Source organism: Pempheris klunzingeri, chromosome 15, assembly GCF_042242105.1.
Source record: "Pempheris klunzingeri isolate RE-2024b chromosome 15, fPemKlu1.hap1, whole genome shotgun sequence".
NCBI lineage: Eukaryota > Metazoa > Chordata > Actinopteri > Acropomatiformes > Pempheridae > Pempheris > Pempheris klunzingeri.
The window spans coordinates 6268195-6412373 of NC_092026.1; the positions used below are offsets into that span (position 1 = coordinate 6268195).

Sequence of the window (144179 nt, forward strand, 5' to 3'; positions counted from 1 at the left end):
AGAAATACAAACTGATACAAACAGGAGGGAGGCGAACACTTCATTGATCTGGCAGCAGGTGATTTTTTTCCCCATTTACCTTACCTACAGAGGGTGGTGGACATAACACATCTACTTTTTAAAAATACACATACTGACTCAAAAACTGGGTAGAAAACGGAAGAAATCTGAAACTGCCAGGACTTTTCCTGGAGTAATTATTAGATCAAACTGGCCAGTAACCAAAGATAGACTGTAATATTGTAATTCCAGACAGCGAATGTTCACTTTGATCTTTGCTCACTGGGTGACTCTGATTTTACCAAGTATATTAGTTTAAGTTATCATTTCTTCCCAGATCCTCTTAGAAAAATATTAAATATTCCAAAAGTGGGTGAAAATGAAGGACAGAATGTTCTGATTATGTTTTTGGAGACATTGTGTGTTCTTTTTGCTTTTTCCTTCCCTCAGATAAGTCTATTTTGACCATTTCTTTGGGAAAAAATATAATGTCTGCATGAAAAGATGTACAACATGGTTTTATTTGAGTTTCTTAATACATTATCAAGAGACAGCCTGCTTTCTTTTCAGCTATTTTGTCTGAGATGTTTACTTTTACTGCTTATTCATTTATTTAGATTAAGCTGCAATTGCTTCCCAGATGCTCTTGAATATTTCTATGAAACATTACAATCAGGACAAATATGAAGAAACATGTGGTTTATTTTGAGTTTCCTTTAATTCTTTGTCATAATACATCAAATATTCATGTTGTTCTCGCTCACTGAGTTGCGCTTATTCTGACAAGTATATTAGTTAATATTGTTACTTCTTTCCAGATGCAATTACAAACATATTTCAACATTAGAATCACTGAAAACTGGATGAATATGTGGGACAAGTGTTTTCTATTATATGATATCATATCTGTTTTGTGTTCCTCTTTGTGTTATTGTGTGCAGCACAAATACTGTGTTGACCTGGACTGACCCACCAAAGTCACACAATAAGACAAGCAAAGTAACAGCAGTAGACCAGCAACTCTGTGAGGTAAAATTACTGTTTTTGTCAATGGAGTTTAGTGGGTTTGAGAGATATAAGAGAGACATAACTGCTGTTTCTGGTTGAACAAAAAGGATCTTACATGTCTTTCTCTGTAGGGATACGTTCCCTAAGGCTGCCAGGCACTTCGAGCCTGTCAGTGGCCAATAAACCACTTTTATTATACGTACATTGATGGATGTGGTTGCCTCAAAGTATTGCATTGCTTTATAGCCCGGTCATGGCTGCTAGCTGAGGTGATCTACTGATCCAATCCCAAATGTTCTATACCTACCAGTTATTTTAAATCCAAAACATGTAAGAATACAGCCTAGGTTTGAAAATACCAAAGTTATCGTTTCATTTCTTAAAAGACTCGTGAAACTTGCTTGACTGCTATAGTCCATCACAATGAATTTTGCATGAATGTGTTTCAAAATTCCACCATCCTAAAGACAAAAATAACAATTTGCCTGCCTGCTGAGAGTTAGATGAGAAAATCAATGCCTCTCTCATGTCTGTTTGCTAAGGAGGTAGAGCTAGCGACTGATTAACTTTGCTTAGCATAAAGACTGGAAGCAGGGGAAAAAGTTTGTCAGGCTCCTTCCAACATTCAAAAGTCTCATTTTATTTGATCCACACATAAACATTGTTGGTAACCAGCAACCGCACACAGTGAGTCTCTGCTGCTAACACAATGAATTCACAGTGCACTGGCCTAGAAGTAGTTCCAGATTTGTGTACGGATTAAACAAACACGTTGTAACATTTTAATTAGAAAGCTTAATAGGTGTTGGTAGGTATATCATTGAAGTTTTCAAAGAGCCAGGCCAGCTGTTTCCTTCTAAGAACTCAGCAATAATGAAGTTAGATATTTGCATTTTTTGGATTTCAGTTCATTTGCAAATATGTCTGAATAAAGGATTTTTCATCACGTGTTATGTTGTGTATGATTTTTTACAAAAATCTTGAGTGACCTATTATGATTTGACACAAGCAGCTGGAGTACTGCTGGAGGCACTCGATTTGCACCTGAGCGACAGGTGTGGCATTTCTGGAGGCCACAGTAAAACAGATAACATTTCGCGATGTCCAGAGCCACTTTTTAACTAAAGAGAGCCATTTGACAGAATAATAAAATGTCAAATGTATGCCTTCGTGAGACTTTAAAAAAATCACTTTGGCAGTAATTGTTCTGCTATGGAACAAGCCAAGCGAGCTGGGTTTGATTCTCACTATTACCTCCTGCAAAGGTGAAGGCAGGCTGATAATTTTGGATCTCCTCTGATTGGCAGATCAGTCTGGAGGCTCCACTACTCCACATTCACAAAATAATACCAACATGGCTGGAACAAGCAGTCTCACAATAGCATCTCTGCTGCAGCTTGTTATAGAAAACTGACTTCAAGGAACAGAGGCTGCTTCTATTTCCCAAATGTCAATAAACAGACGCATATAAGTACTCAACAAATAGATACAGTCTCAGGCTACTAGTTCAAAAAGAGAAGGAGCACATGAGTCATGCCAGACAAACAAAGGCAAAAGTTCCTCAGCTGGAAATGTACTTGTCAGAATTCCTGTCATTTTAGACCATTAAGACGAGTGATGTGCTGCTGGCTATCACAGCACCTTCAAAAGGGGGCTTGCGGCCCCTCTGCTTGGTTCACTCTGCTGTTGCTTGCTTCCTGTCTCCAGGGCTGCTGGGAGCTTAGTTTCCTTTTGTTTGTTTTTACAGCGCAACATCCATGCAGCATCGTTTCACCCTACACAACTGACTTTACAGATTGCTTCCATCTATTTGTTAGTTTATTTTGACTATTTTTATTGTAAATGAATTACTTTGTTAATCAGGTCACCCGTGTGTGTCCCGTTTTTGTCCCAGTCTAAGAGTCTGTGTCAATCAGCAATACCACAAAGGGGAGAGTAGGAGGACTACGTTATGTTCATCTGCCGCCTCACATCAAGACTGGCCTCTGCATCTGTCTTTAAAAGAAGCCTTTCTCTGTCATGACCGTGTATACGTTTTCGTTTGCTTCTCTCTTCTCTTTCATCTTCTCCTCTGCATCTCTTTTTTTCTTATTCCTCCCCCTCTCCCATTTCCTCACTCTGCAGTCCACACCCTGCTGTGTTTCCCATCTTTACCTCAAGCAAATTAGTTGATTTTTCTCCGTAATGGTTCCTCCTCACCTGCGCTCAAGTCACATGCACAAGTGAAAAAAAGCATGCACAAGGAAATGCTTAATTGGCCTTTGTGAAAGAGATTGCCACTACGCCCCTGTGTGTGTTTCTTCCTCTTATATCACCCTGTGAAATGTAAAGTAACACAGTTGTGTTTCCATCTCTTTCATGTATGGGGAAAAAAACCCTGGATACTATATAGGCAGTGTATGCATTTATCTGTTGCAGTGCTTCCCTTTTCTCGCTTCCACTGAGCCTATAGACATATTTACTTCAGATTGAAAAATAACGATGAATCTTACAGGTACAGAGGATGTCTAACTTTGCTTTTGTTCTTAATATAGTTTGGGTCCTCCACATACACGCTGGGTTAGCAGGGGAAAGTAATCTCAGTAAATTCCACCTCAACTTATCCTCCTTACAGTCTTTTAAGACCTGTGTAGATATTCTAACAAGAATTAGCTTGGTAAATGTCAAAAAGACCCACAAAGCCTTTTCAGCACACAACACTCAGCATGTGACTTCTTTTACTGGTTTAGAGGTCCTCAAGCTTCTTTATATAGAGACGATTTCACAGGTTAGATGTGGCATAATTATAAAGAAAAAATAAAATAAAAAATGGTTTTGCTACGTTAACAAAACTGTACGCTTTTTTTTATGTTTTCATTTCATTCGTTAAGCTAAACTGGGATCTGGGCAGAAGATGATTTTGATGCTGGCTATAATTTGAACTGAATTGGGTTTTTTTTACATGAGCTTCTTTTCTTGACTGTCTTTAGAGATAAAATAACTATAGTACATATACTCACATACAAGTAGAGGTACATGCTGTACAGGGAAAAAAGATCTTGTTCCCTTCCACCTTGGCTGCAGCAGCATCGTCATCACTCTGATGTGTCAAAGATCGAAGGCACCCTATTATTCAAAGGTCACGCAGAATCCCAATTCTACTGTTCTGTGATCACAAGAGCCAATATCTCTGTTCTCTTCGACTTGTTATCAGCCCAGGTTAGACTGATGAGGTCTACTGCGGAAGCTGTTAGACCCAAACCACCAAGAGATGTGATTAATTACACACTCCCGCGGCCGTGAAGAATAACCAAGTAAGGAGGCATATATTTGCCATGCTATAAATAACACTTGATTGAGGGGATAATTATTTGGCAGGAATTTTCATCACAGTCAACAAAGAGAAATGTAAGAGCGTGCATTAAAACAGGCCATCCAGTTTCATAAACGTTCGCAGAGTGTGAATCAAACACATCTAAATTTTACACAGCTCTTCACTTTCTGTAAGTACCTGCAGTTGACAGCTGGAGCTCTTTGACAGGTGGAGATGTCAGGTTTGAACAGACAGTAGATTTGGTGAATGGAAATGAGATCGTCCTCTCTTTTTCCACTCAGGTTCAATTGGCAGTTCAGCTGGCTGTGTATGGGCATAACATTTTCTTGTTGCTTTAGCAACAGAGAAAAAATACCCCAATATATATATATATATATATATATATGGGTGTGTGTGTGTGTGTGTGTGTGTGTGTGTGTGTGTGTGAGAGAGAGAGAGACAGACAGACAGACAGACAGTCAGACATAGATAGATAGATAGATAGATAGATAGATAGATAGATAGATAGATAGATAGATAGATAGATAGATAGATAGATAGATAGATAGATAGATAGATAGATTGATAGATACAGATAGGCCTATACATTAGATTATAGATATGATTTGAGTATCTTTTTTGTTATTTGTAGTGAAGAAGCTCTGTGGGTGGTTGTCACTACTAAAGCCCATTTTTTATTGGCTCATAATACTGATCATTTGCATGACTACAAGAGTGTCACAATAACAGGTCCTTTGTTCTTTGTAATTTTCATTACAACATGTAGGTTTTTCTTGCAATAATTGATTTTGGCCGTGCATCACTCCCTTAAAATCATGGCTTTCTAAAGGCGTCCAAGTTTGCTGGCACCTGTATCCACCTAGCTGGGGGCTGGTAAGTCTCCAACTGTAGTTTGTGGGAGTGTTAAAAATATGAATAAACCCAGGCCTGTTATTGTCTCACCACCTTAGGCCCCCCTCCATTTCAAACACCCTCACCACTAGGCTGCCACTGTGAGCACCTCTGGGTGGGCCAAGAAACACATAATGGGCAAAGACAGCAAGGACAATGAACTTTTATATGAAAGACTGTTAACAAGATAGCAGGGGCCATGCTGGTCACGTTTACCGAGTGTGTAGGCTTGTTTTTTTGGTCACAAATAATGTTTCTTCAGTGGTGATTCATGTGCAATGAAGAACAGAATTATTGTGAATAAGTCAGAGCATATTGCCAGAAATACAATCTAACAATCAAAGCCAGACAGTGAGTTAAGATTTGTGAAGTACGTGTTCGCTTTTCTTGACATTATTGTTCTCCGAAGCTGTTCATCTCTGTTGATTCTTCAAGCGTATAATAAGACAGGTGTCACATTCCTCACAGTCACATCACACACACTGTAACGAGACGACCACTCTGTGTTGTGACGTGACGCGACGTGCCAAGCGAGATGGTTCGGAGGGTTTTAACACGCAGGCTTTTTAAAGTCAGACACAGCTGTAACTTTCAATACATCCTCTCGCAGTTGTAAAAGGATGAAATGATGTTCAAACTTTAACAACTGACCAGGCCACCTCACTTGCTGCTGATATGCCTGCCTGTCAAGCTTTCCCCTGTCACTCCGCACATAGCAGGACATGAGGTTAATGGTGCATAACGTTTAACCACTCCCACTTCATGTTACTGTCTGAAACAATTGGCCTCCGATTTCACACAGGGGCAGACAAAAACAATTTTGCATCAGTATCAACAATCTGTTTATATAGTTAGCCCTTCAATATGCGGAGAAATCCAGAGTTTGACAGGCTTGTGCACACATGCCTTGTTATGGCTGCAAAGCTTCGTGTTGGGGGAGGGGTTAAGAGAACAGGCAATTAGCATTTCTCTACAGCAGACAACAGAGAGCATTCCCAAACATAGTAAATATCACTGTTTGGTTTTGTAATATTCCGCCATAGAGATGGATACCATAATAACATTATAAACTGAATTACTGATGCCAGCTTTAAATATGACCAGTGAAGTTTCGAATTTCATAACACAAAGAGCAGCACAGCACAAACTATCCGCCTTACAACGAAATGTTCTCCTTTTTAAACATGTCATTGTTCTGTGTGCCGTTACATTGGTGCAGTACAATGCTACCAGAACTCATTCACATTGGCATGGTTAAGCAAGCCAATGAGTCATCCACATGTCCTTATAAAAGGCCAGTGAAAGCATTGTTCTGGACGTACTGAGTCAAGAGAGAGACCACATAAAGGAGCCTAAAGGGTCCTCGTTTCATTTAATTCTTCCTATTAGCGGAGCACTTCACTTCCGCTGTTTCCTTTGTCTCCCCTTGGGCTCTGTGTTGACTCTGAGCAACACATTCAGAGACAGCGGGATGTTTTTTCTACTGCAGAGCGAGAAATAAAAATAGATTATACATAACAAAACATTTCCCTGTGAAACACTATGGTTTTTCCAGTGGTTTTTAGGTCCATGTAATCTCCCAACTCAGCAGAAAGAGAAGATGAACTGCTTTTGTCTTTTTGTTGCTTACGGGAGATAATGTGACTCCAGGAAGAGGGAGGATATTGTTAAATAGTTTCAAAAAGTATTGACATTAGTTGATTGTGGAAACAATCAAGCTTCTCTTGTCCCTGAGCCAATCAGTGTCTGTCGTGATTCATTCATCGATTTATTTGTGACCCATTGGCAATGAACCCAGGCTGTTGTGTTCATCTTCTTGTCAAAAATATACAGTGCCATTTGGTCGTCCCTTCTTTTCTCCCTGTCTGCCGGAGAGACACTGTTCATTGGCAGCATATTGTGTAAGGATTCATCATGCTGCCGTTGTTGACAGATTTTACTGTCACACGCTTGTCAAAATGCCAAGCAGTCACAAGAGATGGAGAGAAAACACATGCACGTATGAAAAGTATAAATGCAGGCGGAGGAGATCCAAAGATCCTCTTCGTCTTGGCTGTCAAAGACAACTTCTTGATGGAAAGCAGCACAAATCAAATAGAAATCATTCTGACATTTAAAAAATACATTATAAGATAACTGAGTGACAGCAGAGGAAAATCAGCGTGATCACAGCTTTTAAAAGATACATTGTTTTTGAGTAAAATCAGTGGCATGACGTGCTTTGATACTAAAATAAAATGCTCACAATGATCTACTAATATACATTTATATTAGCCTGCATTATGTATTTCCTTTTCTTGATGCTTACACTTTTACTGTTAATGAATGTACTTTGCATTTATCAAACTAAAAAGTTTAATGTAATGTAATGTAATGTAACTTCGGGCATGCCTTTACCTTTTTCTTCATTTCATGAGCAATTTCATTGAAATTAGAAGAAGCAGCTGTTGCTCTGAGCTGTGCATTCAGAGGATTTTAATGTTTTGACTGCGCTGAGAACATCTGCTTTATGTGTCGACTGCGCTCAGAGTGTTCAGAGCGACACATAAAATGAAATGACTGCCTCCTTTTTGTATTTATTTTTGTTGTTCTTCTTCTCTTCTCCTGTGGGCTATTTCTTCCAACTGTTTTACAGATGGTACAGGTCCACTCTTCACTCCATCTTGGACCGTCTTCACCCCCTCTCCATCTGTCTCTTTTTTTTCTGTTGGTCGTGTTTACTTGTTCTATGCACACTCATGGCTTCTGGTCTCTTGGTCTGTATATGTGATAATCCTCAAACAAATATATCATCGTTAATCTAAAGACTGGCACTGAGCAACTCAGGATTCACTCTCTTGATCGCTGTGTGTGCTCTGTGTTTGTTTACCTTGGTGCATAGTGGCCTCTAACCAGATGGGTGAGTTGTCTCTGAGCCATAAAGAGGATATCAGTACGGCAGCAGAATGAGCCTTGTGCCAACCATCACACTGTTATCCAACAGTGTGTTTCTCTGCTCACTGAGACACTGACAAGGTTTACAAGAAGCTTCCACATGTGCAGCACCAAATGATATCACCGTAACTGAGTCAGGAATAAAGAGAAACACACATTAACATTCATTCCACTCTATTCAATACATGTTACAGGTATGCACCAGGGCCCCCATGGTGGTTCTGTGACACAGCTGCAGTAGAACAAAAGGTTTTATGATTATATTGCTTTTACTGTATGTAGACTTGCAGCGTCTATGGTCATCTATTATATTTTATACATTTCAGTAAGAGCCCGATTGTGTAAACCAGCCCACAGTTTATGGGTAATTTTCCTCTGTGCCGCGCAGTCTGGATATATTTAGTGTAAAGTAATAAGCATCAAAACATTCTTCATTTCAACTAACATCCTGAATATTGCAATAAAGCATCAGGAAGTGCTTGGATTCTGTCCAATCTCAATCCGATCCTCCTGTATCAACATGACTGAACTCACTACCATCCTCTCATCTCAGTCTTTCTTGAGGCCATGACTCACACAAAAAGCTTTTGACTTTATTAAGGGCTATTATTATCTGTCATCTCATTACATATAGCAAAGAAACATTTCTAGTTTCCATTCAAGTGAGAAAAATTCAAGAGGAAAATGTAGTAGCCTTATAGTTTACAATACAGATTCACTGCAAAAAGATTTATTAATGAAAAACAGAGACACAGAGAGAATTGTCATCAACAGCTGAGAAAAATAAAGCATTTAAATGTTAAGAGTGCTCCACTGCTGTAACAATGTCAGACTAGAAAAGGATCAAAATTTAAAAATGCAACAAACTTTTTTATTCCACAAATTTCTTATTTCTTGTTGAAAGCTGGTGCCTACATTACCCACAATGCAACTTGACAGCTGACAGTTTGATTGGAGATTTGGGTCTGTTTTGCTAGTAGCAGCAAATGGAGCCTCGACCTGCCGGCCTTAAGCAGAGACGAGGGGCTGGCTGCCTGGTGAACTCACTGACTCAAATGATGTCACTTAACTTATTTCACATATGCAGTAGCACTTCCCAAGACCTCGAATGGAAATGTAGGAAAAATAGTGTCAATAACCCCTGCAACTCTTCATTTGACATTTACTTTGAGCTCTCAGTATGTACTGTTTCTCTGAGCATAATTCAACCACAAATATTGGCTAATCAAGTAAGGATATCAAAATCAATAGTTTCATTTGCTCCCATTATACTTGTAGCACTTACTGTACCAGGAAAATGGGCTAAAATGAACAGACCAAGCTGCTATTTTCTCTGTGAAGTGGGATAAATTTTTGCCCATAAAGTCCATAATACTGACAACCAAGCAACATCCAGTGGTGAATACTCCCTAATGAAGGCAATGCTGCCAGCATGCGGAGGCAGATTTTTTTTTTTACATTTCTGCCTATTTTCCACCTTTGTTCAAACATGACATAACTAAGACAATAGCTGCAGCTCCTGGATTTGGTTCTCATATTCATGCTCATTCTAGGTGAGCGTCTTGCAATTTAAAAATACAGAGCAGCAATGTCACTTTAAAATAGTACGGCCACTGCACTGTTTATTGAGGCAATGAGTATTTTTAGATGTAGAATGGATCAGAGATCATAGGAACACTGCTCAACCACTCACTGTGTGTCTTTAAGTCAGATGTAGTAGCAGAAAACAACATGGAGAGAAAGATTTTTATTTGAATCTCCCACGTGGAGGAAATGTTATGAGATGTGACAAACACAATAAGAGTACCTAGCTGAATAGTTGATGAGCACACCCCCTAGCAGTTCTTCATATTCTCAGTATCCACATTAAAGACCTGAGCATGGACAGAGCAGCTTGGATTCCTCTAAGCTTGCTGTCATAGACGTGTTGGATTTTAATTGGATACCCAGCCATTCCTCAACAAGGAACACATTCACTTCTTTGAGGAGTGAGGGGGGAGGGAACATTTACTTCAACTAGCTTATATTATGGCTGACATTTTCCCTTCTTCAATTAACTGATTCAGGAACCCTCCTAGGGCCAGGGGTTGCAACGACAGCAGCTGCAGCAGGAAAACCATGAACGTTATGAGGCACAGAAGCCTCTGACAGGAGATTTACACAAGAATATCTACAGCTATTATGTTCACCTTGATTGGCACCTTAATTTAGCATCATAGCTTGTCAACATTTGCTTTATGTGCATGTAGAAAATCGTTGGTAAACGATAAACCGAAGTCTACTGGACAAATTAAAAAATTGACTTGATGATGGCGCGAAATGAACAGATCATCAAAGTGATAACAAATCATCTCAAGGGGGGCATGTGTGTGTGCCAGTTTACCTAGAAATCCATCCGAGTATTTTTTTTTAATTAAACCATTTCTGTATTGACTTTTGCAAGACAGAGGACAAAAAGATAAATAGCATTGGCAAACAGACATAATCCAAGCAAATACAATACAGAGCAATTCAATTAACACACATATAAAAAAGAAAAACAAATGCTGTCAGATCAGTTCATCACACCATCCATCGTTTTGAGTGTCATTGTGCTTCAAAAAATTGTGGAAAGCATTCCAAATTTTCCAAAACGTATAAAGATTGTTTTTTGTGAAATAATTTATCTTTTCAAGAGCAAAGTAAAAAGTCATTTCTGTCAGGCATTGTTCCACAGCTTGTTTCTTCTTCCACAAGCAGGTGATGCACTGTTTAGCCTCCAAACAACAAGCATTGAGCAGGGACCTTACATTGTTTGAAGGTACAAAAGAATCTTAGTGAATATATAGAATACATAATTTAGGATTAAGAGGCAACTCTTTGCTAATAATTTAAATAATACCTTTTTCCATAAACAGATTATCTAGGGGCATTCCCACATATTGTTGAGATATTTTACTCTAAACCACAAATGTGAACCTCCTGGTGGTGCCAGAGGTAGCATAAGGGGATCACTAAAGATGTTAGGATTCATCCTCTGGGCACCATGAATGTCAGTGCCAAATCCCACACCAACCTATCCAATAATTGTTGTACACAATATTCATAAAAACATGAAGGGATAAAACAGCTGGTAGAGCTAAGAAGCAAAACCGGTTAACAAGAACATTTGGCCGATGAAAACAGCAGAGAAGAACGACGAATTAGCTGTTAGAAATGGCATCTTTCCAGATGTCAAGCATGACGTGTGCGGATACACGTAGTTACTATAGGAGCAGTAGAATGCACTCGGCAGAGACTTAATTGGAGCAAGTATTGGCGTCTTCGATCCTATTGGAGAGATTGTGGGAAGAATCAGAGTGTCAAGTGTTGAAGGCCTCATTATAAACCAATGCGCACCAGCCTCAGCCCAATTAAAAGTCACATTATCCTAATTGCTTGTGTGTGTATGTGTGTGTGTGTTTGTGTGTGTGCCCGTGCAGGCACAATGCTAGATGAAATAATCATGCACAATCATTGTGTAATCACTGTGATCAGCTCAATAAACCGGAATCGTCAGGTTTACACGTTTACCATTTTAAAATACGGTCAGATTCATACTGTGTGGCACTTTCTTTGTCTGATAGTTTGATGTAAAAACCAACGAACAAGCAACAGCAAATCACCTGCACTTCCTAACTCAAGAATATGTTGTTGTTGTTTTTTACTGTTTTTATGTCGAGTTTTTAAAATCGAAACAAAAAAATATAGAAATGTATGCTGTTGTTTTTTATTAGGTATCAGCCAGGATTTCATTTTTGCCTCACTAATGGTATGGATTATTACATTACATTAGTGTTTTTGCAGTAAATGTACTTACAAATATTTAGAGTTCTCTGTGAAATCACTAAATTGTCGACTGGTCGAATGTCTAAATGGATGGCTAGTCCAGTAGATGAATCATCCCCTGATGTACTAATCTAATGGGTCATCACTAATCTATAATTGACTGCAATCTATTTTCAGAATGACTCTCATTTGCACACGTATTTTAAACCTTTCTCTGCGTCTTTGTAGACACTGTTGGCAGCAATTACAGTTAAAAGTATTTTTCTTGCAGGTTCACACAGTTGCATTGTAGCTGCGCCATTAAGTTGGCCGTCACACTTCAGTGAATTTGTTTTTTAGAGATATTTTTCACGCTAATTTGTGTAGTAAATAGAGAGAAACCCAAGTGGAGTGCTGTTATTGTTGACAATGAAAGTTTTTTGTCCTCTTTGGATAAATGTTTGTTTTTTCAGAACTAAGAACCAAAAACTAGCTGGTGATCTTTCTTCTTTTTCCAGACTTTAGTTGTAGTGGTTCCAGCTGTTTATGAAAAATGCTTTGATACTGTGGATTGTTAGTTGACTAAAAATGGAAACAAAAAACAGTTTAACCAAAATTCAAAGAAAATGGAAGTAAGTAAAGGGGAACAATAATGTAAGATACATAAATTACATTTTCAAGACCAAGATACTGTATAGTATAAACTCTCTGCTAAGCATGCTGTTACAGGCAGAAGGGTTGCACACTTCATAAGCAGCTTGTGTGCCTCCAGCCAAGCAGATAAGACTCCAACCGCAAGTAGAAATAAGCGTGCAAATACAACAATATCACAGTTTAGAGCCAAACAGAAAGTAGCCAAATGACGGGTCTGGGGATTTGGGTTTTGGGACAATGTGTGAAAATAAACAACAGCGTTTTAATGATTCTGTCATATGCAGCAATGTGTTGGCACACAATTAGCATATTTCTGCTATTTCTTACCTAACCTTTATGCAATATGTGCAGAGTTTAGTGAATATATAGACGTTGGACAAGAAAATGAAAACAAACTCTAAAAAAAAAAGTATTAGTAATGCAGGAAGGCATGGTGGGAGTGCAGTGTATCATCAAGGGACTATATTTCCAGCACGACACAACTGGTCCTTTAAAGTGGCCTCACATTTGTTGGCAGTTTTTAAAAACCCTGCAGAACATTGACTGGTCCAAATGACTCCTACGAGATGGCTGCTCGTATCATGACAGATCCACCTCCATGTTTAACACCTGGCAAAAGACACTGTGGGTTGAACACATTCTTTGGCTTTCTCCAAACAGAGACTGGTCCAGAAAGAAAACAAAGACAATTCATCAATCCATGTTACTTTTACTTCACTCAGGTTTTATGTCCTCACACAGCACTATGCCTCTTTTTGGAGCTTTGGGCGTTACAGAAAAGTGAATGGAAAGAGTGTTTTTAGGAAAGTGTCCCAGACGAGTCCAGATTTTCAGTGTGTTATCATGATTTTTTTTTAACTTTATGTAATTGTGCAATTTTTGTGCTCAAATCTGCCATGCAGGCACGGCGTATTTGGGCAGCCTAATGCTGTTTTGACAACTCAAATAAATAGTGACTGTCAGGTCTTATTTCACACGAGAGATGCAGCTCAAACTGATGAATATCAAAACAAACAGCTTCAAATAATCAGTAACAATTTACTTTAAGTCCCACTATTTAGCACGTAGTATACAAGGAGTAATACATTTCAATAACACAATGCAATCTAGTTGTATGCGGTTACAAGGACATTTAAAACATTTATCAATGTACAGGATTTATCACGAACTGCAACTTCTCCTATAAAGAATATTTTCCATAAAGCTACAACTGTGTTTTGCTATATTGCTAAATAATTAAATGCAGGGAACAGATGAACAGATAAAAAACATATAGCTATCAAAATGGGGGGAAAGCAGGGTTTTAAAATGATGGCAGAAGTCAAATCAATTCATCATGTGATCTTTAAATTATCGGACAATATTCAGCACAATGTTGTGCAGTCTTCATATTGCTTACTTTGTCCGACTGACAGTCCAAAACGCGTCTGTCCAAGGCTACAGCCTGTCCGTCCTTGGGAGCTGGATCTCTCCTTCACTGTGGTGCTCCCGGAGGTTTCTCTTTTCCCACTGGGTTTTTTGAGTTTTTCCTTCCCGAAGAAGGAGGGTCATAAAGGGCAGGTGATGCCTCGGACTGATCCATCGGACTGATCCACTGGCCTCATCGACTGCTGGACTCTTTATTAGATTGCTTGTTTGCTTACACTTGTTTATTTCAGTGAACTTTGTAAAGCACTATGAGACACTCTGTTGTGATATTGGGCTATACAAATAAAATTGAATTGAATTGAATTGAAATTGAAAACCCAGATACTCAGATTACTATGAGACAAAGAAAAGCAAAACAGTTAAGAGGCTGGAAGAAGGAAATATTGGGAGTCCTATTTGAAAAATGTCTTTGGTTAATCCATTATCAAAACAGATGACTGCCAGAGGATACGTGAAAGAAACCCTGTCCCTGTGGGAGACTATCTGTAGGTCCTGGGTCTATTCAGTCCAATGGGAGAATCGATTATGACTGATTTTCACAGGTCACCTAAATGTTGTGAACACTCTGACACTAAAATGGCACTTTTGAGATGAACAGATCAGGAGAAAAACTATCTTTGTTCGAGATCTTTAAAGTTTAACAATAGTCATCAACAATAAATAGTAATAAATAACACTAAAAGACAAACAAATGTTTTCAGACTACTTCACAGCTATTTCTAATAGAAAGCTGTCACTCTACGCCTTGTTTTTATTTTATCAACCAGTTCAAAGTAGTTCAAAGTTAGTTAGCATGCGAGCTAACAACAAAAACAGTTGTTTCTAGACACAACTTACAACTTACAATGAGCAAAAGTCTGACTTATTTTAAAATACTCAACAGATGTTGCTCAGTACAGGTTGTAGTTCGTTGATGTTCAGCGATAGATTATTCACAGCTGCACAGATGCTTCCCTCCATCCCCACAATGTCACAACACACACCATGCCCACTTAAGAGACAGGAGGTGTGCAGTTATGTCATTGGCACAGCTTGTTTTACACCATCTTTATTAGTGTCTTTTCTATTACTCTTCTGCTGATCCACTAGTCAGTCCATAGAGAAGTAGTTTCAGCTCTACAGAGCACATTAAATATAAAAGCGCATCTTACAAAGTGAGTTTTCACTGGGGCTTTAAACGTCTCATTTGATGTCGCTGTCCTCAGATGAACAGAGAAGCTGTTCCAGAGTCTGAGTCCAAAACTGCAGAAGGCAGCTTTGCCGCAGGTCTTTGTCAGAGTTCTGAGGACGGCAAGCAGAGAGAATCTGTGGATCTAAAAGGATCAGCGTAGAACTCGTCCCAGCAATGCATCAAAGTCAGCGGCATGTCCATGAGAAGATTTATGGATAAACACTGGGATTTAAGAAACTATCCAAAAACCAACTAGAGCAGTGTAGAGACTTCAGAGCAGGCACGATGGGCCCTCTTTTTGTGTCGGTCACTGCAAGCTGTCATGATTTGATAGGTTTGTTTGGGAGAGACGCAGCATAGAAAAGTTTTCATACAGAGGCATGATGGTAATTCAACTTAATACAAATCACCAGTCCTGTCTTCGTGACTTCTGCAATTTCATTGGCGTGGTGAGTTTTCTTTATCTGGTCCACCGCTTGTAGAATATCCTCCCTAAAGACTAAAGCTCTCTCCTCCAGCATCATTAGTAAATCAATTCAGATAATGAACGTGAACACAACATATTGTCACTTCACATCATCATCAGTCTGCCACCAGGAAGTCCAATTAAGGTGTCTGTCTGTCTGTCTGTCTGCACCGAGTATTACCAAGGAAAGAGACACCATCTGACAACGATACCTGAGAGAACAGATCTCACGTGAACGCCACATGCGATCCCTGTGACGCTCTCTTTAAAAAAAATAAAAATAAAATCAATGAGGCGTGAGGTGTGAAACCCACATAATCTGCAACACTGTGGGTGATGAAACAAGAGCTTAGAAATTACATTTTTGCTTCCCCACCCCCACCCCCCTCCGCGTGTCTGCTCGGGGAATAGTTTTATGGTAAATATCATGGGAAGGTTTCACAACCTTCTCATTGGCTCAGAAGTCAGAGACCCCCTTCATATAAAGAGAGAGTGCCTGATCCAGCAGCCCGTAACTGTTGCCAAGCGGTTTGGATCACACTTCAACTCACCGGGAAAAGCCTTTTCACGCTCACAGTGCTTGGAGAGGTTGCAGACGAGCGCACGCCGCCGATCACTGTTCAGGAGGAGAAGAGTTACGCAGCCAACAGGTTTGTTTTTATTCGATGCGCGCAACTCAGCATGGCTTTATTTTAGTTGGGAAAAGTTATTTAGACTCGCCTCCCGCTCGTTTAATTCAAGGATTTCATCGAGGATTTAAAATTCCGAAGACTTAAAGTGATTTTAATAAGAAAGAAAACAGCGGCCGTTCAATTTGTGAATCTCAATAGAGCCCGTGGAAGTGGAGACTATTCAGGGTCTATTTCTGTGTCACTGTGATTTCGCATTTAATTTAAGAGCTTTTTCTTTTAATGACTCAATTGTGCGTCTTGGCTGCCAGTGAAACGTTTACTCTTCATTCTTCTCCTTCAGTGAATTGGTGAGCTGCACGGATCAAGAGATTTGATTTCTACTGACACAGATATGGTCTAAAATGTGTGACATGTGGAGGATATGATAGACTCTTAAATGGTGATACAGTAAGCCTCAACAGAAAGATGTAGCTGTGTTGATTGTGTCTGCTTGTGATCATTGGATGTGCAGTCTTCTCCTCATGCATCACTTTTCTGTTAACAGAGAACCTGTGAGCTGAGGCATCTGAGTGGGCATGTGGCTACTGGAGAAGCTCCGTAGCTCTGTGGAGAGCAGTGGGACACAATCCCAGCCCCCACAGACGATAGAGGCCATCCCTGTCTCTGTTTATGCCAATGTCCTCACTCCGGATAAGATCCCCGATTTCTTCATCCCCCCCAAACTTATTTGCTGCCCACCAGAAGACTCCCCTACCCCAGAACCTCAGCACTCCACCCTACGACCCTCCTCCTCTGACCATGTCATCTGCAGCCAGAGCCCCAGAGCTCGCAGCAGTAAAAACCCCTGCAGCCCTCGCCTCTTTTCCCGCCTGGGGGGAGACACCCGCAATCTCCAGAAGTCAGCCAACCGTTACATCATCCAAATAGAGAGTGCTGATGAGCCTGTAGCTGGATCAGTGGACAGGGTCAGTGCTGAAGTTAACACTAACGCAGACCCCCAGTCACAGACTGCAATGTCTCTGCCGTATGTCCCCAAGGCTCAGACCTCCTATGGCTTCTCCACCCTGGTGGAGTCTCCTCACACCCGGCGCAAGGAGAGCCTGTTCCACAGCGACCCCACCAGCCCCCTCACCTCTCCGAACTCCCAGAGGCGCTCCCAAGGGGGGACCCTTCTGCCCCCAGCGGATGCCAACCCCTACCGCTATTTCAGTGGCGGAGAGAGCGACACCTGCTCCTCAGCAGAGTCATCCCCCTTTAACTCCCCTCTCCTGTCCCGCTCTGCCTCTCTTCTACGCTCCATTACCCAGGAGACACAGGCCAAGGTGGGGGCTGTTTCTCTAAGTGTCTGTGCACATCAGCTGGCTGCTATAAAGCTTTTAATGAATGTGCTACAAAAATGTTTTCCATGTCTGATTCACCACAAGGCTCCGTTTTTGTATGTTTACCAGTTGCTTATTCTCTCTCCCTCAAGGTGTCTCGTGCCAAGCGTTCCCTTGCACGCCACAGTTCTCTCTCTACTGATGATTGCAGCTCAGCAGACAACAGCCCCAACATGCAGCGCAGGCGCATGCGCTGCCCCCCCACCCCTGCCTTGCGTGGATGTAAAAGCAGTGGCTCAAGGGGCGCAGCATCGGACCTCCTGCAACGCGAGCACACAGTCAATCTCCACAAGGGGGGGACACTGAGGCTGAGCACTCACTACGACGCAGAGGCAGCTCGGCTGAGGGTGCGCGTGCTCACAGCTGAGGCCCTTTATGACAGGCAGACGGACCTTAAAAGCATCAACTGCTGTGTATCTCTGTACCTGAACCCCGGCAAGCAGCAGAAACAGAGGAGCACCATCATCAAGAATAGCAGGAATCCAGTATTCAACGAAGACTTTTTTTTTGACTCGCTGCCCCAGGCACAAGTCAAGAGCCTGGCCATGAAGATAAAGGTGGTGAACAAAGGGACCAGTCTGAGGAGAGACGTCCTTCTAGGGGAGAGGGAGGTGCTGCTCAGCGAGCTGCTTGCAGGCCTCTAGGGAGCTCCTGTCAAGACTTGAGGCAGCTCCACGTCTTGATGGCCTTTTCTTCTCTGTCTGCCTTTTTTTTTATCCCACTCCACAGATCTGATGAATTCTGGACCGGTGAAAGCAGGCTGATCATGACAGGAGTAATATCTTGCACACTGTGTTACGTACATCACTGGACAAAAAAAAAAAAATAAATGGGGCCTCCGCAGAATTAGGAGTCCCTCTTTATCAAGTCGGCATGACTAGGTCAGTCAAACAAATGGAAACCACCATTATTAACATGCTTCCAGTGTGTCAGCAAAGTGAACAGTGGGGCTGTTTTCCTTGTTTGTGTATTTCTCTTGAAGTATTGAGTTCCCTCCACGATGAGCATTGTGATGTGGCTCAATATCATATCAGCTGTGATGCAATGATAGTCTTGTTTATGCTGGAGCTGTAACAACAACTGAATAATTGTAATAATGCAGTAATATTACATGTGGCGTTTTGCACATTCCTGTGGAAATTAATAATGCCTCTTGTGTACTTGAAATAATTTATATTTGAGAATTAGATCTTAATTGCTAGTGGATGTGATGTTAATATGACTGTTGTTACATATTGTGACATGCTTTTGAACTTATGAATAAAAACACTAAACTCTCACTGATGCTTTTTTTTTACCCCGCAGCTTGATCTCAATGATTTTTACCTTCTAATAACTCCTTGGGATCAAAATCAAACCCTGTGAAATGATTATAAACCCTCCTTTGCTCACCCAGGCTTTCCATTTCGGCAAACAAGTCTTAGGCTGGGTCCTCTGAGACAGACGCAGGCTGGGTGTCATTTTGTGAGGCTTTTAATCCTGGATCTCTGCATGCAATATTGTCTCTGTGTGCATTCAAACTCCCTGTTTAATTTTAAAAACATGCCTCCAACTCAGGCGTTCCTCCAGTGAGTTTCGAATAGTTATTAAGGATGGCAGGAGGTCTAATCACAGCTCAATCACTCTCCTGAATCAAACGTTGGTGCGCTCTCTCTCCTGCTCTAGATATAATTATGTGTACAATTAGATCTTGATTCATGTGTCCGATACTTGGGTTGATAAATGGAGATGCGTCTGTGTTGAGTTGATAACTACTATAAATACAACACATACCCACATAGTCCACTAAATATCAGTCAGGCACATGGGGACGGTCCCACTGAGTAATAAAGAATATTGTCCAAGTGTGGATCTTATGCCTCCTCTGCTGGTGAAACATCAGAACAACACCCCGCCAGGCCCCAGAAATATAATTTAATTTAAAGCATCAAAGCTCTGTGTGTCTCTAGCTTTCTGCCCATATACGCCGGGACAGGCGCTACTATGACCCTGAAAAGGAAAGAAAAATACATTTCATTAAAAAATGCTGTTACTCTGGGAACACTCTCAAGCTCGTGCCGCAGGGTGATCGGCTGCCAGCTCCATTTGCTTCTAAAATACTGAAATAAGGCGCCCATGTGGGACACACTCATCTGTGGCCTCAAAGAACATTATTTCTCCCACAGACTTGAAAGCAAGGAGAGAAAAAATGGTGAAGTAAAATGAAGTAGTTGTTTTTGCCGAAGTAGACTTGGTGAGGCGAATTATTGAGAAGTGATTGTTTAATAATCTCTGAATTAAATAAGCCATTTAGTAAAACGTCAGCCTAAAGTCATAATCAACAGACTCAACTAGTTTTTTATTTGCTTGTACTGATACTAAACTCCCTGAAAACATATTTTCTCAATTAGTGTCTTAGTATTAGTAACGGGGTCGTATGTAAAAACCCTATTTTCTGTCAAAGGCCGAACAGCTTTGGTTATTTGACATGGAAGATTTCTGTCTGTTTTGTGTTTCTCTGTCATTTTAATCTTTCCAGTGGTTTTTAGTGGCTCAAACTCAGATAGAAAAAGTTGATGTCATACTTTTCTGTGCACGAATCAGGATCTATTGAACTTTTTAATCAATATCTGAAGAGAGTTGGTGTATCATAGATCTGAAATATAAACCATGTTTTAGCAGACTCTTAGCAGCCAGCTGACCTCTGTTGGTGGTATTCACAGAGGTGATGGAGAGACTTTGTCGAGGTTAAGTTTGAGATGCCACCCACACACTTTCAACCTCACTTATCATTCATTCTAAGTAGCGATTGCATCTGCTTTTTGACAGATGATTGTGTGCAGTGAAAAGATGAGATGTGTCCTGAATTTTCTTTGTACAAGGTCACTAGTGTATTTTTTCCATTATCAATGTTTTAATTTGTAGCAAATACATTAAACAAATGGTTATTATTTTGTTTCCACTCCATCTTTCTGCTTCAGAAAGAACAGAAAAGGTCTGACATCCTGATATCTGTGATGCTGTTGGCAAGCGGAGGTGTCATGTCAATACATCAGCATTCAAATCCCCAGAAGTGAACTTATTCTATGAATTTCTAAAATATTCCAATCCTACTTCACTGCTCAACTCTCATCAACAGCTGCAACACACTGCATGCCACACTCCATTTATACATATGCAAGTAGGCAGATGATTTTTAATACTGTGGAGAGATACAGATGGAACGAGTTATTCCACTGAATGTTAAGTCCTGGTGTTCATACACAGCATCGTGCAATCAATATTCAAGTCAATATTCTGGCCACTGACTTTGCGTAGGAGGATAGAATAATGTGATCACCTTGAGACTGTTAAGGAGGTTCAGAATAGTTGCGTTGTGTTTCGAGCTCAATTCCACATAGTTACTGTGCTGTTTGGACTTTTATTTCATTTGACCCTTTTAAATAGCAGGGTGCTAAATGTATGTTATATTGGTGTAATTGGTAGCAGAGGGATGGCACAGTACCATCAAGGAAGACCACTTACTTCCTTAATGATAGCTGGAAAAACACTCTGCAACAAACACAGAATGTGGTGTAGAATTAAATTATCTTCCCAGCATTTACAGAACAGTCAGTCTGCCAAAGGAAATGCTGCCAAACATCATTAATAGTACTGTTGGTTTAGCCATCTTGATATTCACTACCCTATTAATGTGACATGACTGCAGGAGCCTGATGATGATGTTGGCAGCAGATGATGTTTGCTCACATTGCAGGAGGCCTCAATGTCAGGTTGTTGCTATTTGACTGTGTTGGTGATTACAGCGTCCCTGTATAATGTGGATTCCAAAGTGAAACTGATGATCGGAAATGATAGTTGATGTAGGGTCATAAACACACACCTTTCTAGTTATTGGTGAATAAGGAGTATACCGTAAAATGAGCACACATGTAAATGTCTTTGAAAGAAACAGTAGGAGATGTCAGTGCTTCATCTCTGTCTGCAACTCTTTCTGTCAATTTCTTTGTGTTGTCCAGAATAGAATAGAATAGAATAATAAATGTGTTCACTATCATTTTTTGCCTTTGTTTTTACCAAGGACAGAACAATGTGAGTTTCAACTGTCTAATTGGGGCAACAAAAATCTTTATAGGGTAAATCAAATAAATATCTTTAAATATATTTTTGTATTAATTTCTAAGTAACCACATTTGTAGGATTGTGGGAGTGTCCCTTGCAGGGGTTTCCATAGGAATTCCTCTCTCTTCATGACTTACCATTCAGGTTAGTCTTCCCGAGGGTGTGTTTGGTTTGTGAACCGGCCCTCAGCTGGCAGTCTCCTTCTGTATGAGGCGGTGCTCCTAGTTGGTCCGAACAACCATAACAAACGAACCTATCAGCTGGTCGGTCAGCCAAGTCACATGCATTATGGGAAAGGTAGTCTTTTTTACAGCGTGAAAAAGCCCGCTGCTATGGGAACTTGAAATTCCATCAAAACTACGTCACCCACAATGCCTCGCTGCAATCGTAAACATAGACCTGTCAAACAACACAAACGCCATCTTGACAGCACCCTCAAAATGGCAGAAAGATGTGAGCTAGAAACCGAGTCCAAACGGAGACTCCTGCTCTCTGCTGTTTGAAAACAGAGTCGCCAGTTTTTCCATAAACGAGTGGTAATGGGGCTTGTGTCCAGCACGGCAGCACAGAGCCTGTAAAATGGACATAACGACGGCGGTTTTCAACGCGGCCAGAGATGGTAAGCTGAAACTTATCCAGAAGTTGCTGAGCAACAAAACTCCTGAGGAGCTGGAGGCTTTGGCCGAGGAGAAAACACAGGGAGGCACGCCTCTGTTGATAGCCTCTCGGTACGGACATCTGGAGGTTGTAGATTACCTCCTTGAACATTGTAAAGCTAATGTCGAGCTCGGGGGGGCGGTTAACTTTGACGGGGAGACCATCGAGGGGGCTCCGCCGCTGTGGGCGGCGTCGGCAGCCGGTCACCTCCCCGTGGTTAAGACGCTACTGAAACACGGTGCCTCAGTCAACAACGCAACACTAACTAACTCAACGCCGCTCCGAGCTGCCTGCTTTGATGGTCACCTGGAGATCGTCCGCTACCTGGTGGAGCACAGAGCTGACATGGAGGTAGCCAACCGCCACGGCCACACCTGCCTCATGATCTCCTGTTACAAGGGCCACAAGGAGATAGCCAAGTTCCTCCTGGACCGTGGTGCTGATGTCAACCGCAAGAGTGTGAAAGGTAACACCGCCCTCCACGACTGCGCCGAGTCAGGGAGTCTGGACATCATGAAGATGCTGCTAAAGTGCAATGCTCGCATGGAGAGAGATGGGTATGGAATGACCCCACTGCTCGCTGCAAGTGTAACAGGTCACACCAACATTGTAGAGTACCTCGCCCACCAGCCTCGCACCTCCAGAGAGGAACGCATTGATGCACTTGAACTCCTTGGGGCTACTTTTGTAGACAAAAAGCGGGATCTCTTGGGGGCAATGAGGTACTGGAGAAGGGCCATGGAGCTGAGGCAGCCGGGGGATAAAGCCGGATCCCTGGCCAAACCTCCACCCGGTCCCCCTATCCCTGCCTATGGATGTGCGCAGGAGGTGAGCACTGCAGAGGAACTGGAAGCTTTGATCACAGACCCTGATGAAATGAGAATGCAGGCCTTGTTGGTTAGAGAGCGCATCCTGGGGCCATCCCACCCGGACACCTCTTATTACATCCGCTACAGGGGAGCCGTGTATGCTGACTCCGGCAACTTTGAACGCTGCATCAGCCTGTGGAAATATGCTTTAGACATGCAGCAGAGCAACCTGGACCCTCTCAGTCCCATGACAGCCTCCAGTTTCCTGTCCTTTGCAGAGCTCTTCTCTTTTGTTCTTCAAGACCGGGCCAAAGGCACCCTGTCAACGCGCATCACCTTCAATGATCTGATGACCGTGCTGGGGAAAAGTGTGATGGAGGTAGAGAGAGCCGTGGCTCAGAAGGAAAACCCTCCAGAAGCTCCTCAGTTTAACAAAGCTCTCTCCATCATCCTGCACCTCATCTTTCTTCTGGAGAAGCTGGAGTGCAGCCCGGAGCAGGAGCATCAGAAGAAGCACACCGTGTACCGCCTGCTGAAGCTGAACCCTCGAGGTCGCAGTGGCTTCACTCCTCTCCACATGGCTGTAGACAAAGAAACCACGTCTGTGGGCCGCTACCCTGTCGGCCGCTTCCCCTCCCAGGCGGTGGCAGCGCTGCTCCTAGAATGTGGCGCTGATGTCGATTCACGTGACTGTGAGAACAACACGCCCCTGCACATCACCGCTAGCAACGGTTGTCCGGAGATAATGGCACTACTTATGAAGGCCGGGGCTCACTTTGACGCTACAAATGCACAGAGGAAGACGGCCTACGAGCTGCTGGATGAGCAGAGCAGCGGGCACCCGGCCATCTACCCGCTGAACTACATCACCCTTCAGTGCCTGGCGGCGCGTGCAATTGAGAAGCACAGACTGCCTTACAGGGGACTCATCTCTGAGGAGATGGAGGCTTTCATTGAGCTGCACTGACTTCTACTGTCCCCCGATGAGGCACCCCTGCACTACTCTTCCTGTTGTCCCTCATACCTGACTATGACCTGACACAAACTCCCTTCTCCACGCCGTTTTTCTTCATCTTTGTCTCCTTTTGACCTCTGCTTCGCTCCTGGCCCTCCCAACCTTCAGTCAGACCAAACCATAGCAATAAACATCCAGCCTCCGGGCTGAAATCTCTGCTGAGATCTGGTCAGTTATCTCTTGATTCTAACATCAAGCCACATAGGTTTTCAAAGCGATTGTCGGTTTCTACTGCTCTTTAAAGCTGAGCGAAACTTCAACTTGATATAGGCTTTAATGCATTTTCCCTCTCTTTGTCCCAGTAAAAAGGAGACTGATGGCATGATGGCGCTTGGTGTGTGTTTGATGGCGGCTGGACTTTATGAAAGATGGGTTTCAGTATTACTGATAGGAAGCATCTGATCAAACTAGCCAGATAACATGCATGAAAATGAAGAGTGAATACTTTAGCTCACTTGTTGTTTTGCAAACCCATTCAGTGAGGATGTGTGCGAACAAACTCAACCGCTCAAACTTGCTCGCTGGCGGTTTTTGCCTGGTTCTGCTTGTTCACATATACCATCTGCTATGTTTTTCTTATATGGGAAAGTGTTGAATTTACTGTGCCAAATGTCAGCCATGGAGCCACCCTCTGTTACAGACTGTAAACCAGTGGCAAATGAAAAGCAACTAACTTATCTTCCTAATTCTAAGCAGATGTAATAACCTTAAGAGGAGACACACAAAGTTTCAGAAGATATTTCTGATTGTTACATGATTTGCAAGCCTGCAGAGTCATTATTTTGAAAGACTTGTGAGACTGAGGATGAGTGGTATCTGTGTTGGGTCTCCACACAGACATGTAACCTATGCAGTTTGTGATATTCCAACCAGAGGCAACACTTTTCAAGCAAAAATTCACTACATAAACAGATGTTACATGGGATTATTCTTCAGTCGTACACGTTATCTTGACAGTAACAAGTCAAAACTGGGGCTGCTTCAATGGCAGTGAATTGGTATCTTCTGGATTTATGAACTAAGAATGTTTTCTCAAAATGTTCTGCCTATGTCTGAATGAACAGTTTGAAACCAGAGCCTAAAGTGTGCCTATGTCCCTCTACGTCTGGGTAATATGAACATCAACAAAGATAATTAATTCACGGTCAGAGAAGCAGTGTCAGAACGAGAACATGTTGTGACGATATCAACAGAGACGAAGCCCTTTTGTTTGTATCCGTGACAAAAGTCACTAGCAAACTCGTCCGAGATCATGTGTCAATTCTGTTTTGGAGTGAATTTTCCCTTTAACTTCAGATGCAGTTCACAGAAGTGGAACAGGTGGCTCTGCGGCCATTTCTGCATCTTAGTCTTATTTTTAACTAGTCTCTCTTTTGTCTATCTTGTGTCATCATGAATGTTTTATTTGTCTGTCTGTGCTAAGCACCACCAAGTTGAATGCACACCGAGAGGCTCTAAATAGACAACTTACATTCAGGCTATGAACTGTCGCTGCCTTTCTCTTTCTCAACTGATTCGTTTAACTGATGATAACTCAAGAACAAAAGGGTGTTGGAGATGCTTGAATAAAATTCAGTGTCGCAACATTATCCGCGTCTACTTGTGTGTGGGTGGTCTCAGCTCTGTTGCGTCTTTTCCACGCGTGGAAAATCTTTCTTGGAACAGCTTGATATGGAAACTAAGCATTAAGTATCCAAAAATTGAAAATGAATCTCTTTTTCTGGGCTCACTAGTTCTTTGGCTTGAGTGTGACTGCTTACAATTGCAGCATTTCGATTAAGAGCATCATTATACATATTTAGATGGATTAAAGTGGTTTCAATAGCAGGACATAAAAGACCCTCCGGGCAGCTTGGTTCATATAATTATCTTATTTATAAGGCAGGAGGTACATTATTTTACAGTGCACACAAAGTGTTGCATTAGCAGAATATTAAAAACTAATCAGTGTCCACTTAATGCAGCTCTTTGTACCAAATATGGGCTTTCCACCGCTCTGCTCACATAAACCTGAGGACACTGAAATAAAGTATAACAGAAACTTGATCTTTCCCAGTCCCGCTCTCTTAAAGTATAAATAGAGCGCAATTAACGTCACTGCTGCAGGGCAGTGGTAGAGACAGGGCACTTACCCTGCTAATTTTAGGGATCTTTTGCCCTAGCGTCAACTCTGAAAATGGGAATACTGTAATGCTATACAGTCAGGCAGGTCACAGGGTGACTGGCAGAGACAGTACACAGACAACAGAGACTGCATTATTCTGACAGGAAACACAAACAGAGCTATTTTATATTTTGTAGATGAGGATTACTGGAACATTATCTTAATTTAAAATATGAATCATGCTATTGTTATTGTGCACTGATGCCGTGGGTGTGACAGGTGTCGTGTTGGGATCAGTCAAAAAAAAAAACCCACCAGCTGGTAAAGAGGGATTTATGTCCCTGTGACAACATGCATCCACCCTGCTGAAGTGTCATTAAACAAGATCATAGATCCCTCTGATAGCCTGCCTGACCTCTGACCTTTCTATATAGGGTGTCAAGTGATTGTGGTAATCATTCCGATCAGACATACATTAAGATACTGACATTGAAAGCAGGAGCTGTGATGGCAAGAGGTCAAAGGCAGCTACAACTGTTGATGTTGGGACAAACAAAGACATGTTTCCTGTGCTGCTCAGACAAAGAAGTACAACCCCCCACCCCCCCATATAGAAATATCTTTATAGTCATTTCAGTGCTCATTTCATGCCATAAAGTTCAAACTATTTTATTCTGACATTATAATAGGCTTGTCAGAGAAACACTTACACACCTGATCCTGGATTCACGAACCTTTTGTGTTAATGCTTCCAATCTTTAGTTAATGCATCATCACATAATGATGACTCCCCACTAGATGTCACTAGCAACAAAGAAAATCATTCAGCGGCCTTTGTCCCTTAAAGCCCATGTGATGGACTCAAAAACTGTAGCTTCCAATTATCGTCAGAAGTGATGGCAGTCGGTTAATTTTCCTGCCTTTTTCTCACACTCTGTCAAGCAGCTTTTGTGTTCGGAGAGCGGGAAAAAGAGAATAAGCTGTTGAGAATGACTTTTAGCGAGCTATTAAGCAGGGCTGAATATGCATTTGTAATGTATCAGGATGAACAGAAATCCAGGCAGGCGGAGTTGCTGAGTCTGTTTGCAGAGTGCTGCCTGGGGGACAGCAAAGAGGTTAGAATAAAGCCTCCTTCACACAGTGCTGCAGCGTCACGCCAGCCTCCAACGCCACACTCCAACACCTCACAATTTGCCCTTGTGGCGGTGGTTTTTGCCATGTTGTGTGACCTAAATAAGACTAACTCTTAAAAAAAACAAAAAACAATGGCCTGTGTTAGTCTATGTGTCTTTTAGAATGAAAAAACACGGGGCTTTGTTGTCATTTTCACATTTTTTTCTCCCATTTTTTCAGCCATTTCCATGTGGTGCTTTCTCAGTAGCAGCCCAGCGTTTATCAGGGATTCTGACCATATAATGTGACAATAGAGCAATCTGTTCCGTGGATTTAATTGTCTTTTTGATCTCTTGTCAACTGCTTAAAATTAAAGAACACAGAAAATATGTCTGATCCACTTTATGCGGGGAAAATCAGCCTAAGACAGAACAGCCAGTTTACACCACTGACATAATAGTTAATTAATATCAGTGATTCTACCCTCGATGATATAGATGTGGAGGACAAAATATTTAAACATCTCTCAGTATAATACAGTTCAACAGCACCACAAGCTCCGTACGGAGAATGACAAAGTTGAATTATCAGTTTAAACAAATACTGAGCATTATAACCTTCAGGACAATATTAGACTGCCTCAGGTTTAGCTTCTCAGTGTATGTCTTCTCCTCCTGTATTATTGTACTGCCTACCTCCCGTGGCGTCATTAATATTTTCCCATAATGCCCCACACTGAGTTGTGAATGCCCTACAATATTTTAGAGTGTCCAGCTATAATTTAGTGAGGGAGTCCTGCTCTGTAGGAGCTGTTAGGGGGCTCTCAATCTGTTCTCCTGCCAACAGTTAAAATTAGACACTTTATTATGGGAATCTACGGGGTTTCAAGGTGCTTATCTTCCTTTTAGTCCCCGAGGAGCACAGTGGAAAAATCAGTCACCAACACACAGGACCGACCTGCCTCAGCAGCACCTCTTTGCACCAGTCAGCGATCCAGCGAGAGCCGGAGGAGGTGGGGTGGGGGTGTGTGCAAGGTGGTGGTAATGGGGGTAATAGGGGTGATGGGGGATACGGTTGCTACTGGAGATCTTGCCTCCTGCATCACGTCATGTGCAGGGGGGGAGGGGGAGAGCTCCGGTGTGTGTTAGAGAGAGAGAGAGAGAAAGAGAGAGAGGAGGGGGAGGAGAGGAGAGGAAAGGGAGGGAAGGAGGAGGGCATTAAGGAGGAAGGCAGGGAGTATCAATGACATCAACCAGCAGTATCTGAGGCCGCCCGACCGGCTATGCTCTCTCGACAAAAGGGCTGAGGAGCAGCCGTGACCCGCTGCGCTCTCGAGAGGTCGGTGGACAGCCTGGACGGTGGGAGCGACGCCGGCGATGTGTGCATGCATCCTCCACAAAGGCAGACCTTTCTCTGAGTGGAGCTCTGCTGCCACTGGATTACATTTATCCCTGCTGTTTCCGAGGAAGCTTCCAGCTGCAAATCCACCCACATGAATCTACCAGACAGTAAAGAAGACGGAGCACTTCCTACCAAGGTAAGCAGCATCCTACATCCTTCCACAGTTCACGTTTGCAGCCGTGCACCCCACCCTGACGGCTTCATTTCACTTGTCGAATAGACCTTTTTTTTAAACTAATGCAATTTCACCCACCGCCGGGGTGTAATTTCACCGTTTAGCCCATCTCAGCGCCCGGGAGCCTTCTCTGTGTTTTTTCCTCTTTCATCTCAACATCACTTGAGACTTTGTTTCCAGCGTTTGGCTGGAAAATCAGACCTCGGGCTTGTGCAGACCAGGCTAGTTGGCAACGGCGCTGCGAGTGCGCGTCCCCCTTCACCCCCCTCCTTATTGTTGGCTGGGCAGCATGAGGGACCGGGGCAGACTGGCAGAGCCTTTGTCTCCCATCCACTCTCATTTAAAGTGGCTTTTTCTGATGGCCCTATAAAGCACCCTCCAGGTATAACAAGTCTCATGTTCAGACAGATCTTTTAACTCTCAAAAAAAATAAAAAATAAAAAATCTGGACAATAAAAATGTAACACAAAATGCCAGCCCTCATTAAAAATATATAGGCTCCAGCTCCTGCAGCTATAGATTTAGGATTTTAAAAAGAGGAGGCAGATGAAGCTCAAAGTCTTGTTACCATTGTACTGATATTTCAATGATGCCACAGCAAAGTAAAAAATCCAGTCATGCAAATGCCATCATCAACACCTTTGAGGGGGCTATTACAGGCAAATTATAAATCCATATGTGCAATTATACTAATATCAGTGCTGTTTTTTTTGTATGGAAGGCACCAGGTGGCAAGGCGGATGGACTTAGCAAGGCTGTTTTCTAGACAATAGAGTGGCTGCTGCATCTGCTGCTCTCAAGCTTTACTTAAAACAAGCCCATCTGCACATACTGTACATGCAGTGTGTTGTAGTCCATAGACCTCTCATATGTCTATAATTATACGCAGTAGGATTTGCTGTTTACGCAGCCACTCACGCGTGCAGGCTGAGTGTAATTTAATGATACATCGATTCATCCTGACACATTTTCCGAGGGCCATTGCTTGTTTGTGATTTAATCATGTACACTCCAAATGCCTGTTTAGGTTTTCTGTATTTCCGCTGTGTGGCCTGTGTAAACTGGAAAATCGCACTGTCGTGGTGAATCCGAGGGAGGTCTTCCTCCTCACACACAGATGGGAAATTTTCCCTGGGGCACCATTCGTTTGCTGGTTATTGTTCCAGACCATTTCCACATCCCTAATTATTTTAATCAGTCATTTTTACACATGGATTCCTCTCCTTGGTGCGTCCCCAGATTTTTTTTCCTGCCCTGGCTTCTGTAATTTTCTACTGCCAACAGAAGTGCACAATACTTTGGTGAAAGGGCCAGGGATCTAGGTATTTACATTATTTTGACAGGGAAAAGCCAGTCTGTGCAAGCAGCATAATTTAACTGCCAAATTTCATCCGTCTCTCTCAGATCACATGTGCTCCTCCACGAGCCAAGAGATGCTGGGCCCCACAGGTATTCATCTAAGCACTGTTAGGAGCAGTAGCTTATGAAATCAGTGATGGCATGTACTCCCTTAAATAGCTTTTCACAGGGTTCAACCATAGGCCTCAATGGTTTCCTGCTCCTTCCTAGCAGATACCACAGTAAGATCCATCCAGACTTAAATATGCCGGATGATGTGCGCTCCCAGCGGAGCAGCTTTGGTTTCACGTCAAAGGCCTCATTGAAGTCTTATTCCCAGATTCTCGCAGCAGCAGTTTTGCCCTAACTGCTCCGTTCTCGACTTCCCTCCCTTGTGTTACATGTTCTGCCCATCCATGGATTTTGTTAGAAACACTGTGCACACTCTCAATTAGCTTTGTTGCACCAGTAAGCTGGAAGGAGGGAGATCATCAAGGCATGCAACTTTGATGCTGGGAGCGTAGCCACCTGTATTACAAGCAGACAGAAACTTTGTTGTTGTCTAGCTATTGATATTACTTGACCTTTTCAAAGCCTTTCAAACAGTAAGCTTTTGTCTGCTGCGCTTCTCTTCTTGTTTATTCAGGGGCAGCTGAAACAAAGTGTACAGCATGCAGAATGAACCCGTTAGGATTGGGCAATATGGTGGAAATTATTCTAACAATATTAAGAACAACACCCTTTCTGATATTAAAATACACATTTTTTTTAAACCATATCCCCAAATATTCGAACTGATGTTAAGTCATGTCTATTTAAAACGTAAAGAGCAACAGTGGCTATTGATTTAACCTTAATTTAACCTAACCAAATTAATAACTCTGAGCAAATTTTATTCATAAATGTTAAAAAGGAGGTATTTAAGTTCTTGTTTTACACATGAGAAGCATTTATTGTAATGTAATGTGGAGCAGAGTTCACTGCACTTTACATCCCTCTGAATATTCAGTGTGTGAACTTACATACATTAGCTATATTATGTATATTGATTTAAAAAAGATACTCCTATAATATTGTAATGTTGTTTTCAACTGTATCAGCCAGCCCTAATCTCTATGATTGATGTGGGAAGACGTGCAATCAATTAACAACAGTCACATAAAGCACATAGACTGTGTGCCTACAATAATTAATGAATGTGAGCATCACTGAATATCAATTTAACACTTACACATGATTGTTCAACAACAGTATAGTCTTTTTTATCCCAAGATAGTAGAATATCTACTAAAAATAATCAGAAGAAATAACTGTAAAAGTCATGTGCGAAATGATTTGGGAAATATCAGACTGCGTCATCATCCAGACCAAACAGCCACGTTTGTTTAGGCCTATTTTTTAGTCTAATTTCGACTGGTTTGATGTCCTCCTTAGCTGTAGATAAACTACACAGACAAGTCATTCATATTTACATTTAAATAAAAAAATAGACCTGAAAGAAGCTCTACTGTAGCCCTGTTGTACAAAGACCCCTCTCAGTCTGTTGTTGAGGGTCTCTGTAGTTAACCAGACCCATTATTATCCTTTTTTCAACCAGGAGGTCGTTTGCAATTACGTGTGCGCCTGTGTTTCCGTGCGTGCATGTGAGTGAAGGCTAAGAGATAGGTTGTGACATGACTGATGCCCTTCACCAGATGAATCAGAGATTCTGATGTGTCAGCAGGGATGAATAATGCACACTCCTCCACTACCTCTCTTCTCTTCCTCTCTTCTCCAACTCTTGTCTTCAGTCGTTTGCCTCTCTTTTCATCACAACTGCCACATCTGAAGACGTCTTCACCTCCCCTTTCACCCCTCCCCCCTCCCCTCTCTCCACCCTTATGCAAAAGAGAGCTTCATTTCCCCACTGCTGCTGCTGCTGCTGCTGCTGCCTCGCTGTCCTCTGGTCAACCCTGCTCTCTACTTCAACATCTAACTCCTTCTTCGCCTCCTGGATGTGATTTCCCAGCCGAAGTTGTACAGAGTCTCCTTTGCAGAACTTTTCCGCACTTTGCATGACAAGAAACATGCTCTCCTTTTATTCTGCTGACATTTGCATCGAGAATGCCTAAATGTGTTGATGTACACAGCTTATTATCCAATCACGGGAGGAGGGAGTGCAGCCATTGACTCGGTATGACAGTTACATCCCTGACTGACAGGAGTCATTAGGAGGGCAGGGCTGACTGACAAGATGGCTGACAAAGCAGGAGACAAACTGCCTCATCAGAGCTTGGAGAAAGAGTGGGCACCATCCACTTTGAAGTGTTCAGTTAGCCCTCACTAAATGTTCAAACGGCATAATGTTCTATGCACCTAGCTTCAAGCGCCTGACAAGTCCTCAAGAGTATTTTCAACTCCTGGAGTGAAAAACTCTGTGGTGCATGAATACAGGGCTCGGATGAATTCATTTGGGCTGGATGTATGCCAAAATATTTTTTTTAGATCTTGCAAAACATGAAATAATAAGATTTTTTTCTTGGTGGTATGAAGTCATATGGCTGCTAATGCAAAGAGCAAAATTGTCTGTCTTGTACTACTTTTCTTACCAAGTCTTATCATCAGTCTTGGGCCATTATATCGCTATGTTATACACTGTGTGGTGAAAAACAGCATTCAGTCAGGTTAGCTTACGTTTCGTAGCCCTGCGTGTGAATATGTCTTACTTTTAGACTTGCTAGTAGCGCCGGTCTGTGGTCAGTCCGTCCACCACTTTGGTTCAGACAGCAATGTCTCAACAGCCGTTGAATGGATTGCCACGAAATTTGTTACAGACATTCATGTTCCCCTCAGGATGAATTATAAAATTTCATCTAGCACCATCATCAGGTCAGATTCTTTGGTTTATGATTAAATACCTTAAAAAGAAATGGCATTTTCATTCACCTCAGCTATCATTTGTGTTTACTGCTAATGCAAATGCTAACATGAACAACATAAACTAAGATGGTGAACATGATAAATATTATACCAGCTAAACATCAGCATGTTAGCAGTGTCATTGTGAACATGTTAGCATGCTGATGTTAACATTTAGCTGAAAGCATCACAGTGTAACTAAGTAGAGTAACAAAGCTGCAAGATGGCTGTGGGCTCCTGGTCTTGTTTGAAAATGTCTTTTTATCTGAGTAATTCTGCATGTCAATAGAGTTAACATTTTCAATAGACCCGGTGTCTGTGCCACCTGTCCAAGCCAAGTGTGCCCTGTTGTATTCAGCTCTACAGATCCAAGAAAAGAAAAGGTCTGGCATGCCTCCATATGCCAGTTAGTGAAAGAACATCATTATTGCATCAGTGACACAGCTCTGCTCTGCTAAAAGACCTTTTACCGTGCAGGATGGAAAAGCAGTCAGGAGACTTACTGCTCCGTTCCCTCATCACAACTCACAGTGCGTGTGTGTGTGTGTGTGTGTTTTGTTCTTGTATTACTTACTTAGTGGGGTCAGAAAACTGGAAAAACTGTGAGAGCACCCACAGTGTGAGGCCATTTTGCTGGAACCCACAAGGGAAACCATTTTTTTCTTTTGTTACTGATGAAACTAAAAGTGTAAAAAAAGTGTTGTTTGGTGATGGTTAAGGTTAGGGTAAGGGTCAGGGAATGGTTAGTCTTCTTTAGTTACAATATACATTGTGTCTATGGGAAGTCCCCACAAAGATAGCGACACATGGTTGTGTGTGTGTGTAGGTGTAACTGGTGATGGTGGCGACTGGTTGACATGGCTCTTGAATGCAGCCCCACATTTGTTCGTGGCATTTCATGATTACTCTGTCTCCACAGTGCTGAAGGATGCCAGGCTGGATGAAGTATTTGTTTGACGGAAGAGAGAGTAATGGCTAGTCATTGGTGGAAGGCACCCATGCGCAAGTCTGTTACCCCTGACAAGCATTTCACCTCGTCACTTTACCGAGACACACTCTCTGTTTGATTTCAGAAGAGACGGAGGACAAATGCAGTTTTTCTACCCCATTACTCCGGTTTTCAATTCTATTCACAACTTTATCGTCCCTCAAGGAGAAATTCATTTGGCGTCACAAATCTCATCTCCATCAGGAAGTCATACAATGGCTGGTTAGTGACAGAACTGCTAAGGCTGGTCGCCTGTGTAGCGCATAAATAGGATTTGATCTCCATACACAGTCTCACAAATTGGCACTACTTCTATTCAGAGGTGAATTTTTTAAGTTATTGGTACTTTAAAGTTGTCAGTAATCAGCTGTTTTGGCTGCATTTTTGTGCTTTTTACCAAAGACAATATACCAAACAATAAGGAGTGTGAAATGTTAATGCTCTATAGATGATCTGAGTGTTGTTGCAGAACAGTGTTGCAGTTTTGAGATAATGAGCTCTCAGTGGACGACATATCATGTGACCAAGCCAGACAGGTGATACCATGGCAGCACAAATACACAGGAGAGAGTTGGATCGCGGGCAAAACACAACAGTGTGTCTCCAGAAAATTATTAAGTACCCCCCAATGGGATTAGAGATGTTTTACATAAGCAAACAGTGAATAAAAGCATGCTTGAAGATTGCAGCATGCAAGTGAAGGCGCAATGCGCATTGGTGTGCATGAAGCAGTGCAGCATTGTGCCAAGTGCGTAATGGTACTTTAAATGTCCTGCTTGCAAACAATGATATTCATTCTATAAATCAATTAAAGGATGAATCTATTTGAAGTCGGTCGACGGAGCTTACATTAGTGATCCCCCCCCATTGGATAATTCTATATGAATGATGAGTCAATATGAGGTTATTAAAACAGAACACTGTGTTTCTCAAGGCTGCTATTATAACTCTCAAGACAAGCTTATCAACAATCTGCTTTACGCAGCCCGACTTCGTCTTCTGACTGATGTGTCCTGGTTTTGCTAAACAGCTGAAACAGGGAGGGAAAAATGTCTGGTATGTATCATTAATGAAGCACAATTGAAATATGATGATGGCCGGGATGATGACAGTGACGTCCAGGGAGATGAAGGTGTTCTCTGTTGTCAGGGAGCCTCAGTCCTGCTTCAGGAGAAGCTCACTAATTGGCTGCGGTGTGTCTTGACTGGAAGGGTCTTTGCTGCGTGTGTGTGTGTGTGTGTGTGTGCGCGCACTGCTCGGTGGTCTTTTAATCATTCATTTTATTGAAAAATGATGGTGAGGCTTTGGGGGTTGAGAGCCACACGTGAAGATATATGGACAGAAAAGCTTTTCATGCCTTTCTCATGCTCTTATCTCCACATACAGTGCCATAAGCAATGCATTCTCAGCATTAAATCATTAATCACTAAACTAAATAATGAATGAAATGGCAAATTACAAACTAAATCATTACTCAGCCCTAAAATAAGAAATCTTTCGTGTAAAGAAGCAATGGTGAGGCTTACATTTGAATCAGGGATCATCCCTGTAATGTGATAATTTACAAAATGCTTCTTCTCTCATATGTCAGAGCTGCTTAACAATTAGGGATGTACATGCAAGTGCATAACTATGTGGACATCAGTATGTATATACAGTTCTCTCTCCCTCTAGGATAAGAGTCTGTGGCAGCCTTAGATATGCTAATTGGACAGTGAGTTGACAAGGACTCAACCATCAGCCTGCGTAATGAGCCGCTGCACAGAAGATCGGCTGCCTGTGAAGAGCAAGCAACAGAAAGAGGGGGAGAGAGAGGTCGCACAGAGAAATTACGAAATCTGTTTGGGTGTTTTTGCAAGCTCTGTGTTGTCGTTTCAGTTGAGTGAGCGTGTCTGCATGCGGACATGCACGCATCCTGTAATTCTGAAAACTTTCACCTGTCAGGTGAAAGTGTACCTGCGAACGTGCTGTGTCCGAACTGGCCATTGTTTTGCATGAAAAAAGCCTGCCATGTTTTAGCTGGATGACATTGCATTCTGGCATTACCCTAAGGGCTTTGAAAGAGGTTTATGAGCCTGAGGGGTTGAAAAATTGACTCAGCTCATGGAGATGCGAGTAATCCTTCAACTTATTTGAAAGCATGAAAATTGTCGAAATTGAAGCTGTGAGGTTTTCACCAAGTGTGACGCCTAGCTCCCCTTTTAAATCAAATTTGAAACATGTTAAAGCATATCAGTTGTTGGCACATTCACACTCTCATTATTCAGACACGTATTGACTCTCACATACCTTGACTTTATTACATTCAGCTGTTATTGCAACTTAAAATTAGGTCCATTTGGGCCTGTATTGTCAAAGCAATATCGCAAAGTATTAACAGTATACCATCCTAATGGTTTTCCTCTCCTTTTTAGAATTGTTGCTACATTTTAATTAATTGTTTATTTGGGACCTGGTCTATCGGTCTGAAAAGAAATGGACTTAATTTTGTTAAAGTGAATATAAGCAGCTGGTGGGTAAAAATGGCCCCTCAGAAAACAGGTGGCAGTACATTAGAGATTGATTAAAGCACCACTAGTTGTTGAAATAGAGATTAGAGAATAATGTACAGTAATTTAATGTAATTTCTACTAATATTGTATTACATTATATTCTAATTATATATATATATATATATATATATATATATATATATATATAAACAGATATGTGATATTGTGTTAGCCTCTTTACCGTTTCTCATTTAGAGGAACAAACTGAACTTTCACATAGCCTACAAATACTTCCCTGTGTTCCCTCTGTTCTGATCCCCTCTGATAATCTGTCCTATATGTACTTTTATACCATTTGGTAATACATTTCCTGCTTAGCGGGAGCCAGTCCATCTGTTGCTGGGCTCATCTGAGGCCGATACATCCATTACTGGATGCCTCTTTCTAGCTGTGTTAGATTGTCTGACCTTGGAGCCCCTTTAAGATGCGTGGGTGTACTTTTGCCGCACTATTGTTGGGCTGCAGCAGCTTTGCTATGTCCTAGACATGCAGAGATTGAGGTCAAAGGGAAACTTGGTTTGGTTATTTTGGCACATTTGTATTGGGAGAGGGAAAAAGTGTCAGTTATGATTCCCTCTCCCCCGCTTCCTTTTGTTCCTCAATCACAAATCAGCGTGTTGTCTTGGAGTTGTGATGAACAAAAACTAAGGAACATCCAGATTTTTTTAAAATAGAGAGCAGTGATCTAACATCTGAGATGGTCAGGAATAATGATCATGCTGGTGTGTAAATCTACTGATGCTCTGATGTTGTGCCGTGTGAAAGACTTCTTCACTTCATGACGGGATCAAACAGAGAGGTCTGACAGCGATGATGTTGCTGCAAATGTGGTTAAAATGAATTAAATCAAAGTGCAGAGTTGAGAACAGAAGTTTGTCATCGTGGCGTCTTTAAATGCTTAGTGCACATGTCCTCTACCCTGTTAGCTGCAGGTGATCAGTTAATTAAATTGTGGCCTCAAGCAAAACTCATGCTGCTCCCCGCCAGAGAAAGCCAGAGAGAGGATGTGGGTGGATACAATATTTTAAATCTGTTTTCTCATGATCCCAAGAAAGCTATTTTTATGATATAATTATTTCATGATAATACGAAAGCCATGCTGGTTTTTTGAAGTAGGAAATGATGGTTCCCCTTGGAGACACATGGACATATAAGAGAGATTTTAAAGCACTTACCTCGCAATTGAAAACCCTCGCAAATTCTCATCAAACATGAAGAGAAGCATTTTTAAAAAATAAATAGAAAAAAGAGATGACAGCTTGAAAAAACAAAAACAAATAATGTTACTGAAATAATCCTGAGAGTAGACTTTAGAATGAAGTTATCTATGGTTTCATGAGAAAATACATCTTAACGTGCCAACTTTATTAGATTGTTTTTATTATTAGCAATCATTCTTAAACCTGCAGTGCGAAACTTTTCACTCCCCCTTCTGGCAGTGAAAGTAGCTACACAAACAGTATTAATGTGCCCACAGGTTACTTAGATAGGGTGACTGTAGCAGCTACAAAGCTTACTCCAAATATTTCACAAATACCAACCTGTCCAAGAGCAGTGATGTGACAATCCGCTTCTGCCCTCAGTCTCTTTTTTTCAGCGCTCTCCATTGAGGAAAAGCTACACCAATGTTTTTTCATGTTTGTTCTCACCGTCAGTCGCTTTCTTTTTTTGACTGTAATCCTTCCTCTCAGTGCTGAGCTCTGTTTGTATCTGGAGCATCAATAACTTTTCATTACAGCCGTAGACTCTGAGGTACTCCTCGTTGCTGTAGCTTACTCTGTAGCGACGGTTGCCCCCCCATTCAGCTCTGGCAAACAAATAATTGCTGGTTGATGTAAAACGCATCACAGATTTCAGATTTACTCAGGTATGTTGTGAAATACAGAAATTTACCAGGTGGTGATAGCTTTAAAGGATAACTCTGCTCTTTTTAAACCTATCCTGGCTTTTATAATCATTTATTTTTCGTGATTATTGCAATTCTTAAATCTGATTGACTAGCTTGATTTTTTTCAAATCATGTCACGTCCCTCTGAACTGTGGTAAGTTGCGATTGTCAATCCTCAAGGTACAAAAACTTTTGGAACTGGTCCAGTAGGCTGCCGATGGGAATGATCTACTGGACCAGTCCCAATTCCAGAAGAACTTGTTTGGCAAAGGCTTGAATGTATCGACCGTTCATTTCTATTAAAAAAGTCTCTCATTTCAGCTTTAATGAATGATTTAGTGTTTAATTAGCAATTTGATTCATAATTTAGTGTAGTAATTAATATTTAATACTGAAAAATGCATATCACAATTTACCCCAGTTCAGTGATGTCTTAAGATGAATGCCCCAAATTATTACATTTAAAGTGACTGGAATGAAAAAAATCAAGCTAGTGAACCAGTCAGATTAAAGAATTGCGGTAATCATGATAAATGCTGAATAAATAAACGAATTAATAACTGATTATAATAGCCAGAATCCATGTCAGTGACTACATGTTTTTACTAATCGATGAATGAGCAGTCGTCACTTGAGCTTGATCATGAGAAAACAACACATGATAAATATTTACATATATGGGCTTTCCTTCCTACAGGTTTGGTGTGGGATTACTGTTTCCATGAGTCACATTCGCTCTCAGCAGTGTGATTAGACACTCAAGCAGCAACCTTGTTTATAGCTTCAGACCAGAGATGAAAGTATTTGCTTCCGGTGGTGATAGTTATCGCTATTTGTCAATATCTCTTAAAACTGTTTGGTGTGTAGTACGGGGCAAACATAGCTCTGACTTCAGCATCTTGCAGCATTAACCAACACTGCGATTTTCATTGAGGCACCCAAGTTGACAGATGAATTTATATTCAGGGTAAAGAATCGCAGCATTTGAGTGACAGGTGTGTTTTCTTGTTAGAGAGGAGCCTCAGATAGTTTATTTCCACTGCTAAAAATGTAACCAGGGCGGTGCAGCTCGTGCCTGCAGTAAGCCGTGCTTCATCCTGTGCTTCTGATCCTCAATATGTGCGCGTGTATGTGTCTGTGTGTGTTCATAAATGTGTCTGTATTTGTGTGTCTGTGGGCTGTGTGTTTAAGAGAGGGAGACGGGAAGTGTGAGAGAGTCAGTGCCAATCCCCCCCCCATGATGCTTTGCCATCTGCCATGTTTGTGTGTGTTTTTTTGCGGGTTTGCGTGGATCTGTGCTTTTGTGTGTGTTTGGCCCTGTGAGTGTCGTGTGCCTACAGGGTCTGAGGTCACAGGAAAAGTGAGGTAATATCAGTCCCAGCCCCTCCTTGTATGTGACTAGCACACGCTTCTGACACCAAACTTTTCCTCTCCAAGCTGGCACACAAAGCCATGCATAATTGAAGGCAAGGATATTTTTATGCTGAAGAAATATAACTGTGCACTATAAGTTCAGAATCATTGTTGAAAAATGTGAAAGGGGACAAATAAAGGGGCTGTAATCTCATTATTCAGTCCTAAAAAGCTTTATGGTGCATTGCACAGCCGTAGATCTTTTTTATCTAAAAGATAAATAAAAAGAAAGTTTTCTGATCTGTTTTCTGCTGAGCCAGGTCCCCCAAGCATCACAACACATATGCAGCATTTGCTCACAGTGCTGGATCTAAATTAAAGCTAAAAGAAATAAGAAGAACACAGGCTTCCTATCAGGTGTACTATCTCCCTGCTAGCATGGTGCCGCAGGAAACAGATCTGATCTTTCTGTGAGCGCTCGTAGCTCGTTGTCATGGAGACAGGCCTTGTGAGACCATCTCAACCCACTTGTGGCGAAAGGCATCACGGGTAAAGGGTGGAGGGGGAGGGGGTGGTTTGGGTGGGGGGTGGCGAGAAAAACAAAACATGTCATCTTCCAAGGGCCCCAGTGGAGCAGGGCCAGGTTGGATGCCACCTAAACAATGTTATTTCATCAGCCTGATGGAGCACAATAACCGGTGTACATTTCACCACCTGAGCTATGGTGTCATTATCTGCCTCCCTGCAATAAATAGCACATGTATCCCCGTCAATCTATCTGTCTGGCTGACCATCTGTGTTGTCACGCTGAAAAGGTAATAAGACCAAACCCCCGCTGTCTTCTCTCTGGATGCTGAGCCAGATGATCAGGGAGAGCAGGTTGTCGTATCAGTGAGGGGGCTGCAGAGACTATAGGAAGACCTGAGTCATGAGAATATTTGAGCTCACAAGGCTCGCACCTTTTAAGTCTGCCTCTGTGACAGGCAAACCACACGGCCCCTCTCAATCTGGGACCAGAGGGGACGTGTGTGTGTTGAAAGCGTTAAATACCATTAGCACAAGTGCAGACATGCCCAGACCGGCCTGGTCCACTGCTGCGCCTGTGTATCTGTTTTGGCTCGCTCCCTCAACATTCGCAGCTGTAGGATGCTCTAAGCCCCTTTGTTTGAACTGTGTCAATGGACCAACAACAGCTGGAGCAGCCGGTGCAGGGCAGCTGGAGAGAGGAAGAGGATTTGGATACAAGCAGGGGTTAGAGTGTGTGTAGAAAGAGAAGGAGATGAATGATAGGGTGCCACAGAGGAGATGGCATCAAGAGAGGAGAGGTTTACAACAAGGGAGGCGAGGCGGAGATGGGAGAAGAGGAGATTTCAGGAATACAGCGACTAATACAGGAGTGAGACGAGGGTAAGATTAAGGATTAGGCAGAGTGTGAGCGAGTGCGGTGGAGGTAGAGCAGAGAGGGCTTTGTCAGCAGGTGAAAGACAACGGGGAGGGGTGGATAAACTGAGAATGATAGATAGGGTGAGGCTGACGTCACAGGGAGAGATATAAAGGGCCCCAGCAAATCCACCACAGAGGACAGAGGAAGCAGACACTGCAACCCACGAGGAGCACCTAATGTTTCAGTGGCCGTGTGGCTCCACGCAGAGCAGTATTCCTAGTTAGATTAACGGTGGCAAATTGAGTTTCTGGAAGAGGAGAATTTACTTAACATGCTGCCAATGGTGCTTGAATGAGCTCTGATCTGATTTCTCTTATCACATTGTTCAATTGAAAAGGGGACGCTGAAAGCTTTTCTATTCAACGTCTATTACGCAGCGTTAGATAAGGCGAGGGCAAAGCGGCGCGAAGAAGAGCCTGTATCAGATAGACAGCCATGTTTTCAGATGAGCTATTTTTAGGGCAGGAACTGGCAGACAGTAATGTGTTTGAGCAGGTCATTAGCTCAATAAGTGGTTGGAGGAGTCTTTGAATATGTAACTCACCAGAAATGCCTCTTTCATTTAGTGAAGGCGGGTAAGGGTCGACCTAATCTCTGCCTCTCTGTTTCTGCCTCGTGTATCGGGGATGTCAGGATGAAAGCGGGCTTATGGGCGTTTGCACATATTTATGTGCCGATCACAATGTGGCCTGTCACCTGTGAATACATGTAATGTCTCCCCTAGAGCATATATGTTATCCTGTGCTGGTACTTGAAGGTTGACATGTATGCGTGTGATATATGACAGGTTAACAAAGGCTGCTTTCTCATTTGGCCTCCCCACCTGCGTTCTGACACATCAGGCAGAAGGGTGGGGGTCGGGAGAGCTCGATAGCACTGTGGAGTTATTGACTCCCAGAAAGGGAGCTTCTGCGCAGCTTGTCTAAATCTCTATAAGCAGACAGAGCTGAATTATGTCCAGACTTCCAGATGCGAGCAGCTGCGTGTGTTTATGTGAGGAAAGGGAGCGAAATACTGACTGAGACCCCCGTCCCCCCCGCCCAAGGCTAGGGATTAACAAGAGGGGGGACATCTATTAGAGCAGTAGTTTCTGATACGTTTGCTGTTATTGAATTTTGCTGCATTCCTACTGACCCCTCAATCCTCTTTGTTTAAGTGTTTTCCATTACTGTGGCACACTCTGGATGTATTATTGTATTAACACTTTTATGTACCACCAGAACAGTAAAATACTGAACGCTAAGAAGGAATTAGGCCAGAGCTAAAGTGAAATGAAATTATTAGGATGTCTGAGGGGGGGGGGGGCTCTTAAAAATGTATCATTGCAGCTCATTTCACGGCTCACTAGACAAGGAGACTTATTAACACAGAGGCAGTGCGACGAAAACTATTTCGGTCTGTTTCTTGTCTTAGTTGTTGAGCAGTGGCTCTATTGTTCTGGTATTAGTTCAGTCAGAGCTGGCCTGCTTGAGCTGTTAATCCCAAGTCAGAAGTGCTCTGGCAAAATCAAAAGACCTAATCCTGCTTTAGCATGAATTTGTCTTTAATTTTCTTCATAAGGATGTTCTCTCCACATCTGTATGAATTATTGTATGTTTTCCCTCTCTCCGCAAGGTGCACTGCCATTTCAGCTGCCGCTCTAAAAGCAGAGTGGTGAATCAGAGGTGAAGCAAATATGCCTTTTAATTGTTTTTCAACTGACCTTCTCGTTTTGTGTGTGTGTGTATGTGTCTGCAGAGTGCCTACCCTTGTTGAGTGAAGCTCTACTCCTATCTCTGTCGTCTCCAACCAACCCACGGTGGTGCCATGCCTCTGCCCAGGAAAGGTGGAGTTCTGGCCCAGTCCAGGAGGCCAATCCTGGGGCTCCGCCTTAGCCGCTCTCCCCTGTGTCTGCTGCTACCCATGATTATCCTGCTGACCAGCCCCCTGAGCAGCGTGTGTGCAGCACTAGGTATAATCATTATCTTTCTATCTATCTGTCTGTCTGTCTGTCTGTGAAAAGCTTACTTCTAACCACATTTTCTAAGTATTGATATATATACTCTATATCAATATATTGATGCCATATATGGTACAGTAGCAATGGCGCTAGGTTGCCAGCTCGCTAGCAAAGTATGAAAAGCTTATATTCTAGCTTGCTATACCTTTCATTTTCTTTCTTACTGCCTCTTTCTCAGTTGAACAGCTGGTATATTGTCAGCAGTAAATGCTATGTGCAAAGGTGTGAATCTATGTGAATGTGTTTGTATGCATGCACATCCTTGCGTGTGTGTGTGTGTGTGTGTCTGTCGGTACAGCTCTGGACTGTAGCGTTGTTAATGTGTTTTGATAAGCCGGGAGGTCCCATCAGCATGTTCCTCATCATCTCCTTGATTACAACATTTCCACAGATTTCCTGCCTCAGTGGTCCACACACATACACCCCCACGCACACACCCAGCTGTCACTGCTCTGAAAATATAACCAAGCTGATTTTTTGAAAGTGGATACGGGCTAAAGCTGGAGAAGGCTCTTTTCACTGCTAGGAATGGGAATTGTCTAATGTTTTTTTCATTTTGCATTTGTGTAACCAATTTGAGGCCATGATCCTTTGAGGAGACTGTCATCATATCTGAAATATTTTTATATTCAGTGAAGAGGTAGAATTACACAACACCCAACTTTCATTTGAAACGTTGTGGGATTGAAGATCTCTGCCTTTGGACCACCTACAGTGTATCTCTGCAGAACAGATAGCTGCTGTTGAAAAGCTCCATCTCCTGTTACTTTTTCTCTCTAGCCTCCTCAACAAAGAAAAACAGACAAAAAGCCAAGAAAGCATAAATCTGAGTTGGTTTTCTTTTCTTCCGCTAACTATATGTATTGCAGAACTTGCAGAAAATTAGAGTGAAGCAATGTAATAGAAGGGTTTCAAATCCCCCCCAAAAATCTTGGCAAAATGTCCACTAATGAGCAACAGGAATTGTATTTTTCACTGTTTCCCCTGAAAAACTGATTTAATTTGAATGACTTTTTTCAGACCCCAAATGGGAACATCCTAGATTGCAGGAGTGTGTAGACTGCACTGTTTGGCTGCTGGGCTGCTGTATAGAAATAAAGTTGGGTGCAAAGTCACACAATGACAGAATTCCTAATTACCCAAAGGTATCACTTCATAACTTATTTATCTGTGTAGATTCAGCAGCCCAAGTCATAGATTAATTTCAGTCATGATAATTTTCCCTATTCCCTCACAAGAATAATGATGATTTTATTTTCAAATACAATGTCAAATGAAGTCTGGAATAATTCCTTTCAATTTTTGTGTCCAAATTTCGCAAATCATCTTTACAATACATTATTCTTTCCTGCAACTACCCAGGATACTCCCAGTTCCCTCATCATCTTTGTATCACAGGATTATTTTTGTTGCACACTTTTGGCGGTGAGATGCAAACAGATTTGACAGCCAAGACACAAAAAACAGGAAGAGATGCATTATTAAAAGTGGCTTAAAGGCTTGTCAGACCACAGCTGGTTGCACTTGCATGTAATACCTTTGCCAAAAGTAATGTTTCTTTAAGCAACTATATAATGCAACATTTCACCAGGAGTTACATCACAATGATAAAATTAACTTGTATTTCTTTAACTCAACCTGATTACAGAGGCAAAGTGATTCACATTGGCTACACTATGCTGTTACACTATACCTGCTGGCCCCGTCATACATGAGCACAGCAGTGGTTATTCATTCAGATGATTACAATGATTACAGGCTGGAAAGGTGTTTCATTAAAAACAGGCCAGTGGTAGATCAGTGGTAGACCTGTCTGGCATAGTGCAACTGAGTGAAACCTACTATTAAAGAGACAGAGCTCCTCATTAGTCTCCTATTTTCCAGACAGCTCTTTAGAACGTTCAGATCATAACAAGTCTCAGTTCAGTGCAAATCCATCCAGAGCCATTTCCTTGCAGGGCTTTTCCCTGGCTTTCAGAGGAGGCTTAAGTGGTAACATTGCCAGTGGGGTCGGTTTTGCACGCGGATTGGTGTTGAAGCGCATTTAAGAGAACACAGTTTTGGACTCAACATAAAGCCACTAAAACCCATGTAGAAGCCCTAAGAAGCACATGAAATTCATTCATAATCCCATAGCCAAGAGAAGACGGTTTTCAGCCGTGACATTTTTTGGACATTTGATAGTTCACGTTCTCATATTGTTGGCAGGGTAAAAGGGCAATTTGCTCAACACTCTGTGTGCCTTTCGTAGAGTCTAGCAGGGAGGAAATATCCTGCTCTTGAGTCCTAAAATGGTGGGCATAAATTTGTTCTGATTGACTATACTGAACCAGCTTTTTGCTTTTCCTGTTCAGGATTATGGCAAGCATAAAATGAAACCACTTTATTTCTGACATTCAGAGTTGGTCTTTTAGAGGCACAACACAGTGCAGCAGGCACAGGAGCAGTCTTTTGACATGGCGTTATTCCAGTTACTGTCAGAGCATTGTAGTGAAACTGGAAAGTGGTCTGCGTGGCTGTTAGCCAGTGAAGTGAGGAGGAGTGGGAAGACATGCAAACAGGCTGTAGAATCTGCTGGCGATAATTTGCTAGGGTTTTTTTTTTTTGTATTTGTTCCTGTTCTGTCTTCAGAGCAGAAGTGAATCAACACAGCAGGACCTCACCCACCCAGACACAGGGGGAGTGGGAGGAGGGATCCAGGTTGCTATGGTAAGGGTCATTCTGACTTCACCCTGATGGATAGCAGTGATTCTGTAGCTGAAGAGGAGTTAAGCTGGGCACCATGGCAACAGGCCACAGACAGATAGGAAGGGATGGTTGCATTAAGTTTTTTGATTGATCTGCCTCAGCCGCTGTGAAAAATATAGGTTCAGTACTGTTGGCACAATATCGGACTTGGAAATTGCTGTTTTCTCACAGAGGGCAACTGCTGCACTTACGCGTCCCACATCAGATGCATCATAACAGCCGAGATTGTTCTCTCCAGATTCTCCCCTGAGGCAAAGCTGGAAATTAACACAACTAGTGTTGGTAAATTCATTGTATTCATTAAGATCATCAGAATCTGCAAGTGCAAATGCCCTATAGGTGTTGGAGCACAAAATGGCACCGCTGGTATTAATACATTTAAACCAATTATATGCTGTGAATTTGCAGCCAACACTTCTTCTACCTGTGAAACACTCATGTGTCATGACAGCCTGTGTAGCATGCGGTACGAGGGTAGCCTGCCCTAAAGGAAGCAGAGAGAAAGAGAGAGAAGGAGAGGGAGAGACAGACAGAGAGAGAGATGTTCCTCTGAAGCCCAACCCCATCTTTTATTTATGACCCACAGGAAGTCCTTCAGCATGTCCTCTAGATGATACCCAGGAAGTAAGCACAACACGCAGCCATCACTACACAAGTCAGCCTGACCAGTCACTGACAGTGAAATGGGGCGTGGTCAGCAGGGGGTTGTTGCCGGTTCAGTTGGATGTCCTCTGGGTGCAAGGGTGTCAATTTTCATGCCTGTGCTTTTATTCTATTTCCTTCTTATACTCCCTCTCCCCCTTTCTGTGTCTCAGCTCCCCCAAAGTTCACCAAGATTCCCACAGACCAGATCGGAGTGTCAGGGGGTGTGGCATCGTTTGTGTGCCAAGCCACCGGCAATCCCAAGCCTGTCGTCTACTGGAACAAGAAGGGCAAGAAGGTCAACTCTCAGCGTATCGAGGTGGTTGTCACAGTGCACAATGGTTAACTCTCACTGTAGCAGTCAGGGTGTAGTAATATATTAAAGTATGCAACATAGTAATCACTATGACCAAGTTATGCTGTATAGTTTTAGGTCAATAGATCTTGCTATGTCTAGTCCGAGATTAGATATTGCTTTTAAATTTTTTATTATTCTGTTTTGCATTCATCATATGATCCAATCTTATTTCTTAAAGGCACAGTTCAGCATTTTGGGAGATGCATGAAAAAAGACAGCAGATAGCCTGGTATTGTCCAAAGGTTACAATGAAATCCAACTAACGTCATCTGTAAAACTCAGTGACACTTTATGTATAATTTGTTTAATCTGTGTACACTTACAGTGTAAACAGTGTAAAAGTGACAAATTGAGGGTTTTTGTTGTTAGAGTGCCGGAACTTTTTCTTGGCTGGACGTAGTGAGTTTTTCTGTCACTGTGAAGTTGTCTGATTCAAACAAACAAGATTTATTAAGTTATTTTAAGAGGTGCTGGTAGGCATTTTTTTCTTTTCTAAACTTTGGACAGGTCCAGGCTAGCTGTTTCACCATGCTTCCAGTCTATATGCTAAGATTAACTAATTGATTCCTGCTTTATCTTCATAGTTTATCCACAAACATGAGATTGCAATTGCATTTTTTCATAATACTTAATTTTCTATCAAAAGCCCATATTGCTGTCCATAAGCTATATGCTGTTAAGTTGGCTATTTGTCACAGATGTTAATTCCTGTAGCTCACACACAACACAGAGAGGCCCGATTGTATATTGATGCCATAATATAACCTAATTGTAAGAGAGCATTTCAAACAGTGGACCCACATTCAACCCCAAATGTTGGTAAGTATGTGCCCTGCTGAAGTGTCCCTACAGCTCCAGGAACGCCTCGTGGAAGGGGGGGGCAAGTAAAAAAAGGAAATTCCTTCAGGAGATCAATAGTCTTAAACTGTAATTATTATCTCATTATTGCTGTAAAACAAAACCATGCTAAGTTGATAATATAAAGCATCATAGTCTACTGTGCTAATAGTAATCCATGTGTTTGCTCTGCTGGAATTGATCCGTCTTTTCCTCTGGTTCTGTGGCTGTCCAGACTGTGGAGTTTGATGAGGGTGCAGGTGCTGTGCTGAGGATTCAACCGCTCAGAGCACCCCGAGATGAGAATATCTATGAGTGTGTGGCACGCAACAGTGAAGGAGAGGTGTCCGTCACTGCAAAGCTGGCCATTATCAGAGGTGAGCCACACAAACTCCCCCCTCCCAGCACGCACACACTCCATCTCCATCCTTTTCCACTTGAGTGGTGCTTTCTTGTCACGTGCACACACCTTATTTCAACCGTCTTCCCCGGTTCCCTGGGCTGTCAGTTGGAGATGTGACAATAGAGTCCTGCCACACCCTGCCTCCACAGCAGGCTGCAGTGAACTGTTCTTTTTATAGTCCCTCTTGAGTGCGACCAAGCATGATCTGGCCACAGACAGAGTTAGCTAGCATGCTAGCTTAAGGGTACTTTAGCCTCGCAGCTTGCTGTAATCACTGCGCTTCCCCGGCTAGAATCAGGGTGTTAATCTAATGTACACTGTCTCCTTAGAGGGAAACTTATCTAATGTGGTGCTCTAACATGCTATGAACTAAGTTCACAGCATGTGGCTGCAAGCCTGAGATCTGAGCATTGGCCGTTCGCCCGGCACAGCAGGAAAGGACGAAGAAATAGAGGGATGGTAGCTCGGGCTGTTACTACATGACGAAAAATCGGGGGATTAGGACCGGGTTTGGCTGACAACCCATTTCTGCCAGGGGAAATAGAGGCAGAGAAGGACAGAGGGAGAAAGAGGTCGAGGTGAGGTGAGAAAGAGTATGATGGAGGGTGAGGAGGTGGGGGTAAGTTGGTTAACACAAAAGGATGGTGTGAAGCAATAGAGATGAAATGGGATGTCAGAGGAATGGCGGAGGGGGTGTAGAAGTGCAGGAGATGGATGAGGATTGTGGAGTTGGCAGGGCTGTGTGGTAAGCAGAAGGCCGGTAGCCCAGGGAATAGACTCCTGTCCATCTGTTACCCAGCCCATCATCTCTGCACACACAGCCCCAATCCAAAGCACATTACCACATAAACTACACCTCGAGGGTGAGCCTCTCGGTGCGTGAGGCCGTGTGTGCCTCTTCCTGTTTGTGTAAACTTTTCCTTTACTGAGAGCTGTGTACCGTGACATCCCCTGTCCTCTCTTGTGACAATAGAATCATCTGTCTTTGATTCTTTATAATCTGCTGATGCGCTCTGTGCAGTAAATAGAATTCAGGACTGTGATGATTGAAACACTGTTTGACCCAAGTCACCAACCACGCTCAGAGCTGTTAGTAACCAGAGCAGTTTTTTTCATACAGTGGATAACAATGTGTAGACAGATTAGATGATATGAATTTGTCAACCGACAGATTTTGGATCAGGCATCCCTTTAATGTCTCTGCAGCAGAAGAAATGTTGGATTTTCATATATTTACATGAATGTAGTGAATTACCTTTATTTTTTACTATCTTCGTATTTTTTGCATTTTAGTTTTTAATTCACCTGATTACTTTCTGGTTATTTTATCCATAAGTAATGTATCACTGATATATTGATGTAAAGCTTTTGGCTCCCATTAGCAAAAGTGTAAGCTCCATGATTGGATGTGTATTAACAAGAAGCTCTTTGGGAATCATAATTGACTCCTCTACTTTACCACCTCTTTTATTTTGTACCTTTGGCTTTTTATCAAAGAGCCAGATATATTTTATCAAGCAGTTGCTTGTCTATTGGAATGACGATTTCGTGCCCATCAAGGCATGGAAGTGCTAACCTAACAAATATTCAGAAAAGTAACACCTGACACCTCCTCCCACTTCACAACTCTATTCCAGAAAAGCATACTGTCTAATGCCTCTGACTATATTAGACAGGATGCTCCCAAAGCCATGCATGCCTGCAATCGACTATAGCCGAGTGATATACTGTATGATGGATCATCCAAGAATGCTGTTAAGTGCACAAAAGTCTACAAAAATTGCGTTTGGGTCAGTCTTTTCAAAACACGGTTCATTGGAGAAAAAGTCCACCAACCACTGAAGCAGAAAGGAGGCTTTCCATTACTGACCAAAGCCTTCAACTGAAGAGTCTTTTCATCCCCTGATGTGTTCATCATTTTGTATAATGGCTGACCGACACTAATGGCAGTTTTGTACAGTGAGGAGATTGTGGTTGGCCAGAGGATATGGGCTGCAGCTCTACAGGCTGCCTAATGGATGGAGATGTGGTAGGTTATGGTCAGGGAGATCTTTCTTTTTGTGCCTTCCGAGTCGTCACCACACATCAACCTTCCCATCCCATTACCTAGTCACCTTCCTCCTTTCTCTTTTCCTGAATATATCTTTCTGTCTTTGACTCTAGCAGCCTCTTCTTTGGCCCACAGCGATGTACGTTTCTAATTTCTCCTCTCTTGTTTTATTCATTCTTTCATTTTCTCTGCCATCCATTCTTCCTGACCCTCACTGTCTCTCTCCTCTCCTCCCTTTGCATTTTTACAGGCTCTCTGCTGCTCTAACCCCCCCTTCCTCCCAACTCACCCCCTCCACCCCCACCCCATCCCCTTTCCACCCAAACTGCTCTTTTCTATGGACACTGCAGTTGTGTTGTTCCGCCTTCAGGAGATGTGAATATCTGCAGTTCTGCATGTTTGAAAACCTCTGGTGGGCGAGAGATTCTCATCACTGCAGCTGTATATACTGTATGTGTGCGCTTCTGTGTGTGTGCATGAACAACTTACATGATTGTGTATGTGTGTGAATGCACGCACATGGATTTCTTTGTTTATGGGTCTGTGTGAGTGTGCCTGCATGTGTGTGTGGCTGGTTTGTGCAGAGTAATCCTGATTATACTCACCTCCCAGTGTCCCATTTTAGGAGAAAGGGAGGCGAGGGATGGGGGAGGAAGAGGGTGAGGGAGAGAAGGGGGAGGAGAGATGTTCTGCCACCACGGCAAACACCCTTCAAATGAACAACAGAGTCAGATCAGTGATTCCCCCCAGGCGTCTGCTGCATTGGCAGGCCGGCGGCTCAAGCAGCATTTCGGTCTGGAAACAACTGAGAGTATCAACTCAGCCTGCAAGAGGATTACACTCCTTGAGTGGAGAACTGGCTCTTTCATCATATATACCCTCTCATCTTCACTGTTTTCATTCCCTCCTTCCTTTTTTTTTCTTTTTTCTTGCCATCTATTCTTCATGCATGTTCGAATGTAATAGAGTGTTCTGTGTGGGATCGCGTGTTTTGTGTGTTTAGTCCCCAGCTGCTGGATCTGTGAGGAGAGCCAAAGTGGGGCTCAGGATGGTGGGGACACGAGGGTTTTTGGTGGGATTGATCTACGATGCTAAGTCTGATTCTGCATTGTATTGTGATCTATTATCATAAAGGTCCATTAGCATTTAAAGTGCTCCCCTTCAGCCCTCCTGCGGTCTATAGGAGTCAAAGCATTACAGCCTCTGAAGGCTGCTGAGCGCTGGCAGATTAATCCTGAATCAGGCTCCCCCAGATCGGCTTTTTATTCAGGCTTCTTTCATGCACATGGCCATTCCCTACTGAAATGAACTGAAAGATGAATAGGCAACCTGTTTCTTAACCAGGACAAATGATAATTTTCTGTGGGGAAGCAAGTGTTTGTGCATGTGTGTGTCAGTGTTTGGGTGACTGAGGGAAATACAAAGAGAGACAGGAAGAGAAAACCTGGATTCATGTTTGTTTGTTTGCATCATATGCATTATGTGTTTGACTCTTTGTGCGTGTGTCTGGATGTCCTAGTATTTTTGTGTGTGTGTGTGTGTGTGTGTGTGTGTGTGTGTGTGTGCGCACAGGCGCATGAATTGCATATTTGCCCAGATTCGGTTGGCTCCCCCGACTGGTTTTGGGCACAGGGCCTGATTGTCCTTCTGCAAACATAACCAGGCCAAAATGTACGCTCTCAACCTCTTGATACACACAAATACACACAAACACAAAGCTCCAGGGAACAATGCTGGTTGGTCTTTGCCAATGTTCCCCCAAACACTGTTGACACACACAGTGTTTATATACACATGGCACATTTTTCCATAGGCTATCTTATCAATTTAACCAGGAGATGAAAAATAAGCGCTACTTTTGCGCAGCAGTGTTTGTGTTTGATAAATGATTCATTTGGTGAAAAGTGTGATCAAGGCCATAGCCGCAGTATCTATTTCAAGCAGCCGCTGACTCATCCAGGAGCCTGGCTGAATACCTGTAGCTGCCTATTCTCCTCCTCAGTGAACTGTACTTCAGTGTCCAGTACAACTATCTGTCTGCTGCTTTATTTGTATCTGCAGGACAGAGTGTGAGTCTGCTGCTGGGTGTCAGTGTGCATTATTGATCTATCTAGATTCTAGAAATAATTATTACTGGTTACATTTTCTACATGTTTACATTCTTAGATACATAAAAATGGCACTACATGTGGAGTTTATGTGGAGTTTTCGTTCTTAAAAGTCAAAATCAAGGTAAAATAACAGAAGCAGATTTTTTTCAATTATGTGACACAGTCTCTGAAATGTCAAGGAGGAAACTGTGATGGCTTTTTTTAATTATTATTATCAATTATTGTGTCAATTTGTAAACTAAACAATTAACCAAGGAATTGGAAAAGAAAGGACAATAAGTAATAAGACAGGAAATATTTTTTCAAGCAAATTTGACAACATTTGCGTGCTCCATCTTCACAAATGTAATGAATTGCTGCTTAATCCTGTTAAATGAGGTTCTTTGGGCTTTGAGTAGTTGGTCAGACAAAATGAACATTTTAGACACATCTCCTCCTTTGGTGACATTTTATAGAATTTGCAATTTAACAATTATTTGACAAAAAAAAAATCAGCAAACTATTGATTTTTAGACATTAAAAATATCTATTTCTTTAGAATATATTTGTGTCATTCTTTGTTTTTGTACAATATGTCATTATCCAAAAATCTGTCCATCCATCTATTCATCTCTCTCTAGTGAGTCACCTACGCTCTGTATCATTCATGAAGACCTGACTGGAATGTATAGTCAGACCCCCAACAAACACACACACACACACACACACACACACACACACACACACACACACACACACACACACACACGCGCGCATACATGCACAGGCCCGGAGCCCGCTGCTGCGGCGTGCTCTAATTAACAGCCAGGGAGTCCATGTAGTCGTAGCCAACGGGGTGATAAAAAGACCATCTGAACCCTCTCAGGAGAGGGGTGGGGTTGGGGGAGGGCAGGGGGGAGCAGATGTAGGTCTGGCATATTCCTTGCCTCGGGGGAGCTTGCCTTCTGACCTCCCTATCGATCTCCCCCCTCTCCTTCCTTTCTCTTCCTCCATGTTTTATCAATGACCATACCACTGGCCTCCATTCAGGTGGATCATTAGCATTGATCAGTCGGGGACGGGGGAGGAAGAGGGGAAAGCGTGGTCCCCTCCCTCCACTCTGGTCTCCGTCAGCTGATATGAGAAGGTTGGTATGAGGCTTGTCACCTGAGCTCTAACCATACTGTTGAGACTCAGCATCGTCACCAGACTCTCCTTGACTCTTCCCCTCCTGCCTTTTGTGGCATTTCTTCCTCTCCTTCCTCTACTTAGCCGTGCCATCAGCAGCAGCTTGACATTCCTATCTGACGGGGTCTCTCCAAAGCCGATGACTGTGGAAATGGAGAAAGAGAGCTATAGATCGTATCTCCACTCAGCCTATCATCCACCGCGCAGAGTGTGAGGAAACAGATGGTACACGTCTGTCATGTGGTTAGGTAGCAGGGGGCCCGGAGGAGGAGAGGAGCGGAGGAAAAACACAGACAGTTGACGTGGCCGCAGTCCGCGTCTCGGACTGTGTTTGGCTCCAGATTTGCCGGTGATGCTGTGTTTGAGCTAGCAAAGTTTTGGGGGGTTTTGTTGTGTTTGACAATCAAGAGGCTCCTGTGGGTTTGATTTATTATCCACGGAAATTGCCATCTTGGTAATTGGTTTGCTGCTGTAGCAAAGTGGAATATATAAATATAGTCCCAGGTATGGGGGAGGTGACTGTGTGTATGTGCGAAAAAGATAGAGTGGCTAAAAGGGTAAGGAGAGGAGGAAGCAGGAAGGCTGATGGATGCATGATTACGTGTCTGGCCATCTGGACTGTTGTCACCAAGATGCTTAATCCCATTCACCAGAGAAAGTGTATGTGAAAGTGTTTGTGTGCATGTGAAGTAGGAAGCAACTGTTTTTCTGCGTGAACACACCTTCATTTTCCTGGATATGTGTGTACACGTTAGTGTACATTATTCCACACGTTGCATAAATCTGTGAAGGTGCTAATAAGAACGCAGCTACAGAAATACAAATATACACACACACACACAAATAGGCACACACTTACCCACTGCCCCCCAACATAATCAGACATATCCAGATGCACACAGACACGTCCCAGATCGGCCTCTCTAATCGTTGGTACATTTTAACAATTACTGCTAACAAGTCCTTATTACCCCCAGTGCCCTGCCCCTCCTCTTGATCCCAGCTTCTAATTGCTGCTGCTGTTTCTGAGCAGCTCTCTGCATAGTTATTAGACAGGAATCATTACCACCACATAACACAGATCCACGCCATGGAAAACTCGCAGTTTACTGCCACTACCAACCACCTGTGTTTCTTGGTTAGGAAGGTGCTGTAAGTATATATTTATACGTATGTGTGTGTGTGTGTGCGTGTGTTGGCACTTAAGTAACTCCTGCTGACTGGGCGGTATGTTTATACTTCTGTGGAAACAGCCTGTCGCACACACAGTAAAACCTAGCTGTGTTTCAGCCCGCCTACTACATCACCTAATGACTAGCTAGCTGTAGAAACCAACAGGCGGCGTTGATGAGGAAGGATATAGTGGCTCTGCTGTCCTCGCCAGTATCTCTACTTTCAAGGGCCAGTAGATGTAAAGGGGGGAGGGGGCAGTGGCCCTCACATCACTGTGTGTGTGTGTGTGTGTGTGTGTGTGTGTGTGTGTGTGTGTGTGTGTGTGTGTGTGTGTGTGTGTGTGTGTGTATGAGCACGTCTTGTGTTTCACCACAGAGGAAGGAAAGTTAAGGATTCAGTGCATGGCAGGGTTGACTGTGTCTCTGTGCTGGCAGAAAAACCAGCCCAGTTTGTGTCTAGAAAGATCGGCCTACAAAGATGAAAACATATATTTGTTCATTAATGTCCCACTGGATCTTCTCCAAAATAAAGCATTAGCAATCTTCCCTTCATCTTAACTCCACCCCGATCCCCAACCACAATCCTCTATCTGATATGAATTTTGAGCGCTGCTAAAATCTGAACTCTGTCTTTCTTTCTTTGCGTCTCTCCAGAGGACCTGCTGCCATTAGGCTTCCCCAGTATAGACATGGGTCCACAGCTGAAGGTGGTGGAGCGAACGAGGACGGCCACCATGCTGTGCGCTGCCAGCGGCATCCCCGACCCAGAGATCTCCTGGTTTAAAGACTTCCTGCCTGTCGACCCCAGCAGCAGCCAGGGTCGCATCAAACAGCTCCGATCAGGTGAGACAAACAAGGAGTTATTGTTTGATTATTTCATCTGGAAAATAAGTAAACAAACAGTGCACTATCAGGTAAAATCCCTGCTGCTCTAAATTTGGTGATTATCATGTTTTAATTAGGATTGAGGGATTACATGCTCCTCTCTGAGTTTATCTACATCCTTTGGGGGTGTGAAACCTTTTTAAAGCCAATTTCATAAAAAGGATAATTGCACCATCCTTAAGTCAAGAAAAAAAAAACCTGTTTTTATTAACATTTGGGAGAAAAGATTATAAAAATGATGACACTTTAAAGGCACAAATCTCTTTCCATTGTGGATCACAAGAGTGAAAAGACATGGCGGCATGCCATTAAAAAAAACAAGGCAGGTCTGACATGCACTCATTACAAGTGGGTTGAAAAAAGTTCACACACAATTATACATTAAATTCATTTTAAATAAATTCTTATTATGAAAATCAATCTGCCTCCAAACAACCATAGTTCTCTTTACTCAGATCTAAAAATCAATAGACTCAGGGATGGGAGTTTCTTCACGTTAGGTATTTAACTGATGCCCCTCTTGTCTTTTGACGAACAAGACCGAAATATTGTAAAATGATCTCAGTGTCTGTAAATCTGAAAGTAAGATCCCTTTGCCAGAGACGGCCATAGGGAAAAGAGTAAGTGAAGCTGTTTTAGCTGCCAGAGAGAGGAGGTGGAAAGAGTGCGTCTGTGCAGACAGATCGAGGGATGAATGCAGAGGGATCACATCTTGCGCTTAAGACAGTTTGTTCAGCTTTGTTTATGCTCCTCTGTATAGATGATACACTGTCTCCTGGAGTAGGCAGACACGTATTTCCTCAGCCATTCTCACTCAGCCGTCCTCAGGGGGAATGAAAGTGATGGTGAGGCGAAACCATTTTGTTGTTGCTTCATCCATATTCTCGGTGCTCCTCCGTCCTGCCAGCTCTGATATCTCCCGGCTGTCAGCCAATATCCTTCACTGATCACAAGTGCCCTCTGCAAATGGAGACGTAGACACAAGGTTGGCACAGTTTGTTAAAATAAATTTAAGAGTCTCACACTTTCAAATTTTCAAAGCCCCGCCTCCCTTAGTCACTGTTGCTACACCTGTCAGGCTGTCTGTTCTCACACAACACACACATGCAGTTTACAGTAACAACAGCGTCACATCTACCACATTCTTAGTACTGTCTGTTAGATGGGCCTCTGGTTTCACTCAGAAGTTAGTTTAGATGGTGGGCTGAATATAGACAAATACTAGACAATACTAAGGCAGCAGATGTTAGATTTATGCTTTATTGTTTTTACTTTCACTTTTACAGGAAAAAAGGAGTGAGGACATAGTGATGAGAAATCAGTTACAGGTTGTTAGAATGTAATCAAATACAATAAAAAGCAGGACAGAGTCGCTAACATTAGCCTCAACTCTGAAACAGTGGGGTCATACCATTCAGTTCACTCCTTCTAATCCAACCTGGAGCCTTGAGAAAATAAGGTAACCTTAGCTAATGATGTGCTCCATTTAGCCTGGGAAATAACACTATGCTAGTTTTATCATAGGTGGTAAGTTAGTTTGTAGAACATGCTAATGACACACAAACACAGTCCGTTCTTTTGTTTAATCCATTCTTTACAATTTACAAAGGATAAAAGAAATGACTGTTGACTATCGCTCTTACTACAGCCCGACACACACACATACACACACACACACCACCTCAACACGTGGAGAAATCAAAAGCTTGTCAGACCAGCAGAGAATCTTTGTGCATCTAGTTCTTTCTTTTACTTTTTTCTCTCTTATTAAGTACAGTATGTTTTTATGGGCGTGCAGTATGGCAAATTGTTACTTTTGTAGACCTAAAAGTGGAAATAATTTCACTATCTATCATACTATGTTTCCCTTGGTCCGCTCTGAGGCTCATTTTGTCCTCTGTAGGGTGTCACACGGAGACATGACGCTGATTCACCGGTACAGGACATTAGGCCACGTGTCACATCAGTGAACCAGTAGCAAGACAAATGGCTCAGTGAGGTTCGCCACGGGGTTTAATAGGATTTCAAATCACCAAAAGCATCACAAAGCTGAACAACAAAACGCACTGTATAATGAACCAAACACTGCAGTGAAATGAAGGAAATCAATTACACCTGAGCCAGGCACAAAATAGCAGCGAGATGTGTTATGGATGAAACACTCCTTTAAAATCTGTTTAATGGGGGCACCTTCCAAGCAGAGCCTTTGATTTAGTGGACGGCTGCCAGCTCTCGTTGGACCGCAGCCAGGGATCTGTTTTGGGCCACAAACATTGTTTTCTCTCTGTCTTTCCGTTCCTTTCTCTGTTGGGTCTGGGAAATATTTTTATGGCCCATTTGGGTCAGGATGAAAAATGATATTGAGAATGACTGCACTCAGATCCCACAAAAGATAGCCGTTTCACAGCCCATGAGTATCCATCATATGTGGGGTCCTCCCACTGAAGGTAGCTGTCCAAACGGTGGCCATCATTGACTTCATGGGTTGAAACATATGGCGCCGTATAGAGTTGAACTTCTCTTGACACCTATATACTTCCACCAAAGGCACCCATATATTTTTCCATGCCATCTGCTGCACCAGTTTAGATGTGCATGAGGAGAACGTGACAAGCTATCTGTCTATCTCTGACATTTGGGACTGAGATCTGGAGAGTTTACCTAAGCACTTAACAGCCTCCGTAGACCTACACTCTAACAGATGGTATGCAATATGGACCCTGAGGTTGACTGCTGGGTAATGGATGGACCTGTCTCAGCTAAGAACTGGGATGTGATCAAAGGTTGTGGTTATGGTAACAGTCATGGTAAAGGTCACTTTTATCTAAAGTAGAAATGATTAAAGCATAAGGACACAGTTTCTTCAAATTAGCCGTTCAGTACACCAGCGATATTTGGACCAACCAAACAAACACGATTTTTCTTTTCCCTCAAAACGAGCTATGACTGTTTTTTATTGAAGGCACGCTCTCTCAGCAGGGCTGACTCAAAATATTTCCTGTGCTTCATTAAATGCCTCTGCTGCAGAGGTTATTTTTGTTCTTTTTTTTTTTCTGTTCGTCAGCAGGATATCTCAAAATCAGATTTCAATGAAATTTGGTGGAAAATTAGGACACTGGCCAAAAAATAAATTATTAGTTTTTGGTGAAGAGCCAGGTTTTTTTTTTTTTTTTTGTTGAAGGATTTCTTAAAATGGAGAGATATAAATCCTTTTACAGATCCTGTTTCTAGACCGACAGAACATGGAGAGGTAAATATTGTTTATGAGAGATTTGTTAAATGTGTAGAATAAAAAGATGTGATCTAAAGAACTAATCTGCTAAGAATCAATATAGGGCAACAAGTAATGATTATTTTCACAGTGAACAGATTATAGCTGTAAACTATCAGAAAATGTTTTAGGGTACCGTCTTAACATTTTATTATCATTCCAGAACTTATATATATATAATAATTTAACAGTAATATAAGACACCAGCAAAGTCACATTTGAGACTACAAAACAAGTGAATACTTTACTCCACTGTTCTGTTCACTCAACAGCTAACTTGCTTTAAAAATGTTTTCTCTTGTTTTTAATGTTCTTGTCTTTACATCTCAAATGGTTGAATCGTAACTGATGTGCAAATGAGCTGGTTTGATCAGCTTATTTTTAAACTGTGTTAAGTAAATGTGTTGCGGTAAAAATAGCAACCATCTGTCTTGATGGTTGGTAACGTCCGGCCCCGGTGAAAAGTTAATGTCTCACCTCGTGGGAGACGGGAGTCCAGGTGATCTGTTTGACCTACATGTTCTGGCAGAGCTATCAGGTTAGCAGTATCTGTTGTCATCCGATCGGCTGAGTCTCTGCCCAGCAGACATAATACACCGTCCGCGATTTCACAGCAGCTCAATTTACTGAAGTCACATCTCATTCTGGGTCTGTCAGCAGCTTCCAGACTCACTAAACTGCTCTCCCTCTCCTTTGTTGTTATCTTTCACTTTCGCTTTTTACAGATTTTGTCCTGTTATTTCATACTGTCAGTGTGTTTGTCCATTGCCAGATATCCATATTGGCTGTGTGCTTATGTATGCATGCGGTGATCTCTCTATGTGCTTATACTATGAACACAATGTATGGTAACTACATGCTTTGCATAAAAGAAGATTTCAATTGTTGATTTCAAATTTGTGCTGATGGCTAGCCATTTGAGCTGCTTCCAGCCATCAGATGAGTTTGCAGAGCTCCTCCTGTCCAGCTCCATCTCTCCTCCACTCTCACTTCTCCTTCTGCCTCCACCCCTGTGTGGAGAGGAGGCTCGGCTCGTAGAGCAGATAATTTATTCTTGTTTATCTCCCAACTCTGCCCTGTACCGCAGGGATATGAGAGCTGGAAAAATGGAGAAGAGGAGGAGGGCACGAGCTGCTTTTCTTTCATGTAATGCAGAAGACAGAGGCAAATGGATGACAGCTCCAGCTAGCAGGGCCTCAGCTCACTAAACACACTCAAACACACAAAACGCACACTTGTGCCCCAGCTGAGTGTAACAAGTCAAACTTCCCTCCTCTGAGTTTCCAAAAACATGTTGTTAAAACTTCTGCATACACTGATCTGCCGCTGCAATTTGGGGGATCTTACACCTCCACCTCACACACACACACACACACACACACACACACACACAAACACACACACACACCGTCTGTCTCAGTGGAGCCTTTTAGTGCTTAACTGGATGGGTTTTTAATATTTAACCAGTAAAAGCTTTTTTCGCCATTAGGATAAAACATAATGTGTACCGTATGTGTCTGGAGAGGTGGGAATTGACTAGTAGTACATTATCTCAAATGTTGGATTTAATTTTGAGTATTGGGCCGGAACAAGTGATTATTTTCATTTTTGATTCATCTGCGTATTATTTTTTTGATTCATCTGTTTAATCGGATGTTCTGTAAAAGGATGACATGTCCCGTTTTGCCTGACCAGCTGTCCAAAACCTAAATAGTTGGAACCAGACAATGATTTTGGAATTTTTTGCATAGAAAATGACTAAAATGTTGAATTGATTATCAAAATAGTTGCCAATTCGATTAGTTGACCAACTAATCATTACTCAAATTAATATTTGCAGCTTTGTGTTTCCAGAGGGACATTTTTTAGTTTTTATTTTGCCTCTTTTTCTACATTTTGACAGCTACAGTGACAAATAATGATTTCATGTGTATATGATCATCTTATAAAAAATGAATTGTTATATATGTAACCACGTCACAATACAATAGTTTGATCAGGGAGAGAAAAAATCTATCTGTATCAGGTTGTCCATGATAACACCTTGTATGAAAAGTTGTCAAGAGTCAGTCCAAGAGTCAGTCCACCCAAATCACTTCAACAAACCACCATATTTCCTCACTTATCACGGGGGCTAATTTCACCATGCAGATAATTCTATGGCTTTATTCGCTGAAGTTTTAATGTATTCATCCATAAGACTTCTTCTGCCATTTTAATGAAATATATATGAGTCGAATTTTGTATATGCTTACATCAGCGATTAATTGAGACAAAATATATCTTTTGCATAATTTGGGTGAAATGACCCTTTAAAATTGGCATATAGTTCCATAAGTTCCAAACGCTACCAGCATTTTAATGCATAATTAATGATAATGCAGTTATAAATGAAATGCATAATAACTTTAAATTCTGAAAGGGACCGTTCTGCATAATCTTAATCATTCATTCATTTTCCCTGTAACTGAGTATTTTTACTACTTTTACTTGAGTGAAGAAACTGAGCACCTCTTCCACCACTGTGTGTGTGTGTGTGTGTGTGTGTGTGTGTGTGTGTGTGTGTGTGTGTGTGTGTGTGTGTGTGTGTGTGCATATGAAAACTCAGTGTGAGTGCAGAGCATGCTATATTTTCTTCTTCTCTATATATCTTCATACATCTCTTACAAACCAGATCCCTTTTATCAGCCGCACAGAAGATCTGATACAAAACACTGCTGTGTGTGTGTGTGTGTGTGTGTGTGTGTGTGTGTGTGTGTGTGTTCTCCTCTAAATGTGCGTGCATCATGTGCGCTTTGAGTTGTGACTTTTTCCCTCTCCTCCTGCAGCTGACTGTAATCCATGGTTTTGTGCTTCCTCCTCAGGCTCCATGTCAAAGTCAGTTTCAGATTTTCAGATGAGATGAATGTGACAGAGCAGCCTGAAAGAGGAAAAAAAAAAACAGTGCTGGTAATTCAAAAGTTAGTGAAAAAAAAGAAAAACATTTTAAAAAGCAGTAAGAATAGCATCCGGTGAGACAAAAGAAACAAAAGACTACCTGACGAGCGCTGTGTGTAATTATAGCGCATTTAGGGAGACACTGTTTACCACCACGGTGGGATCAGGGTAGGAGGATAAAGATTGTGAAAGTAAAAGAAACAAGTTGAGGAGTTAAAGAGCATCGTCGGGTTGTTGCCATGGGGTAAAGCTGTGTAGCTGCTGCCAGTTGACTGCCAAGATAGAAACAGGCTTTCTTCATGGCAGCAGTGAGTCGCTCTAGGAGAGCAATCAGGAGTCTGTATTGAGTTATACAACACAAGGCCCTTCAAGTGTCATCTGAGTTTATAGAAAGCCATTTTGAGACTTGTTTTTGACTTCCAAACTTTTTGGAAGGAATTTCAGATTTTTGGGTGTGTTGCTGTTTCTGTTTTTTAGGAGGGAAAGGAAAATATGAGGTTCTGTTTAAAGAAAAAAAAACTAAGGCTACTGGTATATGAGAGCAAGACCCATTCAAATGGCGCCTAACAGATGACAAAGCTGACTTTATGAGATATTCAAGCAATAGAAGAGAGGTTACCCTGCTGTCTGAATATAACAGACCAACAAATATCTCCAAATAAAAAGCAAGGCGGACAGCAGACAGGGTCATTTTCTACAAACACGACGAAATGTCTTCATTCCTTTCTCTCTCTCCGTCCCTTTCTGTCCTGCAGGAGCGTTGCAGATCGAGAACAGCGAGGAAACGGACCAAGGGAAGTACGAGTGTGTGGCCACCAACTCTCAAGGCGTGCGCTACTCCTCCCCTGCCAACCTCTACGTGCGAGGTAGGACCTGAACGCAGAACACACGCACACGAGCACACGCGCGCAAAGACAAACACGCAGAAATCACTACAGTTAAGGTGCTCTTGGTATAAATAGAGTTATCTTTCACAACTGTTTTCTTATATAAGTATTACTAACCCATCCATTGTCTACAATATATGTTGATCCTGTTGTTTGGTATTTCTCACAACCACCCTTAACAAGTCCACCTTAAACCTTGGTGCGAGTCCCTACAGTAGAATCAATTTGAACATAAAGCCGGGAACGCGCCTTGGTTTAACTGCATGGAAACATCACTGATCTGTCTACTAAAATGGTTTCTGTACAAGAGGCGAATTAAGCAAAAAATGCACAAAAGATTTGATTGAAGATTTGAATGAAATATTATAGTTTATTCTTAAATGTGTTTACTGGCATCATTTCTTTACCCACATGATCCCTGTTTAACTGATTCTAGCCTCTGGACTGTGGGTGCCAGTCTGTCATCGGCTTATGGCTCAAAGACCACGACCAATGTTCAGATTTACAAGTTCTAGTTTTCTATGTTAAGTGGAATATCGGAGAAGTGTGTATGTGACGTGCGAGTGCTGGTGCGGGTGTTGGTCGAGTGTGTGTGCAGTATGTGTGTGATGCAGTGGAGCGAGTGGCTTTGCGCTGGCCGTTTTTATTCTCTCTGTGTTTCCCCGTTCTCTCTCTCCCCCCTCACGTCATTGTGTTCTGCATCAACACCCCTTCCATCCCTCAGAGCTTCGAGAAGGTTGGTGTGCTCTTTCTTTTCTTTTGTTACTCCTTTGTTTCAGAAAGCTTCACTTATTGAAACAGAGAGAAACAAAAAAGAAAAAAAAAACATTTAAAGGACACCGCAGTAGATTTGGAGTGAAATGATATTGTCTCCAAAAGAAGTAGAGTTGATTTCTCTAAAGCTGCTACGATGATGAAGTGGTCTGCCTACGCAGCAGAGTGCATTGACTGCATTGTGAGGCCTTGTGTGCAGAACCCTTGGTATTGCCTTCACTCCCCGATCAATGTTTTCTGCATGGTATGATCTTGTTGTCATGGAGACCCAAGAATTGGAAGATTAAAAAAGAGGCGATGTTTGCATGGAAGGAGTGAGAGAGAAAGAGAAAGGAGCACCGCTTGCATGTCTGTTGACTGACGGACTGACACAAGAGCATGGCACAGTGTGTGTTCACGCCTATTGATATGCTCGGATTGTGATATTATTGAACTTGCTGTCTTGCCATGCCTTGTCATGATTTTTTTTTTTCTTCCTCTTTATGTTTCCCTTTTGGATCATCATGTGTGACGTTGTGTCTCAGTTCCCATGTCACTTGTTGCATTGAGTAGGATTGTTGCACTTCTTGCAGTCATGCTTGCACATGCCCTTCTGTTTTTAGTTATATGTGTTGTGCAGGTTTGTAGCAGAAGCATTTATTTATAGCAGTTATTTTGCCGGATTCATGACATGAACTCAAGATGGTGAGAGAACCATCACGTCGCCAGTGTTGGAACGCCACGAAATATATTACTCAAGTAGTGTACTTAAGCACAAATGTGAGGTATTTGTACTTTACTTTTTGATATATACTTCCACTACACTACAATTGAGAGGGAACTATTGTTTTTCTACTCCACTACATTTGTTTAGCAGCTCTAAATACCAGTTATGTTACAAATTAAGATTTTACATGCAGAGTAACGAATGACACAGTATGATGAAATATTACAGATACAGAAACTACTCAACAGTATATAAGATCCACCACGACAGATTACAACAGTAAAATGATAAAACATACACATGAATGTATGCAGCACTAATTATGTGCTGTAACACGCACTGGGGCATTTTTTCTTCCTTTAGTGCCTTTACTTTTGATGCTTTACAGCGATGCCATGTAACTCTTTCTTTCTCTTACAAATGTTAAGTTTCATTAATAAGAAATAAAATCCACCCTTGGTCGTTTTAATATTCTCAGGCGTTTTACTGCTACAGCCGTATTCGTTCTGACAAACACTAACATAACTGAGTCAGTTCACTCATTTTATGCCTCTTATCTACTTGTGCTGCTGTTTAACTATATTTTAGCGTTTCATTTTAGCCCATAAATGCAGCTTGTGACCACATTTTGGCAAAACTACACATAAATTACATTGTCAGTTTATAACTTTTCTTGATAATTGAGTATTTTTACATTATGGTATTTACTTAAGTAAAGGGTCTAACAATAACGATCAGTACATTTACAGGTATAGCAAGATGCCAACTTTAGCCTGCATCTGTTTACTCCTGGCTGTTGCTATCTTCGCCAAACACTCAGATACGCCTCTATTGACTGACATTTGAAATTAATCATATCCATTCACATTTTTAGATATCGAGGGGGATATTAATGGCTCCCTCTTACTACAGTGGTTAATGAAAGTCGTGTCCTTGAGACAGACTGGATGGTGCTGCGTAAATGTCAGCTCAGTGACTGGACTGAACGGGTGTGCAGCGGTAATCCTTAAGGCTGTGCCAAGGTCCCCCCCAGCCTGTAGCCTCCAGCCTCCCTGCAGAGGACGGGACTAATGATAGCGCCGCTAATAAAGATTGAAGCTCCTGGCTCTCACAAACTGTATAGAAAATGGAGGGGAATCATGCGGCCCGGCTCGATTAACTTTAAGCTAGAGGCTCTGTGAGCATGTGAAGGATTATCCCTTGTTATGAGCTGGCTCTATTGTAAAGTACTCGGCAACGTCTCTGCAGTGGATTCTTTGGTCTTTTGTCTCCCGTCCTGAATGATATATTTTTCAAGAAACCCTTCATATTGCTGAGTTCATGTTTCAGATCACTAAACAATCATCTTAAGTCTTTACCTTCATTCTGTTGCTGCTCATATTACCAAACTAATCCATACGCTTAATTAATTGTCCTTTTAAGTTTTTAAGCTTTTTTGCCATATTGATGGGTATAAAATAACTGACTGAATGAAAATGATAGTCTTGTGTCATGCTGCATTGCACCTGCTGTGTCTTGTCTTGTGCATGGAGCTGTCATGGATGCAGTCTGTCTGTCCGTCTGTCTGTCTCTCTCCAGCATGCACAGATGAGGAGATGCCTGCCTAATCATGTCTGTTTTCTAACAGATCTACCTGTTTTTGTCTCTTTGTCTCTTTCGTGTCTTCGACTTCTGTATCCAATTCTGGGTATCTTCCAGCTTCTTTTTTTCTCTACAAGTATTCCAAATGCTTTGCAAATTACTATGTCATCTATGAAATAATAGTGACGTCACGGCATCTTTTTTTATTTTTTTTTATTTGTTGGAGTCATGCAAAAATGTTAACTTCTATCCAATTGTCTCTAGATTCTTTGAGTAGGGGGATGTGGCGCATGAAGATTCCAAGTAATGATGTTTCACATTAAGGAGTGGAGGTTGTGGAGCACATTTACCCATATTTATTTATTTATTTATTGTTCCTATTTCATATAATATCTATATTAGAATTATTGCTAGATTTCCAAGTCATCTAAAGCAAACATAGACATAGGTTTTACAGTAACTTTAAGTATCTTTTTTTTTTTTTAGTCTTTTTGAATAGAACATTTGTTGCTTCTCACATTCATGTTTTATTATACATATGAGCTTTCTAGTGTTGAGTTGAGTTTTTCGACAATGTTTCTGCTCTCTGTCTGCCTTCCCTTTCATTCTCTCCTTCCATGCAGAGATGTTTGTCCGTTACTCTCTCTGTCTCTTTCTGTTTCCTGTGTTGTGACCCTTGGGTATCCTCTTTTTCTCTGTTCCCTCAACATCCGATCTCTACTAGTCTTTCTTTTTCTTACTTTTGAAGCACCTACTTTCTGAATGGGCCTGACTCTGGTATATAGCCGTGTTTTTAAATAGATCCATGTGTTTTCTTCTTCCTCGCTCCTCTTTTCTTCCCCCTTTTCCCCCCTTCCCCTAAAAACCCTCTTCTAATCCTCTCTTTATCTCCACTTCCCTGTCTTTTCCCCTCCTTTCCCTCCCCCTTTTTTCTCTTCTTCTTCTGCATTCTGTCTGCACCCTGATGTGTAGGAGCGACAGACACATGTACATAAGTTTATTAACTTATAAACATGCACATACTACCTCACATATCTCTCTTTTTGCTCGCACTCGCTCTTTCCCGTTCTGCCTCTTTCATGCTGTCTTGGTGTTCTTTACTTAATGTGTCCGATGATCACTCTGTAATTGCCACAACACCTTATCAGTACCCTTGATCCACTCCTGTCCACATTTCCAATTCATTTGACTACACACTGTATCAGTTATGAATCCTATGTATTGTACAGTATCTTGTTGTACAATGTGGCTGTCCTTTGCTACATTGCCTGTCATTGTCTGGAAGAGAAGCAGAGCTGCCTCTCTCTCTCTCTCTCTCTCTCTCTCTCTCTCTCTCTCTCTGTCTCTCGCTCTTTGTCTCTATCTTTCTCTAACACTTATTCTGTCCCTCTGCCTGTCTCTCCAGTGTCTCTGCTCTCGCCTTGCTTCTCTCTGTCTCCTTCTTCAGCCTTCAGTTCTTCGTTCTCTTCTTTGTGTTCCTCCACCATTTTTTTCCCTCTTGAGTCGCCCAGGCATGCAAGTGACCTATGAGTTCAGTCTCTTGATGCATCTCTCCCTAATATATAGTCAACCAAGCTCTGACAGATGCAGTATTGGATATAACTTGCCACTTTACTTGTTCTTCTCATGGGGACACAAATAGCAGGCAGGGCCTATTGATCGGCCCACATGATGCACACACTCTCTCTAAAAAGAGATCTAATGCAGAAGCACCTCAAGGTACAGAAATCTCAATGAAGTAAAGTTTCTCACTGAAGTTTCTGGTAAAGTTGAACATGTTTAGTCATCGTTTAGAGTGGGGAATATAATAATGATACAATTATGGTCATAAATCTACATCACAAAGTCTTATTTTTCTGCTTAAATGAATGATAACCAACTAGAAACTTGTTTTTAAGAAGAGAAACTGACTATAGGTGTCATGTCCTGGTTGAAATGATACTCAAGAGTTTGTCACTATATTATTTTGAGTAGGCAGCTCACTGTGATTGGTTGAGCTCAACACAAGATGTGTGTCTTTCTGTTGGAATCATCAGTACCATAAAGTAATTGGGACTAAACTTGAAATATCCCTTTGTAATTTTCTGTAAAAACCCTGAAGTTCATTCTCCCCCTTCCTGTTACCTTTCCTCTCTTTCTCTCTCTCTCTCTCTCTCTCTCTCTCTCTCTCTCTTTCTTTCTTTTCTATCTTTCTTGCTCTCGCTTTTCCTCTCAATCTTTATCTCTCGCTTCCTGCCTCGCTCTTCCTCTCTCTCTCTTTCTCTCTGAATCTCTCTCCCTCACTCCCTCCCCCTTACTCCCTCCCCCGTCCTTCTTTTTCTCCACCTTTCTTCTCCTCACTCCCTTCCCCACTTTTCTCCTCCCCCTCCTTACCCCTAAACCCCCCTTCCTCTCTACCCCGACTCTCCTCCTTTCCCAGTGCGTCGTGTGCCCCCTCGTTTCTCCATCCTACCCTCCAACCATGAGATCATGCCGGGAGGGAGCGTCAATATCACCTGTGTGGCCGTGGGTTCGCCCATGCCCTACGTCAAGTGGATGCTGGGCAGCGAGGACCTGACCCCCGAGGATGAAATGCCGATCGGACGGAACGTGCTGGAACTCAACGGTGTCCGGGAGTCTGCAAACTACACCTGTGTGGCCATGAGCAGCCTGGGTATCATTGAGGCCACCGCTCAGGTCTTAGTAAAGAGTAAGAGACACTGTAATAGAGTGATTCATCATTCTGGCTCTTAGAGGGAATAAAGGGTGTGCCTCATTTGCTGCTTTATTGAAGGATAGATCCAGTTTAATTGGGTTTCCTGTGCATTTCCAAATGTGTGGAACTGGATACTCTAAATTTCCAAAATGGTAACGTTGCATTCGACTTCTCTCAAGCAAATTAGCTCCATACTTTAAGGAAAAAAATTATACATGTTATGTATTATTAAAACACCCTCATCATTACTTCATCATTGATAAATGGTTGTGTGGGAGGCCTTTTAATATAACATGTCCCTTATTGTAAGTTGCTTTGAACAAAAACATTTACCAAATGAATTTACTGTAATGTAAATAGTGTTTTCTCACAGTTCTAATTTGATTAGATTTACTAAAACAATGCAAATAAACCAATGAATAGTTTATAGAAAATAATAGAATTCTCTTTTTATCCCATCTCTCTAATCTCCAGCTTTGCCGAAGCCTCCTGGTACGCCCATAGTCACAGAGACCACCGCCACCAGTGTGACCATCACCTGGGACTCCGGGAACCCAGACCCTGTCTCCTACTACATCATCCAGTACCGCGCCAAAGGGCCGGACAGCAAGTACGAGACAGTGGACAGCATCACCACCACCCGCTACAGCATCGGGGGACTCTACCCCAACACAGAGTATGAAATCAGAGTGTCGGCCTTCAATAGCATCGGCCAGGGGCCCCCCTCCACTCGCGTGGAGGCCCGCACTGGAGAGCAGGCCCCGGCCAGCCCTCCCAGAAACGTCCAGGCCCACATTATCTCCCAGAACACGGTGATGGTCCGCTGGGAAGAGCCGGAGGAACCCAACGGACAGGTGGGATGAAACGGCTTTGTTATCTGTCATCGGTAGTAGAAAACATACGTTTGAATTATCTTTCATCTGTTTGTTGGTATTATCTTCTAAATTGTTCTAAATATTACATTGTCCTAAATATGCTGGTAAACGTCTGCAGCACAACATAAAAGCCCATCTGTTCTGTATAACAAAAAGAGTCCATTCAGTGTGACAACCATTTAGTCAAAACTAAAACATATAAAAACTCTTTCATACCCTCTGCCGTCTCTCCGCGTAAATCTGTGAAGAAACAGGTCGCATTCAGTGCACGTACCCATTGATTTCTCAAATTGTAATATTTTTACTCATAAATTAAATTCACTTTTTAGTCATTGTTTTAAGTTATGTGTTCTCGCACTTAGATGTGATTGTGTACTTTGTGATTTTATCTCTTTTATCTTATTTCTGTTTCTGTTTCTGCTGCCCTTTTGGGGAGCAGTGAAAGAAGTGAAAGAGACGGATCAATCAAAAGTAGCATTAGATTGCATTTACCCTCGCTTACTCTGGACTGACAACATCTCAAAATCCCACAAAGACCCACACTGGGTTGAAACGATAAAGCCTTAATGAATTCACCTTTGGGAGCTTTATTTCAGTGTATACGTTCATGTCCTTTGCAGGGATCTTGCCAGAGATCTCCCTCCTGTAACTCCCTTGCTACTTTACCCACCCTCAAATGAAAGAAAAGGTAATTGGACTGTCCGCTCTGAGCTAAGAGCACTCCCTCTTGAGGCCTATTTCCTTTTCTAGCCTACCTACCTCAAACGGCAGGTTGATAAAAGTGCAAGAGTGAATTGAGTGCATATGAGGATTTTAGATATTAAAAAGTAATAACATGAGAGGTGATAGAGGTGGGGGGTTAGGGCAATGGTACGACGGCAGGATTACATATATTCTGAGCTGCCCATAAACAAATCCCATAGGAGGAGGTATGGAGATTGTAATTTAAGCACTACAATATGAGGACATTTACAGCTTGTATTTGAACTGGTTCACTCAACCTTAGTGTGAGATTTCAGGGTCAACTGCAGAACAGCCCCAGAGACACGAGGACATCACCTTGTGACAGTGACCTCTAACAAACCCTGAACCAGCAAATCCGCAGGACCATCTGGACTAAAGAGAAAAAGCATTCATAGCTGATCTATGCTGACCTTCTGCTTTGTGTTGAAAGATGGTATTATGGATTACCATGGAATTTGGTGGAAGACTACCTAATACAGCCCGGTCAATGATGACCTTAAAATCCAGTCGTTCTGCACAGTACTCTCTATCAAGCGGCCTCTCTCTCTCTCTCTGTGCTCCCCTGTTGTAGGTGAAAGGCTATCGTGTGTACTACACCATGGACCCGTCCCGGCCAATGAATGAGTGGCAGATCCACAACGTCCAGGACAGTGTGATCACCACCATTCAGAACCTGGTGACCTCGGAGACCTACACCATCCAGGTCCTAGCCTTCACCTCAGTAGGGGATGGACCCTTCTCAGACCCAGTCCATGTTAAAGTCATGCCTGGAGGTGAGTGTGTGTGTGTGTGTGACCGTGAATGTGTGTGTGCATAAACATAATCACTGGTAGACGTATGTGCAAGTGAATACATTTATCATGCATGCTGGTGCATAGATAGCAACTAAGCAGTGGTCTTTATTTATTCATGTGCAGGAGTAGGGTAGTGGCTGTTTTTCAGTACCCAAATGAGTCATTTTTTTTTGTGTGTGTGTGCACGTATACAAAGTGTTAAGTAGCTTATTCCAGTGACTGATGTAAAGTTTGTGAGGCAATCCACTGTGAAATACTTTGCAAATAAGCTTGACCTGTCAGAAAATGAGTTCTTCAAAATGAATAAATTCCACCTGCTGGGACAGAACTGCGGAGTCTTATGAAAAGGAAACAGGGATTAAGAGCCAAAAATGTCCCTCGTACCTCGATGCTGTTCGTGACACTGCGACAGCTGCTGTCGCGGGTTTTATGTGATGGGAGGGACTAAAAGATGATTTCTCTGATGGTATTACTGGTTTAAATTCTTCTTTTGCTTGAGCTACTGCTATGCCATGAGATGTCCTGAAAAGTCTACCATTTCCCAGAACATAAAAGGAGTAAGATTTATATAAAAACTGCACAAAAATGCGATGGTTTGGTGTATTTATGGGTTGGTGGGTATAAATCATAACACTACGTTAGGTTAAATGGATTAAAATTTCTCTGTTAAATTGATTATTCTGACTTCATAAGCCACAATTAAAGCCAAAAGTAGAAAAGAACATTCCTTGGTAATAAAATTACTTATAATGGAAGACTCAAAAACAAAACTCCTCTTCATCAGGAAGATACTTTTAATAATAAATAAAAATACACTTCAGTTATAGAGCACTTTCCTAAACATGGTTACAAAGTGCATATAATAAATGTAACAAAATAAGGCAGAAAGAAACAATAAAATTCAGTATAACAGAGTGAAAACAGACAAATTAGGAAAAACACCTTCTAGTAAAAGTGAGTTTTAAGTCATTACAAAACAAAAATACACGTTACTATATGTATATTTCAGTATTGATAAGATCTGACTGACTCTTTTTTGTCCTGTCCCCTTCAGTCCCTGGCCAACCGGGAAAGTTCAAAGTGGGTAGGGTGACGGACACCAGCATTGAGCTGACCTGGGAACCCGCTTACACCAAGGAGGGCATTGTCAACTACGAACTGCTCTACAAACCAGTCAAGTTTGGCAGTTTGGTAAGACCTTTTATTCTCCTTTTTATAAATCTGTCTGCTGAGTGGATTTGCTTACAAGACGGAGGGATGAGAGGAAAGATAAAAGAAGAAGTTTAAAAGCTTAACCCCAGCGTCCAGCTCCACTGTGTCTGCTGGTGTCTCACCAACTCTCCTTTATTTTATTCTTTTTTTCACTCCCCTCATTCCACCTCTCGTCCTGTCCTCTTCCCCTCTTTCTTCTCTCCCATAGGAGAAGCTGACCTTCGGGCCGAGGAATTCTTACACAGTGGAGGGTCTTAAAGCAAACACAGAGTACTCCTTCTCCCTGGCCGCCATCTCAAACAAAGGCATCGGAGCTTTCACCAACGAACTGGTGCAGAGGACGTCACAAGCCAGTACGTCTCAATTTGACTGGGTTCACTGTACCTGCAGGCACAGGCACACACACACACACACACACACAAATGCCACACATTTGAATTATATCATGTTTCAGTATTGTACACATATCTCATGCAAATATTTTGTCCTCTGCACACACACACAGCCTGTAGTACATTGTCTTCAGCTCCTGACCCGGTAAATCCTGGGAGCCATTTTCACATCTCTCCATCTATCTCGTTTATCAACCCATCTGTCCTACACCCCCTCCCATCCATCCATCTATGTTTGACTGTGCCTTTCTTCCTCCGCTCAGCCTCCCGCTTTCTTACGCAGCCAAAACATCATGACAGATGGAGATGGAGCACCGATTTAATGTTTCACTCTTCCTTTTCTTCACCCTCCTTTCACTTTTTCCACTCTATCAGTGTCTAATGTCTTTGAAAGGGCGAAACTGTCTGCCACTTATTGGCTAGCAGCCAGAGGTGAGGAGCATTAAAGGATGGTGGTTGGCCTGCTATGTTGACAGGTAAGTGCCAGCCAGTCCGTATTTTATACACAAGGCACTTGGATTCTCTTCCTTGTCTCCTTTTCTCTCTGCACAATCACTGATAGCTGATAAAAGTCGAGTTCCCCTGTTTTGCTCTGACATATCAAGTCATTTCATATCTGCTCTCAAGACAAACAAGAAAAAGAAAATGCAGAGATAACAGAGAAAATGGTGCAAGGAATAGAATTAATAAAGTAGTCGTGGTCGAGAAAAGAGCCCCCGAGTCCTGCAGTTCACGGCGCTGTATCACCTCAGAGGTAAGTTTTTGTGATTTACAATCACTCTACACACACAAAGATTCATGCTGTTTAACCACAATCGGATCATTTTAGAACTGACTTAAAAAAAACACTTTTACATTTCGCTCTTTACCTCCGAAGAGAAAGAGAGACCAAGGTGGTGGTAGGTGGTGGTGGGTGGGGGGGTTCAGGAAAGGGAAGGTGCCAGATAAGCAGACTATTTCATGCAGCAGAATTCATTTCCCAGGGAGGTTATGTGCGCTTTGTTATCGCCAAGCTTTGGTGCACATCTAGATTGTCCCCCGAGGCCAACAGAACAGTGGCTGTACGGCTGAGTGGATAGATACTTGAACCTGTCAGCTATGACTATTACACTCCCACACATACACACATGCTATACACTCCCGAGTTCACGCATAAGCCCAGACGCCTCAGCCATGCTTGCCATTGTGTTTCCTCTTTAAGGAGCATTATATAGGCTGAGTGACACCAACAGTTCAGAAATGTGTGGTGATTTACGTGTGAGATGTTTGGTTTTTTGTTCTCATGTTAGTTACAGTATATATCTCAGCATTCAATTCGTGTCTGCAACTCATCATTCTAGCCTGACTTTCAATATCCGTCTGAGTGCCTTTCTCTCCCGAGCTCCCTGTTTTTTTTTTAAACCTTGCTTCCTAAATCCTTTCTGCGCTGTGTAAGATCTGTTTTAGTTTGTTTGTTTCTTCTCTCTGTGAAACCCAAGACCTTCCCCTAGTCAGCAGTTGAAAGTCTCAGACCACTTTATTATCCTGTGGACTCAAGGATTATGCCACCATCGGGGCTGGTGCTGTGAAATGTGCATATTTGTCTGTGCTCCTTTTTGTACTGAGCTCTGCAGCCATGATTTGGAAAGAAATACTTTTATCTGTTTTTCATTCATAAATCCGGACCCTTTTATGCCATTAGCTGTGGCCAGAGGATAAGAATAATCATTCAGTATCGGATGTGCATTCTCTTTGGATATAATTAAGTTGTCCACTCAGGGTCAATACACTCGTCTCTGGTTTATTTAATTAGGCTCCAGGCCTAACATTAGGCTTTTGCATTATGTGGTCATGCCCCTTTTTTTTGCCTGCGTCATGTTAGTCCTGGTGTTATCTCTTTCACTTCAGTTTACCTTAGTCTCTTATTGTTTCCTTTCTTATCCTTATTTCCTATCCTTTTGCATGTATGCCCCCCCTCTCTTGCTTTTTCAACCCTATTCTCTCGGGTCTCTCCTAAACTCTTTGCCAATTGCCCTCCTTGCCCCTTGTCCAATCAGAGCCCTCAGCTGCACCCGAGGGTGTGTCCTGCGAGAGTGCCAGCTCCACCTCGCTGAGAGTAAGTTGGAGACCGCCTCCAATGGAGGGCCAGAATGGCGAGTTGGCAGGTTATGAGCTGAGATACCAGAGAGTTTCTGGGGCAGGAGGCGGAGGTCAGGGCCAGGAGGTGAAGGGGCCTCCTATCCCGGCCCAGCAGGGGCAGACAGTCTTAGAGGGGCTGGAGAAATGGAGCTGGTACAACATCACGGTGGCAGCCTACACTGCAGAGGGGACAGGACCCAGCAGCCTGCCTGTGCTTTGCAGAACTGATGAGGACGGTAAGAGTGAGAGCTGTAGATCACACCGAAACAGTATTGATTGTTTAGTGGATTATTTACTGGCTAGACTGTTGGTCACTTAATTAATTCTGCATTTGTGTGTGTGTGTGTGTGTGTGCGTGTTCAGTTCCTGGTGCAGCCCCTCGTCAGGTGGACGTCCAGCCGCTCAACTCCTCAGCACTTCGGGTAACCTGGCGGTCGGTGTTGCCACGGCTACGGCAAGGCCAGGTCCGTGGCTACCAGGTGCATTTCAACCGTGCAGAGAGCGGTGAATCACGAAACCTTCCTCGGATCAAAGACCTCTTACTGGATGAATCTCAGGTAACATCATTGCTGAATATTTAAATGATTAAATGATGTTCATTTATTTTATCATTAAACATCGTCTCTCTCTCTCTCTGTCTCTCTCCTTTCGTCCTTTGACTCACTCTCATCTGTCTCGGCTGCCTGTGGGGCGTGTCTTGGCTGTGGGATAAGATGGAGGAGGATGACTCGACTCAATATGTGAGTGCAGACTACCCATCCTCTTCTCATTATAAATGAACTCACTATTAATACGTACAGCACAATGCATTCAATGCATAGCATGGGGGCAGTTATAAAATCAAGTTTAGCCATCACAGATTTCTGTAACTATTTGATCATTTCTTCCTGATGCATAACTGTAAAGAAAAGGAATGACACGGTCTGTGTCTCATATTTAAAGGAATGAGTTAGCAGTATTTGATGGCGCTTTTATGTGTTTTCCTCCACAGGAGCTGATTTTGGGAGGTCTGAAAGCAGAGACTTTATACTCTGTCTCAGTGGCAGCGTACACCACCAAAGGGGATGGAGCGCACAGCAAAGCCAAGCTGGTGCAGACCCTGGGGATTGGTAAGCATATGCCAAGCATACAGTTCAGTGCACTGGATTTAGTAACATACTCAAGAATTGATCCTACAGTAAGCTGCACCAGGAGCAGGCAGTAAATAAACAGCCAAATCAATTCTAATTCTTGTGTAAGATTTACATGATATGTGCTTTTATATACGTATTACGATTGATTTTCTGCTGCCCACACTGTCATTTGCAGTGCCCGGCCCCCCCTCCCTATGGCTGCGTCCAGGAGCAGGTCCTTCAGTGGTGGTGCGTTGGGCTCCTCCGCTGGAGTGCTCTGATAGCCGGGGGGCCCCTGTGGAAATCCAGGGCTACCGCCTACAGTTTGGCCTGAAGAATACCTCTTTAGACGCCACAGTGGATTTCACAAATCGTGAGAAAAACTTCACTGTCAGAAACCTCTCCCCAGGCTCCTCCTACGTCTTTGTCCTCTCTGCAAAGAGCCGAGCAGGCTACGGAGACGTAGTGCAGCAGGAAATAACAGTTCCCATGTTCCCACCTTTGGGATACCCAAAAATATCTGACTTTGTGAATGCCACTTGCTGCTCCCTTCAGCTCTCCTGGCTTCCCCCTGCACCTGAGGAGTGCAACGGTGTCATCACAGAGTACACCATAGCTTACAAAGAAGCTGCAGGCCCCAAACCCTCTGTTGACCCTGGCCCTTCGGCCTTACCAGCCCCCCCTGCTCCCCCATGGCTGATCACGCTGCCAGCAAGCGAGACCAGCTACACCATCCTGGGCCTCAATCACAGCACAGCCTACGAGGTGCAGCTCAGAGCCCACAACAAGGCCGGGCCAGGCACCTTCAGCCCACCTCTGGTGAGCCGAACCTTGGCCTTTGAAACAGGTAGGGCTGGCATCAGGCCTCGGGAAAACCCTTCACCTTCTAAGCACTGGTTCAGCTCCACCTCTCCGCTTCCCTTAATGTGGATTTCACTCCAAACACTAAACTAAATGAAGTCTGGGCCAGTTCTTGCAGGTCAGCCTTTCACCTATGCACCTCAGAGAGGCTGTGAAACTGCAAAGTCCAGGGGAGCACGACTACTCCCCCCAATCTCCTCCACTCACTCACTATTACCTTCATCACCTACCCTTCACCACCAGTGGAAGCAGGCTGAATGTTAATGGATGTTTGCTTCAAGAGCACTGCTTATCACAAACCCTCAGGTAAAAGTCAATACAGGGCTTGGATATACAGTATCTAATACAGAAGGTAAGTGTTGAGTCTGAATTCAAGTGAAACTGGCGTCCGCTGCTGTATCTGCAGGTAAGCTCTTTTTATCTGATAGACCTCCACTTCCACCTTTCCAAAGCCTTCGCTGACATGCTGAATTCTGAGTTTAACAAACACTACCTTACACTCTGAGAATGTGGCATGTCACATTCCTGCTGCCAGTCTGTCTGTTATTTGTACTTACTCTTGCCATCCACTCACCTCATCACCTGCCCATCCTCCTAACCATCATGTATTCTTCCCCGAATAACACATCCGTCTGACGTGTCTTCCATTTTTACAGGCTTTCAGCGGGAAAGGCAGAGCAGCTGCTTATTTGACTAAAATGCTTCATCATGACTGACTCTGTTTTTTTCTTTGTTTTCCTTCCCAGATGTGCCAAGGAATTTTTCAGTCAATCTGGCCACAAAGACCAGTGTTCTTCTGACCTGGGAGTTTCCAGAGAGCAGCAACCCTTATCGCTTTACTGTATGTCCGTTTTCTGGTGCATGTTACACATTTGGTGACATTATGCCTAGTCTGTCATTTCCTGAGATTATTTATAACATAATACAGCAATTATGGTGTAACATTTGCCTGGTGCTTTTCATTATAATATATCACATTCCGGGCATTGCAGTAAGCGTGAATTACACTCCAACTTGATGTTAACCATAGTTGGGAGTATAATTATCAACCTTTTAGCATCCACTGTACCACCTTTGGGATGGTGGCTTAATGTAGAATTTGTGCTTAATGTAATAGTACAAAAATGAGTTCTGTGAAAATTAACATTTACTATATATAGGAAAGTCTGCCAACCAGCACCTCTAAAGCTCACTAATTAACACGTTTGTTATCTCGTTTGTTCAATCCATCCAAAAAAAATGTGAAAACCAGACGATTTCTTGGCAGGGATCAATAACTTTCTGGTCTCTGCTGGAAATAGCCCGGTACTTAACACCCCATAAAACAATGAACACTTCATTTTTTAGTTAGATTAAACAAAAAACATATCATTTGTTAGTGAGTTTAAGTGTTGCTGCTATGAGGATTGTGTTCCCTTTGGATAAAGTGTACTTTTTTCTTTTAAAGTAAATTGGTCAGTTTAGTTGTCCAAAGCCTTGAAAACCTCATCTCCGAATTAATTTCCAGGATCTAATGATAAAGATATGTTAAAATGTTAAATTACAACAGGATGTCATCAGCATAGAGTATAAAAATAAGCTCTCTCCCACCTCTCCAGGTGGAGTATAACCGACAGAAGGTGGAGGTAGATGCTCGTCTGAGAAAGGCGGTCATCCCAAACCTTCAGCCTGACACCAGCTACGACTTTAAGATCACTGCCCCTGAGGGCAACATGGGAGGCCTCCGTCACCGCATCTCTGCCAAGACCTCCCCGCCAATCACCATCCGCCGCCCTGAGATTGACCACACCCGTGACACTGAGACCACCGTCACCATAATCCTGCCATCGCTGGAGACTCGCAGTCCTGTCAAGTAAGTTGAAAGATGGAGTTTTAGACATTGTTATGGTCTTTGAAATTGCCGCCATGGCTTTCATAGATAGTGAGACATGTACTCAGATCAGATGATTACACACTCTAAAGGTGTGGGGCATGAGGATAACACTACGTGACTGACAAGATGTTGAAAATGTGGTCTTGAGTGCAACATGTTGGCAAGGAAATGTGAAAATAGTTTGAGACATGTTTGCTATTGTATCAGTGCAACTGGTGTTATGTTGTTTGTCCTCTTGTTCTCCCACAGGAATGTTTATGTTGTTGTGGTTCCACTGAGGAGAGCCCGCGGCGTCATCAGACACCTCAAGAGCCCAGATGAAATGGACCTAGAGGAGGTGAGAATCACAACAATGACAACACACACAGATGTCTGTGCCTGGAAGGAGGAAAAGACCTATAAACACACACACACACACACACACACACACACACACAAACAATCCCATTGCTAAAAACTCCTGGCAACACTTACCCTTTACAATTCAATATCAGTGTTTAAACATTAGTCATAGATACTGGAACGTTTAATTTTTCTTGTTTGTGTCTTCCCTCTCTGGTTTTCTCTGTGTTTCTGCTCCTTCTGCCTCTCAGCTGTTAAAAGACATCAGTCAAAGGCAGAGGGATTCTCGGCAGCAGAAGCAGGTGGACTTGCGCCGGGCTTACATCACAGCCCGTTTCACACCTGCCACCCTACCGGCCTTCTTCACCCTGGGGGACCAGCTGGACTACGGAGGCTTTGAGAACCGAGCTCTAGACCCAGGGCAGGAGTATGTCTTCTTCATCCTGGCTGAGCTCAACTCCACAACCGGGGTACTAAAGCCACCATGTCACATCTCTTCTCTTTCCGTGTTTGTAACCACTCCCTCAGTCCCGGCTGCCTGTGTTTGTCTCCTGCAGGCTGTCACTATACATTGCAATCAATATGGCCTTGCTGCTAAAACAATAAAATGTACGTCAGTCAAAAAAAAAGGCAATAACCTTCACGTACTTCCATCACGACTGCTAATAAAGAGTGAGTGTACCTACTGTGGCAGAAGGAGAGATATTGCCTTGTGCGCTGCTCATGTTTCTCTGCATTTGAACTGGAATAGACGTACATATACAACTTGAATTAGGATAGATTTTATTTTTTTATTATTAGATATTTTTTATTAGGAAAAGTTTTAGCCCAAGGGATGAAGTCCTTCAGAACTAATCAAAAGGCACTTTATTCAGCTTATTGTAATTATAAAAACACATACACTTAGGTACGTTCTTTATATGTGGTCTAAAAGACTGATGAAATGTAACACATGTACATGTAAAACCAGTCACGTGTTACAGGAATGCCATTTCAGTCTACTTAAGGGTGAAAGAGCTGTGGATTTGACTTTAAGGGTTATTTTCAGCTACCACACTATGTAATTAATTGGTTTTTAGTGTCATGTGCTCCATTGAGATAAAACACATTTTCTCTCTGATAAAGAAAGTCAAGTGATTTATAAATGCTCCCAGTGTGTCCCACAGTTTTCCTGACCGTGTGCCTGTATGTTTGTTTACAGAAAATGTATGTGGCCAGCCCCTACACAGACCCTGTGATTGCTCCAGATTCAGACCCCCAGCCCCTCGACGCCGGTGATGGTTTAATCTGGGTGGTTGGACCCGTCCTAGCTGTGGTCTTCATCATCTGCATCGTCATCGCTATCCTCCTTTACAAAAAGTGAGTGGGACAGATAAACACTATATTCTAACACAAAATGTGCAAAACCATAACTGTGACACAAAAGTTGTCGTCATCTTTGATTTTGACTCCTAAAAAATGTCTTCTATATTCTCCTTGATGTTAATAAATCCCAGCAGTGTGAATTGATGCATTTTTAATAGCTTTTGGATAACAATTGAACTCTAGGGACAGAAGAATGAGCTATCTCAGGCTTTTGCTGCACTGACAATACTTGTTAGTGCTCTAGGATCAATTAATTGTTAGTTTTGCTCTTCTGGGCATTAGAAAATTAAGACAATTATTGAATATGCCCAGCCTTATTCTTTAAGGATACATGATGTTTCTGTCTATTGTGCTGTGGGCTTACACTCTGCCAGCAGCTCCTTGATCTTTATTGTATGTGGATTATTTTAATGTTCGGCTAACCTCCACAAATGCTCAACTTTCATTCTGATATTCATCAAATTTGGTACAATTTAGAAGTCTGTTCTCCCGTCAGACAGCTATGAAAAAGTCTGACCCTGCTGTAAGCCCGTGATATCTGCTGCAAGCCATCAAGCATTTGAATACTAATGCAAAATATTGATTTTCCTCTCTAACAGTCTGTCTGTTTCCTTCCTTTTCTTCCTCTAATTATTCCTTCCCTGCTCTTGTTTCACTGGAAGCAGCAAACCTGACAGGTAAGATTAAACCAATGTCAAGCACTTTGGTCGTTTTAACCCACAGCAATTACATGATACCAGATTCTGTGCAGGGAAGTCGTACAAAGCCATAAAACACCATATCTATTAACACACTATTTACTGGAATCAAGCAGTCATGCTAATGATGTGTCAAAACTTAGATTTTCTCTCTGTGGTTTTTTGCAAGCGCTAATTGCTCTTTTGACTTACTGGTGTTTGAGCAGCAAACGCAAGGACTCTGAACCCGGCACCAAGAGCCTTTTGAGCAATGCAGAGATGATGGCCCATCACCCAACAGACCCTGTGGAGATGAGACGCATCAACTTCCAGACTCCCGGTATGAAGCATGTACCCACACAGGCACCCAAACACGCTTTGTATTTGCATAATAAAGTATACTTCAGATTGCTCATCGTTTGATAATGAAAAATTCATGCGACTAATTTTAACTTCGGTGAGATTATGCAGACAAGATTGTGATAGCACTCCCACGCATCACAACCAACATGTACCTGACAGCCTCCAGTCGTTTCTGAGATCAAGATGGCCGCTGCCCAGGTAGTACAGTCAGTGCTTAGTCATTGCTGAGTCACAACGGTGTGACAAAATCTGATCATCTCCGCTCGCCCACATTCCACATGCCAGGCTGCAGATAGCACATCAGAACAGACACAAATGACAGAAGTCTGTCTTATAACAAATGGTGGGTTTAACAGTGGCTATATCAAAAGGTGAGCTGCAGGTTAACTGCGATCATTTGTAAAGAAAGTGATCGTGTCCTCACCAGCATAACCAAGTAAAACCCCACTGTGAAGTAACTACATGGATTTTGCCGCTCCCCACCCCCCTGCTGGGTGAGATCTAACAACACAGCTGCTCTGGCCGTGGCACCAGGCCCACGATGCTTGGCTTTTACTTCTTTCATTAAATTAACAACATCCAAAAAACGCACGGCCTGGAGCAATTTAATCACTGTTATCGCTGTATTTTCATGGTTGCATTTTGTAGAAGCCTCGCAGGGTTCTTGTGCAAAAATGTGACAAGATGTGTCACCAAGGAGAAAGGCGAGGATGTATAAAGTCAAATGATACCGTATTTATTTAAATCAATAGATGAAGGACTGAAGTCTTTTTTTTTTACTTGTTCCTGGGAGGTAAAATAAAACCCACAGAATAAAGCACCTCATCTTCAGCTCTTCTATCATAAGCATTTTTTTTCACTCTCATGTGGCTGCAACCTTGAAGCTCCCACCTCACCCACTTCTCCTCCCCTGAGATTTGTGCTTTTGAGATGCTCGGCAAAGATGAAAATTTGTTTCCAACAAAACCGGCTGATGCTATCTGAGGTCGTTTTGGTCGTGACAGGAGCGTTTCGTCGTGATTACCTGTGGGCGCTGCAGTGGCAGGCTGGAGCAAAAAATAACCGTAGATATGAGCCTCATTTAGATGCCCTCCATAGTGCATCGATATGCTGTTCAATTCAACAAACGCTGACAATGCATTGTTGCTTTGTTGTTTATTTCGTATGTATTGGTGTTATTTTGATTGATTGTTGAAGCTATTTGCCTTTTGAATGGACAGTAGATCGCTTTGGCTTCTCCAGCTGTGAAAAGAAGTGACTGTGAGGAATAGGTTGCTTCCTGTGTGTGTGTGTGTGTGTGTGTGTGTGTGTGTGTGCGTGCAACTCTCCTAATTAGTGTTCTGTCTGTGTTTGTTTTCTCTGAGTCGTTGCTCCTCTGATCACAGTGAAAGCAATTTATCAAAGAAAAACAATTTACAAACAAACAAGACTCGCCTCACATTGTCCTCACACATGGATCAAAATTGATTTTCTGCCTCAGTGTGTTCCTTAATGATATGTGATGTTTTCTGATTGTATAATTATCTCCACATCTTTGCATATGAGTGATGTTGCCATGCAGTAATTTAGGTTATTCAGCTGAAGTCTGCCTCACCTCTGACCCTCCTGCTACTCTCTGACCCTTGTTATCGCGCAGGAATGATGAGCCATCCTCCCATTCCCATCAGTGAGCTGGCCGAGCACATAGAGCTGCTGAAAGCCAACGACAACCTGAGACTCTCCCAGGAGTACGAGGTGAGAAATCCATTATTATTCAATTTGAAAAAATAGATGACACCCTCATTGTTTAGAGATGTTAAGCTCGTTAATCCTTCGCTTCATAAAGCAAATCTTATTTAACATAACTAGATGTTCATGTTTTATTCAGCACTGCAATTTATTGCTGTAACTTGTCTATATTATAGAGCACTCTCTTTCCATTATCTTCAAATGCACTACTAAATATGCCATCACACACTGATAATGTGTGTGTGTGTGTGTTTGCTGCTTCTTCCCAGTCCATCGACCCCAGTCAGCAGTTCACGTGGGAGCATTCGAACCTGGAGGTCAACAAGCCCAAAAACCGCTACGCTAACGTCATAGCATATGACCACACCAGAGTCATCCTGGCTCCAATAGAAGGTGGGGATTGGCTGGAAAAGAAGATGTTTAGAGATCCTAATGGGGGTGTATTTGTGTTCAGGGTGGGAGAGCGCAAGGAGAGGGGAGAGGGAGTGCTGCATGATGGATGAAATCTGAAATTGCAAACAGTGCTCAAGACTGGCTGTGTGCAGTGGCACGAGACTGACAAACAGCGCGGGTGCATTCAAGTGCAGCCAGCACTCCTCCAGAACAAGAAGGGGGTTGAATGGATTTGATCTGGAGCTCATGAATTTACACCGACAGAGTCTTGTTTGTTTGTTGTCGTCCGCTAGTCATCCAGCGGCCGTCTGTTGGAAGCCGCGGCTGCCAGAAACAAGCAGTTCATTAGACTGTTTGATGTCATACATGAAGGTTAATTTATTATGTCGCTTATGCAGATTGCAGTTTAGTAAAAGCCTCACAAGTGTCTCATTTGCAGGTATCCAGGGGAGCGACTACATCAACGCCAACTACATTGATGGCTACAGGAAGCAGAATGCCTACATCGCTACCCAGGGACCACTGGCGGAGACGTTCGGGGACTTCTGGAGGATGGTGTGGGAGCAGCGGGCTGCCTCTGTCGTCATGATGACACGCCTGGAGGAGAAGTCCCGGGTAGGAAGCTCTCCCCTCACCCGCTGACACACACAATCTTTTTTAGAGTACCCTTACATAATATTATGTCTGGGTTTGCCTTCAATGTAAAGTTCTAGAGGCTGCTTGGTTAACAGATTTGATGAAACTGAAGAGTAATGCTGCTTTTCCTCTGTCCGTGTAGATAAAGTGTGACCAGTATTGGCCAAGTCGCGGCACAGAGACGTACGGGATGATCCAGGTCACCCTGCTGGACACAATGGAGTTGGCCACCTTCTGTGTTCGCACTCTTTCCCTGCATAAGGTAAATGATTTCACTCTTCTTTTTTTTTTTTCTCTCTCTCTCGTCAAGCCTCCCTCTCCTTTTGTATCCACCCCTTTACTCCCCACTCTGCCCTCACCTCTATTAATTCCTGTCACATCTGCTGAAAACTGCTTTGATTTCTCAAGTTTCCAGGTAGGAACCAGGAGCAAGCGGAGTAATCACGCATTCCATGAACTGTCACTGAATGAGTAGTGCATGTGGATGCGCGGAGAGGAGAATAGATTAGTCTGGGCTTCATGTAGTGTTCAAACCAGGCCAGCCTCCCTGTGTCAGGCACTGAGATTTGATCACTGTTGGAAGCAGAGCACTTTCTTGTAGCACAGGGCTAATCTAGGGCCGTCAGACTAGCGTATCCCTGTGGCCTACTTACAAACACAGAAACTAGGGCAACTGTAGCTTTCAAGTGTAGCACCATGTCTCTAAAATTTTGTTGATGTGTTGCGAAACATCAAGTTAGGAGATATGTCATACAGTAGACAATAATGCACATGAAATATTCAGCAATGCTTGTATTGTCTTTTGTGTACAGTGTAGGAATGTTTGGGGTGTTTGCTTTTGGTGTATAATCTAAAATTATTCCTTTTATGTATACATTATGTATTGGATTTTTTTTTGCGTGAGTCACTTTAAAATCTGTATGAAGAAAGTTATTCTAGTGGCTTGTATAACTGGTGGTAATAAGGATGGAGTCATGATTAATGGATCATCTAAGAAAACTGCACTAAAAAGAATGTGTCACTTCCCTTTAACTATTCAAAACCCTTATGTTAAAACATTCAATTACTCAAAAGGGATAAAGGTTACACGTGTACATGTACAAACAAGTATCTTTTGTCTCGTAATATCAGAGTGGCAGCAGCGAACGGAGAGAAGTGCGTCAGTTCCAGTTTACAGCCTGGCCAGATCACGGTGTGCCAGAGTATCCCACCCCCTTCCTCAACTTCCTCCGCAGGGTCAAAGCCTGCAACCCCCCTGATGCCGGACCTATCATCGCTCACTGCAGGTACAGCAAACGCACACAGCTGTATCTTAAAGGGATAGTTTGACAATATCAGTATCAGTGACAGGATCGGCCTTCTCATCAAACTCTGGGAAACAAACTAAAAAAGCCCATAATGTTGTACTGCTCCTTTAAATGAAATGCCAAACTTTAAAATCCTTCCTATGATACCTCTCCCTCTATTAGTGCTGGTGTTGGACGTACCGGCTGCTTCATCGTCATCGACGCCATGCTGGAGCGCATTCGTCATGAACGCACTGTGGACATCTACGGTCACGTGACCCTGATGCGCTCACAGAGGAACTACATGGTGCAGACAGAGGATCAATACAGCTTCATCCACGAGGCCCTGCTGGAGGCCGTGGCCTGCGGGAACACCGAGGTGGCCGCCAGGAGTTTGTACTCTTACATGCAGAAGCTGTCCAAGGTGGAGAGTGGGGAGCACGTCACCGGCATGGAGCTGGAGTTCAAGGTGAGCGAGCGTTTAAAGTAAACAGCTGGAAAATATCCTGCCTGGTGAACAAAATCACATTCAGTGATTGGAAAAGAGGCATAGAAATGTGTCTATTTGTGGTTTGTGAGATTGATTTTCTAAAGTTATTTCACCTGAACAATATCTAATATTTATGACAAGAAAATACTAAAATTGAAGAAAAGTCTAAAACATGTGTAATATTTTCCTGTCATCTCACAACCCCTCAGTACAGAATACAGTAGCCTTGTTCATTAGCTAACCTGGCTTTTAATCCTGAATAATCCTGCACTTATGCGTGCAAAATCAGCTTTGGTTTACTAGACGTCATTATCACACATTCACATTCTCTCTCTGCATCCAGCGGCTGGCTAATACCAAAGCCCACACGTCCCGGTTCGTCACAGCCAACCTGCCTTGCAACAAATTCAAGAACCGACTGGTCAACATCATGCCCTACGAAACCACCCGTGTCTGCCTGCAGCCAATCAGAGGCCTGGAGGGTTCAGACTACATCAATGCCAGTTACATCGATGGATACCGGTATGTTTTCATCTTGGGAACACTAATATGACCTGAGCCCCTCGTCCTCTTATGATGGCCTGATGAGTGAATGGATTGGATAGGTTTTCACCACTGTGCTCTCACCTGTCACGTCCTGTCAGATCTGTTGTTACTGTATGTATGTTCCCACTGTTTGTCACTTCTGATGATTCAGGCATTCAGAGTGGTCGTACACACGTGTTTTGACTGTTCCACTTCTTGCCTGAAGCCTGACCCCCTTTTTTAGTCTGATGCTTGACAGAGGAAGAAACAGGAAGAATGAAGGGACGTGGTGGCCTCATAATGTGTGTGTGTGTGTTTGTGTGTGTGTGTAGGCAGCAGAGAGGCTACATTGCCACCCAGGGTCCACTGGCTGAGACTACGGAGGATTTCTGGAGGATGCTGTGGGAACACAACTCCACTATTGTTGTCATGCTCACTAAACTGAGAGAAATGGGACGGGTAGGGACAAATTAAGTGTACATGTGCACACAAAGTGCAACAAATAACAGCAAATTTCAGCCTTGTACAAAGTCATCAATACTTTCATTCTGTTCTGCTCTCCCAGGAGAAGTGTCACCAGTACTGGCCCGCTGAGCGCTCAGCCAGGTACCAGTACTTCGTGGTGGACCCCATGGCTGAGTACAACATGCCTCAGTACATCCTCCGGGAGTTCAAGGTTACGGATGCCAGGGTGCGTACGTGGTGGCTGCGTGTTGCTCTCGTGTTGTATGTTGTATTGAAACAACAATGTAATATCACACTTCTTTACTTTTCTGCTCTATTCCTAATCCATCAATGCTGTTAGTAGGCAGCGGTGCAAAGCATGTCCTATCGACCTGTAGTGTGTGTTGGTTAGTGTGTGTTTAGTGTGTGTTTAGTATGTGAATGTCTGTAAGTCAACACGTTAGCATTATCGACAAGCAGCCCTGAATTACTCTTTCAACTATGCTGGTTCAAGATTGCCTTGACAGCACGTGTGTGTGTGTGTGTGTGAGAGATTGTGTGTCCCCTCATGCACATATGTGCCAGTTATAGGTAACTCCAGCTAAGCTTGTCCTGCGCTGACGCCACATTGACAGATGCTCTATTGATCTCCATTAAAGGGGAGTCGGAGAGGCTGAGCAGAAGAGAAAAGATGTAATTGCGTACTGAGTGTCTGACAACAGCAGACATACTGACGTTACAGCTTGAAGTTAACCACAGCCACTGATCCAGGGTCAGATAACAGTAATCATTAGAGGGAAAGAAGGATTCTGCCAGACAGAGTCTCACTGCACAGTCAATACAGCAAGAAAAAGCTCTTTACATTGTTTTTTAAAGAGAGTTTTTTAAACTAATCACCTCACATAAACAACAACTACACTTTTCAAGGATGAACATCTCATGACACTGTTGTTTACATTTCCTCACTCCCTCAGGATGGCCAGTCACGGACAGTGCGTCAGTTCCAGTTCACTGATTGGCCGGAGCAAGGCGTGCCCAAATCTGGGGAGGGCTTCATTGATTTCATTGGCCAAGTGCACAAAACCAAGGAGCAGTTTGGCCAGGATGGACCAATCAGCGTTCACTGCAGGTAAACAGGGGGGAACGTCTTAGCAGCTCATGGTAAAGTTATTCACCGTTAACTAAAAGTACTTTTTAATCGCATTATTACAGCAGTACATTGGTCAGGATGTAGCACGTCGAGCTCTGGCACATTATCTGTAACATGTTTTCCTCTATGATCGTAGTGCTGGCGTGGGGCGGACAGGTGTCTTCATCACTCTGAGTATTGTCCTGGAGAGGATGCGTTACGAAGGGGCGGTGGACATCTTCCAGACTGTCAAAATGCTGCGCACACAGAGACCAGCCATGGTGCAGACTGAGGTGAACACTGAACAGCATGTGGGACTCACTGATTCATTAATCAGGGCAGAGACACGAGCGGGGAAAGCACTGATACAGCACACTAGTGGCACTGCTTTAAGCAATGTATAACGCAGGGCTGCCTACGCTGTGTGTCTACTACACGAGGCAGGCAGACGGGGGGGAGAGGAAACCATTCAACTTTTCTTTTACTTACCGATTTGGTATTCACTCTCCCAAATCATCCAGCCATGTAACCATCCATTCATGACATGATATTACACACAATGGTTTATAAGAGTGGCGGCCAATTAATCAGCTATCAGCTCTTTCCCGCTCCAAGCTGTCGTTGTTATATCGGCCATAAAAATCCTCCAGCATCATTATATTTGGCTGATTATGAACTATTTGATTTCCTTAAAGAAGGCATGTGTATAACCTCAATATGTTTTATAGTCTGTTGACTTTTTTAGATATAAAATATCTGCACCTACTGGCTTCAATAAACTACATTATCCCTGACATACACTAAGAGACAAAAAACAGGCACTGTTATCCCCTATCAAACCAAAACATGTAGCTTTAACTGAAGCAGTAGACTGCTATGACTCTTTGTCATACTTTTATAAATTTGTATCTGTATCATCTCTATCAGGCATTTCTTTTTCCTACTGCGTGAATTTATATTTCAAGATACTATATGTGCTCATTTAATCTTCCCACATTTTCACAAGTGTTGATTTTTAATCAGTGAATAGGACATTTTTGTAAGTGTGATTTTTCCCTTTCGTCGCTGTCCTGTGAAGACTGTGTAGCTTTTAATGAGTTAATAACAACAGGTCTGTTTTCAGCTAACTCGCTGACAAGCTAGAGAAAATGTTTACCCCATAAAGGAACATTTAATCCTCAAGTTTACCTGAAAAGAAATCACCAAACTGAGAGATGAGGATAGACGTGACATGCAGCATTCCCATCGTATAGTGAAGTCAGGATTTTAGTAAAGTCTCTGTTGAAATATTAATGCAATGATTGTAGTTAAAACCAGACTGGACCCATGAGTCCATGCCTTTTTATAACAATGATATTTTTCTCACCCTGTCTGTATCCTCTGTTCTCACCCAGGATGAGTACCAGTTCTGCTACCAGGCTGCTCTCGAGTATTTGGGTAGCTTTGACCACTATGCAACGTAAGTGAAGAGACAAACCATCCATCCATCTCTCTGCTTCGAGGTTTACAAACAAACCAACAAGTGAAACAAAGAGAAAGACGGCCTGAAATAACGTGAACATCGATCCTTTTTCCGGGAGTAAGACTCAAAGATGAATTCCACACCAACAAGGACAAAAAGTGACAACAAAAACAGCAACAATAAATCTGTGTCTAACAGCAGCCACACTCATCAGGGGGAGCTGGTGGGTGTGGAGACTGTCCATGTGTAATCCATATACTTACCTCAGTGTTCCAGTGTGAAGGACGTATAATACATGTGTGTTGTGGTCAGCTATCTCCAATATGAACCAGTGAAATACAAACGGCTTCTGAACAGGAATTATGATACTATATGTGTATAAAAAAAAAAACAAAAAGAAAAAAAAAACAAAAACACAAAGAGCCTGGATATTTGCTGCACCCTAAATGGGCTTTTTATCCTCAACTTTGTATCTATTGGTTTGGTGTACTAAGGGGTTACAAAGTGCAAAGGTGAACATTTCTATGTGTCCGTGAGTCTATTTCAAAGGTGTCTACTGCTGCCACAGGTAGTTCTGGTTATAGTTTAAAGCAGGTGACTAGGTCATGCCTCAGCAGAAGCTTACAGTGCGGACTCACCACCCTGAGGACTGTTGGAGAAGCATGTGGATGCTTGTTTACCTGACGCACAGTGCCAAGAGAAACCACGCAGCGTGAACGTGAACTGTGGCCTACATGGAGAGATGGCTCCCTCTTTTATCTGTCCAGCGTAACATAAAGTCAGACTAGAGACCGCTCTACACACGCTGGCCAAGGATCAGTTCACGCTCCCAAGTCATGTCCTCGCCGAGTAACAGCTGGTCTCAGAACAGTGATTAGAGCCCCATCAGATCCTCAACTGGGCTGAGATTTGTAGTCCAGTGCATTCTTCATTCAACAAAGCTTGCTTGCTATTTGCTGTAGTCCTTGTTCATCCTCTAGCTCAGCTCCTCTTGATGTCAGCCCCATTGTGTCAGCTCAGCAGTGGCTTATTGAAAGAGATGCTAATGAAAGAATTGAGCTTCGATGCCTTTCTTTCTTGAATTTAAAACAGTTCTCAGCCCATGTCTGCAGACATGATTTTAGTGCGTTTTTACTGTATGTCTTTGCCTTATGCTGACATATTTCTTGTGTTTCAACATGCTGCTTAATGTTCATGAATTGTGTGCTTAACTTTTATTGTCATACAGTATCTTAAACTGAGGATGAAAGTTGTCTCCTAACCATCTTCCTCCTCTGAAGCTTACCTACTTGAATTGCACCACTTTGCAGTTAAATCACTCCGATATTTTACTATTTAAGGCTACTGGAAATGAAAGATAATGAGAGAAATCCCCCCCCAAAAAAAACATTCAGCACAAGTGGTGAATCGCTCACTTTCAACAGTCCCCCCCCACCCAACTGTCCCACCTCCATATAAACTCCATTAAAATTCCCCCTGTTCCTGAATCACACTGTACAGAACATCCAAACTTAACCAAATGATGTTTTCCCACCTCTGTCCTCTCCAGTACAACTGCACAAGTCCTTGATATCGATATATATCCTTTCTTGATTTGACGTATAATCATAATTGGTCCCACGTGGTGATTGAAGAGCACAGCGATGTTCCAGTGTATCAGACATCTCGGCCGATTTTACAGATTTTGTACATACAGTCTATCATTGGAGTCCTATACAGTACAGTTACATACGTCTGAGCACAAGATATAACGTGGGATTGGATGTGATGTAGTTCTAATTGTTGCAAAAAAAGCCTTATTGTTATTGCTCACTTTGTCATATTTATTTCATATGATTTTTTAAGATATTTATTATTCTATTTTGTTACTTTTTAAGTATGTTTTTGATTTATTTATTTGGGATATCTAGCAACTATAATCAACAAGATGTTGTTTACTTGTTTCTTTGGCGAGCCAATGTTAAAGTATGATATTGTCATTGTTTGTTTTTTTATTTTTAATGGTCAGTTTTGGTGCTTTTTTATTTGCTTTATTATTATGAAGTATGCCCTCTGTGTAGGGTGCTATTTGATACTGATTACTGATGTCCGACTAGTTAGCTAGAGATGTACATTAGAGGCAGACCTAGTTTAAGTTTACAGTGATGCCCTTTTGATGCCGTCCCCCACTCGACCTCCATAGCAACAGCAGCGGTGAGATCATAGCAACGCAGGTATGATCCACCCCTCAGTGATAGGTTTAAGGGCATCGGAGAAATTAGAGATATAGAGCAGACTTGTTGCTGGTGAAAACCTCAGACAAGCTGTTGGTATTTAGTTTGCTGGAAAGCACATAGTAGCAAGTGTATTTTTGACAGAGAACGGGTGAAAGAATCGCCCAGTTACACACACAAACACACACACACACTTAAAAGTTATTGTTTAAATCTGAAATTATTCTGATATGAAATGTATGTGTGGTCCAGAAGTCTTGACAGTGTGTGACATATATGAAATATGTTATTCCTTCGATTTCTAATGATTATCGTGTCAAGAGAAATATAAAAGGCACACACATGAAACATATTATGAAATGTGTTGAGGGCCAGCTCTGATGACGCCATCCCCCTCACTTATGTACCTGTTCTTTCCTTTCAAACCATGGATGTAGATATTGTATCTCGACTTTGTATTAAAAGCAGGATGATTGGATATACAGCACAATGAGCTGCATGATTCCAGTGGGGTTTTTTTTGCCTTTTCTTCTTTTTTTGTCATTCACTCCTCGTCCACTAGATGGTACCAAACTCTAAACCGAGACACTCTCCTGCCAATACACACAAAACCGAGTCCAAACAATATTTGGAAATTTGGTCCAATGCACAAAGAATCCTCAGATTTTCAGATGGTTTTCGGCCTCAAGATTAATTTGCATTCAGTTCTGCAGGATTACACCCTGTCCGTGTCATTATGGGAGGGATAATGGAGTTGGAAAAGATCCCCATATCCCATACTGCTGGTTGTGTGAGGATTAAAACTCAATCAACACAATATAGCACCATATGTATCAAATTTGGGTTTAATTACATTGAGCAAGAGCATTTGGCTAATGTCAGGCAAACACATTTGGTTTGCTTTCAGCTACCTCTGTATTATTAAGTGTAGAGTTGGATATATTAGACTTCCCGGTAATGACGACTTGGATGTTAACATGAACATTATTCACAAGTTGGACAACTGTGATGTGACATGAACACACCATTAAAACACTGTTTGCAACTAACTGTGCAAACAGGAAACATCTAAGAGACTAAAGAACGCTTTGTGATCTTGAACATGGAAAATCTGTGAGGAAGGCATTTAGCTTAGCTTAGCTTAGCTTAGCTTAGCTTAGCTTAGCAGGAGGAGGAAAAAGCTAGCTTGGCTTGTCCCCCCGTAAAACCACAACTTGTCTTTTTGACAAGTTATAAAGTGTTGATTAGAGAGTTTTAGTTTGTAGGCAGGTTCTGTTAGTTGTGAACAGAGCTAGACTAGCAGACCCCCCCCCCCCAAGATCACTCATTAGTTTTGTGTTTCAGTTGTAAGAGTGTTTGAATACTCTGTCTGCACACAAACAGTACAGGAACACGGAAAGGACGGGCTATACATGATGAAAGATGTTTCCAAACATCTTTTATTTTCCATTTCTCAGCCGTTTCCATGAATCAGCAACATTCTTTAAGAGAACTAACGTTATGCTTATGACTGGGAGATGAAGAGGAATGTTCTCTTTGCATCTTTGATAGTGTGTGTTTTCAGCACAGCGGGGCACACACCCATTCATGAGGAGATGTAATCAGCTGTTATTCATTAATAATGAAACTTAACACTGGATGCATCTGATCTCAGCACAGCTCTGCACGTGTTTGAGTCTTTAAGATACAGACGAGCCCTCTGCCAGTGTTAAGTTCACATACGGCGACATTGTCGTCATAGCTTTTGGCTATGATCTGTCAGCTGATAAGAAGAGTAGCCTGCCATGTGTTCCTTATCGCTGATGGGAATGGGATTGGTTATTCTTTTAACCTACAACTTCCTCAAAATCTCGTAATAAACGGAGGGAAAAAGAAAAGGAAGAAACATAGTGAGATCTGCAGTGTTTCCTTCTAGAGATGTGTTTGAACAGGCCTGGTGACTTTATCCCTTCAGCTGCACTTAGGTGACTATTCATTATGTGTAGTCAATCTCACTGATCTGTATGAGGAAGCCATTTAATGCAGGTAGCTGGTTTGTTTTCCCTCAGCGTCACATGGTGAGGATTCATACCACACACAGAGACAGAGTCACACAGGTTAATGCTGTACTGCTATTCCTCCAAACAAACGCCTACTGAGTGGCGTGCACAGGAGTGAGTGCACAGTATGTGCAATATGTGAACTTGAGTTCATCCAAACACTTCAATACAAACAAAAACACTGAAGAACTCACTGTAGCTCTGCACGGCTTTTTAATTATTTTATCTGCTGCTGCATGGTTTCACATTATTACATATTTGCACATAACCAGTAGAATCTGAAGAGACACATTTCTGTAGCAAACGTAAATCATACTTGTGATAACAACATAGACTTTGGATAACACATAGCATTTACTGTTGTTACATCTACACACTATTAAAATCAGAACTATTATTGTTGTGGAACATTCAAAATGCTAAACTAATTACCAGTTGGCAGCTCTGACTAGTCAGTGGTTACTAAATACTTCATTTCAAATCAGAACACACAGACAAAGGTTGGCACAGCACTCTGAGCCGCACACAGAGGCAGAGATGAGGAGGGAGAGTGAAGAGAGCCAACATCGGGAATGACAGCATGCAATCATATGATCACCTGTGGTTTTGGTGGCGTGGGCAGCTGAACAAAGAAAACCTGAGTAGCCCAACCTGAGTAGCTCGAAATGAAAATAACCTCTTTCTGTGTAACCTCCGACTTGATGGTACTTTCGTACTGTACAGCATAGTAATACAAAACATAAACATTCAGTGATTGCACACGGCCAGTGAATCATAGGTTGTAACATAAGGTGTTCCCGTAACTGATCTAGAATGAAAGTTCTACCCTTTTGAGTTTTATTTATTATTTAATATAATGATAAATGAAGACATATACGCCTCTTTTGACAGAAAACATTTTGACTTGTCCCTCTAGGAAAAGCACAGGTGTTACTAATAACATTAAGGATGTCTTCAAAAGTCCTCAAGTAATATGTGCAGGGAAATGTGGGGTGATATACTGATGAGGCTGTGCCAAGAGACAAGTGTGATATAAACAATAATAATTAAAATAATAGTAAAACTATGAATTATGAATGAAATCAAATACTGAATAAATAGTCCATATTGCCTTCTTTTTCATGCTTTGGGGACAAAGTTGTTGAGCTTAAAAACAAAATGTATCAGAGTCTTGTTGAATCATTTCATGGAAAATGCTTTTATAAAGCATCGTATTCTGACACTCCTAAAGAAGATGAGACTCGCTTTCCTCTTCACACAGCTCACAGTGAGTTTTCCTCCTCCTCAGGCCTGTGAGATGTCAGGGTGAAGGTGGCTGATCCTACAGCCAAACCCAACTGTAGTCGCTGAAAAATGAAACAGCTGCATTTCGGATGCTGTTTCTCTGTTTGGCACGCAGCATGATGGTCATGTGATATGACACCTCTGTGCATGTAAACCAGCCACAGGTGTACAGATAACGAAGGCCAGCTGATCAGCAAAGCTGTAGGTAGCACTGTTTTCACTGAGCACATCAGGGTACCATAGGCCATAGGCTCAAGTGACAGTATGCACAAAAACATGGTTATCTTTTTTATATATTCTTATGTACTGTCTTTAAGAAATGGAAATACTTTTTTTTAAAGCCGTCTCGTGTCCCTGTCGTGTTCCTGCACTGTAGGCCATCAGTCATTTTCTGATGTGTATCAGTGCAGGCTGAGCAGGTTGCACGGCAGACATAGTGTGTCATTTCTTAAACACATGACAGCCGAATTTGCATACCTGCCATGCCATGTCTCGCCGTGCGTATATGAGCGAAGGTGCCTGTGTGTCAAAAGGTCAGGGCACCATAGCAACCGTTGCCACGAGGAGCAGAAGCTGTGCAGAGCGTGTGGCCTGTCAACCTGGCTTCACTGATTGGTTTAGTTAAGAGTGAAGGTTCCTTCCTCTCACAGCCCATTGGTTGAACTCACAATAAGAAGCCAACCCTTAAAGTAGGCTGCCGTAGCCTTTGTTTCTCACCTGCCTCTCGCTCCTTCAGAGTCACAGCCAGGAAAGGAAGCCAAAGAATCACACCCCGGGTGTTTCAATGTGTCTGTAAACTTGAGCTCACACTGCATGTATTAAAGTGTGTGCATGTGTATGAGTTGGAAGTGTTTGTTTTCCATTATGAGTCTGAAAAACAGGAGATTCTCACTGGACAGCTCTGTGTGAGTATAAATATTTTACTTTCACATCTGTCATAATGTTTTGTTGAAATTAGACAGCAATATTTGTTTTTTACAGCTGTTCAACAGTGTAAATTAGAAACTCTAATCATCGGGTGTACACAATATTGCCATTGTTTGTCACTGATGGTTTACTATAATGAAAGGATTCTCCAGAGGTCCCTGCTGTTGCCCAGAGACTGCAGACTAACCACAGGTCTAATAGGCTGACAGTTAGCCAAAGCAGAGGGAGAGAGTCAGTGCAACAGGTAGTCACCGACTTTGGAGGTAGATTACCTTTCGCATAAAGGAGTTATTCATACTGTCGGAGATTTTAAATTAGATTCACAAACGAACGGGAAAAGTATAATCACATGGTCAACATGAAAAGATCTTTTTGTTGAGGCTCATGTAAAATATTCTTTGTGTCTGTTTATAATCTACATTAATCTCTGTGGAAAATCAGACTTCACCTGAAAACAATGAAGGTGAATATAATGAAATCTTTACCGCTGGCAGCAGGAGTTGTTTTCATCCACAATCTGACACACTTGTTTATGTTCACATTGGGTAGAAAGCTGTTTATCTTATTTGTGTGATGGCTTTGCTTTATGTGGTCCCATATCTGTCCCTCCTGTTGTGTTAAATAAAAGCTGGATCATCAGTCTGACATTTAATTCCTGCTCTCCTGCTCCTGGGACAGCTGTCTGGACGGAGGTGGACACCTTGGCCTAAGAAGAGGCAGCAGCAAACGTTGCAGTAAGAAATTCAGGCAAAGTCTGGACGAAGCCCGGCTGGAGATCCAGGAGCTAAAAAACAGCCTCAACCCCGACGGGTCCCTCAGGTAAACTCAGCAGGTGATTTGAGGGGGGATGAGGTGGGATGCCATCCTCCTTGTTAGCAAAAAGACCAAAATGCATCCCCCTTTTTAGAGGCCATTCACATACAACTCTTGTTTTCCTACTCAGAAAAGACTGAGTAGGAATTTTAAACTTGTACCCAAACAAATACCTGAGGCATCCTTATATAATTTGAGTTAGTGAGGTGCATTTGTCCTGTGTGTGTCCTCAGGGTGCAGCCCATAGCAGAGGAGAACCTTGAGCAATCAGTTGACCTCATCAGCAATACTGTGAGTCTGCCTCACACACTCCTGCTCCTTCCTGTTCCCTCCAGTGCACATATTTTATCACATTTTCTTTTGCATCAAAGGCAGAACTAAAGGTAGGGTATGCAGTTTAATTTAAAAAATATATATATTTGGCAAATTTGTTGAAATTCTTATAATAACCTGACAGCTATCAATAAATCAAACAGTCAAACACACACACAAAAAAAGAAATTAAAAATTCCACTGTGGGGTTTGGACCCGATTTGGACCGAATGAAATGATCAGACAACCGACCTGCCTGTCCCACCTACCGTATCAGTGGAGCTAACCTGCTAGCACAAAGCACAGCCTCCGACCCAAGTGAGCAATAAATAAGAGCTAAAAGTAATGTTATATTTGTGACAGTTATTTAGCAGGTGGCTGTTTTAGTGATAAAGCTCTAAAAACTCACTGTACACGACCTGCTCAGCAACAGCAACACAAGCTAGCAGCTAGCTGGTAAACATAGCAGAGCATTTAGCCACTACAGAGCCAGATATGTCCCTCAAGAGTTGGTGGATACGACAGACAAAACTAAAAGACACTGAATATTGGACTTAAATTCACCAGGAGACCAGAAATTCAACTCTGCATTAATGATAATGTTGCTCTGTAACTGCTCTGTGTGTAAATGTGCAACTGTCTGACAACAACTTAGTGATAGTAACATCAAAGGTGATGATATGTCAGTGCTGTGTTCAAACTTGTCTCTGAGCAAAACAAAAAGAGTCAGATTTTGTAGATTTAAAGTAAGTTATTTCAGAAAACAAACGACAAACCTTCTTTCTTGTAGCAACTTAAATAAAAACAGCCAGTGGAGTATTTTTTAATACTTTCTATTATTTTTTAGTCCCTACAGAGTTCCCAGAAACACAATAAAACCTTCCACAAACTTTTCCAAGACATTTCTGAGGGGGAGAACCTGATGCAGGGTAAGATGAGCTTCCTATTTGTTGATCAGGAGAATTATGTCTGAATGTGACCTTTTATTCACTTCGAGGTGAATCACCTGAAACACTTTAGTAAGTGATTCAGCAGGCACGTGTCTATTCTCTTGCTAAACACCTTCCTCACAGCTTCAGATGTTGCGTACATGTCTGTGTGTCTCTGTTGTAGCATTCACCTGTGCCTTGCAGAAGGAGCTCATCTATCATGGAAAACTCTTTGTTTCTGTGAACCATGTGTGTTTCCACTCATCCTTGCTGCTCAAGGACACCAAGGTAACACGATCAGACACACTGAGGTGTGTTCACGCTGGTGAAATGATTTTACACACACAACTTGGGTTTTGTTATTGTCAAAATTACATGAATATGTTTTGTTAACATAAATGTAGGTGATGATTCCTACATCCAACGTCAGGGAGGTGAAGAAACATAACTCTGCTTTATCCATGTTGTCCATTCAAACCGCCGATGGAGAGAAGGTCAGACACTTTAAAATCTATTTTGTTATTTCAAGGTTCATAATTTCTGTTTTGCTCTTTATTTCCTTTGTTCGATTACTTTGAGTCACCTTTTGTGACGAGTGCTTTTGGGTTGTATGTTGTACAGATTCTAAAGTATGTAAACATAGACATTGACTTTACTGCATTAATGATTAGCAGTGTAGTTGCACACTGGAAATTTGGGACAGGAAGCCAGTATAAAATTGAATTTTCCTGAATTATGATTAATGATCAAGTGCTTTTCATTTATACTGTGTATATTTATTTCTAAGTTGCTTTGTATGTGTTTTGCTTTCAGATTTATTTTGTGTATTTGTACAATGGCTCATTTAGGGACATGCTTGCTAAGCCTGTAAATGTTTTGGTATTTTTTACTCGTGTTTGTTGGTTTGTACTACCAAACAATACAAGGAAAAATGTAGGCTGAGTGAAAAGGAAGGAAGATTGTGATTAAAATTCCTGCAGTGTAACTGGAAACTTCCCAAGGCAAAAAATTAACTTCCCTGATACTGAATGCACACGTTTTTCATGTCTACTGATTTGCATGTGTGAGTATGTTTCCATCATGCTTGTTGTGTTCTGGAGGTTAACCCTTTCTGCTGCCTCTTTGTTCCCCTTTAGTACTCATTTGTGTCTTTGAGGAACCGTGAGATGTGTTATAAACTCCTCCAGATTGTCTGCTCACATTCACAGGTGGGCGCCCCACTAATCTGCATGCACATAAAGGCAGCATTTCTCATACAAAGGCTTCAGTTTGAACTCGTGTTTCTCTGTTTGTCTGAAACAGGGGGAAAGTGTCAACAGCAGCCCTCGTCTCTCCTTTGCAGAAAACGAAGCTGATCACGACATGGTGTGTTGGCTGCTCATCTGAGTCAGACAGGCCAGGTGTCTCACAGTTAATAATGATGTAAACACGACACGATGACAAAGACTTGTCCTTCTCTACAGCCCTCCAGTTATTCCAGTTTGGAGGACAGCATAGATCATGACCTGAGTAGAGAGGGCAGCATTCATCTTGAGAACAGCTTCTCTCAGATATCCAGTGAAGGTGAGACAGGATGAGAAGTGTGTTCTCAAGAGTGATCATCACTAATTAATAATGTGCAAGCAGAATAATATTTCTCTTTTTTCAATAATGACTTCTAGTTTTTAAATTAACTTTTCTATTTTAGAATATAGTCTTGGACATTTTTACTGCTAGACTGAAATATCTAAACACCACTGACTGCAGCAATGTGCATTTGTCCCTTTCCAGATCCTTTAAGATGCAGCTCCACTCGTCAAAGCAGCTTAACAGATGAAGACGACAGAGGTAAGAGACACACAAATAGACGTACATACTGTAATATCCACTCAAACTGGCCATACGGTGTATGAGAAAGTGTTATTATAGAATAACAAAGTGCTTTTTTTCTCAACCAGGTGTACGATGGATTAGGAGGATCCTTGAGATGGTCACTACGTTCTTCTTCCGGAGAGAAATCAGGAATTTCAGCTTACTCTTCTACATCTACATCATGCTGTGTGTATTATTATTCCAAGCCACAGCCATGGCTCTATCTCCAGCGCTTTAAGTACATTTACTCAAGTACAATTTTGGGACCATTTTAATACTTCACTACAGTTCAGAGGGAAAACAGTATTTTACTCCACTATAGTAATTACTTGATTGACTACTGATTAAGACTAAACATACAAAAGTAATGCTCGTCGAAAAATTCTCCTTATGCTTTAATGCATCAATAATAATAATGCAGTATGTCTCTGCTGTTGGTGCACAGGTGTACATTTGACCAATGGTACTTTGTGAAACCTGTAAATGGAAGTAAAAGGTGACCTCCAAAGAAGAGTAGACACAGATGTTGAAACAAGCATAAGGGACTTGCATAGTTTGTGTCAGTTTGATAGAGTACCTAAAGGCACTAAAGAAAAGTCTTTTTGCTTTGTTTTAAAATTCTTCAATGAATCATAGACCTTGAGGCACATTTTGTGGTATGTTGAATTTCTGGGTTGGGAGACAGCTCTGAAAGAAAGAAAATGATGTTCTACTCGAGATGTGGTTGTTGAAATGTCATCAAAGCCTCCACACAGATACATTTTACTGATATGTCATTGTTAGGACTGTACAGTATGTACCCATCTAAGACCGTGTGTTCTTCTACTTTCACTTTGTAAATGGAAGTGCATTGTAGTGGAAATCCAAGGCGTTCGGGCCATGATTGTGTGTCTGTGTTTGTAGGATGGTGCTGCTCCTGTTGGCATCTGGGTACATCGGGCTGAGGATCATAGCACTGGAGGAGCAGCTGAACTCTTTGGGAGCCCTGACAGAGCTGTCTCTACACCACGGAGAGTGAGTAGGCGCGCAAACACGAAGAAAAAGGGAGCGTGTCGAGAGAGAGAGAGGCGCAGGAGGAAGTCTGCTGGGGGCTCAAACAAGTGAAATGGCTCAAACCAGTTCTGGCAACTTTTAAAACGGTTACTTGCAGATCAGATTAGGTATCAGACACAGAGTGGTTCTACTGGTTCATGACAGCAATGCAGACGAAAGAGAAATGATTACAATCCACCAGAGTCACACCCATGTGTTTAAAATTCTGCTTCCATATCAACACATATATAATAAGAGCCATTCTGCCTAATGTGTACATTTGTCCTTAATGCTTTAAGAATATTGTGCTGAGAATACTTTTGTACTTTCACTTACTAGTAAAATTTGATGACAGGACTTGTATTTTTGCATTATGGTGCTACTTTTACTTAATTAAAGGATTAGTAGTTTGTCGGCCTCCGCCCTCTTCCTCTTCCTTGGCAGGTAACGTAACCACTGGCAGGAGACTATGACAAACTAATCCTTCTAGGAGCCCTGAAGAAGAACTGTCTGTTTGCACAATTAAAGGCCACAAATCAATCAGTGTGCTCCAGTCCCCCGTTTTTTCCCTTGGAAATAGTACCAGGAGCTCATGTAATGCACCACTCTATTACGATCCTGCAGCACATTGATCCCTGTCTAGACAGGCTCCCAGAAGCATCTTAGCAGTAAGACTTGACCCATTTGACACTCACAGCATCTCTCAGTGAAAAGTTTTGTCCAAAGAAATTTACAATATTCAGCACAAACAAGTTCGCTCACAGCAGAAATTAAACTCCTGCGTTGGAGGAGATGTCTGCAGAGGATGCAGGTCAGCAGTAAGATGCTTTTGGGAGGTCTGAACCAGGCCACACGTGGTGAACTACATGGATGACTGACTGTGTTGGCAGAGAAGCACCAGGACAATATTTCTGTGAGGAGCGCTCTCATTTTCTGCTGACTGATCAAAAAATTGAAGTGAGGATCTCCTGCGCTGAGCCATATGGAGGCAGCCTTGCTGAAGCCATGTTTATTTCCTGGCCTGTGGACAGCTGAGCTCAGCTAGCAGAATTTGTTGGAATCTTGGCCGTCTTTGAACGACAAAACAGTGAATTAATTTCAATAAATAACCTGCAACAGTCTGAGTCAATCTTAACATGAAGGTGGAAGAAAGTTGTTAAATTGTAGCTTAATCTGAAATCACTTGTTTTAAAATGAGAGTTCATATTGTGTAAGTTAACTGCAGGAACATAATGATGTGATGTGAAGACTGTTGATGACAGTAATCAGCCAGCAGAGGGCAGTCACGCCCATTAAACTGCTAACATGAGGCACCAAAGCACAGTTTCACTTGCACTTCTCAGGCACTGACATTTCTTCAGAACACAAAAGTTATAAAGAGCTTGCTGTTGCCGTTTGGTCAAATCAGTCCTGTTGATACATTTTCATTGAATTCATGACGTGCATTTTTCAGATTTCCATGACTTTACACCAATTTCTGTGAGACCATCTGTGAATTGTGTATTAATATGTGGTGCAGATTATTTATCCAAGATTTTTATGCCTGATTGAGCACTGAACATTATCTGCATACATTCAACATGTTTTGTTGATTTTATACATTATTACATCACTGATGCATCACTGATGTATCGAGTCATGTCATCCAAATAGTGAATCTTTGTGTGCATGGAAATCATTTTTTACATACCGACTACCAGATCTTGTACCCATTCTCAATAACTTGTATAAAATTGCAATGATTGCTTTAAATACAATGTGGTCAGTTTCATATTTTTGTACATAAGTGATCTTTTTTATTATTTTGTTGTCCATAAAAAGGTCAAGATTCAGTCCCATGAATTAATTTCATTACATCATATTCTCAGTTCAAAAAAGCAACATAAAATTACAAATCATAATACAAAGAATAGAATAGGTAAGTACAGTAACAATATAAACAGCCCACTAATATTGTCTAGCCCCCCCGTCCCCCTCCCACCACTGCCCCGCTCAAACTCTAGCACAAAACTCATAACAGTACATCAGTTAGTATCAGCGATTAAAAAAATTCAAATAAACGTCCCGTTTTTTGTTTTTTTTTTTTAAAGCGCTTCAATGTTCCAATGCCATGAATTCAGCTTTACCCTCACATAGAATACATGATAGAGATAACGTCCCGCCCGTCACTTGCTCTGCAAAACACAATAGACATGCATACAGTTTTCACTGTTCAATCCCCCCCTTCCCCTCCCACCCCCTTCAATAAACATTCAGGGCCAAAGGATACAATATACATCAACCATAGTGGTGCATTAATAAAACGGCAATTAGTTTCCACCCCGTTTCTTGAACCCCATGAATGATAGGTGGATCCAGTGGTTTCCCTGATAACAAGACCTGCCCAGGAGAAACTGAGGCCTACTTCTACTTTCAGAGCGAGGCGATAGCTCTCTCCGATTCTTCTGGCAGCTCAGATCCCTGGTTCAAGATGGTAACAGATTTCCATTATTTAAATATCAGAGACACAAAGCACAGGATGAAATTGGAGAGATTCCCTGTTCGAAAAAGGTGACAGAGAACGAGTGGTGTTCAGTCACTATTCCACTGCTTCCTAAGACCCACTTGTACTCCCAAAATGGAGTAATCAGATCAGTGCTAGTTCAGTACATGTTCCCTTAGAAAAAAGAAAAAAAACACAGCTACTATCACCGAAACTGATGGGTCTCCTAAGCAGCAGACACCTTGTGTAGATCTGAAGTGTGGCGCTAGCCTGCGGCCATAAAACCATTTCATATTTTTCTTCAGCTCTACACATGTGGCCTAATACTACCTATTCAAACGTGATGTTAGTATCCTTGATGCTGGCCTGTAGAAAACGGTCAATAATAATGAAGACACACAAACTTACATTTTATACCCTTATTACACTTTGGATGCTTTGTACAATAGTGCTGAACTTAAGACCTGCTTTTGTCATGCTTGATCTGATATATATAAATGTGTAAATATACTGTATACTACAGTACATGTATTATGTGTGTGTGTGTGTGTGTGTGTGTGTGTTGTGTTCAAATGTGTGTGTATGTGTGTGTGATAATGTGCAAAGGTGTGTGTGTGTGTGTGTGTGTGTGTGTGTGGTGGAACCTGCACCACACCAACAGTGAGAGGCTCAAATATGGCTTGTGTCAGACATGAAGCGTGCTGCCACCCATAAGAGAGCTCCTGTACATTTAGGGCCACAGAGGTTAAACAGAGCTAGTAGGCATGATGTCCTGTCCTGGCACCCGATCTGAATCACATTGTTAATCATGACGTTGACGCGCATGGTTCTGAGACAAACAATCCATGGCCCTACACTACGACAAACACGTTTGGATTAATCACATCAAGACAAAAGTGTTAAGAGACGAACCTGGTAATGTAAACCTGGCAACGAGTGCTGCTGGAACAAGACTGTGCTGTAAGACTCCAAGTTAATCGATTCTACATGAGCGATTCTGATGATGCAGAAGATTAATCTGATTAAATCGGACATAATCCTCATTAGTTTGGTGAACTGTGCAGCTACTTTGTCTCCTTATAACTTTGGAGCAGCCAAAAGCCAGAACATCAAACTCCAAACTCGGGTATGTTCTACAAGTTACTCACAGACCTCCTCAACAGCTGCACTTCAGACTCAAAAGCTACAATTTGACATTTAGGAAATCCTTATTTGCTTTCTTGCTAAGTGTTAGATGAGAAGAATGACACCACCCTCTTGTCTGTATGCTGAATATGAGGCAGCCAGCAGCTGGTTAGCTTAGCTGAGCATAAAGACAGGAAACAGGAGGGGGAACAGCTAGCCTGGCTCTGTACAAAGGTAACAAAATCCACCTGCTGTCACCTCTACAGTTCACAAACATGCTGTCCTCTTGTTTGTTTGATCCATACAAAATCTGAGGTGGAAAAACAACACGCTGTGGTTTAACTGGGGGTCGTGTGCTGGACTTCCACATGAGAGTGGCATCAATCTTCTCAAGTAACTCCCAGTAAGAAAGCAAATAGTTCCCAAAATGTCACCTATTCCTTTAAATGTGACTTGTTCCTGCTCTTACAAAGTCAGAGCAGTCTGCCCAACATATGAACATCACATATCAGTGAATACTGAAGGGCTACAGCCTTTTGTTTACAGCCAACTGATATCAATTACTGCGTAAACATGTACCTCTACAGCTATGTCCACACAGAGAGATATTCTGAGTGTGGCACTCAAATACATGTTTCCATATGTCATTACTGATTACAAATATGTAGGACTGAGTGGGGCAAAAGCAATCCAGAGAAATCTAAATAATTCTCTGCGGGTTGCTGCTGCAGTTCTGTGGACAGTAAAATGCTAAAGCTACAGCACAGCCAGGAAATGAAGTGGAAGCTGGCCATTCTGTGATCTTATCAGAGTCAAACATGAGGGAAAGTATGAGACACCCAATACAGCCATACACCGACAGTACTGCAGACTAGTCCTTGTGTATCCACCATAACTGACACCAAAGGAAAGGAGATGGACCCCCAAACCACACAAAAAAAGTAGGTTAGTGTTAGCTGGAAACAACTTGGGAAATGCCCTGGCAGTCAGATGGATGTCCATTAACCGGTAAACAGGGAGTGGGGGAAGGGGGGTGGGGCACATGCTTGACCAGTGTTTGTCCACTGGAGAGAGAACTGGTCAAGCTGTGGAGGTATTCTTCATACATACACAAAAAAGAAAAAAGAAAAAAACATCAATATTGATAAGTCTCCATTAGCTTCATCCACTTGAAGCCGTCCAAGTCAACAGCATGTCCTTCATTTCATTCAGCACTGCCTCGCTCACACACACTCACACACACACATAAAAACATGCGCACGCATTATTCAGGTGTCACAGGTTCATGGAGATATGAATAAACGCTCACACGCTTACTAACATGTCATACTTAAAAATCACATCTGTGTGCCTTTTTTGGACATAGTTGGTACTTCTTAATTCATGTGAGTGACACACTTTAAAGCTGCAGCTCACAACTTTTCCCCCCATTAAAAACCGTATTTGTAAAGTTGTTTAGTCTCAGTTTTTGTTTTTAGTGTTTCACCACACAGATAGATTCAGCTAATGGTATATTAAAAACTGTTCTCACCGTTAAAACAGGAAGTTATTTTAACATGTTGTGTTGAAAAGTAACTTAAAGGTGTGCTGCTTCAAAGACACACAGATGTCAAAAAAACAAACAAACAAAAAAAAAAAACAATTGTCACCCGTACGTTGCAAACGTGCTGACGTCCTCACTTAGTCTCACACATATGCACACCCACAGTCCCACTCATACAAACGCAGAGAGGCTGTTGTTTGTTTCTCAGGCGTGCTGTGCAGCCAGGTCCTGGTTGATGAAGCGCCGTAGCCTCTCCAGGTACTGACTGTAAAGCTCAATGTCGTTGTGACCGGCTCCCTCCACCCAGAGGGGCTCCACGGCCTTGGGGCAGCGCTCGAACAGGGCGAGGCCGTGAGAGAAGTCGATCACCTCGTCCTCTGTACCGTGGATGATGAGCACCGGAGATGGGATCTTTGACACTTTCTCTATGCTGGAAGAAAAATAATGGAAGACATTAATGCACTGGTATTGACCAACAATGACTAATAGTGATCACATGCATTTCAGTCAACATATCTGAGATACATTCAAGTGATATTACACCTAAAATCTGTTTTTTGAGTAGAATCTGCCCCTCTTGGCTAAACAGTAACCATAAAAGACTTGCTGTTTCTTCTCTGACATGGAACAGTGGGTTTGCTTCATTACAATGGATTCCAATAGAGTCCAACAGAGCTCTCATTGCTGTCCATCCAGATACTAATTATGTTACCAACAATAGCTCAATATAAATTATAAATGCACTACATCACATTACAGGAATGCACTGTAATATTATACATTTTTCAGACATTTCATTCAGAAAACATTTATACATAAAATAACCAGTTGGAAAGCTAATCCAGCAAATTTATACCTGGCAAATCAACATACTTTGTCACATTTGCAGCAACAAAAAATATGAATATGAAGAGTAGCTGTTGCCAAGGTAACAACCAGTATTTGTCCTGAGTGACTTAGAATAAGTACGTTCAGCCTCCATAAGAACAGCAGCTAGATGTGTCACACTGCTTCCACGTTGTGCTCGTCTTTGAGACATATTTGGGCAAAGGTGCAGAAGCTGACCACAGACGGGGTTCGAGAAGTTTTAAAGGACAACAGACATCTGCAGTTCTGGTCTTTTTACAGCTACTTTTAAAGTTTACAATGGTATAATTATCTGATACTAAAAAGACTGAAACCACCTATCAAAAACACATCATATTTACATCATTGGCAACACGTTAAAGAAAACTAAAATTTGTTCTTGGTCGAGAAACTTACTTTGGGAAGGCATCAAAGCAGTATGTTTTCTTGGTGTCAGGGAAGGCCACTCTCATGCCAGAGGTGAGAGGAGAGTGAAGGACCACAGCAGCACACTCAAACCGTGACGCCAAGTCTACAGTGGGCACCGTGCCGATGCTCTGTCCGTACAGGATTATATTCTCAGGACTGATGCCATACCTGACACAACAAAGATTCACAGATTTCAACATTAAATATCAGAATAGTCCCTTTTATGAGTATGAGGAGTGCAAAAGGACTGATGTGTGGTGTACAAGTGTAAAATTCCATATGGACATCAACATGGTTCAGTAAGCCTTTCTGTCCACTACACACCACTACCCCGGTGTTTTATGTTAATAACAGACAGTTTGAAAGGGAACATCATAAGTTAAGAACATGATGGCTAACTTTCACGTGCCTGCAAAGCCAAAAAAATATGTCTTCATTATTACCTGCCATTTCTTACACCAGTGCAGGACATTACTCTACCTACCAGAACCAGAGACTGTATCAGTAAATTAAGTATTTCTTATAGCAGAAATGTTTGCTCATTTTTCAGCGCTTTCAAAATTTCTCTGTTGCCACCTGGGAACACAAGTTCCTGCAAACATTAGGCTCATTAACCATGCTGGCAACAGATAAACAAGAATATTTTCCAAAATTTGAGATGCTGCCACTTCATGCAGAGCACAATATGTGACAGCCAATCATCAGCCTGTTTCATACAGAGCCATTGTTTAGCTTTGATTGGACTTGCTGGTGGTCAGAGGGAGGGTACCATGGTCTGCAGGGACCAAGGTTGTGTATAACTGCGCCAACCAAATGTTATTTTAACAAAAAGTTACTGGCAAGTGACGTGATTGACTCTCACAGATTCATCTACCGAAGACACTTTAACTGGTTTTTGGCTTTCCAGACTGTGTGTGAATAGGAGCGAACAGTTTCTGTCTGCTTACCGGGAGCGCAGGGCGTGCCAGGCAGCATCAATGTCAGCATAAAGGTTTTTCTCAGAAGGCTTGCCAGTGCTAACACCGTAGCCCGAGTAATCATAGGAAAAGATGTTGCAGTTGATGCGTGTGCCTAAGCCGATGTAGAAGCTGCTCATCTGGCCCAGGTCTACTGCATTGCCGTGGGAAAACAACACTGTAAACCTGAGGGACAAGAGAGTAAGAAGACAGAGGAAGGAAGTTAGGCTGCAGGCTGATGCTGAGCAAAGACACCTGTGAACTGAGAAGCCCTGAGTCGATGGAAAAACATGGGATGTAACTGTATGACTGAGTAAAAATGTATTTGCATTTCTTCTAACAAATTCTGCCCTATTTACAGACCAAGCAAAAGACAGAGAAAGAGGTTGGTGACCTATTTGTGTAGACAGGTTCAGTCTCAAGGTGTTCAGGGGGTGGCGTGTGTGTCTCACCTGGCATTGGGGGCACAGCGAATGTACATGCATCCCACCCTGTTCCCTCGGCTAGATCTGGTCAGGAACACATCGGTCACATCCAGCTCTCTCTGTGAATACTGGAACTCTGCTCTCTCTGTGAGATGAAGCTTCCACCTGCCCTCACTCCCACCACTGCTACCTCCTCCACCTCCAACTACTCCCCCTCCTCCTCCTCCTCCTCCTCCTCCTCCACCGACACCACCACCACCACCACCACTACCACCACCACCACCACCTCCTCCTCCTCCTCCTCCACCGCCGCCCCCTCTGTCACCTCCGCTACTTGTGCCAGTGCCCAGCCGGGAACGCAGTCCTGGTGCTCCAAGGGAAGGCACAGCAGCCCCGGAGCTGGATCCAGAGGTGGTTCCAGCTCCAGAACCTTGATCTGGGTCAGGGAGGAGGGCATAAGTGGGCTCTGGAGGGAGGAAAGCTAGTTTGGCTGCAATGCGGCTGGGGCAAGGGGGGCAGCAGAACAAGCAGCATAGCTCTCGTATGGACAGACCGTTCATCGTCTGGCAAAAAAAAAAAAAAAAGATGAGTAAATAGGTGGCAAAAAAACAGAATAAGAACAGCACACAAAAGGCTAAGCCTCTGATTAACAGCAAGGTTTCTCTCTGTGTTTTACATGCTTGAAATAAGGAGCGCCTCTGCTGTTGTCAGAAGAAAGTATGACAGTTTTATCGACTATAATATTAGGCTTATTAAGCTCCAGGGAAATGAGTGGTGGCACAACATCACACACAGCAAAGGCCACACATTTAATTAATCATCATCTAGAAACTACATTGATTCAAGCAGGTGATTCAAGAATGTCGCAAAGTCAGGAGAAAACAATTATATTCTAAAAGATAAGGAAAAGTGGAAGATAAACAGCACTTACCACCTTCACTAAACAATTCCACTACACGTACCTGGATTTTGAAATCCCTGGGTCTTGAAATGAACTGGCACACAGCGGTGCCAAGGTTTTCTGGTCTAGTCACTTAGCCAGCTGGAGCTTGATAACAAAGAAATTATAGCACATTACAATGGCTTAACATAATGTGGCAACATACTGTACATGACAACGTATAGTCCCAAAGGCATGACCACTTAGTTGGCCTGGTCTTTCAATGATTTAAGTGATGCTATACAGTGACATGATGAATGTTAAGAAGCCCAAGCTATCATTCTTTCTTTATAAAGCATAGGAGTTAAAATCAAATAAAAAGACACAGACACTGGACAAAGGGTAAACAGTAACCTGACATCACAGCTATGGGGAATAGAGATTATTTGAAGCAAAGATAAAATTCAACCCAGCTCCACTGTAAGGGTTAAAACGTCAGTTGTTATTGTCATCTTTATACAGCTCCTGCAACCAACTAGCGATTGTTAAGATTTAAGTTATATGTATCTATCCATTTACTCAGGCTACTAAAATCTAACTGCAGCATTAAAGTGATTCACATGCCCTGATGTGATCATGGGCACTGGTGAGTAATTTCAACACCCCCTCAGCACACAGACACACAGAGCGACAGGGAGCGACTGATATGCTAATGGCAGCTACATGGTTAACAACGATATTAACCTCTAACGTTACCCAGTGATGTGGGCACATAACGGGAGCAGCATAGCATAGTGTTACACACAACCGGAGGGCCAGAAAGGCGCCACATTACTGCTGGTATTAGACAATGCCGACTGAGCAGGTTATCGCCAGCTAACAGCCAAAATATCATCACTTATCGTTAGCAAGGCAGCCAGCTAGCGGCGGCGGCTAGCTCCCTACCTCGCTAGCCGCAAAGCTAGCTACTTACCGATTCACAGTAGGTTGGCAGGCAGGCTGGTGAGCCCCTATATGTACACAGAAGCAGCACAGGACTCCGAAAATCCTGCTTGTGTCTTGACATGGATGGTTGTACTCAAGTGTACTGACAGCTGACGGTGGCTAGCTAGCTGAAATCATTGCTGAAATTCATGGCTACCAGATTTTTTTTTTCTACTACTGTCCGACTAAACCCGGAAGTGACGTAGCCACCTATTCCTTTTTTAAAACTTTATTACAATGTGCCTTAATCAGATTTACCATCATCACATTTATATCGCACATATATAATCTTTGCAGGGTTGTGTATGAAAGTATTCATACTATGTTAAAGGCTCACCACATTTTACAGTTTTGTTTCTTTAGAGGCTTTCATAGCTAATACCATAATAGTTATAGTGGGTAAAAAAAAGGGCTTTTCTTATGGCTTTATTTTATCAATTAATTTAATAGGGTTCTGTCATAAAACACACATAAATCAACAGTCATACATATCCGAAAACACGAGGCACTTCTTTGAATATGACAAACCTAAATACAAAAAAAAAAAAGAAAAGACAGCAAAGGATGAGTTCAATGCAAAATGGGGAAACTGGAAGTCAAAAATAAAATAAGCTATACAGCATGTGTAGTGTTGTCTTATATGTTTTATATTCACTTCAGTGGAAATGTTTCAAATGTTCTGGCCATACTGTACATTTATGTTCATAGTGTAAATATTTATTTATCATTACAATATATATTTATTTACTATTGCTTATTTTCTACTGTTGTTTTCTTTATTTCTTTTTTCTATTACTGCTTGTCTTGTCCCTGCCTATGTTGCTGCTGTAACATGTAAATTTCCCCCTATGGAGGATCAATAAAGTAAAAGTCTGAAGTCTAAAGTCTAAACCCTATCCAGAGCCAGGGGTGGGACAAGTATTCAGACCCTTTACTCAGGTAAAAATAGCAATACCACAGTTTTAAAAATATACTTAAATATAAGTAAAGGTCCTACACTATACAAACATTTACTTAAAAGCACAATAACCAAAGGCATGATCAGGAAAACGCTCTTGTGTGAAAAGTAAGGGCTCTCATTATGCAGCAAAATGATATTTCCTCCGATATAAGCCTATTTCCAACGATTATATTATTTGATTAATGCTATATTATGTATGTATGTATGTATTATCTATCTAAACAGCATTTTATGTTGTAGCTGGTCCACTGGGAGATAATTATATCACTTCATATATTCATATATTCTACAATAGCACTCTATAATAATGATAATGCATTATATTTTAGAATGCATGTATTTATTTATTTGTCTGTTTATTTTCCTACAGCACATTACTCCCCTATGCAGCTTTATGTTTTAGGCCGTTTAACTTTGCTGAACACCAAACATGTTTTTCCAATAATGACTCAACACAGAATGCGTAAGTGTGTATGCATGTGTATGCGTGTGTGTGTGTGTGCATGCGTGTGTGCGTGTGTGTGTGCGTGTGTGTGTGTGTGTGTGTGTGTGTGTGTGTGTGTGTGTGTGTGAGAGAGAGAGAGAGAGAGAGAGAGAGAGAGAGAGAGAGAGACAGAGAGAGAGAGAGGTCCTCCATTCATCATTGATCCACTGCAGGACTGTGTTTCGGGGGGTGTGAATTATGGGCCCCTGCTGTCACCGTGGCTGCTCTGCGTTGGACATTTCACCTCGCCACTGTAAATTTAAAAAGGGGGATTACATTTTGCTGACTACTGATTCCAAAGCCGTAGCTTGACCAAGTGCACACCACTGGCTGGTCTCCCTGACTGAAGACTTAATACAGTCCGCAATTGCAGGATTTGGGATTTTGCAAGGGTCTGATCAGGGCTACCGGGAACCTATTCTGGATCACAGAAAACCCCACAAGATTCCCGTTTACACGTTTAGATTACGGACTCTTTCTCTCCAGGGGGAGAAAAAAACCGATTTGTAGTTGACTGGGCGTTTTGGACGCGCTCGGTAAACGGTGATGCTACGGCGACGCGCAGGAACCGTAGAGGGAAGAGACAGGTGAGGTGCGGCTGAGGAGCTGCTGTTATTTCAGAGAGGCTTTGGATACCGAGAGCCGTGGTATCCATCACCCCTTTCTCCACAGAGAGGAAGAAGAGCGACCGGAGAGGGCGAGTTGGCGACTGGCACCTGCCTCCGCCTCCCTACCTGGCCATCTGGTGCGGTGAGTGTGCCAAATGGTGGGATTGAGAGACGGATATGTGTGAGGGAGACGGGCTGTGGATGGGATGAACAGGTATAAAAAACGTGTGCGCAAATTTATTCCTGCCACCAAACCCGATGCTGCATTATTACTCCTCCGGGTTAGCCAGTAGATGTGTGTTTGGCATCGCCCTGGACCTATTGTGGACATGAACCGCTCTTTGTGTCTGCTGCAAGTTTGATGTTTTATTTGCATGTCATGTGCATATCTTTGCTGCATATCAGTGTTCCTTCACGTGTTGCATATGGTCCTCCGGTGCTTATTCCTTCACCCAGGTTTGAAGTGATGTCTCAGCAGAAAGAGCTCCCAATTCTTGCACATTATAACACTGCATTGCAAGGACGAGCACAAAGCCTGATTGAAATTCTTATTTAGATCACGACCCGGATCATAGGTCGTGATCTAAATGAGGCTTAATGCCTTCACATGTTAAATTTAACAGTTCCCATGTGTAAATGTGTGTTTTCTTAAGGTTCCCCGTCAGAGTAAAAGGTCACATGTGGTGATTTGGCAACCCATAAAGTCAATTGATTATGTCATTACTCACTCACAGGAGATGCACTGAGCACACCACGCAGTATTTGTGATATCTAAATTTAAGATAGTTGTTAGTGATTGAGACACAGATGTCCCAATATCTGTCATTTTACTTTACACAGCTGCTGTCAATACAGGCCCAAAGAAAAACTCAAGTGAGAACTCTGAAATGGATCCTTTGTCCTAAATGTGTCTTGCACCCTCACAATTCCTTGTCATCTAAATAGCCCATAACCACACTGCACACTCATAACCTGCATGGCCCAAGTTAAATGCTCACTCACTGCTGTCCCAGCTCTAACTCAAGTGATTTAGTAGTTATATGTAATTTATTGTTTACAACTTCATCCTTCTCGCTAAAAGCTATCGAGCTCCACAGAAGGACTATAACAGCTCCCAGCTGCTGCTGTTTATGTTTGTGTTTCTCTGTGAGTTGAAAGGCAAAAAGAGATGGCTGGACACAAAAAAATAGATGGAGGAGGGGAGGAGAGGAGAGGGAGAGAGACAGAGACACAGACAGACAGATTGGGGATACAAAGGATAAAGTGTGGCAGATAGCAATCTGGCACATAGGCTACAAGGGGGATAGGCAGAGGATGTAAAGGACAGAAAAAGAAATGATGGAGCAGAGAGCTCAGAGTGAACGAGCGCTGAGGGAGAGGGGCCGCAGACAGCAGTCTGGGCGGGTGTGAATGGTCTCCCTGTTATCCCTGCTGCCCACACAGACAGCCACACAGCAGCCGTGTGAGCAGGTGCTAACCCCACCACACAGCAACCGCAGGGAACAACAGGTGCAGCCACTGTTTCCTTCAGCCTCCCTTTGGAAGGAGGTCTAACACTCGCCCATCACGAACATACAGCAAATCCCAAAGCCTTCTTACATCAAAACACCCCCAGCCCGGACTGAAAGGACCCAAATGGATGCCTCAATCTGCATTTAGGAAAAGAGCATGCAAAGGCCAGGCTTGAGTAATTCAATTATAGAATTAATTATGCTGCAAACAAAGTTGGAAGCACTTGAAGCAATAAGGCAGAGCAGGCTGCAGGTAAAAGCAATCTAAGAGAGCCTCAGGGTGAGACAACTGCCCACAGGGACATTTAATGAGCTCTATTGATCACATAGGACCCTATTCAATCACACATGCTAAGCCGCAAACAGGGCATCTCAAGCATGAATAAAAAAAAAGAGAGAGAGATTGGATTGCAGTATAATACAGCTTACCCACAAAGAGAGTAAATCGACGGCAGATTAGAGCGTTGGGGTTGCTAAGGAGCACGTTTCTAGAAATGTGTAAAGTGAGATTTTTTGTGTGTGTGTGTGTGCGTGTTAAATAGAGTGAAATGAAACAGACAGAAGATGTTGGAAGGAGAGAGATGTTACCTAACAGCTTCTCTGTTCCCATCGCCGAGAGAATACGTCAAGCAATCGGCGACAAATTGCCGCTCTTTACCTCTGGTACACCGAGAGGAACATTGGCTGCCTTCTGGTTCTAACACTGTGGGGCTCTGAGTTGCCACTAAACCTGTAATTTTCTGTTGCTAATTCACACGAGACAATGGGATTGATTTGCCTATTTCATTTTCACTCACTTTAACCTAAACTCACTGTAGATTTCCTTGTTTTCACACAGTCTGGAGTTAACTCCCACTCAATGCTCTGCTTATATATGAAGGAATGCCAACGTATGCGCTTATAGTGTTTAGATGAACTTAGAGTAACTTTGAAAACTTGCTTTATCAGCTCCCATCTGCCCTAAAGTACCTACCCCTCAGCATTCAGAAAGTAGATGGAATTATTCACTAATCTGATCTCAAAATAAGCAGAGTTGTGACGTGTCAAGACGTTTGAGGGAATGCTTATTTTCCTCAAAAGCCGTCAGTTACAGTGTACTTTGAAGGTCCAGTTTCCCACACTGTGTAGTGTTTATCTGGAGGGACTTTTTAGTGCAAAATCTACACTTGAAAAGGGTGTTGAAGTCTGCAGACCTCAGGGCAGTAAGATCAGAGGGACCTAGCTGGGCAGGCATCTGCTGAGTGACCTATTCCAGCAGGGTCCTCAGACTGTGGACCTCAGGGAGTTATTGTATAGGATTAAAAGGGCCAGAGGGTCAGGAGTCACGCAAGCATGTTTTCTGTACTTGTCAGAAACTGGCTCTTATCCCCGAGACAGGTATTTAAAATAAACTCCTTTATGCAAAACATTCTCTGTTTTGATGTGAGAGGCTTTCAGGAGCCTAACTGGGCTTTTTGGGCAAGTCCTTCCAGATGTGTGAAAAGGAACGGAGCAACATAATACATACCACACAAGCTGAAAAGCTTTACCTTCAGCAAACTCTGCTGTAAATTGTCCATGGTGTCATAAAGTGTACACCACAAGATAAATGATGTTTAGGTGGCCATGTGGATTTGGTTGCTGTATCGGCCACATATATTGTAGAGTGTAATAATGCCTGGAAGTTGCTTTCAATGTAAAAGGCCGTCATATTCTTTACAATGGCCATGCATCTTCAGTTTTATGACTCTCTGTTTTTACTGATTCCTCCCCTGAGGTGAAGCCTCTTTTTATGCATCCCCTGTGCACACTGTGTGGTCTCTGCATACACTGTATGTGCTAACATGTGTGCTCATTTTGCAGTATATAGCTCTGCCAAGTGTATCACCTTAACAACACCTCTGGCACTCCCTAAAGGGTCAAGAAGATAATAGCACATGCGCGGTCTGTGACTGGTTAGGGTATACACGTGCATATTTTATGTGCATGCTTGTGGTGGTGTATGCGAGGGTCATAATAAGTACGAGTTAGTTTAGGAGTTCGATTTCTTTTCATGCAGCTGGTCCTCCCATTCATCCACCTGCCAATTTGGTTGTGAGTGATATCACAGCTGTTTCAACTCAGAAGGATAAAGGTGGTCTAATCTGTTACCTTCTGTGATCTTATTTGCATCACAAGATTGCAAATTGAGAAAATGACTGTCCACTTCATGCAGACACTGAGCCAGTCACACACACACACACACACACAAACAAAATAAGCAAATAACAAAGTAACCTTTTCTCAAATGCCACCGCTGAGGCACTTGACTTTTTGCTTCTTTGCACAAAATGAACAGAGGTTTGTATATTTCTTGCTTAGTCTACCTTCTCTTGGTCTATATTTTGCTTTTGTTGTCCAACAAATTCAGCATAGACCTAAGCCAACGGCAGGCTTTAGTTATGGCAGCTTAGCCACAGGGATTTAGAGACTTTTTTATTGGGAGATAAAGGCGCATCCGAGTCCTTTGTCTCCCAGCTACTCAAGATGGTTTTGTTGCCTGATGAAGCTTTGTTGTGGCTAATCTTTCTTTCCCCTTCATCCTGTCCTCTCCCACACCCAGCCCGTCTTTGCAACAAACACAACTTTTCCCTTTTAATTATGGCTTTTCATCTGGGGCCCAGTCACAACTGAGAGGAGAGGAGCAAAGTGTAGCAGAAACACAATTATACCTGCAAGGAGGAGAGAGAACTCTCAGGAGAGGCGTTGTCTCCGTCTGCGTATGGGTGTGTATGCTGTAGGTGTGTGTCTGTGCATCATGCACCTGTGTGTACATGTCAATCTACTAGCAGGTTCTTTGGCATTTTGATATCTGTTGTGTGTAGACCACCTATTGTGAGCTGTGATCCTCTTAGCAGGCATCTGCCAAAAGAGCTATATTTACCCTTACCAGTGATCATAGCCCACAAAGAACAACACGATGAGAGTATGAGCTACCTTTCAGCCTGTGCCTCTTTCTACGCCAGCGTAAGTGAAGCCACTAACAGTGTATGAGATATATGGTAATGGCTGCCACGTTGAGACATTAGCACAGCCTGTTTAGCATAGTCTTTGTTGAAGTAGAGAAATGAAAGGGAGGCAGATGTTGGGCTGCAGTCAGTAAAACATAGAAAGCATAACAAAAAAATGATATCGTTGGCTGATATCTTAATTTATTTGTGTGAAAAGAAAATACATTCTCAAGCAATAACATGATCCCTCTTCATCAGTAAATCACAAAGGTTAGCTTATGACACAGGAAAGATGCTCCTTAGAGACAGACGTCATGGGCTAACTTGTACAGTACAAAGTGCACCATTAACACTGTGTGACAAAACACAATTATCAGCATGAAAACAGGTCAGATTCATAGATGATAGATCATAGATGTGGTGTAATTAGACCACATCTTCATCGCCGTCATACGTACTGGAGTGTGCGTGTTCGCCTCTGTGCTCATAGTGTGTGTCTGAGTGCGTGCACTGCATACTCATGTGCTCGCCTCCAGCTCAGAGCTGTGCAGTGAATGTATATGTGCTTACTGCAGTCAAACTCTGGTTAGTAACGTTTGCCCTTGCTGCAGCTTTGTACAGCTCCATAAATGCCTGTGTGTGTGTGTGTGTGTGTGTGTGTACGTATGTCAGTGAGTGTGTTATTTTCATGTGTATTTCTGTCTCAGTGCAGCACCAGGAGTACTTACAGTGCATTACCTGTTTTGTAACCCAAATTTTGTAATTTGCGAGTGTTTGATTGCTTTGCACCTGCATTTCTGAGCTGTTTGTTCATCCTACCATATGTACATGTCCATTATCCATAAGCTGATAACTCACTGCATCCATAGACTACTGTGTGTCTGTCACTAGCAGCAATTTGGCTTTAGGCAGAAGGCCTGATTGGGGAAGAAGTCTGAGGGGAGATGGAGCTCTCTCTGGCTAGACTCCAGCTCTGTCCATCCTATTTTAATTACCTATGGCACTCACCCAGAGGAATATCTCCCTTCCACTCTGTCTCTGTGTCTTCTCTCCTCTCTTCCTTCATCTCCCTTCTCTCCCTCCGCTAACATCTTCTTTTTTCATCTCCCTCTGTTGTTCATTCACTCTCTCTGTCTCTCTCTCCTTTCTATCTTTTTTCCCTCTTTCGTACGCGCACACATAGCACAACAGGCAGCACACAGCTGCGTCAATGGACTATGCAGAGGTAACCTTTGCATTAGCATATAAATGACCCTGTAGATTGAATAGTATCTTAGGATATTTAACAGCAAAAGACAGATTCCCTTAACTCTGATTAGACCTGCTCTGAGGAGACAGGCAGCCACTTGAGGGAATATTGCCTCCACCTCGATAAGATAAAGACTTGACACAGTGATTCCACAGAAGAGAGCAAAAGCATGATCGTGTGTGTGTGTGTGTGTGTGTGTGTGAGACGTTTTACTGTGTTTGTAAATTAGTGCATGTGAACGGGTCTGTCTATCTGAATATATATCTTTGTGTTCGCTTCTCTTCACTCTGACCTGTTTCCTTTGACACCATGTGGTTATATGGGTTTTGCTACCTGTTATTGGAGATAATACCACTAATATTTATTTCCATAACAACCACTTTGAACTCACATCAAACTCTGAAGCCCCAACCATCAATACTGGCATACATGTTACTCATAAAATCGCAGTTACCTCTACAGCAATGGACCATGGATGTATAAATAGAACTGGATACAGCGTTGAAGGCGGGGCTCTGTTTATTCCTGTGAAAGTTGCTCAGTGGCGCATGAAGTCAAAAAAGTTCAACTTCCCGGCTATAAAAATACCTGGACATTCAGGACTTGTGGGCCCGTGGAGCATGCGCACAAGCATCTCAGGTCTGCAGAGCTGCCTAGCCCTCCATTATAATGAATTGGAATAAAATGATTTAAATGTGAGGTTCTTCTAGACTTCCAAAATGTTATCAGACCAAGTACGTCAAATTCTGATGCCGAAACAAGTCATTTCACAGGGGCCGTGACTCTCAAAAAGATTTATCTGCTGATTTACACACAGCTGATTTAAATTTATGGAAAAAAGTCTTTTTGGGCCCAAAGGCATCACATGACAGGTGCCATTGTTGTAATTACACAGTTTGGCTGCTATGTAAAATTGGCATCAAAGTCTGCCGCACTTCCTGGGGCTTCGCACTAAACCAAGAAACAACTGGAACCAAGAGTGAATATTACAACAATACTTCTCCATGGTCTTTAAATACTGTTCTCCAAAAACTCTATAAACTTCTATCTTGAAATACAAAGTCAGTACATTTTATATTCTGTAATTTCACCTTTGTGTCTTTGTGGTGAATTAAAAATTAGGCTGCAGCTTCTCTAAAAAAGACATTAGACGTTAAAAAAAATAGGTATGGAACCAAAAAATAATCCCAAAAGTGTCAGAGCATCCCCGTGGGTGACGCTACAGATGCTCTATGTTTATTCTGTCATTTTATTGTGTAACCTGTGAAATGTGTGAAAATAACAGTCTTTTTCTCCAGTTGCTTAGTGTGAAATGCATCTCGGTACCTCAAAGGTTATAGCTGTATTGTGCTCACTGGAAGAGTTTCGCAACCTGAGTGTGTAGTAAATGTGAAATAGCTGTTGTGGGTGTCATGTCGATCCAATCCTTTAACTTGGGAATTTTTAACAACTTTGTCTCAAAGCTTGGGGTGAGAAACCAAAGAGTGAATGTTGAATGTTGATGGACAAACTATAACAGATTTATTTGAATGTTTGTCTGAACTTTTATTACTACATTAATGTCATCTGGACTGTAAAATCTCTCACCGTTACATCTTGTTCATACCCTTTCCATTTTCAGCGGAAAACAGTTTTAAGTCTATTAATGAAGCTATATAGTGCTTGGAGGGTGGAGTACTGTGAAGGTGACCCACTTCTCCCAGTTTAGCCCGTGTCTGTGTTTCTACCCTCAGGCCATCTTGCTTTATTCCGGGCTTTAACCTGCATACTGTCCTCAAGGAGACAGTGTATTACAAAGAGCCTGTAAAGGATCCTGTTTCAGCCAAGTCTTCTTGATATATCATGTCTTTTTACAGTTTACACTTCTGAATCCAACTTTAATTTACATTTTTTAAAATTGTAAATTAACTTGTCTTAATAATCCGGCAGAGGAAGCGTCACAGCTATCATTGACGGGGTTTGTTCTTGTCGAAAAAATGAAGTTTGTGGAATCAGAGCTTTCCTAATTCCAGTATAATTCTTTTTAATGAGGTTTTTACATAAACATGGAACAATGATCATCCAGCGAGCTTTTAGGCTGAAATATGCAATATTTGAATGGGAAACCCCATGAAATAAGGCTTGGCAGTACATTTCTCCTCTAAGTGGATGTGTAATAAATTCATTGTCGTGTTTTCAATGAATATTTTCCATCACTGACTTATTGATTTCAAATAAGCTATAGTGTCTTGCCAGTGCTTGGATAATGTGGAGACAAAATGCTTGCGGCTCCCCCATCCCCCCTCCTTGCTAAGAGACAGGGGACCCCCACCTCCCCATATCCATGTCCATGTATTTGTTCATGCACACTCATACGGGTGCGTGAGGATTTTGGTTCGTGCTTAAGTGTATGCACTAGTGCGTGTACGCGTGTGTGTGTACGCTCACACAGATATGTGAGCATGTATGCGTCAGAGGGCGAGCCCGCCCTCCTCGCTTTTACATCTACTGCAATAGAACAACTCTGCCTAGCTTTGCTATTGGTTGCTACGGTAACAAAGGCACAGAGTGGAGTGGCTGCAGCAGCTAAAGAGAGGGCGAGAGACAGAGGGAAAAGCAGAGAGAGAGAGAGAAAGATTTTTTTTTTTTGCCCGTAGACCTAATCACAACAACAGATTTAACGCAACGCATCAGAAAACAGAGCTCATATCGAGTGACAAGCGAAATGTCAACGCTGCTGAAAGATGTGTTTTGATTTCATTTGCCCAATTCCTGTCACACACATATCAAAGGACTAATTAATGGCTGTAGTGTATTGGGGAGCAGCACAGGTCATAGTTCAAGCATCGCAACAACAGTGCTCGCAGTGTCAGTGACTCTGGGTTGGCTTCAGACGGACTGCTGAGGCCTTTTGTATTTATGTGTCAGTGTTTCCTCGTGGTCAGTAAATGCTCCTCTGTGTGGAGAGGGATGGGGCTCTTTATTGTGTCTCTGTTCAGCAGAATGAAAGTGTATTGATCTTGCTCAGGAGCTTTAATAGTAGAGATACCTTGTGCAAATATCAGGCTTGTCTAATATACACGACAGGATGCTGAGGTATTTTAGGATTGGGATCATGGGTAAATATTAGATACATAATCATTAAATAGATATCTTTCACATGTAGTTTGTTCACATACTGGGGGGGTGCATAGAGTTTCCCAGCATGCTGCTTACCCACTGTCATTCCTGTCAGATCAGCTGAAGCAGGTGAACAAGAGCGCGCTGGAGAAAAAGACTTTAAGAAAATGGAGCTCAGTCCCAGCTGATGAGAACTAAACATATGGACGGACTGATAAGAGGTGAACGCAGGTGATTATGCTTCTTCAGATGACCTGCTGATTGGTTAATGATGTGAGTGTTAGCAGGTGATTTGCTAATGAGTTGCCTGATGAGGGCGGATTGTCACTGTGTGGCTGTCGTTGTCATTACATGCGTCCCATGATAACCGTGTCAGTGTCACACCGTTTAATCCTATCATACCAACATGATCTGACAGAAATAGCATAGCATCCTTTCGTCTTTCCACCCGCTCGTCTCCCTTCCCTTGATTTTCTGATACCCATTCTGTCACTAGCGGTTGGTTTTTTATAGCTTGATGAGCTAGACGTCTGTAGCAGGCGGCATCTCTCTTCTACTTTTTTTTGGTCTTTTACTCAAACCATCTTTCTTTTATCCTTCATCTCTCTCCTCTGTCTTTCAACTCAGCAGGGAAAACTCAGAACCCTTTATGAGCAAACGTCAAATCATTGCCCCAAACCTCTTTTTATAGCTCAGATTGTTTAAAAATTCTGCCTTTGTCATGGCACTGAGCAGCAGTGGAGCTCCAATATGTTGGCCTTGGCCCAGATCTGATGGTTTATCTTATGGATCAATAACCTTAATCAATACACACTCTAATGAGGAGGTTCCATCAACGATTGGCTGCGGGGTTTTGGCATGTATTATGTGCAGGCTGTGTGTGCTTGTGTGTGTGTGTGAGAGGAAGGAGCAGAGAGTGTGGAGGGAAGGAGAAGTGCCCAGCTTTGAACCTTGGGATATTTTGCTTGTCTTTCTCTCTCTTTCTCTTCTCTCTTTTCCTGCATGTCATTACATGTATGAGCCAGACATGCCATATATTGTTATTTTCAGAATCACTGGGGATACTTACAAATGATCAACCTACATACAAATTTTACTGCACATTAAAGGACATGCAACAAAGTTTTTTTGGTCTGTATATCCACAAGTTTTTATCACAGGACAAATATCTGTATATGAATGAGTAGAGTAGAGAACAAGAGCCGAGCTGATGGGACATTCTGAGCTTTAGTCATGTCCAAACAATTAGATAGTGATAGTGCAACATGAAGAAAGTTAATATTAATGGGTTTTGCCACTCCTACTATCATTTTTGTCTTACTTTGTACTTTTGGAAGTACAATTTCCACAGGACTTGGGGGCGTAATCAGGACTATAGATTCAGTGAGATATGCTTTGGGCTTCAACTCCTTTTCATTTACATTTAAGGACATTGCCACCATTGAAAGTATGCCGAATTAGCTATCAGCAGTTCCTGTGTGCAACGTACGCACAGCTGTATAGACAACTTCAACTCAATACTCTTTGATACTGACGAGAAATTAAAAATGTGACATCAGAGATAATGACATCCTCAGAAAGTGCAAGTCACACGCGCATGTCTCTGTGTTCAGATTGTTGGATTGAGTTATGACTCTGCGGTAGTCGGTGGCAAGGGGTTAATGTGACAAAGCTGGCCCATAACCATATGACGCCTAATCTCTCCGGAACAGACGTTTCATTTAATTCCATCCATCCATCCTTTCAGTCCATACAAGACAGCAGAATTTCATTTCAGGTTTAAGCATCAAATTTGGATCCCTCTCATGAAATGGCCATAATGAAATGAGGCTGCCCTTAAATCTGACTCAATCAGTTTTAGTTCAGGGAATCCCAATGGCGAGTCAGAAGAAACACACCTCCCACCCACCCCCCAGGGCTCCCCCAGTGCTGCTGATGAGGAGAAGGCTTAGAGATGTCAAACCTGCAATCTCTAGGCTAGAATTTCATTTGAAGTGCCCCCCAGTGTATAGTGTGCAGCCCGCATCGCCTCACTGATGTCTTCAAACAGCTTGTCACTCAAACGCATGCACTGTCTTAAGTGTTGGCAACACAGATGTGTTTATGCTTATGAATATGTGCGTGTTACATCTGGGTGCATCTCCGTGCTCCAAATAGCAGTTTTCATCACCTTAGCAACTAACACATCTACCTCGCTACCTGGTTTTCTATCTCTGAAAACTGTTGTAGGGTTTTTATCCTGGAGCAGACAAGCTGAGAGATATAAAGAAAGAGAAATGAAGGGAGGAGGCGGGTGATGGAGCACGAGAGACAGAGGATGAAAGGAAATAAGTGGGGGTTGGGGGAAACATGGAACATGGTATTCAGGTTGATTTGATGGGAACAGCATTCATATTGCTTTCTTCAATTTCTAGCCTTTCTTTTCATTTATGTTCCATCAAACTTCACATTTTCTAAGATTTTAGCAGCGCTCTTAGCACACCAAGACAAAACCTGAATACTCCACTCTTTTTCTACTCCTCATGTGTCTTGTATTTTCTTTTCTTCTCTTTATATCTCCTCTTCTTTTTCAAAGTGTTCTCATATCAAAGAGAGTTTGCACTGTTGAGTTTGCAAGCTGTGTAGCTGATCCACAGGCTATTTCAGTAAATGCATAGAAAGGTTTCTACATTTGAACATGTGTTTGGTGTTGTGGCTGCCACAATTTATGACAGGTTATAACTTATGTGCAGCAGTGTTATTCTGCAGCCTTGGTTTTATTGGTGACAGAGATGCTGATATACAGCTCTGGGACTTGTTTTTGACAGTTTGGTCAGGTTTTTTTTTAGCCATACTGTGTGTCTGTCAGCCACTTTGGTCCAACCTGAAACATTTCAACAACTATTGGCCATGAAATTTTGACCAGACATTCATAATCCCCAGAGCATGAATCCCACAGATTTTGGTGATCTTCTGTCTTTTAATCTAGCACCACAATCGGTCTAGACTTTTTAATTGTCTGGTACTTTGGTTTATGACCAAATATCTACAAAACTAATGACATTCCCATCGGTCTCAGTTGTATTATGTGATCTATCTGTTTGATTCTACTTAGCAAATGTTAGTATGCAAACACGCTGATCTAGAATGGTAAAGATGACAATGCTAAGATGCCGCTTAACAGCAGCATCTTAGCATTGTCATTGAGAGCTAGTTAGCATGCTGATGTTAGCTTTTAGAGCAAAGCACCACTGTGCCGATGTGCAGCTTCACAGACTCTTGTGTGTGCATTATGACCCTTATGTGGCCCCTCAACTTTTTAAAGACTAAGATCTGTTTCCTCCTCTTTTCCTTGCTCATGATTTAAAGCATTCTTGACTCCTGACCTTTAGAAAGACATTGTCCAGCTTCCCTGAGTCACTCCTTTCATCTCTCTTTTTTCTACTCTCACACGCTGATCTATAAAGACCAGCTATTGCTTTTTTGTCTCTAATTACCAGTAATAAAGCCTCCATATGCCCGTATAGAAACACAATTAGTGAAAGGAACATCACCACCCAAAGTGGCTTTGTAATCCTGTGAAGGTTTTGTCTCTTGGTGTGCTGTGTGGCCGTGAGAATCCCCTTCAATTCAAACAGTTTGACAATGGATTGACATTTGTGACAATGGATCCCCATTACACCTATAAGCAGACAATACAACACATTAACTCCCTGCTGAAGCCAGGCTGGTGGCAGCAGTCACCCTGCTGCACTTCTGACCCTGTCGTCACACACGCACACCCGAGCACGCACACACACACACACACACACACACCTGTTGATTAACAAATCTGTCAAAATGTCATAAACACAATCACGTGCACTCTCACACACGCGCATACACAGAAAAATACTGAGTACACAACAATGAGATATATCTCTCCCCTCTCTTCCCTATTAACAGTGAATGTGTGTTGCTGCCATGGCGACCGTGGCTCCTCCCCTCACATTTCTCCTCCTGCTGCTTCAACTGGCTGATGGCTCATTCCCAGAGGAACCCAGTCCCCTCAGCTACGTCCCCATAGAGGGTATGTTTCCTTCCCGCTGTGTGTGTGTGTGTGTGTGTGTGTGAGTGTGTGAGTGCACAACTGTATGTGCAGCACTGATGAATGGCTCCTTGGTGGATGTGGAAATTGGGGGTCAAGGGTCAGAGCCTTGGTGTGGAGCTTCTTTTGAAGCTACGCAGACACACAGATACAGATAAAACAAAAGTGACTTCACTCCGTCTCTCAATGGTGGTATAGTATATTAATAAATATGAGAGAGAAAGATAGAAAGAAAGAGGGAGAAATGACTGTTATGGATGCTGAGAGGTGCAGGTAGATGAAAAAGTGGGAGACAATTGGATTGGATAGGGTGATATAGATGACAGGAGAGAAGGCTGAGGGGTGGAGGAGAGAATGGGAGGAGACAGGTGGAGATGGATCGCTACGTCCTGTCTCCCTCCCCTGCAGTCAAGGACAATGAGACGTTTTCCCAATCTGTCTCCTGATGATGAGGGCTCCCTATGGAGACCGTTGTCCTCCTCTTCGAAACTTTTGAGTCTGATGCCACCACTTTCTCTCCCTGCACCTCATCTGTACTGTCTCATCCGTCTGAAATGTTGGAAGGAGAGGGAGGGAATGCTTTTGTACACAATGAAATAACAATACCGATTGCACACAGTTTTTCTCATTATGGAATTGCATGCATCAACAAAAGCAAAAAAAAACAAAAAAACACTAAGAGGATAAAAGTCTTGCTGTGTGCACTAACAGCTACACCATTCATCTCTGCCCAGTATCTTTGTTTTCCTAAACAAAAGCATCAAGAATGAGTGAAGATACTATTAAAGTGAAGGTTAGAGAGGCTGCTTTATGGCCAGCCTGAGTTCTTTGGGTAAATATAGATGGAAATAGTCAAAACATTTTAAGCTTCTTTAGGAAGCGTTTTACTCTATTTGTCTGTCTGTGTGCTCATGTCAGTTGTGCGGAGGTATCCAGTATTCTTGGGCAGAGCTCATCGTTCAGCTCAGAGGCAGGAGCTGCACATCCAGACAGTCCTCCAAGTCAACCGCACGCTCTACATAGGAGCCAGGTAACCAACGGCAACCGCCTCCAACTGTGTCTTACTGACGCTCTCGCATTAATATCCTTTTGCTTTCATTTGATGCCACAGCTTCCATCTGCTGTCACTCTGTAGAGGACATTCAGTTTGTTATTAAATGTCAAGTGAAAGCTGTCTGTTCGCATTGCTCCTATAAATGATATGTGGAAAATAAGAATTGCCTCACACCAGCATCAGGCAAACACAGGTTCCTGAGCCAAATCTGGTCCTCCAGGGAAAAATATTTCTCTCCCTGAAGAAAGCTGAGGTGTTCACTTGCATAGTTTGCATCAAGATTTTCAAATGATTTTTTATAAATGTACTGCAAATAACAATGTAAATACAAGGTCCATATAAAACCCAATAAATATGACATCATACAATTTAATACTGCCCTCACATGAAGACAAAGGCAGGTACACCTGGGCCACTGAGCCTCGTGCTGAAATAAAGACTAAACACTAAACACTAAACTTGCCAAATGAATAACACAAATTAATAATATAATCCTCATTTAAATTAAACATTTCACAATTAAAACACAGTTTTATTTCCATATTTCTGTTTGATCAGGACAGATTTGTGTCACACAAAAAACACAAACAGGTGGCAGAAATATTGCACTGATAACAACATTACTTTCATTCAACCGGGCCACCGTTTAGTGCAACACATGAATACATTCACACATATACTCATTTTTTTTACCAAATGAGTATTAACATAAGCTGCAGTATCTCTGCTGGGCCTCACTTACTAATGAGAAAAATGACATCTGTCATCAGATGAAGTCCTAAAACAAGATGAATTATAAAGAATAAGTTTTATTCTGAAATGAGAAACAAACATGTTGAAAACAAACAGGCATTTCTACCACACTCACTAAACAATGCTTCCTTACACATTGTTTATATATGAGATATTATTACTGTTACTACATTGGTATTATATTGGCACTGATTGTTGTGCGTTTTCTTGTAGAGATGACTTGTACAGAGTGGAGCTGGATAACGTGGCAGGTGATGAAATGTTCTACAGTAAGGTAAGATTCATTTCCTTGCACACGCATAAAAACCATGACATGCACTAATGCCCGATAATGTACACATGTACAGATAAAAAACATATTCTGACTGTGACTGTGTTTACTCCTATGGCAGAAACGGACTTGGGAATCCAATAAGAACGACATTCGAGTGTGCCGGATGAAGGGCAAACATGAGGTACAGTGCTCATACACAACACTCTGACTTTGAGATCCGCTCTCACATCCATCAACACTATCTACACTATCACACGCATGGACAGACACAACAGCTGTTAGAGAAACCTTATTTCCTTTGGGTGCACCTGCATACGGTATTTACACAAATTTGATCTTGTTGATACAGAATCAGCACATCACTTAATCATGCTAGCTCAGTGAAACGTTACCCAGGCCGAAAGATGTCCATGAAGCTTGAAAGCCATTTTCTTGCACATCTGCATCGTGCCAATTTTCTTGCTATGGATCTCATTCACAGCCTGTGGGGAAGAGTAGAAAGTGGAACAATTATGTGTGCACACAAAGTGATAGTTGACAAGTTCTGGGGTATGAAGGGAATGTGATCAAATCTACAAAAGAGAAAGACTCGATGGGATGGTAGCTTGTTTGACAGGTTGTAGCCTGAAATATAAGCTTTATTGTGTAAATGTAGCAGTGCCACAGGCAAAATCTAATCTGGGCAGAAAAAGAAAAAGAGGCAACAGGAAACATTATAGAGCAAACTGAGCAGAGAGAGTGGCACAGCCTAAGGGAGGAAGCAGTAATTGAAATCAGTTGAGGAAGGGAGTTATAGGTAGGGAGGCAGCGAGATGCATGTAGGCTGAGGGGAAAAACTGGGGAAGAAAGCCATAGGGACCATAGGGCAACCACCAGGCAGTAAGGAGGAAGTTGGAAGAAAATATGTGTTGCTTCAAAGAACACGGATGAAAGAAGTATTGAAACAAAAAAAAAGAATCAAAGCTGTGATAAATCAGGAAAAAAGACAAGGGGAGACAAAAGTGAGAAAGGTGAAAAATGTTAGCAAAAGTCTGCTAACTCAGATGAACGAGTAAAAAAAAGCCACTTTTTTTACAGCAGACATTTTGAAATGTCATGTCAGGGAACGCACAGGTGGAACCGACTATTAATGACGGCCCTGTTCCATTCAGGTGTGCCAGTTAGCCAGCAACACCTAAGTGGAATGCATTCATTATTAAAGTTATTATAAGGTATAAGGTACCAGCAGCCATTTAGCTTAGCTTATCTTATCTTATAGACTGAAATCAGTAGCCCAGTTCTGCCCACCAGCAATTCTTAAACTCACCAATCAACATGTTCTATCTTCTTAGTTTAATCTCCATAAAAACAGAAGTGTAAGAACAAGGCTGTTTTACAGGAATTATGCTGGACTATTTCCTGGCTTGGCAACAGCCGTGTGGATTAAGCAAATGACATTAAACACGTTCATCAGTGATCTTTAGCTGGTTCCACTAGGTAAGAACCAGCTGCTGGTTAGCCTAATTTCCAACATGTCAAACTATTCCTTTGATTACCTCCACTTGTGTTTTTCCCATTATGATGTCCAAGAAAGTCTGCTATGAAAATCGTCTACTACCATAGTATCACACAAGAAGAGCATTATTTGCTAATAGATTATCAGGAGGGAAAATCTACATTTGAAAACCAAAACAGTTTTGCTTGCTTAGTCTTGTTTAATCTGTCGGCCAGAGATAACGCCAACAGTGATTAGCCACTGAAGTTCGAACACACACTGGAATGCTATTGATAAGCTTGTCTAATTCAGTCCCAAGTAAGATCAGTGTCAATCAGTTACTAAAATATCCTCCCACAAAACACAGACTGTCACACATACTGTTAGTCAGTGACATTAACTAGCATCTTTTGATATCACAAAACAGTGAATTTAGCTCCTGATGAACAAATCATCAGCCCACACAATTTTATTCAGGTTCCTTCTTTGCACAGTTGTATAATTCAGTCAGAAAGGAATTAAGGGGCTGTGCAGTGTCATCACGATTTCAGATTCAACAGCTTTAAATTTCAGCTCACTCAGAAGCCTCCACTTTGAAGACAGCTATAAAGTCCCTGTCCCATTGTTTCTCCAGATGGAGTGTGGCTGAGGGTGTTATTTCCTTAAGGACTGTTTAGTGCTGTATTTTTGAGACTCTACACTGACAGTCATCTTGCTCTGACTGGTAGTTTTGAGCTTAGCATTCATTCGACGCTGTCTTCTTCACCTTTCCCTGTGCCTTGTGATCTTCCCCTCCTCTTAGCCCTTTTCCTTTTGTGTTTATTCCTACAGGGAGAGTGCCGTAATTTCATCAAAGTTTTGCTCAGCCAGGACGGTGGTCTGTTTATATGTGGAACAAACGCCTTCAACCCGCTGTGTGCCAACTACACAGTTAGTATCCATCTATCTGTCAGTCTGGCCATTCTCTGTCTATCTGCCAGTTTGTTTATTTATATAATTTTCTTCTTGTTGCAGAGAGACACTCTAGAAATGGTGGGAGAGCCTGTCAGTGGGATGGCACGGTGCCCATATGATCCTCGCCATGCCAATGTGGCTTTATTTGCAGGTAGTATCTTGAGTTTGCACACTAAAGATGAAGAATTGAGTATTTCCAGCAGGTATCACACTTTTCAGCTCCAGACAGCGAATCGCCTGTGCCCTTGTGTTTACCTTTACAAATGATTTATAGTCAGACCTCTCGCTGCATTGCTTGTTTGGTTTTAATCCTCCTGACCTTGTGCTATCTCTCCATCTGTATCTTCCCCTTCCTCTTAATCTCCTCCTTTCCTCTTTCTGCGCATCTCTCTCTCGCTTTCAGATGGAAGTCTCTTTACCGGTACTGTGACAGACTTCCTGGCCATCGATGCGGTGATCTATCGCAGCCTCGGCGACAGCCCCGCCCTCCGCACTGTCAAACACGACTCCAAATGGTTCAGAGGTACTTTCAGAAACAGATGCATTAATGAGCGTCCAGAGCCAAACACCTTCAATAGACAATCAGGCAGCAAATAACAGAAAGTATCACCATTAACTACATCGTCATTTACTAAAACAAAATCAAACGGCTGCAGCTGTCTTTTCATGAATAAGATGATCCTGGTGGCCACATTCAGGGAAACCAAACATGATTAGGCCTACATTTAATAGATTTCTTATAAGTGAAGCACACTCAGTCAGAGTGATGTATTGAGGTTAGTCGGACCCCACAGATTCAGGGTTTTAACGAGCCTTCGATTGAACAGTTGAGCCTGTTTTCAATGGAGAAAAAAACAAGCCGGGGCAGGTCAAAGCTGGAACAGCGCTGGATGAATAAATGATAAATAATGTGCATCCTTTTGTTCACGATGATAAATTAAACAGGATATGAATATTTAATGAGCCAGACCAGTGGAAAGCAGTGGTCCATGTTGATGTGAGTGTTACTACAGGGCCGTGTCAGGGTCACGTTTGGCCTCAGGTGCTGCGTCGCTGCTCCTCTGTATGCGTGAGAGTGTGTGAGTGGGTGTGTGTGTTGGTCTCAGCATGTTTCTCCTGTTATTTTTCAGAGCCCTACTTTGTGAGCTCCATGGAGTGGGGGCCTCATATTTATTTCTTCTTCAGAGAGATGGCCATGGAGTTTCATCACCTAGAGAAGGTGCTTTCTTTTTTTCTTTCTTTCTTTCTTTCTCATACCCTATTGCCCTTCCATTTTGCCAAACCTAGCTCGGTTTATTCCAGGTGATGGTGTCCCGTGTGGCCCGTGTGTGTAAGGCAGACCTGGGTGGCTCTCAGCGCGTCCTTGAGAAACAGTGGACCACGTTCCTGAAGGCGCGGCTCAACTGCTCTGTCCCTGGAGATTCACACTTCTACTTCAACCTCTTGCACGCCACAAGCAATATCATCCACATGCAGGGCCGAGACGTCATCCTGGGGCTCTTCTCCACGCCGCCAAACAGGTACTGAGACGCACCCAAAACAAGCACACAAACAAACACAAAAGCTCCTTTTGTCATCACTGTCTTTTTCTTTCTATTGTAGCATCCCCGGCTCTGCGGTGTGTGTGTTTGACATGCAGCAGCTCGCTCATGTCTTTGAGGGACGGTTTAAAGAGCAAAAATCCCCCGAGTCTATTTGGACTCCTGTCCCAGATGAAGCAGTGCCTAAACCGAGGTATTGTTATGCAAAGTGTATGTGAGCAGAACTTTGGCAGAATACTGCAGTGCTGCTGTCCTGAGCATCTGTCTCACATATAGTCTACTTACTCCCCTGCTATAAGCTCCAAATGTCAATCACGCTGCAACTTCACCACTATTCAGCAAATATTCTAATACAGCCTGTAGGAGCCGCAAAAGAACTCCTCTGGCTCTATTCTTCTTCCTCTCTCTGGACTTTTATCTCTCTCTCCCCTATCTATCTATTCTTCAAGTCTCGCTTTCACTTTTTCTGCCTCTCTCCCTGCCTGTAGACCGGGGGGATGTGCAGTGCAGGGATCCAGATTTAGCTCCTCTACCACGCTGCCAGATGAGGTGCTGAACTTTGTGAAGACCCATCCACTGATGGATGAAACCGTTCCACTCCTGGGGCACAGACCCTGGGTGGTCAAGACTATGGGAAGGTACACACACCGACTCAGCTGTTTGATATTTTTATGGCATGAAAAAGGAATGCGAAAATTTGAAAATATGCATCATAGCTTGTAGTTAGGATAGGAAATGTTTTTTTTATTGAAAATGTGGTTTCACTATCTGTCTATCTAGGTACCAGTTGACATCCATGGTGGTGGACACAGAAGCTGGTCCCCATAAGAACCGCACAGTCTTGTTCCTGGGCTCCACCCGAGGAACCATCCTCAAGTTTCTAATGATTCCCAGTGGAGATTCTGTCTCTCACAGTAGCGTCTTTCTGGAGGAGGTGGAGGGATTCAACCCAGAGAGGTGAGTAGGAGTCACCACATATTTGTCCTTGATCTCTAATAAATTATACATTTCGGCATGTTGCTCCAGGTAGATCAGGTCTCACGTTTTCTGCCTCCGTTTGAGGACTGGAGAGCAGCAGTGCTTTTCACCCAAGAACTATAAGTACACAAGAATTTTTGAAGTACAGCTTAGAGTACCTCAGTTATTATTTTGATCATACCTATTACAATATTTACATAAAGTATATAATGAAAATGTCTGATTTTTTGGGTTGCAACTTATGATGGTTTTTATCATCAATGAATGTGACCATTGTTTATTTTATTCATCTAATAACCACTGGGTCCAAAATGGCCCAAAATAATGAAAAATATTAATTATAATTTATCCAAACAAAAGTCAAAAACCCCAAAATGGTCAGTTAAATATCTTATATAACAAATATAGAAGAAGAGCTTGATGTGTGCACATTTTAGAAGCTGGAACCTGAGGACATTTGGCATTTTAACTTGAAAAATGAAAGACTATTACTGAAATAGTTCCCTAATTAGTTCACCATCAAAAACTGGTAGCAGAAAAATAGGGACAGGAACAGTGGCTTCATCCACTGGAAACTAACCCACGGGAGATTTTATTGCTTCCCACCACCCAGCTCTAGCTCTGAGCAGTATCTGTGCAGGCTCAGATAAAACTCCAGTCTGCTGATGTTGTGACCATTCGTTTGAGGGTGAGGGCACAGGGCTGTCTGTCTTGAAGTACCAACAGATGAGGCCTTTGACCCTGTCACAGACTGATCCGAGGCCAGAAAGAGCACATTGACTTCCCTTTGCTGGCTCCTTACCCTCTGCCTCCTGTCGTCACACATGTGTGTGTCACTGTCTCCAGGTGTGGAGAGGACTCTCCTCAGGCCCGTCAGCTCTTGTCTCTGTCGTTGGACCGGAGCAGCCACACTCTGCTGCTGGCCTTCCCCTCCTGTCTGGTCCGAGTGCCCACGTCTCGTTGCCACCTGCACTCACGCTGCATGAAGTAAGTGAGGCACGGGCACCTGTTTTTGTTTGTGTTTTCCATGTTCTTATATGTTTCTGTGGATGATAACTAGGTCAGTTTGAATGTAGCGGCCATTAGTCAAAGTACTGCTTACTGGCCAACTTTTGGTGTTGTCATCCTAGAGAAACATAATGAAATTCTGTTTTGTTTCAATCAGCAGGGGATGGATTGCGTGTGTGTTTGTTAGGCCACAGCTCACTTGTTTGGTTTAACATTTATTTTGGTTAGATGTTGTTTGTCTGGGAAACAGTATTTAACATACATAACAAGAGGTTTCAAAATTTGTATTCATTGTGAATACAAAGAAATGTCGTTTATTGCTGCACATGTGTTGAAGATCCTTTGAAGTAGAACTTGGCTGGTTCCCACAGCAGCCATATATCACACTTGGAAACTGTGAAAAAGTAGCAGCTCGATGTGTGACTGCTGTTTATAAAGATGAATACCAGATGAGGATTTAACATTTCACAGGTCCATTGGGACAGACAGGTTTTTTTTTATATTTTAGGGTTATAATGGCCCACTATACTTGACTACTGTAGAAACCGGATTAGCCAACTAGACGGAAAGCTAGCAAACGTCCCTGTGAAATGATCAAAATGGAAGAAGTGAGAATCGGGTCAGTACCCAGCATTTCTAAACTTTCATTGTTGTGTGTGTGTGTGTGTGTGTGTGTGTGTGTGTGTGTAGGAGTTGTCTAGCCTCCAGGGACCCATACTGTGGCTGGACCAGAGGTAGCACCTGCTCCTTCCTGAGACCAGGTACAAGGTGAGGACAAAAACACACAAACACACCAGTCCATGAACAGTTTCCTGCACTGCAGACCTGCTGTCAGCAAGTTCATCTATGTGCAGAGACTTTTATTTGGCTTTACCAATTAAAATGAGAATAAATGTACCGTACTTAGACATAGATTCAAGCCTGTATGTTTACAAGTAAGACTTTAGACTTTTATTCATTCCACAATGCCCCCTCAAGGAGATATATGGACATAGTCACACATGTAAGCAAATAAAAGAAACAGAAATAACACAAATAATGTGGCAAATACAATACAGTAACAAAGAAAATGCTAAATAAATAAGTAAAGGAAGTGTGAAGTAAAGTTGTAACATAAGAAGTGGTAGTACTTATAAATGTAGTTTAAAAAATCACTCTGAATATGTTCATATTACTTTCATTTTGTCGGTGCGTTTATTTCATTTTGTAAGCTAATTAAACCAGTAAAGATGTGTGGGTTTCTATTATTTGATTCAGCATGATTTCCATTATATACAGATCAGCTGCCAATAGTAATTTCAAAAGAATTGCTATCATTATCCTTTATACATTAACATTCCCACAGACTACTTGAAGTGTTAATGTCAGCAATTGTCATTACGCTTCAAACGTCGTACCTTGTATCACAGTCTCGACCTCCGGCTCCATCACCACCAGTATGGCTGACCCTGACCTCTGACCTCCCTGAGGGGTGTCATGCAAAAAGAGAAAATCAATAATGGGATCAGTAGCGTATCTCATTACACTGGATGACACATCAATATGTGCCATATCAATTCAATTGATTAATGTCAATCTCCCCATTCACGTACAATTTTCTATACAAGTTTTTCAAATTTGTGAGCTAACTTTTTTTCTGTTACATTAAGCATTCGTTACACTCTGCCATGAGAGATCACAGAACTGTACAAGGAATTAATAGCTCTATAAGGACATGTTTCCTGCTGTATGCTGTTTGTATATAAAGAGAAATACTGAAGGCTCTGATGTGCTGATGTGTGATCTCTGTGTGGCTGCAGGCTGCCTTTTCAACAAGATGTGGAATATGGAAACACCACCTCCCATCTAGGCGACTGTGATGGTAGGTTGCAGCATTATGACATGGATGCTTCTGACTGTGTTTATCGGTGGGCTGAGAGCAGGCTCCGCCTAGTGGCTCAGTCACTCATTACACCCATCTACTTGTCAGCCAACATTTTGTTCTGTAAAAAAAACAACAAATTCTACAGAGAGAGAAAATATTTGTGACAATTTCTGTAATTTAGCACCTTTTAATTGTCTGAGGTGTAATGCGATTTCTGCCTCAGCACAGCAAGATCCATCCAACCTTGATATTAGCAGCTGAATGTTTTGGTGTCTTTGTCAGTACTGAATTAGGTGGGAGTCGAAATGGGAGTTTGGTTTCAGCTTCACTTCCTACAGGTCAGAATGCTCCCAGTTTGAGACAGTTTAATTAGGGAGGATGTTAGAGGTGTCTACTGCTGGTAGACAATACCACAAGACTGCACAATGTGAAATGCAACATCCTCCTGGTTATGAGGCTTTGTTCTCTCAAAGCTGAACATCTGAGAGAAAAATGACCGGGGGGAAGCCAGTCAGCAAGCTGGAAATAGCTTAACATAAAATACTCGTGTCACTTCTGTTGAGAGACTCAGATGTCACTGCAGTAGCACCAGACAGGGCCTCTTTGAACCTTGCTCTGAAATTTACAAAGTCAGTGGAAACCAAAAAAAAAGTAATTTCCTCTCCAGCAGATTCCTTCTGAACTGTTCCCATTTTTCATGCCAGTTTCAAAGTCATAAAATCCATTTAGTTAGAGCTGAATGTCCTAAAGACAGCAGAGTACATAACACACACCACGCCCTTATCTCACTCATTTGTTTTAAACTGATACATTGGTTGATTCTAGTTGTTATCCTGCTTTTGGAAACTGATAGCAGAGGAAGTATAAGTGATGCCAGGCTGCAGACCTGACAGACTGAGCGGTGAAAGCGCAGCGGAGGCCGAGCCAGGGACAGGCATGTGCTGCTGTGTCTGCAGATGGGAGTGATTAGAGCTCGGTGGAAACACTGAGGTAATGGTGTGCTGCGAGGAGAGACTCTCTTACCAGGCTGCAGGATGGAAAGTGTGAGGAGGTAGAGGAGAAAAGGAGAGTCAGCTGCTGTGGTCTGAGCTGTGCTGATGACAAGTGCAGGCCTCTGTGAACCTGGAGCCTGTGGAGCCTCAAGGCCAGACTGGAGCAAAACTCCTTTTAAAGATGATCATCCCAGAAAATAATGCTGAACACAATGATCACTGATTATGAGAGTTATTGTAGTTATTGATTTATTATGATATATTATATCTTGTGAGGGGAAAAGCACTAAGTAGAAGCAGGAGAACAGCACTGTGTGTACTAATAATAATAATAATTTGAAACTACACCCTGTGGACAGACATTGAGAGAGGATGTCCATTGTGCTGTTCTACTAAATGTCATCTTCTTAATTGTGTCTCTTAATCCTCAGGAATTCTGCAGCAGAGTTTGCTGATTGAACCGGAGAGCTTAGTCTCCCTCAACCTGCTAGTGGCGTCTGCAGTGTCTGCGTTCACCATCGGGGCGGCGCTCTCGGGTCTTGCCGTCTGCTGGATTATGGCCCACAAGCCCGCCAACCGTCGCCACGGCAACACCTCCCAGTCCTCTATCCAGCGGCGCGAAAGAGGCCTGCTGAGTAACGGTGGCGGAATGGGAGGCTCCGTGCTCAGCGTGACACGGCAGGGAGGCGGAGAGCGCCCCTGCACTCAGGGTGGGGAAACCCTGTTTGTCATGCCCAATGGCTGGGTGAAGTCAGGAGAGCTTGACCCAGGTTTCCTGCCAACCCCAGAGCACACACCCCAGCAGAAACGCAGAGGCCTGCGACTGTCTGACTCCAACTCTGGAGGGTGGGACACCAGCCAGACGTACCTGGGGGGAGGCTCTGTGGGTCTGGGTTCACCCTGCCGCATGCCCCCCTCCGTCTACCTGACCACCAGACTCTTCCAGCAGGGGGGAGGTGGGAGACACAGCGGTGAGAGCCGGGGGAATGACACGCCACGCCAGCACTATGTCTGCCTGAGCAAGCAAGAAAAAGGAATGAAGGGGACACCCAAAGCCCCTCTCAGGAAGTCTGCAGGAGAATATGTATACCCCATGACCCCCCAGGACTCGCCAGAGCGCCGCAGGGTGGTCTCAGCCCCCAGCGCCCCCATGGAGTACGGGGAGCCGCTGCCTTTGCGCTGGCCAGCACCGGAAGGATACATCCTCAGCAGCCACGGCATGGTCCCCGTCCCCCTGCCCCCTCCCTCCATGCCCGCTCCCAGTGGCCAGCCTTACATGTCCCAGCAACACACCCCCGGGCTGAGCAGGGCTCTGCTGAGAGGGGCCCTGGAGCGAGGGGAGCTGGGCGAGCTGGTGGATCTCAGCCAGCTGATGAGTAAGAAGAACTGCGGTGACAGGACTCAGGCTGGCCAGTGACTCTTGAGGAAATGAAGGTGACAGGAGCTTTTCCACGCCCAGAGCTCTCTGTTTTGTTTACATAGATCTCTCTTTTCTCTTTCCCCCTCATTCTGTCCATCCCCTCTCCTTCCCCATCTCTTTCCTCTACACCTTTATTTGTCATTCAGTTTCTCTGTCAGTCTCTCAGGCCCCCCCCCCCCCCCCCCCCTTCCTTTTCACCCCATGAGCCTCTCTTTATGACTGGCTTCTGGGTCTGCCACTCATATCCTGGCTCACACTAATTGGTCCGATGGACTGAGGTTGTTGCTGTGTCTGCATTGCAGAGTTGCCTCTCTCTCCTGCTGCCGCTGAGTAGCAGGAAGGAGGGAGGAGAGAGAATGGAGGGGAAAGAAAGAAAGAAAGAAAGAAAGAAAACAGAATGGGGGGCTGAGAGGATGTGGACAGAGACAAAGATGGACATGGCACTTAGAGGCTCTGTGCCTCTGTGCAGATTAACTGAGGCTGCAGAGCCAGTCAAATACTGCTGCAGGAGTGAGACGCCTTTTCCCTCTTGGATAACATTAACAAGACTGCCACCCATCTGTTCTCCACTATATTACCTGTTGGTCAGAATGCCAACTAGGTACTTGAAGTGAAATTGCAAATTCTGGACATCTTAAGAGAAGCTGGAGGTGGCTCATCAGACAAAAAACACAAATCTAATGGATGACGAGGAAACAAGAAATCCCTCTCTCTGTTTCTGCTCTCATTCATCCTCTTTGCTGCACACGTACAGTAGACGCATACAAGTTTTTGTACAGGTGACGGAGGGTATTTAGTATTCTATGTGTACAAGAAGCGCGACGTGTGTGCCAAATGCCTCTAACCCGTCTCACAGGGACATGGGACCATAACTCACATCGGTGGAGAGCAGGGTGCAGGACTGAAATGTCAGCACTATTTCTGCCAACCGCATGCTCTCAGTAATGACGGCACCTCAGCCGTCCATCACCTCATCCGTTTGCCTCCTTACACTCCATGTACTCTTTAATGACCAGTAATTCCATGCGGACGTCTGGGGAGATTGCAGCAGAGCACTGGACTGACACTGCGAGACAGAAAGAAAAGGAGGAAAGAGAGGTGTTAGAATTTGAAGTAAAAGCACTGCAATATATGAACTCCATGTCCTTCACCGTCACCTTAGGGGTTATCCTCACATACACACACACTCATTAATGCTGCATTATAGAACACAGTCCTTTTTCATTGGGCAAAATTTGCCCTCAAGCCCACAGTGGGTTAAGGTCCCACAGACGTAATACAGAATAAGGTGGCAGTTACAGTGGTGGTGATTGAAGCACCTGGATCAACTCAAAGCCAGTAGGGGTAATGGAAATGTACCCAGCAGGCAAACGGGACCATATATTCAGCCCATCTAAGTGTCCAGTAACACGAAATGGTCAGCGTTTAGATCAACACAACATGCTTTGAGTGTTAGCAGCGAGATGGAAGTCATAAAAAAAGAGACAAGATAAAGAAGACAAAAGCAAAGACTTGTGGCAAATAGTGAGAATTTGTTATAACTGACCAGACGACTTGATTTTCACTCTCAGTCTCAGTCAGTAGTCGACAAAATGAATGCTGGTTTACAGTGAGCAGCAATATATGGTTTATCTGTACATAGTAAACTTTAATTTAGATAAGATTATGATGTAAGACAAACAGTAACTCCAAAAAATGATATCAGGCACTAGCTTGTAAACAAAAACAAACACTTATCATGTCATTATAACTATTAATGTATGAAAATCCGTTTTCATATGAGTGTCATATCAACCTGCTCCAAGATTGAAATCACCAAGACACTATTAAAAGTATCTGTTTTTACATGTGTGTGCCAAATTATCAATGATTTACTGATGCCTGATCACTGAAGCAAAAAAAAAAAAATGGAGAAAAACTTGTTTTAAAGTGCCATGAAGACCATTTCAGTCAGCAGTGCACGTGTCTCATGCACTGTGGTGTCGGAGAACTCACTTATTGCAGTATACTTGTGATATGTATGCCTTTGACCTTACACGCTGAATGTTTTATTTTTTTATTTCGATGTCGGCTTGTACTGTTGAAATCATTTTTCCAGCTCCCTCTGTCTGTCCGGATGCTACTGAATGCTACCAACAGTGTTTGAGGGTCTGTTAATTAACTACTTTGACACGCCATGCCACACGTATATACTGTAAATATGTAAGAAGGAATACGGACACTTTGTCATGCCCTTTATGACTATACTGTAATGTATTCACTGAAACCATGACATGAACTGTGTTTATTCCACAAGAGCCGATATGTAATATTAATGATTTCTAAGTAGTTCATAAGCAAACCTTCAAATGGACTGAAACGCTGTGAGGGAACACTGTGTATTTCATTTTGTGTCCCGATACTGGACTTTCTGTCTTGGTCTGTTGTCCAGTAATTGTCTGTCTGTCATTGCCAACCAACTGCCATACTGGAGGATCTTGAAAATACTTGTCAGCATCCTAAGTGATCGAATGTACTCATTGCTTTTTGTTTATAGTCATTATACTGTGCAGTAATAAGGAAAAGCACAAATCTTCTTTTTTTTGCATTTTGAAAAGGAGCTGTTCTGTATCATTTGTGAATAGTGTAAATAATCACCCTGAAGGTATAGTGTATCAGTTTTGGGGGGTGGGGGTTGGGGTGGGGGGTTCGGGGTGTCATTCATGCTCTTCTGAGGCAGGATTGTGTTTGAAGTGTGAGGTTTTTTTTTTTCTCGGTGACAATGCTGTGAATAAGATGTATGTACAGTATTTACGTGACTTTGGCTGACTGCTGAGTTCAGCTGTTTCCTGTTATTAGAGTAGAGTCGCAGGCCTGATCTCAGCCAGAACTGAGCCTTCTCATTTGACTGATGCCTGCTGAGTTTTTGCAGTTGCTAAGATACTGCTGTTATAATAACCATCAATCTTTGGAGTACTGCTATTAAATGGCATTATATAATTGACTGCTAATGTTGTCGTGTGTGGTCCTGAATGCGCTCATTGAAATAAATGCACATCATTATAGGCATATACACACAAATACAAACATTTACAAATTCAACTCTAGTGCTTCACAGCAGTCGGCCTAATGTGTGTATCATTACTGCAGTTTATTTTCTATAAATGAGACACATTTATCACCAGATTGGCAGTTTGAGACTTCAGAGCAAAGAAGCGGCAGCAAAGCTTTCAAGTATTTACTTTGCTCACCACAAGAGGGAGCTGGACACTGGCGATCGTTCATCTAGCCTCCAGTGAAAGGCTTGAACTCCCATGGGTGCCTGTGTATTGACTGGACATTGTCTGTCTGTGCTGCTGAACTCGACACAGACAGGAGTTTTGTTGAGAGGTCCAGTGCAGAGATGAGAATACCCCTTGTTCTCTGCTTTGATATGATGCTTTGAACATCACACAGAGTGCAATAAGGTCAACAAAAGGTTGAGTGAGTGAGTTAGATAAGTTATTTATATCCAAAAACATACAAACACACACACACACACACCCATGACCATCCCTAAAACAGCTTTCATACAGCAGGTTGGTGATTTAGGCCAAGCCAGATGAAGTTACATCTTGTTCTGCCCCCATAAACACAGACATAATTAACAATACTGTAAAAATAAATACCTTTATTAGCACATAACAGCTGAAAGGTTCATTTTTATATTTCCTGTATACATTTCATTAGAATAGCTCAGATAATATTCAGAGCAGGTCAGTCAGTTATTCATAATGTGGTTCAAATTTAAAGGGGAATTCCAGCATTTTCTTTGTACTGTACTCCCATAAAGTCACTCACAACAGACAGAATAATATTCAAGAATGGTCTAAAGATGTTGAGATATCCTGAATTAAATTAGCTTGAGTGTGTCAAGTTCCATACTACTATTCCCATCATGCAAGTCAATAGCATCTTTCATCTGGCCCTTTTTGACTCCTACATGCCCACTTCTTTAAAAACCCCAAGTCAAACATTTGTAAGCCTCAAGCGAGTCCAGCATCACTTCAACAAATGCTGTTTTCAGAGGCAGAGGATTTGTTTTTTGGACTCTTGCTGACTTGAGTTGATGAATAAAATCGTTTCAATAAGAAATAATAGCTGACGGAATCAAAACAGCAGTTTGTGGAAGCGATCCATTCAGACACAAGTAAATATACATGTACAGGTAGGTATACCGACTGCCAGTTTGGTGGTGGAATGGAAAAGTAGTTGACAACAAAGCCAACATGGATTGGTGTGTAGCAGACGATGAACACAATCATGTTTGCTGTTACTATGCCAATAGTGCTGTTCTTTTCCTCTGACGTTTCCTTCACCTTTAACATAACATGGACGATCTGAATGGAACAGAACACAACGATCAACAGAGGAGTGAGGAAACCTAGGGATACCACAATGGCAATAAATTGTGGTTGAAGTGGGTGCTCTTTAGATCTTTCATAACAGGTCCAGAGTTTGTTTGGATGGTTCTCGTTTCGGAATATAACGCATACTGTCACCAGTAATGCCCAAAGGAACAAACACACACCAAACGCTGTCTCTTTCTTCTTCCTCCATGATCTGGTCTGCAGTGGGAACCTTATGGCCAGGTAGCGCTGGACGCTGATGGCCGTCGTGGTCAGGATGCTGGCATACATGTTGATGTAATGTATGTAGATAAGGAAAGTACACAAGGGAGTCTTGGGGAGGCAGAAGAAGGCATCATAGATCCTGAAGGGAAGGAAGAGGATGAGGGCAGAATCAGCTATAACCAGGTTGAACATGTAGATGTGGGTGTCTGTCCACGAGTCCCGTTGGGCAATCGAGGCACGCAGGGCAGCGGTGTTGACAAGGAAGCCCAAGAGACACACAGGGACATAAGCCAAGCCCTGAAGGGTGTCCACGCAAGTAGTATTGGTGGTGTTGATGCCCATACTTATCTGTAGGAAGTGCCAGAGAAATAATCATTACTTTAATTTAGGCAAAGGAGTAAACACTGAAATGCAACTCCACACCACACACAATTAATCAGAGGATATAAGCTTTGAATAAAGTTTAGAAAGGATCTCTGAACAAAAGGTGAACTGTGGACTTTGTCCCCCATCTCTTACATTGGAATCCTGTTAGTTATTGATCTCTTCATGGCCAGAATGAACAAGATGAATGATTGCAGCAACTGAGCAACAGAGAGCATGTGAGCAGTGTTTTAAGAAGATAATGTGAACATATCAATTAATCTTATACGGCATTTTCAAATGTTATTACTACATGCTGTACTTAATATGGTGTTTGTAGAAAAAGAATAATTTTTAATCATAAAACTACTGATAATTACTTACTTTTATAACAAAGTTGTTTCTTAAGAACATATTATATTCTTGCCTAAAGTCATTATTTTAAAATGTGCAACACAAGCATCTCAATTTATGGAGCACCATGGGGGGGATTAAATTTTCAGCCTGGATGTCAGTTAAAAACAACAGTAAAAACAAAAATAAAGCGAAACAGTAACAATGGAACAAGTCTCATTCCGTGATAACATGCACAAATATAGAATTAGAATCAGTGGAAGAAATGAAAAATGATGGATCGACTTTGCGCTGAAGTGAAAAAATAACACATAACAAAATAAAACTTACCAAATGAGCTGTTCTCCTGTCTATTGATTTTAATGAACTGATTTTAATGAGCTGATGTTAAAGCTGCACCCACATATCTACGCCTTCTGGACACAGGTTGCCGTGTGAATTTCTGCTAAGTCTGCACCATTTCCTCTTTCGTGTGTCAAGTCTGTGTCAGTCAGTGTGGTTAGACATGTAGCACAGAGGGCCTGAAAAGGTAACGACAATGGAAGACAATAGCACAGCCACAGTTAACCACAGTTCCACAGTGATGTCTGTCAGGAAATTGATGTATAGATGTACTCTAATGCAAGTTGTTGTGAACAGAAGTTGTGGCTCTGCAGTACTTATACATACCTCCTCACACATAATTATGATTATATTGATATATTACAAAATCATATTACAAAAATATAATACATTTTGAATTTCCAGATTGCAATTTTTAATAAGTGCTGTTGTAGTTGCATTTTTGAATCAAAAATTTGTGATCCAAGTCACAATTTCCTGCAACAGTGTTGAAGAGGAAAAACAAGGTCACACTATGACAGAGGTGACAGCAGGAGGTCAAGAGCTGCACTGACAAAGCCAGACAGGAAGAGGAAATTACAAAATAAATCGTGTCCTTGTGCAATAGGCGCCATTTCGAGCACATCTCTACTCTTCAACAGCTAGATTGTAAAGGGA

At 42.4% G+C, this 144179-nt stretch overlaps 7 protein-coding genes across 8 annotated transcripts; 5 read left to right on the forward strand and 2 right to left on the reverse strand.

Annotated features, from left to right (window-relative positions):
* The first annotated feature begins 16858 nt into the window (after nucleotides 1-16858).
* LOC139214817 (C2 calcium-dependent domain-containing protein 4C-like) lies at nucleotides 16859-18306 on the forward strand. The gene is made up of 2 exons (XM_070845744.1): nucleotides 16859-17605; nucleotides 17755-18306. Exons 1-2 carry the CDS (start codon nucleotides 16859-16861, stop codon nucleotides 18304-18306), a joined length of 1299 nt encoding a protein of 432 aa, XP_070701845.1.
* A 3875-nt stretch (nucleotides 18307-22181) lies between these two features.
* fem1a (fem-1 homolog a) lies at nucleotides 22182-25833 on the forward strand. Its single transcript, XM_070845411.1, has one exon. It carries the CDS (start codon nucleotides 22343-22345, stop codon nucleotides 24194-24196), a length of 1854 nt encoding a protein of 617 aa, XP_070701512.1. The 5' UTR covers nucleotides 22182-22342; the 3' UTR covers nucleotides 24197-25833.
* Nucleotides 25834-43304: 17471 nt separating this feature from the next.
* Nucleotides 43305-90152, forward strand: LOC139213776 (receptor-type tyrosine-protein phosphatase S-like). Its single transcript, XM_070844409.1, has 30 exons — nucleotides 43305-43449; nucleotides 47061-47209; nucleotides 48318-48459; nucleotides 55640-55828; nucleotides 62834-62944; nucleotides 66999-67013; nucleotides 68446-68715; nucleotides 69196-69575; nucleotides 70912-71113; nucleotides 72189-72325; nucleotides 72555-72699; nucleotides 77576-77670; nucleotides 78428-78681; nucleotides 78952-79039; nucleotides 79296-79514; nucleotides 80246-80403; nucleotides 81072-81086; nucleotides 81314-81426; nucleotides 83086-83183; nucleotides 83447-83570; nucleotides 84010-84185; nucleotides 84349-84468; nucleotides 85338-85492; nucleotides 85676-85961; nucleotides 86326-86504; nucleotides 86840-86966; nucleotides 87073-87198; nucleotides 87926-88080; nucleotides 88238-88373; nucleotides 89475-90152. Exons 1-30 carry the CDS (start codon nucleotides 43305-43307, stop codon nucleotides 89541-89543), a joined length of 4578 nt encoding a protein of 1525 aa, XP_070700510.1. The 3' UTR covers nucleotides 89544-90152.
* A 5690-nt stretch (nucleotides 90153-95842) lies between these two features.
* Nucleotides 95843-102637, forward strand: LOC139214632 (GRAM domain-containing protein 2B-like). Of its 2 annotated transcripts, XM_070845532.1 has the most exons (13): nucleotides 95843-95983; nucleotides 96684-96824; nucleotides 97052-97109; nucleotides 97978-98059; nucleotides 98244-98347; nucleotides 98464-98553; nucleotides 99196-99267; nucleotides 99362-99424; nucleotides 99523-99622; nucleotides 99830-99886; nucleotides 99997-100096; nucleotides 100814-100924; nucleotides 101387-102637. In XM_070845532.1, exons 1-13 carry the CDS (start codon nucleotides 95910-95912, stop codon nucleotides 101388-101390), a joined length of 1056 nt encoding a protein of 351 aa, XP_070701633.1. In that variant the 5' UTR covers nucleotides 95843-95909; the 3' UTR covers nucleotides 101391-102637. The 2 variants fall into 2 exon arrangements, with proteins under 2 accessions (XP_070701633.1, XP_070701634.1); XM_070845533.1 differs by having other exon boundaries at nucleotides 97987-98059; nucleotides 100814-102637.
* Nucleotides 102638-106084: 3447 nt separating this feature from the next.
* On the reverse strand, nucleotides 106085-110776 carry LOC139214503 (alpha/beta hydrolase domain-containing protein 17A-like). The gene is made up of 6 exons (XM_070845375.1): nucleotides 110602-110776; nucleotides 109711-109796; nucleotides 108776-109311; nucleotides 108315-108509; nucleotides 107356-107535; nucleotides 106085-106522 (listed from the first exon to the last, which is right to left on the reverse strand). Exons 3-6 carry the CDS (start codon nucleotides 109306-109308, stop codon nucleotides 106297-106299), a joined length of 1134 nt encoding a protein of 377 aa, XP_070701476.1. The 5' UTR covers nucleotides 109309-109311; nucleotides 109711-109796; nucleotides 110602-110776; the 3' UTR covers nucleotides 106085-106296.
* Nucleotides 110777-125420: 14644 nt separating this feature from the next.
* On the forward strand, nucleotides 125421-137868 carry LOC139214253 (semaphorin-6B-like). The gene is made up of 16 exons (XM_070845056.1): nucleotides 125421-125541; nucleotides 126478-126589; nucleotides 127580-127640; nucleotides 127759-127821; nucleotides 129946-130044; nucleotides 130129-130219; nucleotides 130472-130591; nucleotides 131199-131287; nucleotides 131371-131588; nucleotides 131671-131802; nucleotides 132098-132247; nucleotides 132390-132566; nucleotides 133434-133574; nucleotides 134286-134363; nucleotides 135395-135456; nucleotides 136883-137868. The coding sequence occupies exons 1-16, from the start codon at nucleotides 125421-125423 to the stop codon at nucleotides 137866-137868; spliced, it is 2700 nt and encodes an 899-aa protein (XP_070701157.1).
* Nucleotides 137869-141420: 3552 nt separating this feature from the next.
* LOC139214821 (G-protein coupled receptor 35-like) lies at nucleotides 141421-142805 on the reverse strand. The gene has a single exon (XM_070845749.1). The coding sequence runs from the start codon at nucleotides 142803-142805 to the stop codon at nucleotides 141897-141899; it is 909 nt and encodes a 302-aa protein (XP_070701850.1). The 3' UTR covers nucleotides 141421-141896.
* Nucleotides 142806-144179: the final 1374 nt, after the last annotated feature.

Coding starts and splice junctions, on each gene's coding strand:
- LOC139214817 (XM_070845744.1), top strand. CDS start 16,859: ATGTGGCTACTGGAGAAGCTCCGTAGCTCTGTGGAGAGCAGTGGGACA. Junction 17,606..17,754: donor CCCAGGAGACACAGGCCAAG/GTGGGGGCTGTT, acceptor CTCTCCCTCAAG/GTGTCTCGTGCCAAGCGTTC.
- fem1a (XM_070845411.1), top strand. CDS start 22,343: ATGGACATAACGACGGCGGTTTTCAACGCGGCCAGAGATGGTAAGCTG.
- LOC139213776 (XM_070844409.1), top strand. CDS start 43,305: ATGCCTCTGCCCAGGAAAGGTGGAGTTCTGGCCCAGTCCAGGAGGCCA. Junction 68,716..69,195: donor CGCTCAGGTCTTAGTAAAGA/GTAAGAGACACT, acceptor TCTAATCTCCAG/CTTTGCCGAAGCCTCCTGGT. Junction 81,427..83,085: donor CATCAACTTCCAGACTCCCG/GTATGAAGCATG, acceptor GTTATCGCGCAG/GAATGATGAGCCATCCTCCC.
- LOC139214632 (XM_070845532.1), top strand. CDS start 95,910: ATGTGTATGAGTTGGAAGTGTTTGTTTTCCATTATGAGTCTGAAAAAC. Junction 98,348..98,463: donor TGCTGCTCAAGGACACCAAG/GTAACACGATCA, acceptor ACATAAATGTAG/GTGATGATTCCTACATCCAA. Junction 98,554..99,195: donor AAACCGCCGATGGAGAGAAG/GTCAGACACTTT, acceptor GTTCCCCTTTAG/TACTCATTTGTGTCTTTGAG.
- LOC139214503 (XM_070845375.1), bottom strand. CDS start 109,308: ATGAACGGTCTGTCCATACGAGAGCTATGCTGCTTGTTCTGCTGCCCC. Junction 108,510..108,775: donor CGCTGTGCCCCCAATGCCAG/GTGAGACACACA, acceptor CTTGTCCCTCAG/GTTTACAGTGTTGTTTTCCC. Junction 106,523..107,355: donor TGCTTTGATGCCTTCCCAAA/GTAAGTTTCTCG, acceptor TTTTTCTTCCAG/CATAGAGAAAGTGTCAAAGA.
- LOC139214253 (XM_070845056.1), top strand. CDS start 125,421: ATGTGTGTTGCTGCCATGGCGACCGTGGCTCCTCCCCTCACATTTCTC. Junction 130,592..131,198: donor CGACTCCAAATGGTTCAGAG/GTACTTTCAGAA, acceptor GTTATTTTTCAG/AGCCCTACTTTGTGAGCTCC. Junction 134,364..135,394: donor TTCCTGAGACCAGGTACAAG/GTGAGGACAAAA, acceptor GTGTGGCTGCAG/GCTGCCTTTTCAACAAGATG.
- LOC139214821 (XM_070845749.1), bottom strand. CDS start 142,805: ATGGGCATCAACACCACCAATACTACTTGCGTGGACACCCTTCAGGGC.